The 110,153-nt window shown below is 35.3% G+C and overlaps 2 protein-coding genes across 4 annotated transcripts; one reads left to right on the forward strand and one right to left on the reverse strand.

Annotated features, from left to right (window-relative positions):
- The first annotated feature begins 1,152 nt into the window (after window positions 1–1,152).
- On the forward strand, window positions 1,153–60,323 carry LOC121424742 (receptor expression-enhancing protein 3-like). The gene is made up of 8 exons (XM_041620503.1): window positions 1,153–1,352; window positions 21,230–21,302; window positions 26,870–26,946; window positions 27,606–27,726; window positions 30,130–30,243; window positions 51,578–51,779; window positions 54,715–55,181; window positions 57,837–60,323. Exons 1-8 carry the CDS (start codon window positions 1,321–1,323, stop codon window positions 57,921–57,923), a joined length of 1,173 nt encoding a protein of 390 aa, XP_041476437.1. The 5' UTR covers window positions 1,153–1,320; the 3' UTR covers window positions 57,924–60,323.
- Window positions 60,324–71,760: 11,437 nt separating this feature from the next.
- LOC121425395 (protein O-GlcNAcase-like) lies at window positions 71,761–109,841 on the reverse strand. 3 transcript variants are annotated; one of them, XM_041621436.1, is made up of 16 exons: window positions 109,362–109,841; window positions 100,862–101,011; window positions 97,479–97,609; window positions 96,829–96,997; window positions 93,995–94,093; window positions 93,371–93,499; window positions 91,423–91,581; window positions 89,692–90,731; window positions 86,175–86,349; window positions 84,393–84,446; window positions 78,754–78,839; window positions 77,631–77,735; window positions 76,036–76,124; window positions 75,246–75,438; window positions 74,352–74,511; window positions 71,761–72,767 (listed from the first exon to the last, which is right to left on the reverse strand). In XM_041621436.1, exons 1-16 carry the CDS (start codon window positions 109,396–109,398, stop codon window positions 72,631–72,633), a joined length of 2,913 nt encoding a protein of 970 aa, XP_041477370.1. In that variant the 5' UTR covers window positions 109,399–109,841; the 3' UTR covers window positions 71,761–72,630. The 3 variants fall into 3 exon arrangements, with proteins under 3 accessions (XP_041477370.1, XP_041477369.1, XP_041477371.1); XM_041621435.1 differs by having other exon boundaries at window positions 86,175–86,352; XM_041621437.1 differs by lacking the exon at window positions 84,393–84,446 and having other exon boundaries at window positions 86,175–86,352.
- Between the last annotated feature and the right edge of the window lie 312 nt (window positions 109,842–110,153).

Below are 110,153 nucleotides of genomic sequence, written 5' to 3' on the forward strand. Positions count from 1 at the left end.
TTGGCTAAAAGCAAAGCGCTTTGTTTAGATTACGCGCTGAAAACTAATTAAAATGCAATAGGATGTACATAGATGATTAAGATGTTGCACCAAAAGATTTTCATGAAACTATAATTAATCAGTTTGACTGGGAAAGATAAATGAGGCGATGTTTAGATTGGACCAGTGATGGAACTAAGGGCAATTGCCCCCTCCCCCTCCTTAAAGGTCAAGTCCACCTCAGAAAAATGTTAATTTGAATCAATTGAGAAAAATCAGACAAGCACAATGCTGAAGATTTCATCAAAATCGGATGTAAAATAATTATGACTTTTCAAAGATTCGCTTATTTTTAACAAAATAGTTATATGAACGAGCCAGTTACATCCAAATGAGAGAGTTGATGATGTCACTCACTCACTATTTCTTTTGTTTTTTATTGTTTGAATTATACAATATTTCAATTTTTACGAATTTGACGATAAGGACCTCCTTGCCTGAAGCACAAAATGTTAAAATAATGGAATTCCACGTGTTCAGGGAAGAAAGAAACTTCAATTCAAATGACAATGACGAGAAAATCAAAATATTTCATATTTCAAACAATAAAAAACAAAAGAAATAGTGAGTGAATGACATCATCGACTCTCTCATTTTGATGTAGCTGGCTCGTTCATGTAACTGTTTTTGTGAAATGAAGCAAAATTTTTAAATGTCATAACTTTCTTATTTTACATCCGATTTTGATGAAATTTTCAGTGTTATGCTTGTTGAATTTTTCTCTTTTTATTCAAATCAAGTTTTTGTTGGGGTGGACTTGTCCTTTAAGCTGAACAAAATAAGAATGCAAGTGATCCGCCCTGCCGCTCCCCCCCCCCCCCCCCGAAATAAATATTTTGCTTCCAGTTGTATTCATGCCCAAGCCCAACCCAACTTTAACAAACTTGGTACCGCTTGGTGGCGTACCACAACTGGATTGGACAAATGAACATACCCAATGCCTATATTCACATTTCGTGGAATTCAACCATATATTGTATATTTCAACGCAGAATTCAGGGTTTTCTTTTTTACAGTAATGCAGCGGCAATGCACGCAGGACCCCCCCCCCCCCCATTGACATTGATAATGCTCTTTAAAAGTCGCGCATGCGTAAATTGACGTAAACAAGCCAAGTTGAGTCTTAGCTCTGCACTCAAAATGGACAATTGGGAAAGCTGAAAAGTAACGGACTTGACGGTTGGGAGATTTCAACAGGAAAATTGTCTGGCAGCCGCTGTCAAATTTCCAACCGAGAGCAGATTGTAGATTATTTGTCTTTGGAGGATACAAACTGCAAAAATGGTGGCATATCTTTTGTCGAGACTCGTTGTGTAAGTATGATATTCTTCGCCTGTAAGTTGACTGAAGCCTGATCAAAGATTCCGTGCATCATCGCATATAAAAGCCGCCAGCCGCACAGCGGGGCGATTAGGACTGTGTGTGTGATGATCACTGGCCCTAGACTAGTCTAGACAGCTGGCAGCCGTCTGTTTCGAGGAGTTTTTTTAACATTTTAAAAAAAAATTCTCCTCGTACACAGATGGTTCGCTATCGTGCAGCCACCAATAGGGGACTTGCAATGCAAAATCCCCCATCAGGCCTTCAGGGCTCTTCAATTTTTGTCTTTGAATTAATAATGAATAAAAATTTTGAAATTAACGCAACCAAAATGCAAATTACTATTGGCATTAAGTGCCAAAAAACGGAGAAAAATCAAGTTAAAAGGAACAAAAACAGTGACTTATCTCGCCTGTCGCGCAAATTCACTTCCCCGTTTTATCCGATCTTAACTATATGTCCCCTGTACAGACATGACAGATCGCGCTAGAACTTCGGTCTCTGTATTTGGTGAGTGAAGCCAACGGAGTTCAGCTGAACAACCAACAGAGACCGAAGCTTTTGGTCTAATGCGGCCCATGCCTGGCTTTATGATTGCTGTTCTATGGCCGCCTTAGGACAGCTCAAATGAATAAGAGCTGTGCTGTGCTCTGATAATATTGAAATGTAATATCAATAATGCAGCGATGTTTTTTACTAAGCTTTTCTAATTGTTAAAGCCAAGTCAAAAGTGACAAATACATGTAATTTAACAAATTTGTTAGACCGATATATTGGTCTTTTCCTGACAGGGATATGCTCTGGCAGCTCTGCTGAGACTTTGTATGGTTCCACGGCATCCCCTTTGTCAGTAGACCGATGACGGCCATTGGACTTGTAATGGTGGAGCAAACAATCACCGCTTAACTACAGTACAGCGTTTATGGAGAAAGGGTGTGCTTTTGCACCCTCCTCGATTACTCCTAATTTTTGGAAGAAATGATAAGGATAAATTTATGTCATTAGCTTACCACCTTTCCTATAAATACGCTGTAAAATAGCAAATTTGATGACAAACAGACCAGGATCAGCCAGTTTCTTTTTTGACTGCTCGATTGCCTTCAGCACAGCCAAGTTACAGCTTAGCGTGCGAATGTGTCAGCCAATCTGCATGCACGTCTGTATGCTCAGCTGTAGCTGTGCTCATGGCTATCAAAGAAGAACCTGGCTGATTCCGATCTGTTTGTCATCAAAATTTGCTATTTTCCAGCATATTTTTCAGAAAGGTGGTAAACTGATTGTATTTGATATTAATTCATCTTTATTTTTTTCTTCCTTTTTCCTCTGTCAAAAAGCAAATATTAGGAGTAATCGAGGAGGGTGCAAAAACGTACCCTTTCTCCATAGACCCTGCAGTTAAGCAGCAGTTGTTTGGTCTACCATTACGAGTCCAATGGCCGCCGGACTACAAAAATCATAGAATATTGAAAAACTCGTCCGAAACAGCAGATTTATCATTGTACAATTTATGATTTGTAATGAGTTAACATTTTGTCTGCAACACAGACAACCAACAGAGGAAGTGGTTTGATATTAGCGACAGCGATTTTCCGTGATCGCAGAAAACAGATTTTTCCTCAAAATACACAGAACAGCAACAGAAATTGCTCCAAATTCTCAACAAAATATGAATATTTAATGGCCACAAACCCTCAGAAAACATGATCTCACTTCTCTACAATCATGACAATTCACACATTGTGACTGCACTCGATGCCCCCATGCCCGTATCCAGCCTGGCGGGCACTGGGTTGGGCTTCACATGCACACATCATTCAAACAACACTGTCTGTTTTGCACTCTCTATGTTTGAAGATGTAACAGCGCGATATCGAGGTCTAATATGGTGGCTTGGCGAAAGTCGTTGACTGCTGATAACGATGTCCAAAAACCCCCAAAATTATCAATGAAATTTAATTTAACTGTAAAATAATGCTAATAATGTGAAAGATGAGGATGTATTCATGTTAAATGTGTTTGTCAAAATATTTTGTGCACCTGCATAGATCCGATTAAAACGGCTTCTATTGTGTTGTTGGTACAGTGGCAGATACAAATTTTGACCAGCGCGAGTGTTTGCTATTCAATGGGTTAACGGAATTGTCACTTTTCTGTACATGTATAAAAAGTCTATGGGAAAACAGAATTTCTATGTTCTGTCATGCTGAAACCGAATTTGAGATTTTCTGAAAGGGAAATCACTGTCCCTATTGGAACAACATGTACACATGTATTGTACATGGTTCATGAAGTGATGCTGGAATGCAAGTGCATGTATAGTGTCACCAAATCTCCAGTTGAATGCCGTATTTCTGACTTTCCATCATCATTATTATTGTTAAATATAACAGGTTGGAAATATTACTAATAAGCAATAAAAGAAGGAATCCTAGTCTTCCGAGTGTGAAATTGTTAATAAAATTTGATAAAGTTGATTGCTCACTGCGTGTAAGACTGGGGATTCGGGATCTAAGATGTCGGGATTCATGGCATTTTTTTCAAATTTTGTGATATTGGTTGGAACTATCATTGGAGGAAGAAGAAGAAAATTTCTGACAATTGCATGTATCTCCTATTTATTTAGAAAATATTTTCAGCCCAGAGTACCCCTTTGATAACAATTCCTGTAGTATAATTTGAAGTATTGAAAAAAAAAATGATGGTTCATTTAAGTTGTCATTATTTGATCTGAAATGAGCGATTGTGTGGGACTGGTCTGAGGAAGTAACACAAGCATTTGAGACTAATTACAAGGACCACATCACATAAAAGGACCACAGCACAATCAGCCAAAGGCAACTACTGCTACATGTAGACAAGTCTCCACACTAACTTTTTATCTTGGTGGCCCAATCAGTCCACCAAATCATCAATTTCATATTTTTGGTGGCCCACAAATCAAATTTAGTGGCCTTAAAATGCAATAGAAAATATTACAATTGATCAAAATTTTGGTAGCCCAACTGGGTCACCAAGTGTTGACTTTTACAGAATTTTGGTGGCCCGACTTTCTTTTTTGGTTGCCCCAGGCCACCTGCAAATGTGCAACCATACATGTACCTGCTTTTACTTGCACCATGTTGGCACATGCAGTTTCCCCTTGTGATACACACTCCACCAAGTTCTGTATTGAGAATCTTTAGGAGAGCAGAGTATACAAAAGAAGAAAGGAAACTGAAAAAAAGGAGAGAGTAGATTACAGTAAGAGAAAGTGTCAATATGAATCAATCATTGAACTTTGTTGCAACATCATCAAACATTATCTGTATTTGAATTAAGGTTGATATACACTGTATACTGGATAAATAAAAAGAAAAGACGAATTTCAGCAGAACCTTTTCTTTACCCCTTGTACATTTACATTAATTTGTAAATGTAGGCCAAATCAATTGCCAATGGCTTGATTCTTTTGACTGTGTATGCTCATAGTATCTGATATGTCCACCTTCATTTATTATTCAATTTTATGTAGTTCTTGGGCTCACAGAGTTTTGAATTATTTCTAGTGTTTAATTATTTTTCTGTTTATATTACATGTATACTCCCTCCATTGGCTTCAGGTTCATAATATAATTATTTTCAAGCTCCTTCTCCTTGTCCATAAAATCATCCATGGTCTCGCCCCATCCTACCTTCAAATCTTATCATTCTCTGTTCCTCATCCTCTGCAACTCAACGTCTCCGATCTTCGTCTACCGCTCACCTTCGACTATCTCTTGGACCCCGCACTTTTACCCGTTATGGCGATCGTGCTTTTTCTGCTCTTGCCCCTAAACTCTGGAACAATCTCCCCATCTCCATCCGTAATGCATCCACTGCCGAATCTTTCAAAACACTCCTCAAATCTTTCCTCATTTTAAGCAGTCCTCTTAAAGGGGAATCCAGCCTTGGCCATAAAATGGTGTGTTGGGAAGGAGAAAAATAAATTAAACAGAATGGTGAAAGTTTGAAAGAAATCGGACAAGCAATAAGAAAGTTATTGCTGTTTTAAAATTGAGATCACTAATACTATGTAGATTTCAAATTGGCAACTTGGTAAGTAAATTATGACAAAGGGCAAGGACAACTTTCCCATAGGCCATGTACTTTATTATCAGGGATTTGTGGTTTTCTCCTTAGTACCCATTCCCCTGGGGCAGTAATCTAAATATAACCCAGATAGTATATTGTTTTATGTCCTCATGAAAGAAAAGTATAATTTGAAATAAAACTTTTGGGAAAAAAGACAATTTAGCCATAATATGTATTGGAGTACATGGAAGAGTAGTCCTTGCCTTACATCACTATGACATCCCATATGTGGCCAATATGAAGTCTCCATGGGTATAGTGATTACCAATATTTGTAACTTTTAAAAATTCTTAACTTTCTTGTTGTTTGTCCAATATTGTTCAAACTTTCAGCTATCAACGTGTCTGATTTTTCTTTTCCTTATAACAACAAGTTTTTATTTGGGTTGGATTCCCCTTTAATTCAATATCATGTTCTCTTTCACTGTATTTTGCTACTTTTTTTCTCTTTCCAATGTGCTTAAAAACTGTTGTATTAAGTGCTATATAAATGTTAATTATCATTATTATTATTATTACTTGTAAGCCTCCTACATGTAGAATACATGCCATGCTTTATCAATACTGGTATACATGGAGCCATTGACCTGGTCAATTGATCATTGAACTGAGGTAAACATGGAAGGAAAACCAAAATTTTATGGCTTCTTGTTAGACTGGATTTCAAGAATGAATTCACTCAAAACAGGATCCAACTACATGTACATGTATAAATATCCAAGTGATAGTTCATGGATAATATAGCGAAATTGTAATTGTATACCGTGGTAACTGTTTCCTATTGATTTCATTTGATTGCATAACTTCCTTTTGTATCATCAGCGTTTCTCAATTAATCATTGTGACATCTATTTCTGAGATTACATTGAATTATTTGTTTTTTGTTTTTGATTTACTGTATTTATCTTTGATGTTTGAAATATTGTGGATGTATTTTTGACATCGTGGAAGTTTCTTGTTTCTATGGGAGGGGGGTAAAACCAATCAGTTTACAATTTATGAACTCCCACTGTATTTGTGCTTCATTCAGAGTTCTAAAATGGGATGAAAAAAAGAAGTCAAATAATTTTTTTCCCGCTCTGTTTTACTTTATACGATATTTCACACTGGCTCAATGCACATAGTACATGGATCACTTTGATTACTTTTACGGATATTCATTTTCAATGGAGCATGCACAAAACAAATAGTTTGCCTTTCTTCATCCAAATACACCCATATTTTACATGGTACTGGTCCATAAAAATCTCTCACCTGTCAAGGTAACTTTGTTGATTTTCATGTCCCATAGATACATGTATACAGGTGTAATAGATTTATAGGGAAACCTATAAAACAGGAAGGTCTGGAAATAGTGATGCCATCAAGATATCTGATAATGAATAGACTCTATTAGTAATGTACACTGTTAAAAACTGCACTTAATGAAAAAAAAATAGCCAGTCAGGGAATTCTAGAAGATGCTTCCTTAAAGCTGTTCGTTAAATATAACTGTGAGTTCCACATGGCATGACTGGTGAACTGTTCTTGTGGGACTATAAGATAAAAAGAAAATTAAAATCCATATTTTATTGTTTGAAATAGTCATCAGAAATGAAGTACAAGTACTCCGAAAATTTGTTTCCTAAAATACCCAAATCTTGTTCTGTATATAGTTGGAGCAAATTACTTAAACCTTATTCAAAGTTTGAGTAAAAAAAAATTAAAACAATTTTATCTACAAAGATAGCAATTTCAAATTTAGATTACCTGTATATGTAATACTAAGTAATGCATTTATACAGTGCTTGTATCATCCTGGCAGAGTACTCAAGGCGCTAATTGTCACTTTACCCTTTATTGCATGATTTATTTGCTCCAGAGTACTTTATTATTGGGCAGTGACAGGGACAATTACATATATATCAACTTTTAAGTTTTCTAGTTTCTGTACATCTGATCATGGATCTGTATTGCTCGTAGGCCCATGGTTGGACTGTCATTTGTTTACATGTACACCAATTTATTATTCCCTTCTCCATGGTGTTGCAGGGCTGTTAAATTCTCCATACCCATTACATGCCCAAGCCATTGAAGGATACCATTCAATCAAAGCATCATGTGTTTTGATAAACTCAATACGTCCATCAGAGCTCCTATACACTCGTCTTCACAGTCTAATGTTTTCTTATGACCAGATTGAAAATATTATAAGAGGCTTGGTTTAAATGCCAATCCAGATTGACCTGATTTAATGGTGCCATTATCAAAGTGATCATCGGCCACCTAGGGGCTGAGAAAGATTGTTCAATTATTAGTGTATAGATCTATACAAAAGTCGTTTGTCATTCAAAATTGTAATTCTGGTTTGTGTACAGGCAAATCTGTATAAAAATAAAAAAAAAGTTAAACCTCTTTCTTTTTTTAGTCTAGCATATTGTATCAGTTTAACTTTCTGAAAAATCTCCATGAAGTTTGTAATAACATTAAACAAAACTTAAAAAGTGACAGTCCAGTAAATTTGCTACTTCTGATGCTATCCTCTGAAACTTATGTGCAATTGGTTGGCATTGTTGTTATTAAGCATATGTTATTTCTTTGTAGGATGTTATCCTGTTCTCATATTTTTTGTTGAATGAAAGTAGACTCTGCAGTACATAGTTCAAATACAGGTGAATGTACATATGTTGAACCTCTTGTCTTGGGATAATTTTGTCAGGTAGATTATAACTTATAAGTGTGATATATATTACACAATTTTCATGATCAATTTTATTCTGGTAACTAGATTAATTCAATACCTACAGTACCGTCTATAGGAATGATGAATAAAACAAATGATAAATTCCACACCCACCCTTTTTAAAGAGTCTGAACTCTGAACAATAACTCATTATGTCTCAATCTCCCAGTCATTTTCTGTCTTTCTTGAGTGGGCAGAATTCTTTTGTTCTGAAGGTTTACTTGTTTTGTGAACTAGTTTCGCTTTCTGTCATGGGTAGCTTACGTGTACAAAAGTTTTCAAGGTTAAACACTGATAAAAGAAGTGCTTTCACAGACACTCAAAATGTAATATAAAGTAGAGTGCAGGCTTTTTCAAAACAAAATAAAGTTCTTTCCTGTGCGTAACATGCTAACGGACTGTTGCATCAGGAGTGAGCAATCATGGTGGTGGGGGGGGGGGGGGGGTGAATCGTGTATGCTTCCTCAGTTACCGTGATTGCTTTATCATGTGAAGGAAATATAATCTCCCTTATTAAAAATTATTTACTTAACAGCTTTTTAAGTGAATTATTTATCTTTACAATACATTCACTGTTAAGATTATTTTGATGATTGAGGGGAAAGTGATGTGTGAAGTTATAAGTTTTGTAACTACACTCTAAAAACACTGGGTTAAATTTTACCCAATATTGGGTAGAAAGGGAACATGCATGTTTGCTGGGTATTTTTTTACCCCATAGTGGGCAATTTCAACAACATTGTGTATACAATTTACAAAATATTGGTATTTTTTTTCCCAACCAACATGTATGTTCCCATTTTATCTGTATTGTTGGTAAACCTTTTTTTTTGAGTGTATAGAGTGTTAGTGTAGAATTCATTTGGATAGGAATAATGAACTTCCATGTCTATTATATGAATATTTGAAAAGGATCAATGAAATAAAATCAAATGAAGCTCATACACCATGGAAATCAGTCTTTGAATAGTCATACTGACAGGTAATTTTGCCAGTGTGGAATGTTTCGACTTGACTGAGCAAATGAAATGTTAATAGAAATGTATTACAAATGTGATAAAGGTTTCTGAATGACCTTTCCCCTGAGATATGCATTCATTGCACATCATAAAGAGTTGACATTTGACAGGTTATTTAGTGATTGCCCTGTACTTCTTGCATATTTCCTCTTGCAAAAAATGTTTAGGATGACTAATTAATGTGATGACAGGTAAAACAAAAAAAAAATTGGCAGAAGAAATATACCTGTCCCTGAAACACCCTATTAATAAAAGCACCATCATATTTTTCTATTTACTAATCTGGTGGGTGTTTTACAATGACTGACTGTAAATTGCTCTTTGATTCACTGCATGGCTTACAGTAGGCAACGCCAATGGTATACACCCTGCTGCATATTAAAGAGAAATGCCAGTAGTTGCAGTAAACACTGATTTCATGTGAATGTCTGTAAAACCAGGCTTAATTGTCAGTATATCATCGAGGATCTAGATCTGGTACAGTTACATAAACTGAACATTGTGTAATCTTGAAATCTACGCTGAAAAACGTTCACACTGAAGATCACCAACACAGATAGGCACACGTGGGACAGTGTATTATTATTTCAGGAATAAAGACCCGACAGAAGTGACCGAATCCGCGCTTATTTTGCTTATTTCTCAGCAATTACACCATTTCTCCCAGAATCCTTTGGCACATATTTTTCATTCATACAAACAGACACTTGGGTGGTCAATATATAATTGTTTTTGTAAAAGGTCATTTTAAGATCGTTACCAAAACTGGAATTTATCTTTAATCAATGAAAGTATGCATTAAATATGATATTTGTGCATTGGCTCCACTTCCAGGCCTAACTCTTCGTACCCCCTTCCATCCCCTCCGGTATAAACAATGCCAATGAGATGCATTCCACATAGGATTTCTGTTAGATATCAGAGTCAACTATACTTTCAAAACACTTCATTCAATTGCAAGCTAATTTTCGTTTGATTGTATTTGTGGATCAACATTGTTTGAGTGTTTCGGGGTTATAGAGGTATTCTGTTGGGTGTTGATGCATGAAAGAGAGACAATTCCTTTTGACCAAAAAACTCAAGTAGTTTGCCGTTATTGCTGACAGCTAAGAATTACATGTAGAATCAAGGATATCATCAAGGGCATGGCATTATTGGCATACATCTACAACCAGGTGTCTCTTTTGATTTTCACCCAACTTTGTTTTCAAATTCTTTAGCCAAGGCTAATCAAGAGACCCAAGTTTTTCTTTAACCCAAACCTTGATCAGTTAATCAATATCTTTCATGAAACAGCAATGTAGCAACAAGTATAATGTGGGAATACAAGTGTATGTGGAGATGTTTAATGTAGAGTCCGTTGTATTCAGGGCTGGTTGTATTGCAAAACCAATGGAAGTGAAAGCGTGGGCTTAAATAGCAGTTTGTTCAGCAGCCACAACAGACACAATACATGACCTTCCTGTTCAATCTTTTGGTTCTCCACCTCAAACAACATGTCTTTACATGATTCTTTAAAGGTATAAGTTACATGAATACTGTGCAAATGATGAACCTTTGATATTTTGAAAATTTGAAGCCCCCCCCCCAAAAAAAAACCAACAACAACAAGTACACACACACACCAAAACCAAAACAACAACCAAACCAAGACCAAGTGAGAAATATATGAAAAACTATTGAATGAAAATCAACATTGAAATCTAAGTTAACCTGAGATTAAATTTGTGAAATGTCATGACTTAAAAAGTTTGCAGAATTAGTTCATGAAACCTGGACATAATGGCAGTGAAGTATTAGTAAACATTATGTGTGAGTTTCAGGTCACATGACCAATGTCAAAAGTCATTTAGGGTCAATGAAGTGACCAAGTTGGGGGTATTTGTTGAATTGCCATCATAACTGAAAGTTTATGGATCTAGTGTATAAACTTCGCCAAAAGAGTAATTAACTATTACTGAACACCCTTTATGAGTTTCAGGTCACATGGTAAAGGTCATTTTGGGTCAATGAATTTAGATTGTATTTGGGGAATCTTCTTCAAAATCAAAACCGAGGTTGAGTTTTTTTAAAATGTTGTTTAAACTTTGAAAATATATATAGTTCTTGAAACTTGAACGTAAGAGTAATCAAGTATCAGTGAAGATCGTTCATGATTTTCAGGTCACATGACCTAGGTCAAAGGTCATTTTACGTCAATGAATTTTGGTCATTTGTGGATTTGCCATCATAACTTTGAGTGTTCTTGGATCTTGTTCATGAAATGTGGACATAAGGGTGATCAAGTATCGCTGATTGCACACAAGTCGTACATGTAGGTCACATGATTAAGGTCAAATATCATTCAGGCTCAATGAAAATAGTATTTTATTATGATATGAATGATGTTTTTTGTGAATGATTACAGTATTCATAAGTCATTTTCAAAATCTGCACTGCTGATATTTTGAACGTTGTAATGCAAGCGGGACTGCCAGAGGTACCACTTGTTAATGAATTTTAGCTGATAGTATAAGCTTATTCATAGTCCTTTACTAGAAAGAAAAGTAGAAAGAGCCATTAAAGACGGATGTATTTTGGGATATGCAAAAGACTGTCACACCGCCCTAAAACAAGGCTGAATGCAATACACGTACATATAGAGTAGTATTCACTATCGCACCCCTATATTAAATCATGCTGTAGCTCAATGCCTATGTACGTGTATCAGAGCTAATCAAGAGAAAGGCATTACAATCATACAAAGTAATTACGCCTTCATTCAGCGCAGAGCCCTGCATATGTACCAGCGTGCATCATCACCAATAAACGTAATGAGAAGTCATTCCCATTGCAGCTCTGGTGTATGAGCAATTCAAGTGCCTCTCTGCCCCTGTCGCGCTGACATGCCATTGGGATATATGGGATGATGATGAGATACACTGCATGGACGACCTGTGATAAGACACACATTGATGTATTCACTGGGACGTATGATTTGTGTGAGATTGTCCCCTTTGCACCAGGAGATTGTTCTTTCATCATGTTGATGTTTGAATGATTACGTTCAAGCAACAATTGCTTGGTCAATCCAGAAAATGGTTGTGAAAGATTTCTAGATGAAATCATGCAGTGTTGCTTTGGGGAAATTTTTTATTTAAGTCAAGATTGAGATCGCTTGAAATGCTTGAAACAGGGAATTAAATAGGCCTATGAAAATTGTGACTGCTAGAACAATAGTTTCGTGATTGTAAGAGAGATTACGGCCACAATGTTGTCACACACCTCCACTTAGATAGGCTCCCATAAATTAGGAATTGACCTTCTCTCACAAGGTCAAACTGCACAGTACATGGGGGGGGGGAACAGCCTTGCTCAAGAACATGGGGATCAAATCACTGTTTTACTTTTCTATCTTATTTTTCATCTAGAGTAGATGTAAAGTTATTGGTAGGAAATCTGGAATACTCAATATAAAATGTCTTGCTCTATAATTCAGTGAATAGGCATGTCATTTCAGAACATTTTATGCGGTTCATTTATTAAAAAAAAGCCCACTCTTTACTGAGGAATCATGGTTTACTGAATTTTTTTTATTTGATTCTATTTTTTATTTGATTTATTTATTTGTTTATTTATTTTTAAAAATATTTTATTATTATTATTATTATTATTATTTTTTTTTTTTTTTGGGGGGGCACATTTTATATAGAAGTTTAGACGAATTACAGGGAGAGGAATGTTATGAGAAGAGGAGGGGGGTCAATTGTGTTGACTGTTGATGTGACCTACGAACATGCCTTAGCCTTCAGATATACTCTAGATCTTATTGATTATTCAGCCGAGACAGTGCTAGTGTGATGAAAGCAAAACATCTCACAGCCATCCTATTCAAGGCAGATTGAAGACGGTGCGCTTTGAAACACATTATGATGATTGCCTCATCTGTTGATACTTTAAAATGCATTGGATTCCAGTGTTATATCAGAGCTAGAAGAAGTATTATTGTTTGAAGAGCGATCATCTCTTTACATTTAACTTCAATGGAAAGATTCAGTTTTCAAGGACTTGTGTGGAATGTATTCTGCATTTCAGTTTGTGAGATTGGGTAGTAGACTAATCGTGTTGATATTTTTATTGAATCATATTTGATTAAGGTGGATGAATTATCACAATTGTCACACAGATTCTCGCGCAACTGTAGGCCCAGATAGATACTGTAGTAATAATGTATCGACCATTGTACACTGAAGATGCTTGGAGCACTTTATGAATAAAATACATGTCTGCCATATGGTGAAGCTCATAAACACTGAAGATTCTTGCACTGGGGAAAAACACCCATGCCTATCCTTTAGCAATAATCATCCTTTATTTACATATCTGTGACATTGATCTCATGGCTAGCATGTCATCACATCCTTGCCTGTTGGCATACATCTAATTATGAAAGGCATCAGGGAGATGCTTTCAGACCGACTTGAAAACTGAAAATACCTGGTGTTTTCTGATTGGGAATTCTAGCTTGATGTACATGTACATGTACCCCAATGCATGTAAATGTAATACCAGGTATTAGTTGTCTGAAAGTGCCTTGAATAGTCAAATATGAGTCTAGAATTAAAAGATATACCCAGCTGACTTGATTAACTAGTCATTATTGACTGATTTGTTTTTAGAGTGTGTGTTCCAGCATTTTAAATAAAATTTAAAATCAATTTTATATCTTAGCGTCATTGAATCACTCATGAAGATACATAGTTTCAAACAGAGTATATCTTGATTAGTCAGTGTATGCCGACTCTTTGAACCCCAAATTACTAGGGACGGCGAAGACCCATACCCTGAATTGTTTGCACGTATCGACCACATTCACAAAATCCCATGATTTGAGCCCCAATGGCATCTTCTCCCCGCTAGTACCCGTACCAAGCCAGCTGAAGTTGAAAAAAGTTTCTCGTAGACCAAGTCTACAAACAGAAGTATCCACTTTAGTGTCTGTTTTGGGCTCAAATCACTGTTTTGACTAAATTCACTTTATCAATAGCTTCCTCGTAGTCAGCATGGGACTCGCCTCATATTACACCGTGTATTACCGCACATGCCACACGAGCCACCGCAGAAGAGTGGCATATTTTGGCCATTTTTTATGCGAAAACCTTCCGAAATCAATACCAATCTTGATTGAAATTATCGACTAGATATCCGTACACGTACTAGAAAGATGCCGTCGTTTTTAAAAGATCACCTGACATTTAGAACCCATGTTTTTGAAGTCACATGGCTTCTGGCAGATATTCCAACCTATCGGGTTCTAAGGGTTAAGAATGTACATGTAAATGTATGTTAACTGACATTGAGTCATCCACTGTTGTAGTGTTATTCTTGCTTTTGATTTTTAGATAACTATTTTTTACAAATCGTAACATTCACATGACTATAAAACACACCCAGGTCTTGACATTGTCCTTTCAGAATTTGATCCTAATAAAAATCCCTGCTCTTAAAGGAAATCCTAGTCATAAAAAGCCAGTATTCGAACCTTTTAATCTGAATATCTATTCTTCAGATCATACGAGGGATGGGTGAAATCTTCTTTGTCAACACTGAAGTAGAATGCATGCTTTGACATTGGTTATCACTCAACTTTGCTTTGATAGAAGAAGGTAGACATTGAAATCCAGAATGTAAACATTGAGCTGTCAGTCTCCCATATGTACTCATACACTTGAAATGAGCTTTAGAAAAGATCAAGACTTGATATTTGGATTAACGTCACAATTTCATAGTTCCATTCTCTCCTTCATATATTCTTAAACTTGAGATACCCATTGAAAGAGAGGAAGAATTAATATTTATATATTACCTTGATGTGTACTTATTTCCTCCCCACTTGATTTTTAGTCAGATATTTACATTAAGTGTTGGAGATTTTGATTAATCCATAATCTTTATCCTTGGATAGCCTAGAGGTCATTTCTGCATAATATCTTCTTAGGCCGTGTTTATGCTTCCACTTTTCAGGCCAGAATCAGCGTTTCCAAACGTGATTAGTCCAAAACACGGTTGCGTCCATGCTTACTTTCATTTAAACGCTGTTTCAAAACGCCGATCGTAAACTCACAAAAAGGTGCATTTGTAAACGTTGTTTGACCAGAATCAGGCTTTCTGGGGAAGTATAAACAGAACCACGATCGTAAACGTGTTTAAATGACGTCATTTGGTACATGCTTCCGGTGAGATGAAAATCTGCGGGCAAATACAGTCGTATTGCTCCATGTTATCTCCACGTAATAACAACAATTGGAAAAAAACTTTCAAAAAAAAGGCGCGCCCAATTTGACCTCGCTTTACGATGTGAAGCCAGCTGGAGATCATGATTTGCTCTGAAAAGTTAAGCATAAACAGTACTCCCAGAACCACGTTTACGATCGGCGTTTTGAATCGACGTTTGAAATCGCTGATTCTGTCCTCGCAATGGAAGCATAAACACACCCTTAGTAGGTTAATGCTACATGTATCTACAGTATAATTACCTTCAAAAGGAAAGATGATTTTAATGATGTATTCAAGATACTGTTTTATTTTACAGTAGGGGCAGTGTAATTTTTGATTTCATACAATTCATACTCTCTGATTATTAGGTGGTCTGTCTATGACAGATCACCTATTGATTTCGTCAGAATTTTCTTTATTTCTTTCTTTATTTATTCTTATCACCTATGTTTGTCGCCAACTTTTCTCGGAATTGGCTGAATCAATTTTGCTGATTTTTTTGTCATACATAGAATCTATCATAGAGACGGCATACTAAGCTTTTCAAGGTCATATGGTCATGATGACGTCATCTACGCGCCATTTTGTAAAATTCTTCATTTGATCATATCTTCATTATCAATTATCAAAAATTAACAATATTTACATGACATTAACTTCAGGTCAAGGGTCAACTGTCAATGTCATCAAAGGTCATGTAAAGGTCATGACGCGCGCGTCAAAGGTAAAAAAATTCTCCAAATGGCCTATAAAATTTTTTGGGTACGTTTCAGGTCATTTAAAGCATTTCAAAAATTTGCGCGCGCGCACATATGCGCGCGCGTTTCCGCGCGTAACGCCCTAACGCAACACAGAAACACTGTTTTTTTTTACATCATTGCATTGCTAATGAAATTCTGAGCAATTTAATACCCAATTTAGCTCTCTATGACCAATAGTAACGAAATTAACACCCGTTAAAGTTTGCAGCACGTGTGCGCGCGAGCTCTCACTATAGGCCATATATGGGCAAAAACATGCCTATTGAAAATTCACTGTAGCTCTTTAAATAGTCCATTGACCCCCAATTTTTTTTTCATATATCGATAGAGTATTAGTTGTAGATTTGATTTCATGTCACCAATGTCCCTCAATTTTATCATGACGTCATCAAAATGGCGCCTAAACTAAAAATTTCATTTTTTAAAAAATGACGTCATCAAATTTATGCAAATTTGGTTGTAACTTCTCGAATATAGATCGTTTTTCTCCCAGATTTTGATATGTAGTAGTTTAGAATGTACTCTTTCTCCTCAGTTATCATGAATTTTCGTTTTGAGAAACGCATCATTGCGTAAAACAGCGATGAAAAGAGGCATGTCATTTTTCCTCATTTTGCGTGTAATCTCTATGGGACATGACTTTTTCTCAAAACTAGATTCGACATTCCTCTATTTCGTGAGCCATATCTCCATTTTTTCTGCTCAGTTTTCTTTAAGCTTTTAATATGTTGTAGCTGAGATTCTAAGCTTTCGCCAGTGTGCCCTTCATTTTTTGATCAGATGCCGGGATCATGCCCGTATTTCACTTGCAAAATTGGACTTGTAATTCTCAAAATTGCTTACGTGTATTCTCTATGGGGAATATCGTGGCTTTGACTGCTTTCTAAAGGGCGCAGGTTCGAAATCCTGGGGTGAACAAGATGAATTTTTTTTCCCTTTTTTTTTCTTTTTGCCACTTCTTACATGATCCTTTATGATAATTTAAAGGTATAAAAGTTTAAATTTAGCAAGATAAAACAGATTATAATTACTTTTTTTTCATATCACATGTATTTTGCGTGTAATCTCTATGGGACATGACCTTTTCTCAAAACTAGATTCGACATTCCTCTATTTCGTGAGCCATATCTCCATTTTTTCTTGTCAGTTTTCTTTAAGCTTTTAGTATGTTGTAGCTGAGATTCTAAGCTTTCGCGAGTGTGCCCACCATTTTTTGATCAGATGCCAGGATCATGCCTGTATTTCGCTTGCAAAATTGGACTTGTAATTCTCAAAATTGCTTACGTGTATTCTCTATGGGGAATATCGTGGCTTTGACTGCTTTCTAAAGGGCGCGGGTTCGAGTCCTGGGGTGAACAAGATGATTTTTTTTTTCATTTTTATTTTCTTTTTGCCACTTCTTACATGATCCTTTATGATAATTAAAGGTATAAAAGTTTAAATTTAGCAAGATAAAACAGATTATAATTACTTTTTTCATATCACATGTATTTTGCGTGTAATCTCTATGGGACATGACCTTTTCTCAAAACTAGATTCGACATTCCTCTATTTCGTGAGCTATATCTCCATTGTTTCTTGTCAGTTTTCCCTAAGCTTTTAGTATGTTGTAGCCGAGATTCTAAGCTTTCGAAAATGTGCCCTCCATTTTTTGATCAGATGCCGGGATCATGCCCGTATTTCGCTTGCAAAATTGGAATTGGAATTCTCAAATTTGCTTACGTGTATTCTCTATGGGGAATATCCTGGCTCAATGGATAACGCATTTGACTTGCTTTCTCGGGGGCGCAGGTTCGAATCCTGGGGTAAACAAGATGATTTTTTTTCCATTTTTTTTTCTTTTTACCATCTCGTACAAGATCCTTTATGATAATTTAAAGGTACGAAAGTTAAAATTTAGCAAGATAAAACAGATTATAATTACTTTTTTTCATATCACATGTATTGTCATACATCAAAGAGACCCTTTTGCAGTGCTTTATCATCTCCCGTCTTTCACAAGCATTCTATCCATAATCAACATTCTGTTGTCATCATGAAGATCACATTGATCTACATGAACATGGTAATAGTGATCATGATGGCAATTATAAAGACAGACCACCTAATTCGTCCGCATGACAAATTAAATTCTAGTTGAAAATTGGATTGATGACTTAGCTCTCAATTAACAGGGATTAACATCAAAATCGCATGATACAGCCCTGAATTTACACTTCTGCACAGCGTGTGCAATCGTCATTGATCTATTTTTCAAGCTTACTTTTCTGCCATTATAAAACCGTTTATTAAAATATGAAGTTGGAAACTTTGCTTCTCGGGTGATTTATTGAATTACAAAACATGAATTTCACATGTATTTTATGTGTTTGACTCCTCATGCCTCACCCCCAAAGTGAGCAAAAATTAAAAGAAAAATAATTCTAATTGAAATAAATAAAATACAGCAAAACGAGGCTCAAAATGAACCCCCTTTTATTTATTCATTCATTTTTTTTTTTTGGGGGGGGTAGTATTTCATGGAAGAAATTATATTCTAATATTATTTTCAAACAGTGTTTTGACAGTAAATTGAACATCGGTTGTGTGAAAGATATGAGAAAGAGAGGCAGGCCTTGAGTGTGTGTTAATAGTTGAATGAAGATCAAGGATAACAAAGAATCAAATTATGATGGATATTCAGAAGGGCTTGGTCACAATCACCTAATGGTGTTGCCAATTTGGGGAGAGCTTTGCCATGATTGAAGTTTGGATTTTTATCCTTGAAACATGTGCAGTAATTTTCATGTCATTTTTTCTTTGAATAGGGGAGATGGGGGAATTGGTATTCGCCTCACGAAAAAGCTTAATAGAGGCATTTGATTCTTGTTATACTGTATTAATAGAGGCATTTGATTCTTGTTATACTGTATCTGAAACAATTTTTTTAGGCCTGCGTATAAAACCTTGTCTTGTGTAGAAAATCTTTTTTGAGAAAGGGAGCTGATATTTCAGCTATTAGAATAAAAAATTGAAAAAAAAACTATCGTCCCCATCATCGTAACGAAGTAAAAAATAATAAGAAACAAAGCCTTCCCATAAAGTACATGTACAGTTCATTTTCAGTTTTGTCATCTTGGTCATGAGAACTAAAACATGTAATACCTGGATCTGTGTGATCATTGCCAAGTCTAGACGGGAATATTCACTTTATCAGGGACATTTCTTGTATGTATGGTGGAACACACCTAGTTACATGGTGAGCCATGAAGGATATGACTTCATCGACGAGAAATTTGGGGCAAATCAGTTTGCTTCCTTCATATCATTCTGCAGCCGTCCTGGACCCTCAGCGAGGAAATTATATCTAATCCAACCCTCATCTTCATTTGACTCAAATTGTCCCTTTCATTATGCACAAACTCAAAGTCAGTCCTGTTTTTAAAAAAACGTATTATTAGTAAGAAGCACTGGCGGATCCAGAGGGGGGGGGGGGGGCACAGCTGGCCCGTGCCCCCCCTCCCTTTCGAAAGTTTTTTTTTTTTGCTTGTCAAATTTTTCCTCGGGGGGAAAATGTGCCACCCCCTTTCGAAACATCCTGGATCCGCCCCTGGTAAGATTATTTTTTGTGTCAGAGTAATGATTGGTGAGATTTGGGCAAAGATGATATCATAATTCATACGCCAATTGAAAACCATGTTTGTATGACAAGCAACAAAATATCAAACAGAGAGAAAAAAGGAAAGTAAGGAACCTCGATGCAATAACTAAGAGACTATTTGTCAATGAAATACAATAAAGTGAAGAAATTATGATACAAAAATTTGTCAAGTTTGTGATGAAAGTGTATGTAGTGGATATGTCTGTTTTGGGGTCACACTATGTTCAGGTAACTTCATCTTGCAATAAGATCATGTATGAACATGAATAGTTCCAATTTACTGTGAAAATCGAAGAACAGAGCTCTCCCATTTGTAGTGTCAATGTCCCGTACTTTTTATCAAAATAATCTTGGAGTTTTATGTAAAGATCAGACATTTTTCATCATATACCGATGCACAAAAAAGGTATTAATTTTCATACAGCTGTTAGAGAGAATATAAACCTTTGTAGATGTGCATATACTCTTGTCACAGTTAAAGCAAACCGCAATTAAGATGATTCACTCTATCTTAATTAACAATGTGAATTGGACATAGAAACATGGTAATGGAATATTAATGGATTAGGACACACCCATTTACAATGTATTGTTTCATAACTCCTGACAATCCATTGCTTACCGGTACACTCATATTCTTCGTACATATTTTGACAGGCCATCTGTACTTTGTAGATTTCAGCTTTTACTTTATTTCAGCTCATTTTCATTATTTCACAATATTTGAAGTTTTTGAACTTTTCAGGTATGTATTTGAAAACAAATAGAAGCACGGTGATGTGATGGTTTTTAGTCTCCTTGTAATGAGAGGGTTGTGTTTATTCCAATCCCACCACTACCTAACATCCTTTGGCGTGACATAAGCCCATACATTGCCACTCTCCACCCAGGTAGTAAATGGATACCCGGTAGGATGTCAAAGCTAATGGAATGAACTTGGCAATTGAGTTTAAAAATTCTTGATAAAATGTTCCTAAAGAAGTGGAGAAAGTGTATTCATTATGTGTGGGCAAGCCAGCATTTCGTGACTGGGGACATCAGACAAAAGCAGAATTTTTATCATTCATAATGATAGAGACTTGTCAAAATTTGTTGGTCATTACTCAAAATTGGTTTTCGTATAACAACTCCAGCAATTCCGAAAGAAAATCAGAGAGAAATAGTCTGATTCAAAAGAGAAAAACTACATGGGGACTCAATACATCCATGTGATTAATAATCACAATTCATAACCCCCTGACAACAATCTATATCTACTTTTCTTTACCTTCTTTTTTCATAGACATGCATAGAATATACAGATATTATGCCATTTGATTGATAATGACTTCAGTACCGTACTTTTCTTTTCTCATCTCCAATAGACTGGTGTTTGGAACCCTGTATCCAGCCTATTACTCCTACAAGGCAGTCAAGACGAGAAATGTCAAAGAATATGTAAGTATAAAATGGAATTCATAAGGTAGTATATGAAATGAGAACTAACACATATACTCAGCACGCTTGGTTAGAAATTAATAACGCTGCATCAGCTACGAAGTAGGATTAGAAGTTAAGAACTAAGATACCAAAATTCAAGGTCTCAGGTTCAAAACAGAAAGCAACCTCATTGGTAGTTAGTCCTTGGCACCTTGTTCAATCTGTTAAGGTTTCAAGTGACTATAATTTGTGATCAATTGTGATGAATATATGGGGGGGGAAATATGCCGGTATACTCCTGGAAATGTTCTTTGTGGTTATACCACAAGCGCAGATTATTGCATTTTCATTTACTGAATTTCATAATAGCCCACCAAGTGGTATTTCATGTGATATGATAATTCCCATTTTTTAATGGTTCAAGATAACAAAAGAATCAGCTTGCAGTTGGTCAGACGTTCTGTTGCAAACTTGCAAATTAAATTTCTTCCTCATTTTTCTCCCAATGTTCAAATGCTCATGAGACTTTGCATGCATATTAAATCGTGATGTGAAGACATGCAAGAATTCCTGAATGTTTTGAATACGGCATTGCCATGGTAACAGCATATATTCAACACATAAGACCATTGTATTAGGGCGGGGTATTTATCACCTTCATATCACCTTTATCATATTTCTATTATTTACATCGTCACCAAGACAATATGACATTGTTTCAAGGGACAGGGGTGCATGAGTCACCTACGACTTGCCCCCTTCACCACCCCGTATAACATGTCAGATAGCCCAGAGCTGAGGTAAAGAAAACTGCAACGTGTGAGGTGATGTCTAGTGATAGATCATAGAATCTCTCTTGAGATAAAACTTGTGACATCACATCTATATTAAACTCACTAGGGGAATGCTATGTGTGTTTAGAGCTAGATAGGTGTAAGTCAGCATTAAAAGTGAGGAGATACGACCTTTTGTTACTCAAGAAGAGATTGTATGATTAATTGTTTAGTTTAAAGGGGATGTTCATGCTGATGTTTTAAGAGGACAGGAATGTGAAGGAAAAGGTAAGTGGTGGATGTTATGAGTTTTTGGTGCTGCCATCGATAATGATAATAATAATATTGAAATTTATATAGCGCATAATAGTCAAAAGACTCTTTATGTGCCTTACAAAATATATAAATTTACTGAATATATCAAATTACTAAAAAATCTAAATTATGAAGTAACCTAAACCCAACATAAATATGAATTAAAACAAATTAAATCAATACATAAAAGTTACATAATTAATGAAATGAAAACTTACAGTATTTAACAACATAATATATTGAACAATTATCATTTTGAAAACAAGTGAGTGTTAAAGGGAGAATTATAGGTGAGGTCCACTGTGATATGAAGTTGGTTTGATGATTTAGAATAATAAAGAGAATCATTATTGGAATTGTGACATAGGTCCATCAAAGCATTACAAATAATTCATGTTTAACTTTTTTTGATTGTGTGACATCGCCTGCAAGCAGCTGCCTCTAATGTCTGTAATTTGAATAAGACTGTAAATTCCCATTTTTTTAAAATGAAGTTTACTTAAATAATATTTTCCCCTTACACCCTTACAAGTGTGTCTATGTGTTTGAGGAGAAACTACCTGTAAATACACAGATAAAGTCACATTCAATTTCTTGTGAAAAATTAGTCTCCAGGGTTGCTCTAGGATGATCACTAAAAAGGATTTGCGAGAATTAGGTCGAAGATTAATAATTGTGATTATAATTCATCAAAATGGGTTGTGCAGAACGAGAGAAAGAGAGGGGGGGGGGGGGGGCTTGCAAGATTTGATTCAAAGTTCTGTTGCCAATCTTACATGTATATGCTATAAAACCCCAATTGAAAATTCTTAGTTTCTTTGCTTTTATCATGGTGGTCTTTTTTCTTTTATTGAAATACACCTCCCAGTTTTCTGTTTGTACTGAAATTTAACTTAAAAAAATGAAAGGGCTTCCCTTTTTAACATAATGTCCAGAATACAATTCTTATTCTTCCCATCTGTTTCATCATCACTCCAAGCTTTTAGAATGGTGGATTATTTTTCTTGCAACCATTGAAGAATTGAGAAACAGATATCTGCTGGCATTTATTTTCGATAAAACTAATCTCTTGCTGACTGCAGCTTGCTGAAACTTGTTTGAATCAGCACTCATCTTAAAATGCAATTTCACTTGTTTCCCCAATATTCGTTTCAATGGGACTGTCGTCTTATCAGCTCAACGCATCCCTGATTTCCATACGGGGATAGGTATACGCAGACTGACGCTTGGAGGCTTGTCCTCATTAGCCGTTTTATAATGTGATAACATACTATTTCAGAAATCATGAGCTACATGTACATGTAAGTCACAGATAAAGGGGTATTTAGTGGATTTATTTTCTACAACGTTTAGCTTGGTAGTTTGAGCAAATTTGGAACCGCTTCTTAGATCAGAGAGGGCACCCTCCTGAAAGCTAATATTAAAAATTAGGGACTGCATATTAACAGTAATTGCATTGCCCCCCCCCCCCATTGCTATAGAATTACAGATGTATTTGCATGGCCTCATGTGGTACTCTATTCTCTGTATAGAAGTTCATTCATTAACAATCTAAAATTTCTGATAGCGTTTTGTCAATCTTTGTCACACAGTCAATACACAAAATTTTGCATTAATTTTACAAGGAGCTGCATAAAATGCATGCTTATTGTGCAAAATTTTTTATGACTTAATACCAATGTGCTCTTATAATGGTCTCCATGATAATTAGCTGTGGTCTATGAGGGAAGTGTCTCTAATTTTGAGCCAAACCCTTACAATTGAATTCCGAAGTTAAAAAAGTATCCAAAGTCCAAAATGAAGGGAAAGATATTGGACCTGGCTTTTTTTTTCTGTTTGAGCTGTGTCAGGAAAAATAATCTCAAACTTGAGATTTGTTTTGGCTGATAGAAACTTCTCTGTGATGAAGGAAGTTTCGGAATGCCAAGAAGAACTTTCTCAGTCTCGACGGGCTCCCAGATCCATTGCTTGAATTATCTCCAATGAATTGATCTGTTGAATGATTCCAGATTTAGACTATTTTCAGATTCCTAGGTTTGATTAGTTTTGAATATCACATGCCCTTTTTTTTCATGTTTAAAAGGCATTGATGTTACGCATGTACATGTATGTGAATCATTTCTCTGACGTTTTAAGAAGTTTTAATCTTTCTCATGAAATTATCCAGTTACTCTTCCAGGCTTTAAAATTGCAAGAAACTCAAGTCCTGTGAATTTTAAGTTTCCATCTGTGGGTTTTGATAATAGTTGGATGCAAAACAAGTGTGCCTTTATGTATTTTGTATCTGTTTTTTTTTGTATGATGTTCATCTAAAAATCTCAAAGCTAAGTTATTAGTATTGGGCTTGTCTTCTCATGTAAATTCCAGTGAGGAAAAAAAAACTTACCTTCCCAATATTCTTTTTTTCAGTTGATCTAATACATTTTTGTGCATGATTTAAGTGTGTATTTTGTTATGAATTGATATTCATTCCCCCGAGGGTTTGAAATGACGGATAACATAGGATTATTCTCAGAATATGTGGATGTAAATGTCACTGCATAATCAGATTGATATCTTTTTGGCAAGAGCATGGGATCTAATTGCAGAGCTCTAGGAAAATAAGAAATAATATATGCTGAGCCCACTATTAGGGTAATATATTGTAGTGTTTATACAGTCTTGTAGGACTAGAAAAAGTATCAAAGCTAGTATACATGTAGCAACATATGGTATTTAGAAAATAGAAAAAACTTTTGTTATGAATTCAGTTTGAATTATTCATCATTTGGATTTACTATAATAATGATAATAATAATAATAATAATTAATAATAATAATAATAATAATAATATAATAATAATAATAATAATGAAAATAATAATAATAATGATAATGATAATGAACATAATAATAACAATATTAATTGATAATGATAATGTTAATGATAATATCATCATAAGAAAGTATTGTTAAAGTTTGTTTCATATTGTGAAAGTTGGAAATATAAGATAATAACTGCAACAACAACATGGTTCATTTATATAGTGCAGCTACTGTGATTGCATTATAGTCTATTGTGCTTCATACTTTGTGTTATAATATTACCCCTCTGATTGGAAGACAAGAGTCGTTAACACTAGACCACGACAACCCAACTTTTTAAAGAAAGAACGATAATGTTATTGTTTGTTTCATATTGCGAAAGTTTGAAATATGAAATCAAGATGGGTTAGACGTAACAAATTACTTGCAGGTTTCATTATTTCTCGGTAAAGAAGCATCAAATTAAATACCTTTGAAGAACATACTTGAGTATGAAAGAATTAGTCTTCAAGCTTCCTGTTATTATGTTAACGTGGTTTTAAGAGAGAGAGTGCAAAATTGGGATCAGGATTCGTGCATTGAATTCCTGTTGCAGAAATATTGCTCCCTGAAAATGTCAAGAGATAGTCTCCGTCACTTTCTTTGCATTGAAGTGTACTCTAATGGTCACTCGGTCCCCAGGCTAAGGCTTGCTAGTGTGAGACATATCTTACTCTTATTCATTCTTGACGTCAGCAACATGGTCGTATAATGAAATGGCATTTTATGCACTAAAGTGAGTGAAGTGAAGTGGGGATAAAGTTACAGAGAGACAATGTAGAAGATGGAATATAAGTTGAAGGAAAATCTGTTTTGAAGCAAAAAAAAACAACAACAGAAAAAAAATTTACATTAGTGTTTTATGTTATTAAAAAATATTTGGTATTGTATTTCTCATTAAGAATATATTAAGGCCTAAATATGTTATTGGTTTGTTCCCCAAACTGTTGCATTTAAAATAACATAGTATGTATGAAACATTAATCAATTACACCCATTCATTATGAAATACCACTTGAGGGATGATTAATAACTCATTCAGATTATTACTTTGCACATTTTCCCATCCATTGTTAGAAAAGGATCACCAGTCAGAAGAGCAAGACTGATATCCTCAGTATTTTACATGATTATGTGGTATATGTATTCTAATAAAACCCATCCATCCTGAGATTTAATGTGCCAAATCATCTTAGGGGAAGGAAGAGGGTAGGGAAAAAGGAAAAAAGTACATTCACAACATACAGGTTACTAACCGATGACGTAAGGAAAACCTCAAAACAAAACAACTGCCCTAAATAAAAACCAATCCAGGCCAAAGTTAATGAATAACAAACGTGAGAGTATAGTTAAAGAGATAGCTAGAATCAGCGAAGACGTTGAAAGCGAGGAAGCCGATGGCCGATGCTACGCTGATTTGATTTATTGAAAATGAGGCATGATGTCGGGATTAATTCTGAATCCCTTCACTTGAAAAAATATTGAAAGCTGCGCCCTGGTTTGAGAACAATTCCAGGTAAGGATGAACAGCTTACATGGTTACTACGACTAAGATTCCCCCTATAAAGTTGGTTATTATTATTAAACAAGTTAATGAGAATTTAATTCATATTCTCATGTTATTTTCTTTTTCTACATCTATTGCATTTCTAGGTCAAATGGATGATGTATTGGATAGTTTTTGCAATATTCAGTTGTGTGGAAACAGTAGCGGACATATTTGCTTCAATGTGAGTATGATTAAATATCGATCATTAAACTGAGTATCACAAATTCACAATAATGCTATACAGTCAATTAGGCAAAACTGAATCCAGAACGACAAAAGCTATCATATTATTTCAATTGACAAACCAATGTTCAGTTTGGAGTCAGTTTTGTTAGCGTGACAGAAGTATTATGATGAACATTCATGTATTCTATAAAAAACAAAATAGTCTGAGTCTGTATTTGTGCGTATTTAAGGAAATTTTGAACAGATCCACAATGTGATGCACATTTGTATATTGTCCCTTTGTAAAGTGGTGACTAATTATTGTCGGTTGACACATGCTTGGTACATTGACAGTGAGGTGTTTAAAGGATATCAGTTGGATAGTTGGACTTTTTTTAAATAGATGTAATTAGTCTGCCAAGATATTTATTTATTTATTTATAAGTTGCATTATATATTTTTGTATGGTTGTATTATTTAATGATTATTTATCATATTGAATAGGTGATTGATTGATCAATTTTGTGAATGTTGTTCATGTAAAGTGTAGCACTTCCCGTGTTTCAGAAATGCTCTTTTCTATTTGATACATAAAAGATGTAATCTTGATGATGCAATTAATATGATCTGGTGTGATATATACTGTCATGCTGTGCTTAAATTTTGTTTCTACAGACTACCGTTTTATTATGAAATAAAGATTCTTTTCATATTTTGGCTGATCTCACCATGGACAAAAGGCTCTACATATCTGTATAGAAAATGCATTCATCCTGCATTAAGTAAAAAAGAACAGGTACGTATTTAAGCATAATGATTTTCAAACAATCATTTACAAGATACCCTGTAGAACATATGCAGATATACAGTGGTTGGAAGGCAGAAATGTTTGAAGTACCTTTAATTTGTACACAATAGTATGCGTAGAAGATGGAATTCATTTTCCCTTCCTGTCATGGAACCAAATGTCATCGTCAATGAGCATTTGTTTAAACATGTTTCTATGTGCAAAAGAAAGGCATGATTAATTTACAATTAATAGATTGAAGAAATCAATTAGGTTTCGGTTCTGCTATTAGGGAATTATTTATCAAGACAACTTTCAGAAGCAAATCTTTATGCTTATTTTGCAGTTTCAAATCAGACAAAATATCTAAATGGCAATGTAGATTTTGAGAAGCAGTCATTGTAAACATATAAGTTTCAGTATCAGATAATAATAACATAATAGTTAAAGGGATATATTTATGCAGTGTTTTGTGAGTTTATTTTAGACATTTTGCCACTGACTATAAACAGAATAAATATTTCTTCACAAATATATTGTATTTTTTAAAGGAAATGATGAAACAAACCTAAACTTGATGAATCACTTGCTAAATGCCTGCCAGCTGTATGATTAAAGTGAATAATCTCTAATTATCTACTTCTTCAATTGTGATACTCTGATTCCGAACCATTGTACACTGAAGTAAAAACAGTAAACTCAGAATTCTACAGTGCTGGTATTGACAGAGGAAATATGACCCCTCTTTAACTTTAAAGGAAGGATGAGACCAAGTTCAAGGTTTTAATGCCATGCAACCAGAAAAAAGCTCATTCGTTAATGAATGCTATAATCATAGAGCTGTTTCCAATGTTTTAATGTTGGTGAGAAGTATACATGTACACACCATGCATACAACAACTATATTATCTGTTTCTGTAAATTGGCTACTTTTCCTACTACTTTTAAATCTAATTTTTTTTATTAAACCAATTTACTGGGTCTCTTGCAACATGCCATGGATATTTTCATAAATTTTGTAGAACAATGTTTGAAATCTAATGTACAAAGTAGGATTAGAAATAATATCTTTATTTGTTATGTTTTATCCAGAGCTGTACCTTCATACTTGTCTTTGTTGATCAAAAGTTCCCCCGATGATAGCAACTCTGGATACCTCAAACTGGCTTGTTAGAAAGACGGCAGCTAAAGATACATGTATCACAGTGCTGACTAGATTATTAATGCATTGATGACTCTGTCTACATAGATATTTCAATATTCTATCAAATTGGTTTTATTTTTAAAATCGAGATTCTTCCATTTTAGTCTCAAAAGGTAATATTCATTATTCTCACATACAACATAAAGAAACTCCTAACAAATAGAACGTAAATTGTACTTGATATATGTGTGAAAATATTGCTAGAATACTGGGTCATCATTTTTTTGTGAAATGTTGTTATTCATCGACCACAGGATATGCGATTTAGGCCTGTTGGTACATGTCAAATATCTCTTTTAGTATTGGATATGAAAGAGGGGTCGTGGTATAATTTGTGTCTGTTAGCTGTATTACCACAAAAGACTTGCATGTAAATACCACATTCACGTTAACTGTAAACAATACCCTGGATCAGTGCAGATAGATAGGGATAATAGACCTTGTAGAGTCTGTTGGATCAGTCTTCTGCTCCCTCTCTCATGAAATTAGTCATACTTCATGATACATCATATATTAATTTGGCTTTATGTTGTGAAGTGGGTGACTGTAGCTTTATGTTAATTTTTTTAATAGCCGGTGCTTGAAGGTTGTAGCAAAACGTGTGCAGTGATTTTTGTAATAATGCTAATTTTGGGTATTAAGTGATTAAAATTTGAAAATATTATTCTTGCCGACTGCTGACAATGAAAGAAACGTAATTGTGAAGAAATCAGACTGATGCAAAGACATGTACATGGCTATATTTTAATGGAAGAAACTTAATAACAAAGTCACTGGCAAATCCAGGATGAGGGGGCTCAGCCGGCCCGTGCCCCCTCCCCCTTTTGAAAATGAAGATTTTTTTTCAATTTTTCAATTTTTTTTTGCTTGTCAATTTTTTTTTGTGCAAGAAGTCAACTTAATTTTTTGGTTAAAACCTATTTTTATTTTTTTTTTGCCTCAAGAAAATGCGCCCCCCTTAAAAAAATCCTGGATCCACCCCTGAACAAAGTAAACAAAATCCTTTCTTTATCAAATCCAAGTACATGGCTATGATAACTAATGATATTTTGTGTGGTGGAATGCATTAATCAGTATTGACTTGAGGGAGAGTTGAGGTACCTGTACATTAGAAGGGCATTGGAAATGAATACTACGCTTTGGGCTCTCATCATAAATATGATATCTCTCAATACTTATGTTGCAATTCTATCCTTCCCTTTGCTCAGGAAATTGATGAATACATAAACCAAGCCAGTAAAAGGGGCTACGAAGCTCTGAAACGAGTAGGACGCAACGGAATGACGCTGGCCGCCAACGCTGTTATGACTTCTGCAATCAAGGTAAGAATCAACTGATGAAAATATAAATGTACTTCTCGATTTCAATATCAGTGAGGATCCTATGAAATATCTTACTCATTATTGTTTTTTCCAATAAGACTTCCAACAGTGAACAGGAACATATAATGTTAAAGGCCTGTCAATTTGTGCCTTGCGTGTGATGTGGGGGTAACTACTTGTGGTACTCACGGGTCGCTCGCATTGACGGTATTTCACACGTATGTACCTCACATGCTGGTCCAATTTGCCTGCAGTAAAGTTTTGAACATTCTCAAATTTTTGTTCGGGGTGAGTCGTTTGATTGCTCGCAACTCACCTACAAGTCTTGCACGGAACGATGTGGCAGGGCATCTAGGGAGAGTGTGTTATAGTCTTTTAAAGGTCAAGTCCACCCCAGAAAAATGTTGATTAGAATAAACAGAGAAAAATGAAACTAGCATAATGCTGAAAAACTCATCAAAATCGGATGTAAAATAAGAAAGTTATGGCATTCTCACCTCAGTGATATGCAAATGACAGAGTTGATGATGTCCCTCACTCACTATTTCTTTTGTTTTTATTGTTTGAATCACACAATATTTATTTTTTTACGGATATGACAAATATGACCATCTTGTTTGAACCACAAAATGTTAAAACAATCAAATCCCACATGTTAAGGGAAGAATAAAACTTTGCTCACATGGTATTGAGGAGAAAATTCAAATATTTCATATTCATGTAATAAAATACAAAAGAAATAGTGACTGGGTGATGTCATTGGTCCCCTCATTTGCATACCGACCAGGATGTGCATATAACTGTTTTGTGAAATTTAGCAAAACTTTTATAAAATGTCATAACTTTCTTATTTCAGATCCGATTTTGATGAAATTTTCAGTGTTATTCTTGTTGGATTTTTCTCTTTCTATTCCAATCATCTTTTTGTTTGGGTGGACTTGTCCTTTAAAGATTCAGTTGGAGTTGAAGCATGGACGACTGAAGGGAGGGTGCTGCACTTCTTGGCCCTGTTGCATAAAGGGGCCATCCAAAGGTGACTTACATGAAATCCTTGATTTTGATTGGCTGTTGACCATTGTTACAATGGTAATTACCATGAGATGGCAACATTACCGTTATAGTAGCTTTTGTGCAACGGGCCCCTTGTGTGAATGTATGAGAAACTGCACCCTATAGTAGATGAATATGGTTATTGGAGGAGAGTTGGACTATTAAGAAACAGAGGAGATCTTATCTCTTCCTGGTTTGAGATGAAGGTTCACTATTTCAATGAGTGTACATATTAGTTTCACAAGAAATATACTTTTCTAGATTTATGTGTGTGTGGTTGTAAATTGAGTTACTATTGGTGTGAAAAGACTTCAATAGCCATTGATCATGCGATTGTCTTCATTGTATGGATATGATGCAAGTTGAGCCTTGCTCCTATCCCGATGATGAAACTTAGTCTGGAGACCCGACACCATCATCGATCATCTTCAATACATTTCATCAGTGCTAGTCAACATCCACGTATACAACCTAAGGCATGTATGTCTATGACTCATGGAGATGTCATAGCAGAGAAAGACCAATGTCTCATTGGTTCTCACATTAACACACTACTTGGTTTGGAAGTGTGATATGTGCATATAGTGGGAATCTCTATTGGCAATTGAATATTCATATGAATAAAGAATTCATAGAATGTTGGTTTTTGCATGACATTCATTCTTTACTTTTATAGCTTTAGGACAATGTCTTCAATTGCCATCGCAGTATTACAAAATATTGTGTCTCCATGCCATTAGATCATCTATTAAAGTTTGGTTGTCAAATTGGACAAGTTACATGTATTTGCAGTACGTAGAAGTTCTGAAAATTTCACAAATGGTACATTTGTTCATATCGATTCATAGTTCAATCTGTGTGACTTTGGACCGGGATTTGTGACCAGGCATTAGCTGACGGGGGGGGGGGGGGGGTTTCACAAAGCACAACTAGAGTTATTAGTGTGACTTAAAAGTCATGCTTAAGTGCGGATGCACACAAGACATGTAATGCGTAATCTTCTTGATAAATATACAGTAGCGTGCGTCCTCTTATGATTTGACCATTGCAGTGATGCCGTTTATACAGCACACAACTTCAAATTTAAGTGCGACTCTGACTCTAAGTAACACATCTTTGTGAAACACCCCCTCCCCAGGTGTTCTATGAATAGGCTATGATATAGAAGTGACTTGAGAAAAGATGGCAGGAAAGAACAAAAGTCAATAAAATTGTACAAATTATTTGTCTACGACTACCAGTCTATTCAATCTTATCAAACATTTTCATTGAAAATTGGAACTGATTATCATCTTTACTCGGAAATCCCCAATCATTATGGCCTTTCTAGGAATATTCCAAACAACCCCTGCTGCTCAAGCGCTTCAATGGCTACAGTCTATATTAGCTTGGATCCAGCATGACTGTATTGACCCCATACTCGTCTATGGTGATGATGTTTGATACATTCACCTGCTGCGGTATGTTGTCACACAGCGTGGCACTACTGTGAACCCACATGACCCAATCAATAGCCCCCCCCCCTCTGGGTCGTTTGTTACGGGATAGCAACCTATCGTTTTCTATCCTAACATTGAGAGCTCTAGACATCACACGTCGTATTGCTGCTATCCATGATGCGTGTTGCGGTATACTGTTGAAAGATACAGATGTGATGAACAGATCTAGATTTGAGATTGATGAAAAACGCTTTGGAAATATCATGGTTGCTTCATATTCTACAGAGAGAAAATAGTTAGACTGAGTAGGTTTATTTATTTTATAGTATTGAAATTTTGAATAACTAAACATTCTAAATACATGCAGGCCTTTAATAAAGCTTTTCCATATTGAATCATAAAAGGAGTAAGGACCTTAAGACTGAATTGTAATGATTCTCAATCATTGGTTATTTCTTTTAAAATTGATTAAGAAAGAATGTTAAATTTATTCAAATCATTGTTCATGTTTTGTATGTGTGATGTACGTAGGAGGATTAAATGCATTTTGGAATACAGTAGTTTTACATCTAAAGTAGATATGTACATACAAAATTTCAAAGATGTAGTCAATTATGAAATTAAAGTGGAATGATTTTATTAGAATTACATTTTGATAATTACCAGTAAACTGTTGTACATGTACATGTAACTGCTTTCTTGAATAATTTTGAGAATTTTATAATTTTTGTTTATTTCTTTATTCGAATAAAAAAACAAATTATAGTTATAAAAATAGCAAAAGTCCTGCTATTTTTTTAATGTTTTCTTAGAAAATAGTGTCCTATGTTCAACTCAATCGATATTCCATCAGACTATTTGAACTAAACCTTTCTTCTGCTCTATCAGGCATTTATGACAATGAAAACAACCATTTAAAAGCATATTACACTTTACCAAAAATGCAATGCTCCGTGTGGTCATTACTCTACTTTATGCAAGAAACTGTCTCCTTTTCCCCCGATGGAATACATTTGGTGCCTCAAAAGTGTGACTCATCCAATGATTTTCCCATCTTTGGTTTTGGATGGAATACCCTCAAAATAATCACCCTCCTAATTTAGGGAGGAATGCAAGGCACCGACTGTTAGACGAGTCCTTGGTCGACTATCTACTGGAGGAGGAGGAATAAATGAGACTTGAATTATTTAACTCTTTGGTTTTGCTCTTTGAGCGTGTGATGTCATTAAGCTCGGTTCAAATGTGGGGAGCTTTTCATGAACCAGTTAGTCAGTGATTATTACTGACACTTTGTCATAAGCTGCTGAAATCCAAGCACCTGATTGGCTCAGATCAAATTTGTCAGTGAAAATCACTGGCAAGGTCCTTCATGAAACGCACTTTTCCGGTCGCACGGAAATGTTCTTAGCCTAACGAGCATAAACAGTAAGCCTAGTCACATATTTTAGACTGTGAAGTCAAAACATTTATTTCAATGTGTAAGTAATGCATTGTTGTAACATTAGGCTGGTTGTAACAGGGTCTCTGTTAGTGCATTGTTACATTGTTAGCACAAACATTTCTGTGCGGTCAGTACAGCTGTATTGATTGCCCCCAGAATTCTCCGTAAGAGATATTACCTACAATCTAAACAGGCTTCACATAGATTTCATAACAAAAGGATAATTTTCACTAGTGTAATGCTAGTTCCAGTAGCATTTTGTATACAGTGTCCGCACTATGATTAAAAAAAGAGCCGGTTTATGGATTTCTATACAAACCACAAACAGGACACTGGTACAAAAATGATAAAAATGGCTGTTTTTTGACTCGCCGTACGGCCATCGGAATGCGACTGCGCCATAAGTCATTTTGATATCTTATAACAAAAGTTATCAAACCAATTCCTTTTTCATAACTTTGGAATTCTTTTGAATACTAAATGTGAACAAGGTATTATGGTGTGGCCCCTCCCGAGAGATAGTGAGAGATTGATAATCTAGATTTAATGGGATTGTCCTTCATTTAAGGACAAGTCCACCCTAACACAGAGTTATAACTTGGATGAAAAGAGAAAAATCCAAGGAGTATAGCACTGAAAATTTTATCAAAATTGGTTGTAAAAATAAGAAAGTTATGACATTTTTAAGTTTCACTTAATTTCATAAAACAGATATATACGAGGAGCCGTGGTGTAGTGGTTCTGACTCTCGCCTTGTAAACAGAGGGTCGTGTGTTCGAATCCCACCGCTGTCTGGCGTCCTTTGGCAAGGCGTTAATCCACACTTTGCCACTCTCAACCCAGGTGCTAAATGGGTACCCGGTAGGATGTGAAAGTCATTGTAGCTTGTCCAGTATTGTGTGCGCCTCACAGGCGACTGACTGGAATACTCCCCAGGGAGTCGAGGATGTGCACACATTGTGTGCGGGAATGACTGATTGAATCCGATGACCGGGGTAATAATATATCTGTAAAGCGCTTAGAAACGTCGTTCCGATGGATTAAGCGCTATATAAAAGCGGATTATTATTATTATATGCACATCCTGGTCTGTATGCAAATGAGGGGACTGACTGATGACATCACTCACTATTTCTTTTGTATTTCATTATATGAAATATGATTCATTCCCATTTCCTTTATCTGTCCTTTGAAACAAAGTTTTATTCCTCCTTAAACACGTGGAATTACCATCGTCTTAACATTTTATGGTTCAGTCAAGTCGGTCCTCATTGTCAAATCTGCAAAAACGTTATATTGTATATATTTCGAACAATAAACAAAAGAAATCGTGAGTGAGGGACATCATCGACTCTCTTTAATATTTGAATGTCATTGAGTTGTGCATATAAACTGTTTTTTTTTAATAAGCAACACTTCAAAATGTCATCGCTTTCTTACTTTACATCTGATTTTCATGAAATTTTCAGCATTATGCTTGTTTGATTTTTCTATATTGATTTAAATCAACATTTTCATAGGGTGGACTTGACCCTGAATCATGGACAGCATGAATGAATCAGTGATTATGTACTGCGGTAAACTTGCAGGCCATGAATTTATGTACTTCTTATTGTCCACATTTATGTATATCCTTTCAAACTTTACCAATAGACTTACATGTACAGTACATTTACTTGGGTTTAGCTACATGTACTTGGGTTTTGAATTCTATATGGTCAACTTAATGCAGTGTACATATTTATCAGTTCATTGCATTAGCAGATCTGTAGGGTGAAGGAATGGTGATTGCATCAACGTTTCACCTCTACATGTCATCAAGGTAACCTTGATATATAGAGTTCATTGAATAGATCAAAATACTTGGATCTACTGTAGCCTGTGTCTGAAATAAAGTATGTGTGATTTATCAGTAGTACAGGGAGATCACTCTAGTAATCTTGTTTAATAAGGTTTAATTGCAACAAAGTTTAGCAACGTTGAACTGCTTTTTTTTGGTTAGAAATTATAGTGTTACTGTTGAGACAAGTTTCCTTACTGACATTATATGCAGCTCTCTCATATTTCAATGTTGCATGGATAATGTCAATGTCATAATTATTTCATTATCTCTTCATGATTTTGTTTAAACAAAAACTTGGGCAGAATATTTTGAGTTGAATTCTTAACAGTCTTTGTATAGAGGTTGAGGCAATATCCATTTGTAGTGATACCCATAGCATGTCATCATATTAGTATTACCAAGACAAAGCGCATCTTCCCCTTGGAGAATAGCCTCGGGGATATCTCTAAAATGATAGGTAGGATTCTCAGTGAATGTGATGAGGATGACCTTTACAAGAAGACATCCTTCAAACTAAAATACCAGCCTCCAGCACAAGAAGGTTGATAAATCAAATTTAAGATGCTGACAAATCGCTCGCAGTCTCACCAGAAATGTAACAAGGCATACTTTTCTTTTTATTTGGTAGAACTGTGCTAACCTACATGTACTGCACATATAATTTGTAAACAATTTTGGACCAAGGAATCAATGGTAAATGTTAAACAACTAAACTTTGAATGTTCATTAGGTAAACCTTGTTACTTCATTGACAGTAAAAGTGGAATTTTTCCTACAATTATTGTAAAAATAGTTTTTTCCAAACGTGTCATAAAAATAAAAATAAAATAAAATGGTAATATTTATGTTATTTTATAAAACCAAATGATCAATGTTCTTGATTTGATTTGAGGTTATAAGTTCAGATCAACATCATTTGGTTTATTTTCATCTGCTTCAACATGCACAAAGAAAAAAAACCCGGGAGTAAAAAGTTTTCTTCTGTATGAATTATTCATGTTTACAGTACGTTTGGGTGTGAGTTTAGAGACTTGCAATATCTCACAGAATTTTGTTTTCATTCATTATAATGAAACTTGGATGATGAAAGCATGGATGATAATGAAATGCCAGCGATGAAAGACAAATTTGGAAAGACTTATTCCCTGAAGGCTTTGATTAGTACTCGCTGCAGATGATGTTAAAAGGGACGTGTACATGGACTTGCAAATGCCAAAATATAGAGTAGTAAATGTCACATATCCTGAAGCCTTTTCAAAAATTCCAAAGATTAACCCATTGGCTACCGGAACCGGATGGTCCCTCTATTAAGCCAGTGAGAAAGCCAGATAGAATGGGAGTAATAGACAGAGAATAGAAGCTGGGGGGGGGTTATAGAGAGCAACAAGTATATTGCTTGTACCCCCACCCCTATGCACCTTCCAGCCACACAAGGAAGATAGCGTAAGCTTTGAATTACCGTCATGTTTCATATCTGATGATGGATGCACAAGAGAAAATGGAAGCCCATCACCGCTTTGCTTGAAGGAAGAAAGCGGTGGCTTTTGTTGAATGCGTAATGTGGCCGTCCTTCCTCGCAAGGCGGCGGTTTCGGGTTACACATTTTCTGACCGTAATGGGATGGGAGGAAAGGCATAGGAAGCATGAAAGCGGGCGTTTTTATCTTCATTTGATTTTGAACCGTTTGTGGTTTAGTAATGTCGTAAAGTACATGTATTTGAATGTCACAGAGAGGAATTCAAGTGGAGGAATAGAACTTGCACATTCACAGTTCATACCGTGGAAGTCCTTTTCAAGAACTCCATGACAAAAACTTTATCTTCACTGAATATGAAAGCTTTAATATAGCATTTCCAATAAAGAAGAATTGTTATATTTTCCTGTTTAATCTTACCTTGTAGATGGAGTCATAAAAACATTACTTTTCTCTTCGACTAATGTTTTCAATTTCTTTCTACCAATCTGAATTTGGCACAAAATTGAAAGCAGAAAAAGTTGTCAAACTTATTTCTATCCCTTCTGAGTAGATTTATCTTCTGAATATGAGAAGAATTTGCTAGCGACGTTGATAATTTATTTCCGTTTTTTTTTTTAATCAAATTTAGCACAAATGTTTAATTGCAAGAAATTAAAAGAAGGCTTCTCAGAATTATATTTATGGCTGGTACTGGGTCTAAATTGTTTACCTTGACAATCAATTACAGCTCGCCATTTAGCATCCATTGTCTCTTTCGGTTCTATTGTGTACCATTTCGCTCTAGCGTTCCATTCAATCATTTGATTTTACTCCGATATTGTGCATGTCGAAGAGCTTCAGTATGTCTGTTTTTAAGGCTATTTTACAATTTTACGGTACCAAACACTTATTTAATTATGTAAATGTTCAAACAAGATACCGCCAGGTACATTTGATGCACTGTAGCTTTGGTTTTGGGGTTTTCTGAAGTGGGACATTCATGTACTTAAAGGACAAGTCCACCCCAACAAAAACTTGATTTTGAATAAAAAGAGAAAAAATCAAGCATAATACTGAAAATTTCATCAAAATTGGATGTAAAATAAGAAAGTTATGACATTTTAAAGTTTCGCTTCATTTCACAAAACAGTTATAGGCACATATCAGTCGGTATGCAAATGAGGGAACTGATGACATCACTCACTCACTATTTCTTTTGTATTTTATTATAAAGAAATATTTTGATTTTCTCGTCATTATGTGAATTGAAGTTTCATTCCTCCCTGAACACGTGGAATTCCATTATTTTAACATTTTGTGCTTCAGGCAAGGAGGTCCTAATTGTCAAATTTGTAAAAAAATGAAATATGGTATGATTCAAACAATAAAAAACAAAAGAAATAGTGAGTGACATCATCGACTCTCATAATTTGGATGTAGCTGGCTCGTTCATATACCTATTTTGTTAAATATAAGCGAAACTTTGAAATGTCATAACTTTCTTATTTTACATCCGATTTTGATGAAATTTTCAGCATTGTGCTTGTCTGATTTTTCTCTATTGATTCAAATCAACATTTTTCTGAGGTGGACTTGACCTTTAATACCACAGAGGGATTTATAATATACATGTACATCACAAATTATGCATGATCATGGTCATCATTCAGCATTGGCCAGTGTTCAATCTCTGACATACTTGGGGCTCAATAGGAAGGGTAAATGATAAAGGTTAAAAGGTAAAAGAAAAATTAGACTGGTGAATGAGACTGAAAGAAGTATGTACAGAACAGAACCTTCAATATGGTACTGTAGAAGGAGAGAATTTATCATGTTGTAGAGGGGTTACATTGACGTAAGAAGAGACCCTACATGTACTTGTTGCATGCATAATGTGGGTTTGTTTCACCCACATGTAAGAATGAGTGTGGTTTGCATATGAGGGTTTTTTTTTTCTTGAGATGAGATAACCTGCTTCCGTGTTTGCGAGTCGGGCTGCAAATTTGTGAGCTCTTTGCACGCTGAATTAATTTTGAGGGGATAATAATGACAATTGTTTCCATGTCTTGTTCTTTAATTCAAGATATCCATATTGCACCATTGATACTGATTATTATGATATAAATGTCATCTAAGAACTATTGCCTTTTATTAGCTTATATAATTTGAAAGTAACGGAGAAAACTAATTGTTACGATTGTTGAATGTAATTGTATGAATGTGCAAAATTGCAACATCATTGCGCAAAGGGTTAATATGGCTTATAGATTTTATAACTTTGTTGATACATGTACAATTTTTAGAACTCGACATAAGTTGTAATGTGGGGTGGGGGGTTGGATGATAAATTTATGAGGCTAATAATGATAAAACCATGTCTGATTTTGCAAATACATATGTATAGACATGGAATGCCATTACATGTACATGAATCCAAATTTGTTGTCATGTTTTATGTGAGGTTGAATTCAATAGTATAGCTTTGAGTATGATACTTCCCCAGATTGTTTCTTTCTTAAAAAAAAAGATTTTGTGCTTTCAGCATAAGATGTGAAATTATCAGGTCTACATGTAAGTATAGAATTTAAGCAGAAATAATTGAATTATTCACTATTATTGTTATTGTCATCAGGAGTAGTAAGATCATGATCATCATTATCATCAGCAGCATTATCACAGACCTGCCAATGAGTATGTTTTTGCAACCAAAATACGGCAGTATGTTTTTTCTTTAAAAAAAACACGTTAAAAAAAATGGGAGATGATTTGGAAAATAAAGTGATTTGTAATATGGTATAATAGTATATTTGCAGTCACATCCAGTTTTATATAATTGTCTTGTTTTCTCTTACCTTTCATCCTTTCTAAATTTCAGGCCCCTTTCCTATTGATTCGTGCGCGCAAATTTAGGTCATATTTAACAGAAGAACAGGCAAGTTACATCCTTTATCAATGGCTGCTCTCTTAATATTGAATGCATTTGATTGCGTGATTATGCCCCAACCTTGTACGGCATGAAGCCTCATCCAAAAAATGCCAAAAGCGATTATGTTTGAAATTGTAAACGAAGCTCATGAGTTTGGGTGTCAACTCAATGTATGTTTAGAGGACTAACATTTGTGTTATTTGTTTTGCCATCAACATTTTTGTGCTAGTTTCTTCTTCTTTGGCGATGATAAACTGATTGAGAATGAGAGTGTGACGAAGGTGTTTATTTTTCAGAAAATAAAATCATTTTTTTCCTTCAAAGTCTTTGTCTTCTTTCTTGTTTTATTTTTTCCCCTGTACTCTGATTGGTTCCTATATCATATCATTCTCACGTCACTAAACTTTCCCATGGGATATATCGAAGTTTGAAGGAAAACAGGAAGCCTACTTGTTCTTTAATTCCTGTCGCTAGCTTTGATATGCCTACATGTGAATTTCACCACATTAGCTTTTTTGCTGAAATAACAAGTGCATGGAAACCTTGTCACAAGACTGCCATCATTGTAGAACACAGGCGTATAGGCCTACATGTCGAGGTATATAGTGATATACATGTATTTTAACTTTTTATGAATTAGTGAAATTAAAGCTACATGTAACTCTAATTTCTACACTTACATTTTTCAAGTACAGCTCTTTTTTATGTACTCTTTGAAATGGTGTAAATGCCCGGGGGGGCCACTTCCATTCACGAGTGGATACCATGCGCGACCATGGGGTCTCGAAAAGCACCCTAAACACGTAATTTCCATATTCTGAAAATGCACCCCTTAACAAGTATTGGCGTGTGAAACCCTACCCTTAACAAGTATTGGAAACAAAACGATACTCTTGGCAAATATTCCCTGAAATGAACCCCTAAACAAGTACAGGAATGTTTTATTGTTACGGGTCCTTTGGTTGTCGGCTTTACCTTATTTGGTTTAGTACGACCCCACCTTCTACACCTCGCGCAAATAGGACTCTAAACACGTAGTGTTGGGGCAAAAAAGACATCCTTTATAAAACATTTTAATTTTGTTTTATCATCCCCGCAAATTCGACCCTGAACACGTAATTTTCCTAGCGAAATAGATACCCTTTTTTCATTATTTTTGTGTTTTTGACACCCTTTTCACGTTACGTACGTAACGTGCCCTATCGTGAAAAGGACATCCTTTTTACGTGTTTTTTTGGTCGCGCATGGTATCCACTCGTCAATGTAAGTGGCCCCCCCGGGTGTAAATGTAATAACATATGCATGCTTCAAAGTATAACTTTGAAAAAGTGTTTCTAACAAGTTTATATATATGTATTTTTTCAATAGAGATTTTACATATCTGTATCTGCTACATGCTTATAAGGATTTCACTCAAGATCATGATACTTTAAATTTTTTAAAAAATTACTTTAATTTTCTTTAGAGAATATAGTTTTGTATATAAGTTTGTCAGTTATGATTGATGCCTTCATAATATCTTTCCATTGGAAAAAAGGGCAAAATAAACATGTACATATTGTTTACAAATGTGATTAACTTCGAGAATTTCAGATCAAATCAGTCCTGACTCCCAAGTTATATTTAAACAAGTCTGTTTTTTTTATCTGATATTGTCTGCTGAGAAACTGGAGATATTATAACTCTTTGATGATAAAGCAAACTTACTGTTCGTCAATTTATGGAAAAGAAATGCCACTTTTTCATGTTTTGAATTAAACATGAATTGGTTCAAAATGTCTATACTGCATTAAATAGACTAACCCCAACTATTGACCCCCATGGATCTCACTCAAATCTGTTCATCATAATCTCCCAGTACTTATTCCAATACTACATTAACCTCTTCCGACCATTAATTTCCTTCTTTGTATTAACTGCATACAGGAGTTATCCCCAGCTAAGCGGGTGAGATGTATTTCATTACCTAATGTGTTTATTATCCCTGATGTGTGTTGCACTGAAGGAGAAGCTCTTCCCTGCTTTTTAGTTGGTTTTGACCGTTTTAAACAGAAAGAAATTAAGAGGCAGTGTTGTGAAAAGTGTTGTGTACTTGAAGTTCTGTACTCTTTCTAAATACTGCGATCAGTAATGGTATGATTTTTTTACATGCATGCATGTATCTTAATCGACCCACCTGTTCTCTTTTTTTTTATCCCCTTACACTCCTCAATCCTCAATGATTGTATAACTTTCTGTATGTATTTACTCAAAATTCTAAATTGAAATTCCTCATAAATTTTCTGTTTCCTATAAACCAGCTATAAAAAGCATGTTGATGGTTTTCTTTGATGTTCTTTGCCATGCACACATCCATACAGATTTTTGAGATTTTTTTATCAAGATATGGTTGGGAATTGTGGAGTCTTTTATTTCTGTAAATAATTTCAAATGATTCACTGTACTGATAAAGATCTATGAATTTATTCGCTGATGTTTGTAGGATCTCTAGAAGATGTGTTTTATAAATTCAATTTGTAAATTCTAGGCATGTGCATGGAGATTTTATGTAATTTACTTATGTTGTGGAAATGTAAAAAAAATTCCTGGCTTTTACGTTAATAATTGTATTTCCTGTTTTCTTCTTGCGAGTATGTTTGTGCTTATGTGCTGTTAACCTATTTGTCCTTGTGTCTTTGAAAAAAATATAAGTAAGCATGGATTTTTTCAATACCTAGGAATGAATTTGTATTTGAATGTCGCTAATGTTGTACTTTTTGGGATCCTCTTTAGAAGTCTTTTATTTATTTATTTATTTTTTTTTTTTGGGGGGGGGTTGGCTTAGTTTTGCTTATTTTGTGAGATAAGTCCATTATGTCTTAAAAAATTTCTGCGTACCCATGTAATTAATTGTCATCATCATACAATGCACACAAATAATATTATGTTTTCATGAAAAGTGTAATTAATGTTGCACAGCTTGCAAATAGGAGAGGGTCATGCTAGACGGATCTTGCTTGAGTTTTCAAAATTATGCTCATTTTAATACTTGATTTCACTAGCGTGAATCTAATAGAGAGTTTATCATCCTACATCCCTTTGGAAGAAATCTTTCTCCCTAGAAAACCGCAGATTCATTCCACCAAATCCATTCTAGCCTAGCTGTAGGCCCCAAAGCTGATGAAACCCTAATATGCCTTGATTGTGTAAAGCATTCTGAAACAAGTGAAGTCACAAGAGAGTCAGAGCTTTGTACTGTATTTCCATGGTGATAGCATGAAAGAAATGAAGAGCATTTATACACTCCCTGTGAAGTACTTGCCAATATTCAATCGAGATGAGCATGCATAATACATGTACATGATTATACATTTACTTGTATCCTGTGACATGTGGGTGTAGTCGGTATGCTAATACATGGCTATTTTGGTTGTTGCTGGTGACAAAAGTGTATTTTTCTGAAGAACAAACAGATTTGAATTGTGCTTCAAAGGTATATTTTTAGGTCATATGGATTTGTGTTATTTGTAATAGGGTTTGTTCAAAACCTGTCTTCGAGGAGGGGGTATGGGGCACTTAGAATTAGATTAAAACATTAATAAGCTTTATTTTTGTGATTACAATATTGCTACATTGCAAATTGTCCAAAGTTGAAATTCTTAAACTCAGTGCCCCCTTTATGTATAGGGCCTATTGGCAGGGTGACCAGATTTCACAAAATGAAATGCGGGACAATCGACAAACAAATGTCAACAAAAAAGGCCACACACAGCGTTAGACTTGTGAAATAAAATATAAAGCATTGGCAGGGAGGGTGAACGAAAGAATGAAGGAGAGAAAGAAAAGAGATGAATTGAGAAGGAAAGAAAATGAAGAAAAGAATTGGGGGAAAAAAGAAAGTTAGAATAAAAGGATGAAAGAAAGAATAAAAGATTTAAAAAAAGGTTTCCGTCATTCTTTGAAATGAATATAGAAATAAAGAAAAAGAAAGAAAAGGCAAGAAAGATGAATAATTGTGAAAGACAAAATAAAGGAGAGACTTAAAGGGAAAAGGTAAATAAAGAGAGGAGGAAAGAAAGAAATACGTTTCCTTCATTCTTTGGAAGAAAGAAGAAAAACAGGAAGGGAATGAGAGAAAAAATAAGGGAAAAGAATTTGAAGGAAAAACTGAAATAAAGAAAAGAAGAAAGAGAGAGAGGGAAGAATGAAGGGAGGAGAGAACGAAATTAAAGAAAATAATGAAAGGAGAGATCGAACGGAAAGAAACAGGAGAGGAAGGGAGAGGAAAGAAAGAATGAAGAAAATAAAAAAGGAAATTTGATAAGGAAGGAAAGTACGAGAAAGTAAGAAAGAAAGAAAAATGAACAGAGAGCGAGAGAAATGCTCAGGAAAGAAAGATAGGAAATAAAGATAGATGGAACAAAAAAGGGCAAGCAGGAAGGATAGGGTAGAAAAGAAAGAAAGAGGAAAAAATTTCAAACTTCAAGCAATAAAAAAAAAACCCAAACATCTAACAAAAATCATGTTATTTGGTATTTTTTTAAATGTATTTTAAAAATTTTAAATAGTAAAACGTTTTAGAAATGAATAAAATTTCAAAGTGAAACATATTGTCAAAGTTAAAAATTAGATGAAACATCGCGGCATTGTACCCACCAAGACTCAAAACGAAAGCTGAAACAACTAGATCTAGTTATGAAAACTCAATAACTTGTTCCTCCGATTTACATCTCCAAAATTAATCTGAGAATCCATAACAATTATTAAAATTTCCCGCCGATTTTGTGATTATTTTGGTGGAAAAATTGTTTATCAAGTGAGATTGTTTGCACCATTGAGAATTTGCTCCTATCCCACATGCCTATCTAGTAGCCTGCCATACACAGGCAGGAGGCCAGTCGAGGCCACTTCGTTTGCGATGTATTGGGTTAGCAAGAAAATAACCGCAGAACTTGCAAGTTTCCCGGGGGCCACTTACATTGACGAGTGGATACCATGCGCGACCAAAAAAAAACACGTAAAAAGGAAGTCCTTTTCACGATAGGGCACGTTACGTACGTAACGTGAAAAGGGTGTCAAAAACGCAAAAATAATGAAAAAAGGGTATCTATTTTGCTAGTAAAATTACGTGTTTAGGGTCTAATTTGCGGGGATGATAAAACAAAATTAAAATGTTTTATAAAGGATGTCCTTTTTGCCCCAACACTTCGTGTTTAGAGTCCTATTTGCGCGAGGTGTAGAAGGTGGGGTCGTACTAAACCAAATAAGGTAAAGCCGACAACCAAAGGACCCGTTACAAGAAGACATTCCTGTACTTGTTTAGGGGTTCATTTCAGGGAATATTTGCCAAGAGTATCGTTTTGTTTCCAATACTTGTTAAGGGTAGGGTTTCACACGCTAATACTTGTTAAGGGGTGCATTTTCAGAATATGGAAATTACGTGTTTAGGGTGCTTTTCGAGACCCCATGGCCGCGCATGGTATCCACTCGTGAATGGAAGTGGCCCACCCCCCCCCCCCCCCGAGAAAAGTTTACAGTTATCGGTTTAATTGTTGTCTCTGCTTCTTCATCTGTTGGTTAATTATTTAATTAAAATTCGTCACTTTTGAATGTATTAACTACATTTTGTTCAATATTCTGAAATACGGGACAAACAGGCGTCCCGGGAAGGGTTTGTCGGGACGCCAGGACAAAGGAGAAATATACGGGACAATCCCGGGAAATACGGGACGTCTGGTCACCCTGCCTATTGGTGTACCACCTGCATCCTTAGTTTGGAATTTTATTTTCATTGCTTTTTGTTGTTGTTGTTGTTCAAATAAATATAACAGGTGTGAAAGAGGCATAATCTTGTATGTTGTTCAGAGCTAGGTAACGACTCCTTTATAATTGTTCAAATCCTTGTCATCACTACAATTAGGCAAAATGGCTACACCCCTCCATCATCCTTGAGGAAAAATATGTTTTGAAAACAAATCCAGAAAGTTAACAGCATTAAATCTTAAGCCAATTTTGTCACCCTCTACATGTAGCTAGCAATCCAATTGACATTGAGAGTTCAACAAACTTTAGAAGTCGTCAAACATCCTTAAATTAATCATAGACAAATCTCTTTGACTCTTGATTGACAATGCCAGTAAGCTGTCTGCGATGACTTGTCTGTTATTTTGTGACCACAGTTTTGCAGTTGGTGTTTTAGATCATGCTGTTGTATAAATTGGTATTGAGTGTTATCCAACTAATCCAAGTATTTATTTTTTTAGAGTATGATGTTAGTGTCAAGATATTGGAAAATGTTGCATTATTTTCAAAGCTGTTTTGCACCACAACCCCCCCTCCAATATTTACTATAGAACTGTCTTAATTAAAATTCTACTCATGTATATCAATGTAATTGTATGTGTACACACATATTTTTCCCTGATGTATAGTGCAGGTATTGTAATGAAAATGGAGCATGTTTGTGTATTTCTTTATGTGAAGGTCTAGTTTCTGATTCTATCAAACTACAATATAAGTTGATAATAACAATATAGATGTTGTTATGTAATAACTTTGTTAATCAGAATGGTGTGACTATTGACTAAGGCATTTCCTTGAAATATTACATGTTTTTTTTATACTTTGTTTCAAGATCGTATGTGGACAATTTTGATGGGGGAGGGGGGTAATTTAGTGGTGCCAGGTAAAATGGCAGAGGTAATAATGGCAGAGGTAATAATGGCAGAGGTAATAATGGGAGAGGTAAAAATGGCAAAGGTAAAAATGGCAAAGGTAAAAATGGCAGAGGTAAAAATGGCATAGGTAAAAATGGCAGAGGTAAAAATGGCAGTGGTAAAAATGGCAGGGGTAATAATGGCAGAGGTAAAAATGGCAGAGGTAAAATTGGCAGAGGTAAAAATGGCAGAGGTAATAATGGCAGAGGTGAAAATGGCAGAGGTAAAGATGATAAAGATAGGCTACATCATAATAATTATCATCCATGACCGGACTCTTGTCGACGAAATGGGCTTTAAAATATTATGTTGTTTTTCGTCATTTAAGATCTATACTCTGTCATTTATATAACTAAACTCAAGCATTTTCTTGCCAAAATGATTTCAATTAGTGACTGCATGATGAAAGGATCTTATCTTAAGCTCGTAAGCAGAACAACGCTTTACATACAATTTTTTAAAAATGTAAACACCAATGTGTGCAGCCACTAACCCTCTGAAACGAACAAGTCCGGGTCTACGTCGAACTACTTTAATTATTTAAACTGGATAAAAAATAACTGAACATTCTGTAATGAAAGTATTTTTTTATTTCCATATCATGATGGATCATGATGAATAGATATTGATGTCACTGGCGGATCCAAGGGGCACAGCTGGCCCGTGCCAGCCCCCCCCCCTTGAGAGGTACAATTAAAATCTAGCAAATATGCTAACTCAAGTGTGCCCCCTTTTTTCAGCGAGACCCTTTTCTGCTTGCTAATTATTTTTGTGGACGAGTTAGTTGGCGGAAAAAAATTTTCGTGTCATTTTTCAGGAAAATGTGCCCCCCTTGGAAAATCTACCCCTGATTAATGTGATACGTTAAATGCAAATTAGCAGACAATTATTGTTCAGTCTTTAGAGCAATACCTCAATGCAGCTAGTCCAAGTGGATGCCAGGTTCCCAAAGGGTTTGACGTCATATATGGGAAGCTGCCCCATGGCATATGCACTAAAAATGGTTCATAATTGTTTTAAAAAAATATTTCAGGAGCGTCACAGTGAAATGATTTGTCTCTTGATATATACTGAAGATAAAAAAAAACATTTGGATCTTTTTTTTGAAAATTACATTTCATTATTATTTTCCATACACCAAAATTATGGGAAAGCTGCTCGCAAATGACGTCATCATTAAAATATAACAGTAGGCTATAGCTTTTTTAATCTTTGATTGATTTCCTAAAACGCTCACCATTATCATTTTATTTTTTCTGCTATTCTACAATGAATTTTAACTGAGGTTTAACTTCCCCTGTAATGAATTAAGTACAATTGCGATCAAGAGTGGGCCGTCCGTGAGAGTCCAGAAAAAATAAGATATTCTAGCCAAAAGATTATCAATTTGGTGCAAACGATCTAACTATGATTTTAAGAATGTCACCCTTTCCATTATTTTTATTTTCTTAGAACCTTTCTTAGTTAATCTATGTAGGGCTTACATGCGGGGGCTTTTTTATTTTTTTTTCATGGGGGTTCCTATACCATTATGACCTCTGACATTTTTACCTCTGCCATTATTACCTCTGCCATTTTTACCTCTGCCATTTTTACCTCTGCCATTTTTACTTCTGCCTTTATTACCTCTGCCATTTTTACCTCTGCCATTTTTACCTTTGCCATTTTTACCTCTGCCATTTTTACCTCTGCCATTATTACCTCTGCCATTTTTACACCGAGCCAATTTAGTATTTGAGGGAATAAAGGAAGGGAGCAGAAGTCAAATTGGATACCATTTTATTAAATGCCAAGAAGGTAAATTTTTGGGAGGTTTTTGAAAAAAAAAATGGGCTAACTACTGTACATTCTGTTGTGGAGGGGGGGGGCACTGCCTCCTGTCATTGTTTTGTATAGATTCATGTAGGCCTATGTGTATTTGAAGGTTTATATTGAATTGATGTAATGCACCTTCATGTCATGTTGTGGTCATTGCAATATGCCAACTTCCTGAAGCTGTCAAGCTGTATCTAATCTTAGCCCTGGTGCATACTACCGAAACGAACTGTACTGGTACTTTTAGATTTGACTCACAATGTTGGAGATAATGGTCATCTCTTCCAGACTGCATGATAAGAAAATCATTAGCTGCAACAATCTTGTACTAGATATATTCACTGTATCTGTAATAGGCTAGTCTTGTATTCTCTCCCTGCTCTGTTATTTCATTCTTCAAATTACATGTACTACACTTGAATCTTTCACCCATAGAGCAATGTTTATGAAATTTTATATATTTGTCTTCCATTTTCCATCTTTTTTTTCTTGAGTATTTGCACATTTTTTTTCAACACTAATGAAGAAAATTATATATTGCCCTGCATGTGTTTGCTTCCTTCTGTGGAAGTTCGTGTTAACTTTTTGTAGTCAAAAGGTGCTTTCAGTGGAGGTGATTGTGTTTGCTAATTTCCGATTTTATTATATTTTTGAGAAAATAGAATAGAAAACGTGTAAATATTTAATGAATACTTCTTATTTGAATTTTGCCTAATTAATATAGATTTCTATAGCCCCAAGAGATTTGACTTAGAGGCCATTCTCATTACTGATAACCGATTCAGGAATCCAGTTTGGAAGACCGCTTTGCTAGTGTTCCCACTTGATCACACAAAAGTGGTTTTCAAAATCACTTCACACAAAGCAATCTTGTTGCTATGGAAACACTCTCAGTGGGGTGACAAGTTTCCACCAAATTTCGAAACCACAGCGTAGGCATTCTATCGTGTGGAGTAACGTGCTCAAAATGTGCGAAGATCGCTTCCCAACGAACGGTTGTGTCTTCACTTGCGCTAAAACCAGTTTAACAAGGTGGATTTCCAAGACCACTTTTGCAAGACCACTAGTTTCCAGTAAACTAGTTTAGGGACTTAGTGAGAACAGTGTCTTACACAGAGTCACCTGCATATCCTTTGTATTTATAGTTCCTTGGTTTGGTCTGCATACAGAGGAGTAACCCTTTTCCTGATTCATTTGATAGCTTCTTTATGCATAGAAAGCATAGCTTTGACCTTTTGAATCAAGTGCACATCCCCCTTTGAAGGAATTTAAAATTAGGCTACTCTCTCAATCATGATGGAGGGCTTTAAGGTTTGTATTTGTGGGAGGGATGGTTGTGATGGAGGGCTTTATTATCACCATTATGAATGGCATGTATATACCCATGTGACATAAAAAAGAATCCATAAAACTGCCTTTCACCTGCATTATACTATTTACTACATGGTTCACCATCAAGACTTTCAATAGATAAAAAAGAAAAAAGAAAAGAGAATTACCAATGGTTTATCAGAACCTACTCACAAATACATGTACAATAGACAAATAACCTGAAGTCTCTTTCATCTGATACTTAAAAGAATATCTAATCATGTATGAGTGAGCAAACACAATTGAATTTGCTCATCCATGCATGAATGAAAAATATAATTTATATTGGATGAACAAGGAGACACCAAGCTTTAAAATGATCTCTTATCTATTATATTTGTGATTAAGTTTTGATAATTCATTGATAATTATCAGTTTAGGTTATTCGGGATGTACTGTATATCATAAGCCTGCAGCGAACGTTATCAAAAATCATATGTCAATGAAAGGCAAGGTCTAAGTAATAGAGGTTTGAAAAGATGAAACATTTTAACAAAAACACAAAAGCAAACACGTTGCGATGGCTTGGCATATTCCAAAGAGATCTTCTTGCTCAATTACCATTACATTAAATCTCTGGTCAATGACATATACACAGATAGAGGACAGATATTTTCTTTTGCTTCTTGGCCCATATCTCAAGGATTGTCAGAGCAATTATGATACTATCTGGCAAGCTAAGCTTTGTGATCTAGAAAGTGATTTAAGATTTGATCCCTGTACTAAGGTTACTGCGCTTGATATTGAAGGGTCCCCCGCAAAATTCAGAAAATCATCTCTCCTTGATGTTGTGTAGCTTATTATATTATACACATTTTTTGTTTTTATAGAACATATCCTTTAATGCCCCAAACTTACAATTAAATAACCATCAGAGAAGATATTATTAATGCTGATTGCACAAACCTCCAAATTCAATTTGAATTGATTACAGCTTCATCATTCTCTGTTCTCTGTTGGTCTTATTTTACAAAATTTCATGACCTGATCTACATGTAATTAGCAGTGAATTAAAGTGTCAAAATGACATCATCACACAGGTCACCTTCCTATATATTATGATGATAGTGAAATTGAAACAGAAAAAAATTCAATCATGTTCTATCCGAAAAGTATTTTTATGTGTTTGCAGACAGATACACCACTTCATTTATTCAACAACAATACTGTGTCGTTTAGTAGTCTTGGAAAATAGTTTCTATAGTCCTTTGATGTTGACAATCAAAGAACCCTTGATGGAAACAGTAATAAATTGATGTATAGTAATAATTAATTTTGTGTGTGTTTGATCTCCTCAGGGACAATCCTCACTGCTGGATCAGCTGAAGGTGTACTCCGGGATCGCAATGGCTGCAGGAACAATGGAAGAACAGAAGAGGTTGCCACCTCCAGAAACCGACTCACAAGAAGAAGAGGAGGTGGTCATCATGGACAAGAGTAAAAGGGGTGCAAGGTCACAGCAGGACGAGTCTGATCTTGGCACACTGCTCACACCAGAATGTAAGTTCATTGACATGCATCTTCACAGCAGTACCTTGGTCTACAAAGTGTAGGCCTATTTGATCTCTCTGCTGTCCTGTGAACGGTAAATTGCCAATTCGTCTTCTGCCAACTCGTCCACTCACCACATGGTCTACTTTCATTTAGTCTAATGCCATTCCATCCATCAACATTTGTCTAAGCATTTGGTCCAATGATCGATTCGTCTAATCACCATTTCGTCTGTGACCATTTCTTCTCATAACCAGTTGGTCTAATATCCATTTCATTTAATTAATTTTACACAATTAACACTTAATCCAGTTATACCAAATGATATGTGAACTAAATGGCTGTAATAATGATGATAATAATACACAGTTCTTGTATAGTGCATATCACAATTATGAATAATGTCTCTATGCGCTTCCAAAGGACTTATAACCCCAGCTTTAGCTTGGCAGCCGTAATTACTAAGATTACAGTGCACACGTATTTCAAGGAATAAATTCCTGCCAGGTACCCATTCACCTCACCTGGGTTGATTGCAGCACAATGTGGATAAATTTCTTGCCGACGGAAATTACACCATGGCTGGGAATCGAACCCACGACCTTCTGTTTCAAAGTCGGGAGACTCATCCACTGGGCCACAATGCTCCGGTTATTGGACCATGTGGTTATTAGACGAAATGGTGAGTGGACGAATTGGCAGTTACACCATGTTGATAGTGGACGAACTGATGGTAGACCAAACGATAGTAGACAAGTTGGCAATAGGATGCATTGTCAGACAAATTGGAAATGAAGCCTTTGAACTGTGCTCATGAACCTTTGAAAAATTCACCCAAAGTTGTTCAGTCAGTCCTCCAGGTTTTAAATCCGGTTTAGTCCCAGACTACAGGAGTGTCAGGGTTCACCTATCACTCACAAAGATCACTTGACTCAAGCCTCCTGCTCTCCTACACCTCTTGCTTTTTCTACACATTCTTCAGTCCCCCTTTTCCCCTCTGACCACTGAGAGGAATTTATATTTGATTGTCTTGGGCTCAGAAATTCAAGATCATCCCAACATATGGTGTCTGTTTAAAAGTATCCTTTGGTGCTGTCTCCAAGAACATTTAGCTGAAGTACAATTCAATATCAAGATCAAAGATAAATGTTTAGAATGGAATGCTATGAATCAAAACAAGTATACCCATCACTCAACCATCCAACCATATTTTGTTCTTATATTAAGATGTTGTTAGAGGAGAGAGCCTCCAGTTTTGTTAGTAAGATCTCAAATTGCTTTCTCCCAAATCTTGTTGAGGAAATCTCCCAAAGCCTGTCTGCCTCACGTTTCTCCCCCAAAGAAACAAAACCTTGTACTTGAGTTTAGACGAGTCTGTTGCGTGAGAATTGTAAACATTGGGACTTCCTCCTCCCTTATGGAGGATGTATTTTTAGATATGTCTATCTCACTCTCGGCCAGGGAGTGAATGTCGGTTGTATCTGTCTCTTTCACTGAATGTCAACGTATCCTATGTTTTCATCTGATTTTTTTCCTATGATTTTATCTTGAATTTCATCATTTCTTTATTGATTTTATCTTGAATTTCATCATTTCTTTATTGATTTTATCTTGAATTTCATCATTTCTTTATTGATTTTATCTTGAATTTCATCATTTCTTTATTGATTTTATCTTGAATTTCATCATTTCTTTTCTTTCTTTCTTTCTTTCATTCATTCATGCAATTTTTTGTCTCTCTTGGCTTATCTTTTCTCTCTCATTCTCTCCATCTTTTCAGATTCTATTTCCAATTTCTCTGTTTTATTAGTTCAGCTCACTCTCTCTCTCTGCCAATGCCAAGTTCGTATCCTTCCAGTTTCTCTTTTTCTCCTTTTCACTCTCTTTTATCTTTGCATCCTTTCTCAAATTTCTGTTAGAGCATATCTTTAAATTTCTTATCATTTTCGAAGCATCACCTCTATTTTCTTATTTTACTCTTCTTTTTATCTTTGATTTCTTCTGCTCATGCCATTCCTTTTCTTTTTCCTCCTATCACCTTTGAAACCGTCTACCCAATCTCTATATTGCAAAACTCAAAAGAGGAAGCAATCTATTATAATTAGTTCTTCTTTTTATTGATCACTGAGTGACGAGGCACATGGATGAGAGATTGCAGGAGGTACGGTTTGCAGAGCAGAGCGTTTGTGACCGAATCAATGCCTTGGGCTGCAAGATGTTATTAGGATGTTTACCGCTAGAGCCATCTTTTGCTATTGGCCATCTTTGAAGAGCATTTATTGCATGCATTGGATCATGGCCGTCTTGCCATATTATGTGACAAGGATTGGCAGTAGAAAATCTATCCAGCTGTTTGCCAGATAATTTGCTTCTACCTGTTGTCATCGTTGGTTATTTTTAAATTTAGGGTACCGTAATACAGATTACCATTATAATGCCCTGTTAACACTGTGAATACATTTATTTTCACTTTATTAATTTATGAATTCATATGATGATAAAAAATTGCTATTTTGTCTCACTTCTATACTGATTTGCAAGTAAGATATAAAATATTGAAATAGTTTTGTTCTATGAATGTAACTAGAACAAATATTTTCATGTCATATTTTTATATTCATACATGCTTATGAATTTGTATGTAGTATTTTATACGAAAATGGATAATTGGTCATAATATTCGTACATCAATGGAATAAAATAAGCTCTGTAGGAACAGTTTCCAATTGATTCTGAGCTGTACAAGAATCAGGCTGTGATGTGTATGTGGAACAGGATATTCACTGAAAACTTGATATGATATTGAGAATGTGATATAATATTGTTGATATGATACAGTAAGTAATTTGAATATGGAGGAATAGTTGGAGACACTAGAGCTTAAAGTCTGAACACTAAGGAAGTCATTTCTTGATCCATTCTTTCCTCTTTCCTATGACCTCAGTACATGAACTCGACTACGGTGCATCGACGCATGGAGATCTTCTACAGAGCTTGGATAAACTAGATAACAGGTTACGAGAGGAAAAAGAACACGAACATTACCTCCGCAGCAGTGAGTGGGGCCATGAAGACATCCATCATCAACCGGACAATGATTGGGACGATAGACCTGACAAGGATCTGGAATACCTGATCTCGGACCAGTACCATGGTCTACCCCCACAGCCCAAGCCCAGAGCCAAGCCCAGGTCCCCGCCCAGGAAGAAACCGACCCCTCCCTCGCACCCGATAGACCAAGACAGTGAGAGCAGCGACGTGGAGAGGCCGGCCACGCTACGGAGGTCCACCTCACTCCGGTCGTCCAACAGGTCCAGCAGGTACTCGTCTTCTGAAAACTTGGCTACCTCGAGAGGGCGGTACGCGTCGACGGAGAATCTAACCAAGAGGCAGTTGAATCGTAGGCAAGAGGTAATGGATATGGATAGTGGTGAAGATTACAGTGCATGAGATAGCAAGAGTTTCTGAGATTTTAAGTGGATAGGTTTACCAGGAAGGATTTTGAGGAAGATGATCTGAAAAGTGCATGAGCTTGAATTTTCCATGCACGCATGATAATGAGGTTGTATTGATGTATCACCAAGCTTGTGTATGTGGGACATACATGTAGAGTGTCAAACTTTGTCAGTAATTTGAGATATTTACACTTGTAAAGTTTTTCATACATGAAAATGTGTCCTTCAATCAAAGCTTAAATCATTGATTAATCAATCACATCAACATTTAAGACCAGCTTTGGTCAGGGAGCTGTTTCACATAGAGTTCATTTGCGTTCAATACCAATTGAAGTTACGAAATGCCTATTGTATTATGACCCAGCATTGCATTGGTCAGAGATCAGTGCCCCGTCTTACAAAGAGTTGCGATTGATCCGATCAATCGCTATGGACGGCCAGCAACATCAACGTATAAAATGCTAGTTTGTTAAAAAAAATTCTAGATATGAATGTATATCCACAAATTCATTGATTTCTTGACAATTTGGTGTGTTTTCCTTTGTTTACAAAGGACATTTTACAAATTTCCTATAGTAGAAATTATGACACTGATGGATTCCAATAGAGTTACGATTGATTGGATTGATCGTAACTCTTCGTAAGACGGGGCCCAGATTTACCAGGCACAAGACAAACACTACTGTTCTGCAGTCATTAAAAATACCATAAATTTGTCACACTTTACTTTTTTGTGAAACTCTCCTGCCATTAAACATGTAACTTCTGACAACTTGTTATTATTTGACAGTTACCATAGTAACAGTCAGAGTCCATTGCTTCTCAGCCAATTGAAACTAAGCATTTCACTGAAGTGGTCAAAGTTGACAAGTCAATGCTGACGATTTTCATGAAGCGCTTTCTGGTCATAGTCTTACTTTACAGAACCTTTCTAGATTTGATAATATATCAGGCTGGCCTGACTGATGTGCATGTGTTCAAATACCTTTTCAATAATAAGATTTTATCACCTTTCAATTTATTAACCATCATTCAAGAAATGAATATTTTTTTAGTAATTGGATTTTACAATGGCGAATAGTGTATTGATCCAGAAAAATTTGTTAAGGGTGGGGGGGGGGTCGGTTTACATGATGCCCCCTTGTAATCGTCATGCACATCCCTTGCATTGTAAATAACAAGTCAAATAAAATGTATTAATGGGTTGCTATCAGTTAATAGAAGTTTTACTGTTAGTCAATAATTAATATTATAAATGCGTTTTGAGCCCTGGAAATGACCCCCCCCCCAAAAAAAAAAAAAAACTTTGTTGCTATGAATGTAGTTCGATACACTGTATTGGGATATTATATAAAATAAAGATGAGGATCATTACAGTATGTGACAGGAATCAGAAAAATGTAAAATTAGTATACAGCATGTAAATAGGCTGCACATGTTCAATGTATGGTTCCACCATATATATTCTTCGGCTCATTTGTTCTGACATGTCTGCAAAGTGTGTGTGTGTTTTTTTTTTTACTGTCTTAATGTTAATGTTTATTCCAAGGTTGCCATGGTATTTAGCTACTACAAACGATCAGGGCACTGTTTCATAAAGCTGTTCATAAGTTAAGAGTGATTTTAAGAACGACTGGTGATCCTTTCTTGTGATATATTCATCATAAGGTGTTCATTGGTGATTTTTTAGCACGTAAGAAAGGTTCACCAGTCGTTCTTGAAGTCGCTCTTAACTTACGAATAGCTTTATGAAACACCCACCTGGAATCAACATCACAGTCTGGTTTAAATTCTGAGACAATTAAACTAGGGAAAGTGTAGATAATTAAAGATTTATTGTACATGTCTGTAAAATAATCAGCATTGGCTGTAGATATGAAGTACTTTGAAGTATGTGTGGAATGTTATCTTAATGATGATTTATGATTGTGTGCAGTGTAAATTTGAGTGTAGTTTGGGATTGCTGTTTGCTTGTACATGTATTAATGAAGAAACAAATTAGTAGGGACATTAATTATGGATTTTCGCCTTTATTTGCTAATAATCTCTTTTATCTATTTCATTAGCTGATGATATCGTATTAATAAAATTTACAAGTTTTTGGGCACTTTTATTTTCATAAAAGGTGTGTGTTATGATCTACTTAATTTACATTATTCTTATACTTACATAAAATAAGGTTCACCTCTTGTGTTTTATAAAAGAAAATTTATTTTAATCCTGTAATATCAATGTAAGATTCACATTACCTACTGATTCTCATTTGAAGTTGTGTATTATACCTTTAATTGTGTCATTTTAATTAACAAACTTACCTCAAACACTGCGAAATTCCATTCATTTTAGTTGAAGAACGGTCTGAAATAAGGTTTGGAAATTTTATCATTATCAGGCCTTTTTCTTTTCATAAATTAATTGTTACTGAGTATTTTACATTCCCACTCTCTTTGCTCTTCATTAGCAGCCATAATACCTCTAACTCACACATAGATCTGTTATCTAAGCACATTGATTTATCATTTGCCAGCTTGCATTCTATCTATAATTTTGCATGTTTTTAATTTTTCATTTGCCTTTCTTTCCATTTTCTTTTTTACTCACCCCACGTTAGATGATGACCAGATCCCTCCGTCATTCCACTCGGCAATCTTCAAACCGGGACTCCCAAGAAAGACGTTCACCCTCCCACCAGAAGTGAAGCACCTTGCCCCCCTTTCCCCTCTCACATCGAAGACACTAGAAATCATTTCTGTACTTACATAACGTATTTGGGATCTGAACGATAAGGCTCTGACGATAAATGTTGAATCGTGGTACTTGTGAAACATAATTCAGGTTCTTTTTGATATCTCCCAAAAGGATAGAAATGATGTCTGTACTCGAATGTCAGCAATGTTTTAGAATGGCAAGAACGAAAGGTCCAACCTGAAATCTAAATGCAGATATTGTGTGTTATGACACATTTGAATCAAAAGTGATAATCTTGAAGCCTCCCCTCCTACCTTGAGTGACGAAAGATAGAAATGTTCACCGCGTTATGGTTTCTTGAACATTCATTCAGATATGATTCTGCTTCACATCTAAGTGTAATGGATCTATGCCTTCATGCTAGCATGTTTTTTATTTGTTGTGAAATGATTTCTGTACTTGGGTTATGTTACAACAGTAAGATTCTTGCGGAAATGGTTTACGGTAAAAGTCCTGGAAAGGACGTAGAGAAAGTAGGTAGGAGTGGAGGTTAGATAGGGGAGAGAGTGGAGGTTAGAAAGTAAGATTCTCGACAGTGTGAGTTCTCCTACAAGTGAGATTCCCAGCTTTATCTTTTGAATTCCAGATAAAACAACATGATTTCATTTGAAAAGAAAGGAAGTCATTTCTGTATTTTAAATGTAACAACAATCAGAAGTTGGGTGTAATGGACAGTGTAATGTCTCCATAGATTAATGGATTTTTACGAAGCTATTGCCAGTGATCATCACTGAAATGTGTTAATCTACGAATTGCTAGAATCCTTGCATCTGATTGGAGGAGAGCAAAATCGTCACGGAAAATGACTGATAAATGAAATGCTCCTTCGGCACTCCTCTGGGGGATGTTTCACACAGATTCAAGTCTGACTAAAAATTGCATTTAAATTCCCCATTGCGTGTGGTATATATTGCATTGCTTTATTAAACTTCAATATATTATGTGCTCTATTGCATATATTCTTCAATGTGATATGCACCGCACATTCATGCTTGAGTATCGCATTTAATCAGACTTTTCTCGTGGTCAAACAGCCCCCTTGTGTTGCTTTAATACTCTGAGCCACTCTTAGGGAATACATCTTCTATCAAGAAATTATTCTTTCATGGAGGATGTAAACATCTTTACTCCATTAGTGTGGAGTTACATGATGATGACTGGAGAAATATGGTCACTGGTGAACAAGTAATATGTACTTTTGTGGTCTGTGGATTTGTTTCCAATCTATGGTGTTTTGCTGAAGAGGACAACTCTATTCTATGATTTCATAGAGATGTCTAATATGTACTATGGGTATGGATGATGTGATAGCAGGATTCTGTCTGTACCATAGCTATTATTAGGTCTGTACTTAAAACAGTCCATCACCAAAAAAAAATGAGAAAGAGTGGATGTTTTAGGTGCCCTTTTGATGAATATTTTTCATTTTTGTTTTTATGATTCTCGTATGATTGAAAGATCAGTCGTTTTTAACTCCCTCCCCAATTTGAATTCAATATTATTTTCTTAGATATTTTGAGATATTTCTTTGAGATAGGGCTTGCCAATGAACTGGGAGCTTGGAAGAAAGTCGCTAATTTATGATCAAGTGACAGTCTCTTATTAGCCAATCAGAATCAACCTTTCTAATGAATCCATTTAAGGGGAAGCTTTTCATTGGCTGATGCTGAGGGGACTTAATTGTAAACTGGTCTTGATATTAACCTTGTCTTGGTGACTTGTAATAGTATTGTTATTTGACTTGTTTCTGTAGCCACACGATTCGTTTGAGAATCTTTGAAAAATCAAATTGAGATAAGTTGAATGTCAGAATTAGTTATTGAAGAATGTAGATGGAGAGATAAATTTGTCTTGGTTTTCTCTTCCTAAAACAGATGCACTCTGTCAGGCACTTTGTGGATCAAATGCTAATATTGAGGTCAGGTGGAATTTATTGAGATTTGAGATTAGAATGTAATGGGATTGAATGTAAATGTTGAGGGTAGTTTTGATTAATTACTGATGAGGTTAAAATAGAGGTTTAACTGTAATTTTTCACTTGGATGTCATTACATATGAATGTTAGAAAGACTGATAAAACATTGATGGACTTCGGATGGGAGTTTTTTAAAATAATTATTATTTTCATTATTTAAAAAAAATTATCATGCCATCGCTTTGCACAGTATGCACACAATTATTTTGATATGGCTTGTTTAAACTCATACACCTTGAGCAACAAAGCAAATTATTTCAGGGTACTTCAAAGTTAAAAATATTGATCGTGAAATCACTGAGATGTCTGATTTAAGAATATGTTATGAATTGAAACCTTTTTTTTTTTGGCTGTTGATTATTTGTATTACCTCATGATAAAGGAGCGACCTTGTGTACTGTTTTAAATTGAGAGATGTTTGAAAACATGCTTACAGTGTCAGTTGGCCAAGAATACTCTATATAATTCCCAAAATCTCTGTTAAATATTAAGAGGTTCATGAATTGGATCTTTAGGCTCTTGTAGACCTCATTGCCCCGTAATCTGATAGCAGGTTTAACTTTAACTCGGGTTTAAAATTGTAGTTGAAGTATGGGAAGCCAAAAGTATCAAATTTTATTAAGTTGTATGTTTCTTGTGTTTACTGTGCTCTTTCCTGATTCATTGATGGTAAAGACAATCATCTATTTATACTTCCTAGACAATTATGAATGATTTGAGAGCCAAATGAGCTGAAGTATGATATCTCTACTGTTAGTGATTTATGTAACAAATGGCTATCCATACTTAAACCTAGGGCTGGGACTAAAACCCGAGTACCCGGGTCCCGCCCGGAAGCCTCGGGTACCCGGGTAGAAAAATCAATACCCGATACCCGAAAATTGCTCACCAGTATGACGTACATTTGATTTGTATTGCGTAGTGTAAGACATGATTGTAAACTCATCACAAAAGTACACAAGTCTCATTTTGAATCTCACCAATTACCCTCGAAATATCTACTAGTTTTTCAAGTGATGATGTGACTGAGATCGTTCAATCGTCGCCATGTTTCTTTTGCAGCGCAGTGACGTCATCCAGCCACTGCGACGCAAGCCAATTTATGAATGAAAATATAGTAAGCATGCGCATTGCAAGCATCAGCCCCACGCAGTATTCCGTCAAAACGAGTCTGCAATACTCTTTCACCTGGTACCTAAATCGACCTAGAATTCCACTTTCCTTTATTTGATATGAATTATGAAAGGTATTCTCAGAGGATCTATTTTCTCACCGATAGCGCACAGGTAAGCAAATTTTTATTACTTCTTGCTTTTCCGTCAAAATCTTACGAAGTAGCGTCGATGTTGCATCGTGTTTGTGAGTTTGTAGAATCTATCGCTACGTGAACAAAGTCAATTGATTTCCGGGTTTCGGAGCATACGAGGCGCTAACCAGTCACGCTCCGAAACCCGGAAATCAATTGACTTTGTTCACATAGCGATAGATTCTACAACTCACGAACACGATGTAATATCGACGCTACTTCGTACGATTTTGACGGAAAAGCAAGAAGTAATTAAAATTTGCTTACCTGTGCGCTATAGGTGAGAAAACAGATCCTCTGAGAATACCTTTCATAATTCATATAAAATATAGAAAAGTGGAATTCTAGGTCAATTTTGGTACGAGGTGACAGAGTATTGCAGACTTGTTTCGATGGAATAATGCGTGGCGCACGGGAGGCTTGCAATGCGCATGCTTACTATATTTTCATTCATAAATTGGCTTGCATGCATTGGCGTGATGACGTCACCAATGGGTTTTTTCTACAGATATATTTCGAGCGACATGATTTTCGGGTACCCAGGTACCCGCCCGAAAATTGCCACGGGTACCCGAAGAGAAAAAAACCCGAAAGTCCCAGGCCTACTTAAACCACAACTTTAAACCTGAGTTTAAGTTAAACCTGCTATCAGAATACGGGCCTTAGTGTATAATGCCTTATTCTTTTACTTATGAAATCAATCAGAATATTATGTAAATGAAGTGAATATAGATTTCAACACTTCTTACATACGATTCTTTATTAAACTGCTAACAAACCTAAACTATGCTTTTCAAAATTACAAGAAATCTGCATAGTCAATGGTACAAACTGCTTACAGGAATTTATTCATGTGGGCCTATCTGTAAGAAATCTACTCTGTGGTCAGGGCAACAATAGAGCAATATGATTTCCTTTGTTTAATTTTAAAATAAAGGACTGATAGATACCGGTTAATGTGTTTAACTGGAATATACACCCTACCTACATTCAATGTTTCATAAAACTTGTTATACATTGACAGTTATTGTTAAAAGCTACTGAAATATAGCAATTTGATTGGTCAAGAGCAAAGTTAACATTGAGTTCTAGTACCTGTTACTGATAACTTGTTTTAGTGAATCTGGTTCCAGTATCATGTGTGGTTTACTGTATGACAACATCTGGACCAGTTGCACAGTCATCATCAGCTATATTGGTTTGTGGTTTAGATCAGCAGACAATGAGAATATCCTACCTGAATTCAACTTAAGGTCTATTCAAAATACAGGATATGAAATAATGTTATCTGGAAAGCTCACACAGAGATATTTTTTTTATTATATCTGGCCCATTAAATATAAAGAGATTCATGCACAATTTGTACTTCAATTTCAGTTCAAATTAATTCAATGTTTTATTTACAATCACTTTTAAATTACCGTATGATGGTGGGCCCCAAGTCTGCGCACCTAACAATTTGAGTAAAGATTTAACATGAATTTCTTCTTATTTCACAATTTTTTTTTGGTTAATAGTGTTCCTTATATCATTAAGAGTAAGTGTACCAAATTTTTCATTAAAAAATGAAAGAAAATATAAGATTTTCTTGTAAAAACTTTCGGGCAGTCATTTTCAGATTGTAAAAAAAATGGTACCCCATGTCTGCGCACTCATTCACTTTGCACACGATTCAGGGATTTTGATGAGAAAGGCTGCATTTTGAGGCCGTCACATGAAGTGCCCTGAATTCATTATTTTTCCACCATTTTGAGTCGGATTTTTTTATGAATACCTGTTTATGTATTGCATGTGTAAAGTTCGTGCTCGTTGCGTATCTTCTTTTACTAGAATCGCGCAGATACGCGGGTGCGCAGACTTGGGAGACCGCGCAGACATGGGGTACTGACCATACATTATTTGCCTTAAATTTACAGGTTAGAGTTAGTTATAAAATCAATTATTTTGTTTAAATGGTCCAGGGCTCAGATTTGAAGGGGTACTAATAAGATTTTTTTTAAAAGTCTGCAAGAAAAAAAATAGCATGAAAATTTATCAATTTTAGCATCTTTTGTACTGATCCATTGGATTAAGTGAAAGATCTCCATGATTTCTGAGAAATAATAACTCCTGAAAGATTAATATTTAGATTTGGCATCTCTTTAAAGAGATGTTCCTTAGAAGAAAGATAAGACTGAATCTAGGCATGCAGAAGGAGCTGATTGGTTCAACCTCTTGGCAGCTAATATAGAAACTACTTTCTCAGAAGGTTTACTTTCTAAAGCATTGTTTAATGAAGTGCTGCAACTTTGCAAAAAACAACTTATGATTTGTATGTATGTTTCAGTAAGGTAACTAAGGATTATATATGAACATACATGAACTTGTATTTACAGTGGTGTAATGGAACGCTTCCCTGCCGATATATCTCAATCACGGACACCCCTGGTTCTTGGATTGAAAATATGCCTATATTTAGGGTAATTAATCACCTCTGTAAAACCATTGGCAGCATAGGGCTAAACTTCTTAACCTTAGAATTCTACCCTGGGTATGTAATACCACAGGAAGTGCGGTATGAACTAAATTAAATGCAGGACCGCTCCGAGGTAACCCGAACCTGAACAACTATCTCCATATAACCAATAGCAGCTCTACCCAAAGCTTTTTCTGTAGGCCTGTACATGTACGTAACGTATTAAAAAGCAGAATAGTTATATCACATGCATCTAATTGACATTAGTTCTCACTTTTGAGTTTGCTCCTATGTTTGTGTTCTTGAGATAGGTTTCTGTATTTTTTTAACGACAACATAGCCCATATTCTTAACTGTGGTGGAAGTTATTGGTTGACATCTCCCCATTGGTATACTTATAAATGGTATGATATGGGATTCCAGTTCCCCCATTCAAACTTTCAACACGCACTTTCACATTAAAACAGTATATTTTAAGAACAATTTAGTGACTAATAAATTCATACATGTATAATCATTTTTGTGTAAGATTTCATACAGTGTAGCATCGTGTAAGACTTGCCAATTGAATACAAGAAAAAAACCCTCTTGTATAGGATGAATATGGAAAAAAATTAAAACCAATGTGTACATTGTTTTGGTGGAGTCCATATTGCAATTTTGTCCGGATCACGACTTTACTTCAAATATATATTGGGAAATCTGTGCATTATTTTTGTCATCATTGTCTGTATATAATGTATGCTATGTTGCATTATGCACAATCGTGGTGTATAATTCTGTAGGGTTTGGTTATAATAATGCATTCTTTATAATTCAGTAAGAATTAGAGTATTTTGTTGAATATGACATAAGCATTTTACAGCATGTATTGAAGTTTAATGTGAAAATAATCATTAGCATATGCCTCTCTTATTTGTCCATTAATCATTTAAAATCCACCTTCGACTTTTCACTAGTTAATATAACACATGCAAAAATGGACTGTAAACATGGCATGTTTCATGATGTGAATAAAAAAATTTGGCACATTTCGTATTGCAGGACAATATGTGCTGATAGAAATATACAGTATAGTTATGTATTTTATCCTGATATTCGGGGGGGGGGGGGGGATAAAAGATGAGTTCTTTGTTCAATGATGCAAGGTGCATCAAATTAATCCATGGGAATGTGCACTTTAACTGTATTGTTATAACTGTCACATCCAGATTGTAAAAATGTTCCTTTTGGGATATATTTTTGCTTTATGCTTCATTTATTTCATCACATGCTGCCTTGGCTTTTTTTCATTATCAGGATGTATAAATTTGGAATTCTGTAAAGTTTTGTATTGACATGCTACTCTACTTAATCTTTGGTAGACCAAATCTGAACAGTAAATAATATTTTTTTCTTGTTTTATATTGGCGTATCATTTGCTAAGGGCCGCAAGTGCACTAACTCATGTTTAAAGGTTTACTTCTGTAAGAAAAAGCAATGACAAACCCCCTCTAGTGCCCTATAATAGTCACTTACATAAGCAGTGAGGCCCTTAAACTAGCTGTTTATTATTACCCTGTCTCTGCCCCACCCTTTCCCGATCATCTTGATAATATACACTTTTCAAATCTGAAATGAAATATTGCCTGTCATGTTATATGAATCCTCTATATATTATAGTTTTGCAAGGTATTTCTTTTTATTTTGTAATATCATTTATGATTGACACACATTTTTTTCTTGCTGTTTTTTTGTTTCTATGATTATCAACCCTTTTATACATATTCCTGTATTTGTTTAACTTATACTTCATTTTGACATACATTCACTTGTATGCATACATTTAATCATCCCAATATCAAATGATAAATGTGTGTTGTGTATAATTCAATGAAACAGTATGTAAATATATGTATTTTTGGTATGTAAATTAATACATGATTATTCTGTAGTGAGATCAAACACAAACTCAGTTTTTTTTTAATATGTTATCATTTGTTAAAGATGTACTCTGAAGTTCATTTGTAATCATATAATAGAATTCTATCTTGTCAATAATTCTTTGATAATTTTGAGCAAAAATAATTCTCCCTCAGTCCTTTCATTTATCTCTTATGTAAGATACATCTGATACAAAGAGTTCCATGCTACCGGTGGCAAGGAGAATGAGAGTAATACCGTAATATTGGTTTATCACATTTCATCTGGGTCAATACAAATATTTTATGGATAAATTTGAAGCCTAAATTTAGAGTTACATGTACTACGCAGAAATGATGATGATGCTACATGTACTTGCCACAAACTATCATATCAATATCAAAGTCCTATTTTTGGAAATGTAGCTAAATGAGTATCATAAAGATCTCTTATTTATAAATATTCTTTTACAATGAAAATTCAAGTCTGGCGTTTTTTTTATTACGACTTCTTCCTTGAAACATCTTCAGTTTCATACCTCTTTTTCATTTTGATATGGAAGTTTAGAAGAACTGAGTCTGCTCTAGTATTTTTTATATATAAACTGCTTTGTTGAGTATATATTTTCTTATTTTGATATCATTTAATTAATGGATTATGTCAGGTTTATTAACCCAATAATTTTTGTTAGAAGCCTTGTGTGTGTGAAAGGGTTGGTGTAGCTGCATATATTATTTTGACTCATGTTAACAAATCAATCACATCATGTTTGTCTCAAAAGAATTTTTTTTTTTAATGAAGTCATTTGTTACCTTTCTGATTTTTGAGCTGTACTTAATTTAATTAACCTCTTTGGTTTACATTAAGTTATGCTTGATTTCGTAGATCATATTTGTGTTGAGGGCTTCCATTGCCATTGTTAAATTGTTTCTGTTGTTTTAAGATTTATTTTGATATGAATTGGGAAAATGAGATTTTGTTTACTACCAATGAACTATGTAATGTCTGTTGTGTAAATGTGTATGTGATGCTAATTACAATAACCAGTGGCACATATTTATTGAATGTCAATATTGTAGAGTTTTTGTGCCTTTGCAATGTTTATTGTAAATGGCGTTCTTGGAGATGATGTATGAAATAAAAGTGTTGTAATGTCATGTTAAATCTGGTAGGTTTTTTTTTTCTTGTCTGGAGAGTAAGGAATGGAAAGGAAAAGAGGAGGGTGTGCAATGGAATGAATTTCTTGTACTGAACAACAGAGAGAGAGAGAGAGAGAGAGAGAGTGAGGGAGAAAGAGCAATACAGAAAGAGGAGGGAAGAGAGAGAGCAACCATGTCTAAACTGAATCAGCAACTCATAAATAATTGCACGGCTGACAGAAGGGCGTTAGCTCGATTTTCTACCAAATTTTTTTTTTTCAGTGCTGTATGATAAGTTTTTTGATAGCTCTTCTATTTGGTATAAATTGTAAAAGGGCACAAGCACCCGCTGACGATTTACTAAAATAACTACTTTCCAGGGATCGTGAGTGTAAACGCCTTTCTGCCAGCCACGCGACAAAATATATATCAATGTATGTTCAGACACTATTTTTTTTGCATAATCACAATAAAACAAAAGAAACTGTATACATAATTTGAAGGACATGATTAAGAATGTTTAATCATCAATTTTTACAATGAACAATACCTTTGGCATAACATTACAATTTAAGGACAACACCATTTGATCAAGCCCATGTACATAATGCATTGCATTTTTTTGTGAGAACAAATGGAGTGTACAGGAAAGGTGTTAACATTTTGAATGGAATAATGATGAAGGTAACAGAAATTACACCAATACTGTATTGACAGAGATCAAATAATAGCTCAGACAGTGTATGGAGGGGTGGTAGAGATTTCACATTTATCCTTAATCCCTATTCATTACCTTACAATGATGCAAATTTATTTTTCTCCCTAATAAAGTGTTTAAATAAATAGATAATTGCAAATACTTTTTTTTGTGGCTTTAGGAAAGAGGAAGAAAGCAAAGAAGTTACACAAGTTTCAACTATACCAGGAATAGGATGCATATTCAAACATTATGTGACATTAGAAAGTGAAACTGCCAGTGAACTAGTTATTCAGTAAATGGCATCCACACATCCTGATACTTCATTTTATGAAAGTCCTTTCAAAAGCAAGTGTGTATCAAGGACTAGCAAGGCGAATGATGAACAAAATGCAGTAACAAATTCTTGAAAGACGCAATTTACTTTGCGCTTTGTTACAAAATGTTAAGAATTTCTCTAATTAGTGGTCGACTAGTGCTAACCTGCATGTATGTACTATAGCACCAAGAACTGTAGACATGTCAATACTACGCTCTATTATGCCTGGGTTCGCCTCCACTTACTGTTTGGAAAAAATGAAAATATTTGTATACTTGTGAGGTTGTCATTCATGTTCCAGGGCCTCATGACACAAAGGTTAGCGGTCAATTGCTCAAAGAAATGGCCTATCACGGTCATCGTTGCATGCACATATTCTTCAGTAGACTGAAAAGGAACCAATCAGAATTGCTCTTTCAAAATAGTGATTAATGGCTAACCTTTGTGTTACGGGGCTCTGGTCTAGGCGGCAGGTGAGCAGACTATAGTTACAAGTTTACCCCCCCCCCAGCAGACTGGACATGTATGGTCATCATCATATTTTCTGTTTTTCTCCAACTATTATCTTATCTGGCTCTATCCATATTTGACTTTGAATGCAGAAACGTGAAATGAAATATAACAATAATATTAATTTGAGCAAAGTGTATCGATCATAAGCCAAATACACAAAGATGTGATGGTGACATACATCATGTACACAAGCTGTGAAAGCAGCAACATTTTCAAGTGGTCAGACATAGCAAAATATCCTCATTATACATCATCACTGTCATTGTCCAAATTTGCATGGACAAAATCCCGACATATTTTGTGCTAATATATTTGTATCCCTTGACAATATATTTGTAACATCACAATCAATCCGTCAAAATCTCTTTCAGAATTCTTTCGAAACAGGACAAAGTCAGCAAATTTGAATTTAGCGACTGGTTAAGTAAAATACCCTTGACTGCTCTCCAAGAAAACAAAATATGCAATTTCAATTTTAAAACATTTTTCAGTATTTCACCTGCCCAGAGTATTATGAAGTAAAAATCTCATTTTAAGGTCTATACATGTATAGAAAAATTGAGTGTTACATTATACAAATAATGCATGCAGCCGAGTGCGTTAGTGGAAATGCAGAGCACGCAAGGTTTCTTTAGATAGATGCCGCACTGTGCACGAGCCGCTTGCGGCGATTTCCCAGTGTGCATCATCTGAAGAAACCAAGCTTTCTCTGCATTTACTTTTCCGCATGACAGAGCGAGTGCATTATTTGTTTTATAATATAGCAACAAATTTTTAAAATGTTACAGTACAGTTTTGTTGGAATTCTACCGCAATGGTTTGCTTGAGCGTGCAATATCAATTTTCGTTGTGCACCTTTTGCACTGCCGTGCAGTGCACCATGAAAGTTGGATGTCATGTGACGCGTATTGGCCAATCACGATGCTTAAAAATACAGAGCTATTTTATAACAGAGTTTAATTTAAAACTTAATAATCAAGTTAGTGATAACCAGCCCATGTTATATTGTACCTCTATATGACACACATTCACTATAAAACCACATTATGAAAAATATTATATTTGAACTTGTGTTTGACTTTTCAAAGGCTAAACAACTACATTTGGCATTCATAAACAAGTTATTTCAGGTCAAGAAAGACGCAAATTGCCGATGTGGAATGCAAGAAAGCACTACCATCAGACAGATAATCATTCCCTCCATAATCCCTTTCTTAGTCCTAATAAAAAAAAATTAAACCAATACACAAATGTTATCCATTATCACCAAGTAATGGACTTTAGAGTAAAAGATGAATTCAAAGGAAACAAATAACAAGTCTACCATAGTCAATACAAATTAAACAAGTAAAAGTTAAATTTCATGAAATGCGAGGTATAAATCTATCCTCAGTAAAGGTATACAGAATACTACTTGAATGAGATAGTTACACACTTTTCATAAGAAATAAAAGCACTAAACAGAATATTGCAGCAATATAGTGAAGATATAATTTAAAAAAAATACAGGTTTGAGTTCATACGTTCTGTGTATCGTTTGTGACTGTTAAAAAAAATGATTAGTTTGTTACCTGTGCACTAGAAGACAGATACAAACCAAGAATGTGGGACAGAAACCTCTAAAGACAAGTATTATAGATCATACAAAATACATAAACTTGCAATAACAGAAGTTAAGAGCATCATTCACACTGGTATGAAGCTTGAATTATTGCTAAAAGGTACACAGCGTTGGCAGGCGCATCAACACAAAGTGCTTAAATTGATTTATTGTGCATCCCTTTTAGAGCATTGTTATAAAGGTGAAAACATGTACATGAAATATCACTACGTTTTCGCTTCAAATCTAGGCATAACAAAGGTGTTTTGTTTTTTTCTAGAATGTGAACTTTCATTTATTTATTGATAGATAAAAACAGTTCATTAACATTGTCATCATGGCATAGGACAAAACCCAAAATTTCATTGACTTTGAAATGAATATTGAAAAACACAAAGGACATTATGAATCCATATTGAAATATTTCCATCAATCATCTACTTACAAAACAATTTTGATGAATAATAAAAGTGTTACTCATAGAATACACTCGTAACAACAATATGCTTTTCTTTCATGATGCATATCAAATTATGCACTTTTAATGGGTTTAGATGTTATTTGTATAAAGAAGGGATTTCACTTAAGAGGAGGAACTATAGCATTTAAACAGTAATGATGCTTTAACAATCAATGATAACAATGTGGAAGGAATCATGACATATTGGATCAATCACACGAGTACTGAGTATTTCCATCTCCAAATATATTTCTGAATGCAATCATTCAGACGGGTCGCACCATAAACAGGGAGTATGAATTCTAGAGAGAAAGAGAAGTATTGGTCATGGTAGCGCTCCTGAAAACTATTTGCCCCTTCCCCATTCTAATCCAGGACAGGAACATGGCCCTGTTTCATAAAACTTGTTATAATAGCACAATGACGATAACAGTTAAAAGCTACTGAAATCATTGAATTTGATTGGTTGATAGTGAACTTGTCACAGAAATTGTGCATTTGTTATTAAAACAAGTCTTTATGAAACAGTATCCGGATGTAAATTACATTCTGAGGTAAGGTCGCATCATAGCAAAGAATGAACAAGCACCCTTGGTATTCTTGCATTACAGGTGGGTGTTTCATTAAGCTGTTTGTAAAGTTACGTACAACTTTACACACGACTGGAACATGATCTTAGGTCCTAACTCAATTACATAGGGATATCACTTGGCATGAGAAAGGGTTACCAGACATGCGTAAAGTCATTCGTATCTTATGAACAGCTTTATGAAACACCCACCTGATAAGGGAATCGGTATTTTTTTTAAATAGAAGATTACACATGAAATATATAACAGAACATATGACCTGGGGCCCGTTGCAGAAAGAGTTGCAATCAATCGCAACTCTATAAATCATGCGCAACTTGACTTTCAACCAAACAACAGCGCGCATTTGGGACTTGCGATTGATTTTTTGACTTGCGTTTAAACGCAGCTCTTTCTGCAACGAGCCACTGTCCTAGTGTACAGAACCTGATGCCAACCATCCACCTCTAACTAACACTATCATAATGAAGTAAAAACATAGGTTAATATTAATTGTATCCCTTTATGTTACACCCCCCCCTTCATCTATCCACCCACTGATGATATTGGTAGTGTGCACATACATATTTAAAAAAAAGGAACTATCAATCAATATGCGATATCTGAAAAACATAGAACATGTTGGTTGATACTTTGTATTGAGCATCTGATACTGATTTGGAGTTGGAATTTATTATGATCATTCCAGTTACGACCAGCTGCCGCACGAGTTGTATTCAAAATTTAAAAAGTTAGACTGGGTGAATCAAATCAATCCCAGGGGCCCGTTGCAGAAAGAGTTGCAATCAATCGCAACTTGATTTTCAACCAATCAACAGCGCGCATTTTGAACTTGCGATTGATTATTTGACTTGCGTTTAAACGCAACTCTTTCTGCAACGGGGACCTGGACATGTAACACAAGCTTTGGGATTTCCATGTACTGTGGTTACTGCACTGAATGCACTTGTATTGTTACTGTACAGAACAATCAGTTGTTCAAATTGTTCTACAATCGTTGCTAAGTTTTGTGTTACAGACCCAACTCCCAAGACATCAAACGCTAATCCAGAAAGCCAATTAATTACAGTACGGAGGGAGGGGGGGGATGGATCTGGGGAGTATTCCATGAAAATCACTGGAAACTGTTATAAGCTACAAAAATCCTTGCATCTGATTGGCTCACAGCAAATTAGTGAAAATGCTGATAGGATGCTTAGAAGAACACTCCCTTATTCAACCCTAAGCCTATCCTCTTTATCTTATCCCTACAAGATGAAGAAACAAGGTGCACATTACTTTCTTTCTTTTGGGGTTTTCGAGGCTCTTGACCAGCCCCCATTTCAGATAACATATATCAATAACACATTTCTGTAACAAATTTGCTCTCATCATAATCCTCCGGCATGACTTCAGGGGGGCGTTTCATCAACATTTTTGTCCGACAAGTTGTCAGATCTGACATCTTTCCTTGATTTTGATTGGCTGAGAAGCACTGTTACTATGGTAACTGTCGGATAACATGGGACTTGTCGAATAAAACGTCTGACATGTCCTTTCATGAAATGCTCCCCAGGAGCTTTTAAGTTCTCCTAAAAAAGATGGCCATTTTTAGAGATTGTAGATGGGTTACAATGCATCAGACCATGGGGAAGCTGGTGGTATCTTCAAATGTAAAAACAAAAAAAAGGCTTCTATCTAGCTATTAGTGATGACCGTCTTTCATATTCCCCGCCCAACGATAGACGTTCCATCTATGCACTGGTCTTGCTCTGGTATCCTGAAGAAGCCGAGCTTAGCATAGAATTCGTGTTGAGATTCGTTGCCTTCCTTTAATACAGCGTGGACACCACTTGAACCTAAAAGATACCAGTAAGAGATGATGCATATTCATATTCCGTTATGAGATAATGTAGAAGCTCCAATATCTTCAAAAGTATTCTTTTTTTTCATGGCTAGAAACATTACCTGGGGGGAGTAATTGGTAATGACCGAGACTGCTTTTATGTTTGACAACAACCAGCACAAATCACGAATAACATTGAGATATGTAAACAGGACCGAATAGGTTACAAATAAGCAACTGAGTGGGTTATAGTATAAATGCAGTGCACATAAGATCTCCTTTATAGATAAAATATAGGCCCAGCACTGAGCTCCAGCCACTACACGAGTGCCAAGAGCACTATATATAACAGCACCAAAGTTTCAATGGATTTACTTTCAAACACAACAGGACACATGCTTTATTTGTCTTACATACTGTATAAGCTGTTATTTTCGCGGGGGTTTTATTTTTGCGAATTGCCGATCGGCCGCGAATTTAACAACACGCTAAAATATTAATAAATGTCTTAGTCAGTTCCAATGCCCCCAACAGCAAAGCTTTGCTATTGAAAACATCCTGAATAGTGAGAATTTTTTTTTTTTTTAATTATGTTTAAAAGCTTTTCAGTCTGTTAAATAGACTATTTTAGCCTTTTTAAGACTATTTCAAATGGAGATATGCACCTCTAAATGTACAAAAAATGAGGCTTAGTAAGTACAGTTAGTGATTAAAAAAGTTACCTAGAATTTCACTTTTTTTAACTTCTTAAACAAAATCAGAGCCTAAACTATTTTCTAACATTATTTTATCAATATTCATACACTCACTGTAAAATTAAAATGTATTTTCCATGAAATAATTTGATTTTATTGTCATCTGATTGACTCTATACACACGTTTGGTAGCTATTTGCATACTCATTAATATACATAAGTCACACGACCAGAATTTTTGAGGTGAAGATTCTGTTCACAAAATTCCACAATTTTGCACTTTTACCAACTTTTTGAAAAATGAATCAAACAAAACACAAATTCCAAAGGTTGCTTAACCTTATAGATCCTGTGGCATGATGAATTTTTAGATCTAAAGGTTAAAAAAGTGAAATTTAAGCCATCTTTTTCCAAAATTTGTAACTGTTTTTACAGGGACATATTTATTTACAAAAGACATATTAACATGGGTACTTTGAGGAGTATACATTTGCACATGAATTGCACTAGTTGTGCTTCTTTGAAATGATGTGGAAATGTTTCGTACATCTTCCGATCGCGAATTTAACAACCTGCGAAAATATCGGGACCCCCGCGATTCGTGACAAATTCTGTACGCGAAAATAGCAGCTTTTACAGTAATTAGCTACACATAAAACACAGATATCTCTCAAACATTTTTACAGTATATTTCCATTTGTTATACGCATCGAAATGGCACTCGTTTGTCCAATATGTCTCTTTTTTCACATTTTTCTACAGCAGTGTTATGTGTTAAAAAATTGAATATCATGTGACTTAATCTGCCAAATCGAGATGCTCATAACATTACAGCTTTGCTTCAAAAATTCCCCTTATGATCTATTTAGAAAATTCAGTTATGTTTAAAAGTCATTTCTCACCATTAGATTTAAGAGCAGCCAGAACACACGCTAGTAGATTTTTGACGACGTCCTGATCCTCAACAGAGGGCAGTATATCAACTAGAATAGGGGACGGAAGACGTATAGACATGGTAGCAGGCACCTCTGGCTCCTTCTCATGTATACTCTTGATCAACTCCTGAGACAAAAAAAAAAATATATAAATAAACATCAGTGGTAATGAAAAGAAATTAAAAACTCAGTATCACTCCATTTTTTCAAATGTAATTTCAAAAAGTACCTGATAGATACCAATTTAACAAATAATAGTCTAGCTTAAAATCAAACTTATCTTTTCATCAATTACTCAAATTATATTGTATTTTTTTTATATGTAACATTATATGATATCTTTATCATCTTTATACTGTCATTTAGAAAGTTCTGAATGAGAGCCACATTTATATACTTTATAATACTTTGTATTATTTTGATTGCACTTACTGTCCATTTAATGTAGGGTGCCTGATTTTTAAGACTAATTTTGTCTTCTTTTGGCTCCCCCACAATAATGTACATTTCTTTATATAGTATGTTTGCATTCCTTACTTACCTACTTAATTTTCTTTTTCAATTGCGTGTTGCCTATTGTGTACATATTTGTACCTTTTTTTTAAAAACATTGGAGTATTTTGGAAATACATACCTATATTATTTCATTTTTGATCAGGCACCTGATAAAAATACATTTTCAAGTAAAATCACAAAACTTAATACTGAAAAATACATTTTTATTTCATATCCTCCACGTCTAAACTGTTTTGGGGTATACACATTCATATTATCTATAATCAAAGCCACATTTAGGGGGATTTACCAAATCTAAAGACAGACTTTAAGAGTAATATATGCAATGAGGTTTAGAGAACTTACCTCTGCAGGTGTGAGTTCCTTGTCTGTCGGTGGGAGTGGATACTTAGCCTGGAGCTCAGGCTTCCAGGCAGCTTCTACTTTGGTACGGAAGGATTTCACATCAAGAGCTGCTAGCACATAGCCAACGATACACTCAGACTCCTCCAATACAAAGCAGTATTCCGGACTCAATGTGATAAAGTGACCCAGATACCTGTATATGTGAGATTGACCAAGACTGTTCAGGTAAAGCTAAATTAAAGTGGTAGAGTAAATCAATTATTTCATAAGAGAAGTGGGACGATGTACCATTCCAGGCATCTTTCACTTTTCATGTCCATGTCCAGCAGGATCAGTGAAGTCAGAATGTGCTACATGTGCATTTGTCCTCATATCATGTTATCTTCAAGTGAATGCTAGAACATATACTATGGTTTCTAAATGTTCTAAATGGCTGTGTACCAGAAAATGTCAAGCGAAAATCAAAACCATTCATTCTGTTCAGTCAAATGAACACAATGCAAAATATGTAATTGAAATGAAAATACTTAGAAAAAATGCAATTTTTTTTCTAATTGTAAATTTACTGTGCTAGCATAACTCACATAGGGGGACCAACAAAGATTTCTGAACAGCTTCTTGCCCATTCTAAATAACAATGAGTGTTTTCATCAAATGCAACTTCGAAGGATTCAATTTTTTTTTTTTAGGGGGGGGGGCATCCTCAAACTTTCAATATATTTCACTGATTCATTCAGCCACTTTGTTACTATTCTATTTATATACTTATTATTTGGATGATGACACTTACTTGTCCGTTAGAAGTTGAGGATACTCATCAAAGCTCTTCATATCTCCCTTACCATCATGTTGCAGTGAGAACATCTTATTTACAGCTTCCTATGATATCAATAAAATAATAATAAAACAATGTAAGATTATTTTACAATCATCACAAAACAACCAAATCACTTTCAAATTCAAATGCCTCATCAAATTCAGGAACCTGTGGCCCAACTGTTGTAACTTTGCCGTCATGGCAACAGAACTACCATGGTAACAGGGCTCAGCAGCCAATCAGATTCAAGGTTTCCATGGTAGTTGCCATAATGGCAGTGTTACCATAGTTTTAACTCTTTATGAAACTAGGACCCTGCAATTGGTAATGTGGTTTCATTCGGGAAAAATGAGATTCTATGATAGGATACACTAATGGGGTGTTGCAAGAAAATATTTGCGATCAATTGCAAATATTCTGTCGCAATTTTACACCTGACAAGATTAAATTTCTTGTTTCAAGGAGCAGATTGGCAATCAATCACTAATTTGCAATTAATTGCAAGACATATGATTGATTTAGGGACCAAAAATAGACTTGCAATTGATCAAAAGTTTCTTGAAACACCCCATATGACTGACATTTTGGCCAATGAGAATTACCTCAATTACAAATTATCTGTGTTTTACCCAACAGTTCACACTTATAGCTTTTTTTTTTGCTTGAGTTGAATGTCATGACTATAGCTATGATTGTGTAGCAAAAGGGAGGAAGCATTAACTAAAAACACCTTCTAAAGTCAAGAAAAGAAAATTTACAGGGTTAAACTATTAAGAGTGTAATCTACGAATCATTCAATGTCAAATGATCAATTCAGCTTCTTGTTTAAAGAGAAATTCCAGTAGTTGCAGTAAACACTGATTTCATGAGAAAGTCTGTAAAACAAGGCTTAATTGTCAGTATATCATCGAGGATCTAGATCTGGTACAGATACATTAACTGAACTTTGTGAAATCTTGAAATCTACGCTGAAAAATGTTCACACCGAAGATCCCCAACACAGATGAGCGCACGTGGGACAATGTATAATTATTGCTAGAGCGTCGGGCCAAACGCTCTACCCGAATCCTGTGCTTATTTGCTGATTTTGCAGCAATTACACAATTTCTTCCAGAATCCTTTGGCACATGCGTTTTATTTATACAAACAGACACTTTGGTGGTCATTTCATTGGATTCTGTAAGAAGTCATTTTGATATCGTTACCAAAACTAGCATTAACCTTTAAGCTAATACTTGTACACTTTTGTGAAATTCATATTTAACAGGAGTTATATAGAGTTTGGGAGGTCATTTTAAGGACCAACATGTCCACAAAAGAATATGTGATGTACAATGAAACTACTTCGCTCTTGTTCTCCTTCATCATGGAAACCTACAGAAGTTTCATACATAACATGTGTCAAAGTGGCTGTCAACTAGGTGATAAATTCAGTAACCTTCATGGATTCATGGCAATAAATAGGATTCTTATATAACCCAAATATCTGTCACATATAAATAAATACAAATAATATGGTGACTATCTGTAAAATTCTAAGATTGGTGGTCTTTTCACGAGATACTGACCTCATCTTTGGGAAGGAAAGGCCTAATGGTGAAGACTCTACTGCAGACCTGTCTGGGTTGCTGGCGGACTAATAGATCAGCTGCATTGTCCAGGGGAAGCATACGCTGTCAATCAAATCAGTAAATATATCTTGTAATATGTATATTTACCCCAATGTATCAATATCACCAAAGATATATCATTTCAAATCAATAAGAAAGTGGTAATGACCAGTCAAGAACAATATTTGAAACATTATTTGGCATATTACAACAGATGCTAAAGTGTCAGGGTTTTTTTTACAATAATTGCATTTGATTTAATTGATTTGATTGGTCAAAACAAAAATATTATCAAGGCTGAATCTTACTTACACAAGTGGAGCAGAGTCAATAATTCTTGAATTATCCATCACATTAAACTTGCCATGAATAATGACACTGATAGAGCATTCCCAGAAGAATACATGTTGGAGGATATAATTTGTTGCTCAAGCTCAATGATGTAAATTCATTAAAGTAAAAAAAAAAAAAAAAAAACACTATAACCAAACCAACCGAAACAGTCACTAGCCCAACAGATTTGTCAGTTTATATATACGCGTTGTGGCCCAGTGGATAAGTCTTCTGACTTTGAAACAGAGGGTCGTGGGTTCGAATTCCAGCCATGGCGTAATTTCCTTCAGCAAGAAATTTATCCACATTGTGCTGCACTCGACCCAGGTGAGGTGAATGGGTACCCGGCAGGATTAATTCCTTGAATGCATGAGCGCTGAGAGGCAGCTCGAGCTAAAGCCGGGGTAATAATAATAACAACGTGCCTCGGAATAGAATATTTCCAGATAGATGGCGATATATAAATGCCTATTATTATTATAAAAAAAAAGCAACCTTGATAATCACAACCGCTCTGGCAAAAAACAATTGTTTGTTTGGTGGCTACTTTACACAACCAACTGCCTAATTCTGCAACATTGGATAAGCTTTAACATTGCAGTGAATGAGGAATTGGGGGTTCATTTTTTATTTTCTAGGGCTCTTTTCAGCATTTTTTTTTTTTTTTGGGGGGGGGATTTCCTCAAGTTCTAGGGACCCCCATTTCTTCTAGTTATTATCATCATCAAATTATACTTCTTTTACTCACATGAAACTCTCCAGTTAGACCTCCCCTGAACATCCAGGGCTCATTGTCACCACTAAGGAACGCTTTCTTGTGATTGGACGTACACCCTGTTCAAATCAAAACAATACAATACAGGTCAAAGGTCATATAGCTTACCACTGAAAGCATGTGCAACATACATGTAAGTGGATGGGTGGATAATGGGGAGGGAATATGACACACGACATACATGAATTACAATGAGTGGGGATGTGTTATGGAGAAAGGAAAATTATACATGAGGTAGGTGCAGGTATAGAGATATAATGTTGTTGGTTAGGTGAACAAGTACATGTAGTGGTTTTATGACGTGAATAATCATATCAATAATTTGAAGTAGACATGCCATTTATAAAGGCTCTTTCAACTTTTCTAATCAGATACTTAATCAAGGAATAGAATCTAGAGGGTAACAATGTTTATTTTACCTACAATATCTCCATTATCAAGATATTCCAACCTCACTAACCAGACAGACTGTATTTTATCAGGAGAAAAAATATTTTGAATGTTACTACTCACTAGTACCTTTAGTAATGGGCTCTGTAATATTGAAGTAAAAGTTTCAAACATTTCTTTTATACATATTTTTGAATTATATTGGTCCCTCTGATAGTTACAGTGTATAAAACTAGTTACATGAATAAGAGGTGAGATGCAATAATAGGTGAGTATAATTCATCACTTAATTGGAGAAAGGAATATTTACTTACTACTGCATAGGAGTATTCATTTAATTTACACATTAAATTTACATATACATTAAAAAATGAAAAATTGCTCTATGCTCGACTCAAAGGAATTAAAAAAAACAATACAGACAATAAAGTAAATAAGAGAGAGATACTCGGATAGAGAGATAGGGAGTATCAAAAAATAAAATGTTCTTCTTTATTTCAATAAATATTCTTATCGGATCTTCTCGGAAGTATGACATGATTTGCTCAATAATTTTTTTCCCCTCTTTTTATTTTTTTTTGGGGGGGATAGATGATGATAATTATATTGGATGGCTTTATTTCATGAAATACCAGAAATATTAAGAGTTAAAGGCCAACATCATATTTATTTCCAGGATTCTTCTGGTATATTATGTGAGGATGAAATTGTGAAAATTAATGCATGTACATCAGACAATATGGGTGACAAAAAAGAGGGAGGAGGGAGAGCAGGTAGGAAAGAGAAACAACATATCAACAATAATAATGAAATGAAGAAATGATGTAAAGCATGCTAAAATGATGCATAATCACAGTATGGACTGAAAAGAATAAAGATCATAAGACAGAAATGATTTAGTTCAATAATAATCTGTGAACAGAATCGTACAATATGTTGGTCACAGGGATATAAACACATATTCACACAAGCCGTAGTTTACTTGAACTTTTGAATATTTCTTTTAAAAACATGTGTGCATTAATAATCTGAAAGAAATACAATAAAAATAATCATGTACAGCTTCATGTTAGATGCGAAATAAGGATCAAACTAGTTTAAACTGGTTTAAACCATGGTGAACCGGTATGCGCCAGTTACATGCCACAAGTGATTGGTCCAACTCAGATGAACAACAAATAAAGACACCTGTACTGGACTAGGAATCACAGACAAGTATTCAAATAAGGTCAAATGTCAACCACTGTCTCTTTTTAATACAATAAACCGGGGGGGGGGGGGAGGCAAACATTATAAAAAAAGGAAATGGTCTATCTGATAACCTGCTTCATGATAACAGAAAAATAAAGAAATATTTTTAAAAGTTCATTGTTTGTCTACAGATTGTAGGATGATTTAGAAGTTTATCAATAAAAAAATTCTACCAACATTTTAGCAATCAAAATAATCCTCTTCAAAACTAATCTCTAAATACCATACTGAAAGAAATGACATGCTCGAAGCACAGATACACCCCCACTTTTTTAGGGGGGGGGGGCATTGCAAGAGACTTCACATGGATAACATTTGACCAAATTGAATCCAAGTCGCAACACATTCCATGAGCACTTCATAGACTATTGGTTAACATATTTTCAAAGAAATATCTGTTTGAAAAAAATTGCCCCTTTTCAGGAATTTGCAAACTTAAACAAAGTACAATTTATTTTCTGTTAACAAAGACAAAAAAGAAAGGCACAAATGTAAATGAATCTAATCTAATATATAAGACAGTATTCATGTCTTGATAACTATATGTTTGTGAATTGTGAGTGACAAAGATATTCAATTGAAAAAGAAAATGTGTCCTTGTATTTACAGAGTATAATTCAAGTCAATTATCATTCACACTAATTTGAGTTGATCGGAGGGAGGGGAGGGGCGGTCTGGGGCTTGTTTTGTCGGGGTCGGTTGTGGGATGAGCGAGATGTGGAGGTTTGGAGGGTCTCGTCGACATAGCTGACTCTGTGGGCGACTCTCCATCTGTTTTGTGCACAGATTTTCGGATTTTTCCTTTTCTTCCCAATTTGAGGGATAGTGGGGAGGATTCAAGGATTTGTGTGCGGAATGGGTGGGGGTTGTCGGCGGGGTCTGTAGTTCTGGAGCGCGTTGGCCGGTTCGGGGGTCCCCATGGGGGTGTGGCGGGACTCTTTGGGCTTCCGCGACTTGCTTATCTCCTCGCCGATTCTGATGAGGCTTGCATTGGATTGTTACTCTCATTTTACTCTTTCCGACGGGTTCGTTTTTCTTCTTTTGTTTTGGTTTCCTTTATAGATTCTTTTCTTATCTCTGTCTCTCTCACTTTATGTTCCTAATGCAATGTCTTGGCATTCTACGTTGAATTTTATAATTATACCCAAACTACAATTATATTTAAAGGTTATCTATCATGTAGCATTATACAAAACTTATGAGAGAGATATATATTTTTTTCTGCTCAAAACTTGATCTTCTATATTTTGGTATGATTCTCTTTTTTTCCATTGTTTATATTGTGATTCGTTTTCTCTGTAATTTACATATGTTGCCCTGCATGTAATTTATTACTTCATGACCTGGGCTTATTTTCTTTTTTTATTGTGTATTCACCTATGTTCCTGTTTGATTTTTAATATTGAATAAAGTGATGATTTTAACAAAATTATTTCACTATAAAAAACAAGGATTTCTCAGATATTTTCCAAACAGAGATTGCAAAGAAAAAATAACCAATGAGTTTTTATAATTTCACCTCAAAACACAAGTAAAAGATTTAAAACATAATGAATAATAGTAATTTTGTACAGCGTAAATGAGATTATTTGAATTGCGTTGATACCATGATAGCTACAGTGCACAGTAAAAGTTCCCAAGATTTTGTAATGAGGAAGAAAAATATGTTGGATTTTACAAGGCTTCAAAACTACCAAGTCTTTAACAAAAGAAGTACCTTTTCAGACTTCACCCCTGATAAAATAAGGTGAATAGAATGAGTTAAGCATTATAGTTCCAATTCCTTTGTTACTTCGTCAAAGCATATTCATGTCACTTCTTGTCAGACCTTTCAGCAAATGAATTAAGTCTTAAATGGCAAAAATATCTAATAAAGGAAAATGGATCTGAATGAGTTTTTATTAAGAAACCAGCCTTGTCATCAGAATATACAAATACTCTGGGTAGTAGGCACTTCTTTTGTCAATAATTTGAATAAGTTGTCAAGCCTTGTAAAATATGATTGGATTAAATTCAGTCATCAGAGATTCCAGCCGTCAACAATCTTCATCTTGCTCGAACCTGTAGGGGCGCTTTCTACCCTTTAACAAAGAAAAGATATTCAATTAATAAGCACGCTCAGTGAAATTCTCCGACCCTTGGGAAATTTGTGTGTTCTGCTTTCTACCATTGCAATTTACTGATGCTATTTCTTTCTTAAAACAAATCATTCATTTTTATATTTCTTTTCTTTGCAGTTTATATAAAAGCCCACAATCAGGGTGCCATTTATTGATTTCTGTAAAACACATCACATAAAGCAAGGGACATTACTAATTTCTTCATGTCATAAACACCTTAGAAAAAGCATCAGATGATGAGCAATGTTGTCAGCAAAGCACTTCAGATCACCCAAAGGTCATCCTGAACAACATGTGCACGAATAACACACTATTTCTCAGATTATGGACACCTCTGAAACAAAGTCGTGGGAACTTTCAATGCACCTCTTGCGCTAGCATGTATAGGAACATTCTCAAGGTCTGTCAAGGCCCAATTTTGAATAAGTATCACAAATTAAACCGATATTCATAGAGAACAACCATGTTGATAAAATCAATGACTTGTGTTTGAGATGAAACTGTTAGATGACATGCTCATCGCTCATTCCGAAGAATTTCAATGAGGAGGGCCCTGTAGCACAAATTTACGAAATTGACTGTAAGGCTCATTTCTATGATTGATTGCAATGATCATTGTGTATGACCAATCATAAAAATAAACCCCATGATCGATCGCTAAGCTTATGTCACAGGGCCCATATCTGATGATTATTACAGATGTTTTAAGGCGAAGAACTGAATGTGTGTTTGATTAATATCCATACACTCACTGTCTTGTCAGTTGTTCATCTCAGTTAGCAATCGAAGCCTGTGGAAAGAGAGAGGCAGCAATGCGCAAAATCCGAGCGTGTTATGCAATGGTACACCATCTTGCTTATTGCCAGCATATGTGCGCGTAGGAGATGGCTGCACTACTCGACAAATTTCAAGATTTGACGTATTCAAAGAGTGTCAGATTTTAGGACTACAGATTTGAGTAAAATAATTCCAGAAAAGATCAAGTTTACAGTATAAATTGTAACTTTACATTCAGATCAAATATTGGGTTGAAATTTTTAAAAAGAAAAAATTCTTTCTGGATTCATTTTTTTCTTTTAATAAAGCAAGGCTAAAACTGCCACAACTCTTGGGGAAGAATCTATCTTTAATTATATTTAATTTGAATATCAGAATCATTATAAAAACACTAGTTTCAATGATTTCTGCAGCCACCTTCAACCTGAGTCCTAGCACATCGCAAGCAGCATGGCACAGTTCACTCTTGTTAAACCTTAAAAATTGCATTGGGGACTAGTCATTTACTTTACAGAGCAGCATCGCTTCAAGACTTGCAGCATGGCCACTAAAGGGCCATATACTCACCCTATTCCTCCAGCAGATGACGCATGTATCGCTGATCAAAGCGGACACTTTTCGCACGCAAGCAAGCACGAGCCAATAGAGAGCATTGGCTAACATGCTGGTAGTGCATTATGCCATACTTGTAAACTTGAGTCCTACAAATTTCATACTGATTTTTTTATCACATCAACCAGACAAATTATAAGTAATCATACTTGCTAAACCATAGAATCAATTTTATATCATATCACTCACTTTTTCAACCTTATTTTCCTAATCATTTAAAAAAAGAATTTAACTGCTTTGAATGAGCAATCCATTCATATTTCATGATCAGTTGCAGAATTTATAAAATATAAAATGCATCATAAAATGCAACAAATTTAACTTAAAAAGTCGCTTCTGAATTATTCGGTTTGGACTAATCTTATACAAGACAGCATAATGCACTATTTACAGTTAAGTATGCGTTGTGTAATTTTAATGTAAGGTACATATACTGGTTGAGCTAGAGACATGGTTGCGTACATGAGTAGAAGGTGTCCATATAGTCACAGCTCATCTCAGAAACTTCTCCAACAGCTACAATTTGAGAGACATTTATAAGAAAGAAAGAGAAGGGAAAATAAATGAGAAAATCAGTTAGTAAACCTGGGTTTAAATTCAGTTCAACTACAAGCCTCACACCACACACACAAACACAAACACTCAATCTGGAAGTGAAAACCGTTAATCGCATCAGGATTGAGTCCACGTTCGTTTAAAAATTAACAAACTTGATATTGATCTACAACAGATGAAATTCACTTCAAACAGGCTCACTGAGCAATATCTATTCTAAATCATCATCAAAACAAGCACATACATATATATCAGTTATACGATAACATGTATTCAGTTTCTGCAACATGGGATGTTTCTACGCTTTGCTCTGCATACGCATTGACAAGTAATCATTTTCCTTTGTATACACTATTGCAAGCTGCACAAAAAAAAGCCAAGCGATGCACAGTCAAATGCACATGACAGAATGAAAAAAAAATGATAAAACCAAATGAGATGGGAGTACTACGGCCTCATAAGTGTAACTATTATGAGCCTCACTCCTTCTACATTAGAAACGGCTTGTTATAAAAGGGTGTGTAAGTTAAGCATATTACTTTCGGGTAAATTTCTATGGGCAGCCGTAAGGGCCAAAATTAAACCTGCCTGGTAAAAGTGGAGTGTCAGCTAGCCACAGGCCAATTTTTCCACAAATTACACAAATGTTTAAGATCCTTACAAGATAAGATACTGTAATATTGAAAAAAGATTATTTGAACCAGAGTAAGACCAGATACTCCATTCAAGAGTTATTCAAGAGATTTAGTTTTTACTGATAAATAAAATGTGTAATTTCTTGGTAGCTTTATTCTTTGAAAGACACCATAGGACAAATTGGCCGGCTATTCGCTAACTTACCCTCCATTAACCCAGTGGTTTAATTTTGGCCCTTACGTCTGACCATAAAAATTCACCCGAAACTTACAAACAACTTACACAGCCTTTTATAACAAGCCTTAGAAACGGTGCTTAGAGAATTAACACACATTCCAAATGGATGTCGGTGAATATTGCCTTATGGTGGTTTCAAAAGAGGCCTGTGTATGAGATTAATGCATGGCACAAAACAGTGACAAAAAAGCCATGAAAGTGCAGGGATAAAATATTGATCACCATTTCTCTTGTAATTTTGAAGAAACAAAAAATTATGTTCACAAGAATTAATCAAAACAGAGCCAGTATTTTTTTTTTTTTTTGGGGGGGGTGAAAATATCAACCTGCCGTTTTGTTTACCTCTGCATAAATAAAGAATGGTATGATAAATTGTTTGCAGCTGATAGAAAATGTAAAACTGCCTTGTATTTCTAGGCAAGCTTGATTAGGATAGATATTACATTCTAAACTTTTTAAAGTGTAAATGTAAACAATTTTGAAAGTGCTGAACAAAAAGTACTGAAAAATAAGATTTTTTTTACGCGATAGGTATTCAAACTGAAGTGGGGAAAAAAACATTTTTTTTGCGTCTGGATATTGAATTCATGATATATCTCAAATGAACTCTCTTCACCAAAGGCATTAGGGGAGGGGTGACGAAATGAGAAAACACTGATGAATGACATCAAACAAACAAAATATTAAATCATAGCAAAGAAATCCTTGATGCCTGAGCGGAGCTTGTACAATGAGAACACATAATAACTGGCCATGCTCGGGGAAAAGGATGGGGGTTCGTAGGGGGTGGCGTGGAGGGGCGAGAGTAAAACATACCTAGCCACTTGACAAATGATCCAATCATAGAGACGGCTATTTCCATGTCCCACATGTATGGATAGATGTCATAGAGAAGACTTCTGTTTGGAGTGTGGAGGAGACGAGTCATGAGCTGCTTTACATCTTTACAGAACTTCAGGAACTGGGTGGCCCGCTCTTCCCATTCGGCTGCCAGCTGAGACAAGAACAAAATATGGGGCTTGCAGTCAGATGAAAAATATATAATATTGATGAGAATAATAATAATGTTTAGCTCTGCTATAGCGCATAGTCTATTAAACGATAAAAGTACAAATTAAGAAGTTTAATATCAGATCATATAGAAAAAAATAAGCTGAAGTGGAAAGCATTGAAACGAAATCAGTGACTTGACTTTCAGCTCCTTGAGAAACTGAGGTTTTAACACTAACACATTTCAATTTTGTAGGGGAATTTAAAAAAAATCAGACTGTGAAATATAAAACTCAGGAAAAGTACAAAAAAATAGAAGTTTAAGAAATGTTGCCATTGTGACAAAATACATCCTCAAGGCTGCATAGTGATTCCTTATTCAGGTATGATATTGACAGATTCTATTCTTAGATTTGAATGGCAGATTAAAACTTTTTTTTGAGGGGTAGACATTGTAAATACTGAAAAAAAATGAAATATGACTATCTTAAGTGAATTCATAATAATCAAAAGATGAATTATTATATTTTTTGTATTATATCATTATACTGAATTACAAACACTAAGATGGTTGCCATAGACAGCTATAGAGTTACCTCTGTAGAGGGTACCTACATAACGTCACAAGCAGCCATGTTGGAGGATTAAACAAGACCACAGAAACAATGATTGATCACTGATTGTTTATTTTCCAAAACGACTGCATGTGGTGACCATCCATATGGGAAAACTGCCAATTCGTCTACTGCCAACTCGTCCATTTCCCACATGGTCTTCCTTTATTTAGTCTAACAATGTATGCCATTCCATCTATCAACACTTCATCTAACAACACTTCGGTCCAATCATCACTTGGTCTAATCACCAGTTCGTCTATAACCATTTCATCTCATTACCAGTTGGTCTTATATCCATTTTATTTCCATTCATTTTGCCCAAATAACACTTAGTCCAATTAGACTAGATAGTGGATTAAATGGCTATTGGCCCAACTGGTTATTAGATGAATTGGTGAGTGGACGAATTGGCAATTAGACCATGTGGATAGTAGACGAACTGGTGGTAGACCAAATGATAGTAGATGAGTTGGTAATCGGACGAATTGACAGTAGACCAATTGAAAATAAACATCTATATGTACCTCCCAGTTTGAAAAGGCATTCTTATTAAATTCAACAGTGTGCTGAGCTCCAATATCATGTGTAAAACAAATCTATTAAGGTAGAAAATGATAACATCTAACATAATCTCTTCTCTGCATCACTACTTTATACCCAAATACTCCCCCATAATCTATTTTAAGCAATTTCATGTCTACCACATACCAACTGATTTAAAGATAAGAATATCCTCAGCATACACTATTTTCTAGGCACAAACATCAATTCCTAAACATATAGGCTTAGGAAAAGCCTTAGCTTAAAATTTTCAACAAAATTCTTAAACCCTGATAGTAAATTCTCATAAAGGCAAGCTTCAAGGACGAAGAAGTTATATCTCTATTCACTTCCAAAACTCATCAAAGAACACTATCGACCTGTTCCATAGACTCGGTAGTAAACTGAGTGCTACAAAATCTACATTGGACTTACTTAATACAGACTTTATACAGCACTAACCATGAAATTTTCAACAAGATTCATAAATCCCAATAGTAAATTCATACAAATGCAAGCTTCAAGGATGAAGAACTTAGATCTCTGTTCAATTCCAAAACTCTTCAAAGAACACTATCAACCTGTTCCATAGATTTGGTCGTAATTTGGAGTGCTACAAGAACTACATCGGACTTAATACTTAATACAGACTTTATACAGCATTAACTATGAACACTATAGTCTATTATTTGTTGTGAACTGATCCTAAGAAACTTAACCACTAGACACCTTGTTGACAGTCAGAGCCATGTTCTTATTCAAGAAGCCTACACACATTTTTTTTCACCAAGAATCCTTCATACATCATAGACAAAATAATGGGAAAATGCTGTGAGATATGCATAGTACATTTGAAATCCTGTTTTATAAGATACTATGCATCTTGCAACCTGGCCTTCCCCTGAATTCCTCATTGCCGCATGCCTATAATGAATCAGAGGATAAAAGAAAACATGTGTATGGCATTCCTCCATTTACAGAGAGGTGGCTCTGACACTCAAGCATTACAACACAAAATGTATACAAATTAATCAGTGCTTATAGGTCATTCCCATATTTCTACAGAAATAGACACATTTACATGTGCTATCTTCTTGTAAATTTTGAACTTTTCTAATTGGCCTTTTTTTTATACCTTCAGTTCATATTACGTTGTTTATCGAGGTAGCGAAATAAAACCATACACTTCCATGTCATCAATCAAGGGACAAAAATCATAAGGTCCTTTCACTTATTTGAGTCAGTAAACTGATACTCGAGCAGAACCATCAAGCTTGTGGATTTATTTTCTCTAAATTTGGTTACACAATTAATTGCTAAATAGTAATGGCTAGTCAAAGTCATTGTATTTTGCACACTTTGTTCAAAACACTAGCCGTGAACCAATCCAGGAGATTGTTTCATAAAGACTTGTTATAATTATTATAAAGACTTATTATAATAACAAATGCACAATTTATTCACCAAGTTTTATGATCGGCATGGATGATTTCAGTAGCTTTAAACTACATGTATTACTGAAAATTTGTTTTTAGAACAGGTTTTTATGAACGGGCCCCTGAGCTGTTCTTTCATTTGCGCAATCCATTACAAATATCCACAGAACCCATGGGCCGTTTCATAAAGCTGTTCGTAAGTTAAGAGCGACTTTAAGAACGACTGGTGAACCCTTCCTACGCGCTAAATCATCGCCAATTCAATATACCATTTACCACAAGAAAGGATCACCAGTCGTTCTTAAAGTCGCTCTTAACTTACGAACAGCTTTATGAAACACCCAACTGTTATTGAGGATTTGTAAGAATGTCTTTGATGATGCTGACCCTGCCAATTGATTGATTTACACTGCCCTTCCAAGAAAAAAGACTGTATTCTGCAACTGCCTGTCATTTCAATTCCGTATGAGATGAAAACATAACATGTATTACCTGATCAGAATATATGTCAACTGTCAATGCTATGCTTCACAACCTATTCTACTTCGGGTGAAGGGTATAGAAGCACTGGAATTTCAAGAAAGCAGATATGGCCTGTCAGGTGTCCAAAGGCCAAAGACATGGATGAAGTAACATTGTAATCAAAATTTCAATTACACTTCAAAGTAGTTTTTACTAGCATATTCATCGTTCAAACATTGCTTCACAGCTACCTTGTACTGAACATTTTCTCCAATAAGTAAAGCTTACCTTTTCTGCACTGCCTTTTGCAGAGCCTTTGCCTGCACGCACTACATAGGCATTATTCCTTAGCCAATGGATCTCTTCCAGTTCGTGAGTTGCCCTTGGCCCATGCTCATAGGGCAAGTAAAAGAGTTCACACATTAGACTCAGGTCTTCCTCTGTGATCTTTTCTCTTGGTGGTGGCTTTCTTTCCTGGTTGTCCTGACTGTCTACTGGAGGATTATCAGACGAACTGTCCACTTGCATCTCACAGTCTGTTGTACCATCAGGACTAGAGTCTGTAGCTACAGGTTCTTCCACCACTTTAGGGATAGGTGGCTTATCTGAAATGTCCCCTTCTGGCTTGTCCGCGATGTCCCCTTCAGGCTTATCGGCAATATCTCCTTCAGGTTTATCTGCAATATCCCCTTCAGGCTTATCCACAATATCCGCTTCATGCATGTCTATGTCTGCTACTTTGCTACTTGTCGTTGTATTTGTAGGCATACTACTGCTGTCTTTAGTTGGTACAATAGGTGGCACTGAATCATTAGTCCTCATGACAGTTGTCTGTGAGCTGTCACCATTGCATTCCATTGGCTCTAACGTGTCCTCTATGACTGGAGGTCGTGGCTGACTGATCAGTGAGTTGACAATGTTCGAAGGAGGTATGAAGTTCTCGACCCCCAGAGGATCAAAGGCCTCTCTCTTTTTTAGGATTTCAGCTGCAACCTGGGAGGTCTCCTCCAGAGATGCAGGGAAGGAAGTGTTTGTGGTAGGGGTCACACTCATGCATGTGTTGATACTCTGTATAGGAGGGGCTACCACCGGTAGGGCTGGGACAGGTAACGGAGTCGGGGCAGTAGGAGGGATCACAGCTGCTTTCTTAGCATGGACTGCTTTTGGTTGGTGAAACATGGGAAGCCAGTCTGCAATGGCAAGTTTGAGAGCTAATTCAGGATCATAGTTCCCATGATTTATCCTTAGTCTCCGTGGTCCTGGCTCGGTCTTCCCTTCTGTTTCTAACTGCTCATCTGCACTAATGGTCGCCTCTTCTGTCATGTCTCCTAAAACATAGCCAGAAATGATATGAAAAAAAGGTGTTAGTTCACTTAACTTCAATTAACATTCATTATATTAACAAGTAAAAATGTATAAGAGAAAAAGTGAGAAAGGGTTGGGAGGGGGAGGCAGTGGCAACAGAAGAAAAGAGAAATTTGACGATGCAAGTAGATAAAAAATAACTGTAGTAAAATAACCATACATTCATGTTTTTGTTATCACTATCATAATCAACATCATTTTCATCCTCCTCATCATCATCTTTATCCTCACCATCACTATAACCACCACCATCAAAACTACAATTACTACCATAGCTATTACCATAGTCATCCTCCTCCTCCCCATCATCATCATCACCTTCACCATTACCATCATCATCATCAACACCATGATCAACATCACCATTACCACCATAACTATTATCACCATCAATATCATCATCACCACAATCACAATCATCACCTTCACCATCACCATCATAACTATTATCATCACAGCCACCATTATCATCATCAATATCATCATCACCACAATCACAATCATCATCGTCATCATCATCATCACCATCCCCACCATCATCAACACCACCATTACCATCATGACTATAATCACAGCCACCATTATCGCCATCAATATCATCATCACCACAATCACAATCATCATCATCATAAAACTCATGGTTTCATCACTCACCTGGAGGCTCATCTTTCTTGCCACCTTCGGTCCCTGCTGCTTTATTCCACGTAGCTAACGTATGGAGGGCTATGTGATTCAGGTAGTACTCACAGTTAGGATTGGTCAGTATACCGTTGGTATAGGGCTTTAACTCAGTAGATCTGCCTTTGTATGGACCTACAAGAAACACAGAGTGAAGGCTGAACATTTGTAATCCATATAGCTACAGTGACTGCTTCAGAATACACTTTTGCAAAGAAGGGACTGTTCCTGAATAAAAATCCATTTAATCATTTTTGTTATTCAATAATTGGTTTTATCATTCATTTTTTAGTTGACTAATGTCATATCCATGTTGTTTTTTTTTTTAAAGCAGCAAAACGGAGCAAAAGCAGATTAACTTTTACCTAATGAAGGCTCCATGGATTAAAATATATCATTAATGGATTGGTCATAAAGTCAGTAGTCCTTTTTCTTGTAAAAGGGACTTGTCTCCCATCACCAGTTAAGCCCTCCCCCCTTCTCCAAATGATAACTCTACCGAGGACATTTCCCGATCATCCTCTACGGGGAGTTGCCCTAAATTGTGAAAAACAATGATCTTTAGAGTCCACTATTCCTATTCAATGAGATACAGTTTCCTTGTTCGTTTCCTTAAAATGAGTTGTTGTTTTTTAGAGATTTAGTGTAAATTTTCTTCTTATCTTTCAACAACTTTCATTTTGTTTTCAATATACATAGGAACACCATGTATGAGAGTTCACATTGAAGACATGATGGTATCACAATATGACTGCTAAACCAGGGATATATATTAAATTAAATGCCACTGAACTGAAAATGGACATTATCTACATCATAACATGGTTTCCATTGTTTTAATTTCATGTCTACCACAGATACAGGGCTTCAATTCATTACTTCATTTCAACAGCTTCTTGCTGGTTTCAATTCATCCAAGTGAAAACTGAATCACATGGTATTTCCCAAACTCCTCCTTTTACGCTAAACTGACATTTAGAATAAAGCGCATCATTATACTTGGTTCTGTACTCCATGCAACTCTATCTGGGTGGATTTTAAACCAATCACAAAATGGTGACAATGTGCCTCGGGGAGCTGAAGTTAATTCCTAACCATTGAATCCAATCGATTTCACCAACAGGTATATTCCAATCAGTATCATTGTACCCTGGGCACAGACCAATATGAGACCCTGAGCAGACTGACCACAAACATCGCATTCCTCACATGATAGAAAATCGTTCAATCTGGAATGGACTCAGTTCAGCAGTGTGACAGGGGATGAATATGCTAACACATTTACTGTGCACCTGATAAGAAATCTAAATTCCTTTCATGGAATCCATTATAAATGGATACATTAAAGTCAGATGAAGAGTTATAATGGGATTTGGAGCAGCCAGATATCACAACAAATAGACATTTTGAAAAACAGAATTTTTATTTTGTAACATGTAGAAATGGAGGCCTCAATTTCAGATAGATCTGCTACATATGATCATATCAGAAAAAAAAATTGTGAGACAATTCATCTGCTTTAGATTCATGCAGCTTTGTGTTAAACTTAAATAACAGCTCAGTTATTTTACAAGGTCAAATGACAAGGCTAAACTACATCTTCTTGCAATCCTGTCAGAAGGGCAATTAACCTCCATAATTTTCTTTAAATAGGTCCGAAGGTTGTTCAGACAGATTTAGATTTGATCAGAGTGCTAAATCATTGATGCATTGCAACAATATGAACAGGGATACCTGCTTCTAACATAGCTTTTCAATGGAGAATCAATCAAGCATGGCTTCTTTTATACAAAAAACATTATCTGTATTTTTCAGATATGTTTCGATAAATTAAAGAGCTCCATTATTTGAGGACGTTGAATAGTTGATAAAAAAGGGAAAACCATGTCTACTCTTAGATTTACAATGTAAATTTCCTTCTTACCTAGGTACATTCTCTGTTGATCGTAGTCATTGGCATGTATATTATCCCAGATGACGGGCTTGCGTTTGATAACAGAGCTTAGTTCTTTGATGGAGTCAATGGTAATGAACTTTGACACAACTTTTCCCCCTAAAAGAAAAGGAAAAAAAAATTGTGACAAATTTATAATCAATCGTTTATCATATTAGTACAATTTATATATATCTAATATGTTGTGTGAGCAACGATGGCTTATCAGTCATAACCAACTGCTTTATTTACTACTTTGATAGCTGTTCCTGATCGGTTTGCAATATTTATCTCAGAAAACAAAATTAACAAAAAAATAACAAACTTATTCAAAACAAAACCACTTGTGAACTTATACATCGAGTAGTTAGAATGAATTGAAATCATTCTAATGACTTTAACTTTATAGAAAACAAATGAAGATTTACACAAAAGTGAAGACCTTACAAAATACTGTAGACGTGACCCCCAAACTTGATAAAATTATTTAAAGGGAAATCTTTTTCTTTTCATCATAATATTTTGAAAAAACAGTCATTTTTATGATTATTACATTGAAAAAAAAATGAAAAAGTATACTCTGCAGAGATACAAGAGAAATCCACTAAATCCTACCTGTCCACATGACCATGATGTCTGGAAGAAGTTTACTACCAATCGTCTGAAGATATTCTGAATTCTTTACGGAAGGCTGAGCCCGGGTCGCACAATACTCTGTAAAAATAAAACATTCCAATATCAAAATCCCATTAATCCATTCCTCCGGTTACCAGAATAATTTGTGATAAATAGCCTCTTGGGTCATTCAATAAATGCAAAATTGTAACTTTTCAAAAGTCAAAAGCAGAGGGTCATTTGCTTCTGTGAAACAGGAATGTGATGTGAATCAATTTTATAATGCATATTTTTGTACTGATCTGTCCATTATCGATTAGTGAACCATCTCACCACATCTCATCCTGAAGGGGGGGTGATGGGGGCGGGGGTTCCACAAAGAGTTCAGTATGACTAATGGGACATAGCAAGAAACTTGCGATCAATTGCAAGTCTATTTTTGGTCCCTTAATCAATCACATATCTCGTAGTTATTACAAATTAGTGATTGATTGCTAATCGGCTCCTTGAACAAGAAGTTTAGTCTGATTTGCTACAGCTAACATTGATCTATCAATTGTAAAACTGCAACAGAATATTTGCAATTGATCGCAAATATTTTCTTGCGACACCCCCTAAGAATCAAGACAACATGCACATGATATTTCATGTGCAAACTCAGTGATTTATATTCACTTGTGTGCATCCTCTGAGCATGATGTAACCAGAGCGCTGAAGTGTTATATACCGTAAGCAAATTGGCAATTAAAGTGCGATCCTTTTTGTGTCTAACTCTGTAAAAAACAATTTGTGGTGAATTTTCCCCCATAGGATTGAATCCTTGAATGTACTAAACACTAGAGAAGCAGCAGCTCAAGAAGAAATAATTAAATTAGTGTGCACTATTAAGAGCACTACATATATTTACATATACAGTGCGTATCAAAAAAAAGTTTACACTTTGAAAAAACCCTGGGAATTTAAAAATATACAACGTGTGGGTAATATTTTCACATATAATCTTGGGTTTGAGTCTCATCTATCCAATGAAAGTAAAAGTTTTGAAAGAATGTTACACTTGAGTGAGCACTGTCCATTTTTGTAAAGCTCGCAGAAATCTGTTTGCGCAGAAATGCTCGTTTTCACGCTGTGTCAAGGGGAAAGGGCGAAATCAAACTTACCCTGCGAAACATTTCTCATACATTTCCCATTGCACTTTTTGTCAATTGTAATAAATGGATACATTCAAGCATTTTGTAACAATTTTGCCCCCAAATTGAAATTTCAACACTAAGTAAGCACAACCTTTACCCTTTTTGTGCCAGCTGAATCTTAGGACGTAACTAAGTCTGAACAAAAGTTTATATCAGACTTCTCCAGCATTTTTTCACTAAGTTTTTATCATTTAAAGGGGGTTTACATTTCATTTTAGCATGTAATACTTGTTTTTCCACACTTTTCCAAGCTTGACAATGATTAACAAAAGGAAAATCAAGCTTAAGCCATTTCATGAAAATCATGGCTCAGTGTAAAGTGAATATCGTCACGATGGCCTTGGTGTGCGGGGGAGTGGGGTAGGGCGCAATGCACTCTTCGAAGTGTTTTGGGCGAGGAAACAAGTTAAAAAGGTAAAAGATATCTTCAAATCAATTTTACTAGCTAAATTCAACGTGTTCTTCATGATTAAAATCTACTTTTATTCACAAAACTATTTCAAAGTTCTGCGCAAATCATTTTTCACTAACTTTTCAAAAGTAAGCGGTGCTCACTCAAGCGGAAATATTTTTCGACAGTTACATCGTCATTTGCTTAAATGGATCTGTACCAATGTTAAAATGTCTAAAATTCTTCAGGATATAACAAATGTATAATTTTACAGGATTTTTTCCAAGTGTAAACTTTTTTTTGATACGCACTGTATACTTAATTGCTAATACCATTAAATTCCAAAACTGCTCACATGGTGAAAAATTATATTCATATATAAACTGTTTATTCTTGTTTCATACTCTACTCATGAGATTATAAAATTGGGATTTTGTGTATGTTTTCATGAATGTATGATTGACAATGCATTAAAAATATTGCAAAACTGGATCCTTTCAGGGAGTCTCCTACATAAAGTTAACCAACAGGAAATTATTTTATAAGGAATACCGCAATGAAGGTGCTGTATCATGAAACGTTAAGAAGCACATGTATAATCATGCTCACTATTAGATTGCGGTTGCATTGTACTTTTTGTTGAACTGTTATAATCGTTATAATCTTATACCACTCTTTATACACAATACATGATTTACTTTGCAGAATGAACTGTACTTTATCAAGTTTTTGCACGTGAAAACTTTTTATTTTAGAATAGAAAATGGCAGAAGAGGGTCATTCATTGAATAGGGGATGTTGAAAGTGATGCAGGATTTTTGATGATTCATTAACAATTGTTTAATAATTGAATATTTATTAAATATTTATTTCTCCAAACATTAGCATGATAGTTATGTTAAACATGATGATAGCTATGATGGTTAAGAGGATGGTGGTAGTGGTGATGAGATAATGATGATGATTTTGCTTATGATAATGTTGGCGGGTTGTCATGAATTCGGCAGCATTTTGCTGTAAATTATTGACGCATTCGGTGATTTTCCAGGCTTTATTCATACGATGAAAGACGAAAAAAAATGTTTGCACCTCTGACTTTATAGAGATGTGTTCAAACATTCCATTTTTGCATGTACATGTACGATTAGAGCCTGGAGTGCACTGGACAATGGTGATAATTATAATGATCAGTGATGACAATGATGATGATGATAATGACGACAATGATGATGATGATGGTGATGTCTTACCGGTTGGACAGAAGAGAAACTTTGGTTGGCCCAGATACTGGAATGCTTCATTAGTGACAGAAACCTGAGCATGGGCAAAAGATTGAAAGACCTCTGTGTCTGCCACACACATCTCTGTGTCTATGTCATCAAAAAGTAGAGCGAATGCTTCACATCCAAACTGACTAACCTGAATATTGAACGAAGTGGAGTGGAATTAGGTGTACATTTATCAATCTTGACGACGACACAAAACTTACAGTAAAGTACAAGTTTTATGTTTAATAAAGACATAAATTACAATATTAAGTTTATACAACCTTCAGAAAAAATAACCTAGCTCATTGAGGTAAAAATCTATAGGGGAAAGATCGATCACTCAAATCAAAATCGTAATATTAGAAGATGATGGTTTGCAAATTCAACATCATTCTTCCATAATTTCAAGACAAAGGTAAATGCATATACATACATATCTCTTTAAAAAACATGATTACATGAAAACTTGTTACAAATTCTACAAAACACTAAACTTGTTACAAAATGACAAATATTTCTGTGGCATGTGCATTGACGTTATGCACTATTCTTACCAAAGACACAAGTCAGAAAAGTTTGGTCAATATCACCATTTTACTAAATAGCATTGTGATTTGAATATTAATTCTCACCTGCTCTAATTTCCTATTGAGACATGTGACTTCTTTGGCATTGGAGAAAGTGATGTCAAGACCAGGAGAAAGGGCATAGACAAATAATATGTCATGGTCCTTGGCAGCTGAAATTAAACTTGTCAGGTGCTCTAAACACAGTGAAAAGAATTAAAAGGCAGGTGAAAGGTCAAGGTTAATACATGTATTACAACTAAAAAACAATATCAAGCAGAAGATAATGGTAAATTAATTATTGAACTTTACCCCGGACTCACCCACATGTACCTTACAATACCATCACCTACATTGTACATGTACAGCATATGTGTGTGATTAGTATGAAAATTGAAATCCTCCAAGGTTCAGTAAATATAATAGAGACAGCAAGACATTCTACAAGTTAAAATAATATGTAAATAACTTTTCTATTCAAATCCTGTTGAACCTTTTTTTCTGCTCAAAAAAAAAATTAATGAATTTTCCATTTTAGACTGGATTATCATTTACATGTATGAAGGTAAGCAACCATTTAAAAAAATTATACAATTATGTGTAAAATACAATAACATGTGCAAAAGGTGGAATTGTTTTTCTACTTCCCAGTCCTTTTTTAGTATGTCTTTATGTTTCTACTGTGCACTTGTTTGTTACTAGCTGTGCTTTCAGATATGTCACCCGCATTATATTGTAACTTTTATAAATGTTCCTATGTGAATGCTGCTAAGGCTTTGGGACTAATTTTATTGAATTGATAGTATTTAAAATGTGTTTGTCTCTGCACTTTTATATTTCACTTATATCACATCACCTTCATGTGTAAAAACAATAAAAACATATATATATTTACAATGTGTACAATTAAATGAGGCATTGATGCATAAGGTGTTGGCTCCTTAAGGAGCATACAGCTATCACCAGGACCCAAAAAATAGAATAAAAATAAGTTTAAATCAAGACAAGTATAAGATAGAATGAGAAATAATTCCAAAGAAAAGGAAATAATGGTTTGTAAAAATTATACATTATAGACAATAAAACAATTAAGCACGCAACAAAAAACAGATCAATAATTAATTTTGAAATTACAAGGATGGCCCTCTTAGATACATGTAAATTGTTCATATTTATGAATATGTAAAAAACATTTTAGTTTTCTTGTGAATCTAGTGGCTGTTGAGCATTCTTTAAAAATTAAAAATGCATTATTCACCAAAACTAAACTAAAATGTAAAGTACATGTAGATCATATCAAATAAGTGATTTCAGACTTTGCACTTGTATGCATTTATTATTGATCTAAATAAAAACTATGGCATGACAGAACCATCTGCTACTAAAGCAAATTGCAATCGTGGTTTGCTGCTGACAAGTGAAGAAATCAACTCACGAAGACTTTCACTGTTATATCCCAAATCATGAATTGACATGGACTGTAAAATGCAATGGCTTGGCCGGCATTCATGCTATTTTGTGTTTGTATTCTATTATCCTTGTTATGAATGTGTATACTGAAAAATATATTTTGCACATATAGTGGTTATTGACTTTGATAAAAGCTTGAAATTGCAAGAATTCAAACAAAATAAAGAGAAAAATCCTTTCCAAAAACCTTCATAGAAAGGGATGAATTAAACATTGCTAAAACTCAAAAGTAGAAAGAAAATTTCTGACAGAATGATGAGGAATAATGCTTCAAGGTTTTATGGAAGTCATTAATTATCTAAATTAATGTCTGCAAATTTGCAGTATACCATACCAAGGAGTGATCACAGTTGGCCAAAGTAGTGGAACAAGGCAGCACAAGAAAAGAATTTTCAAGGGGGCAAAAATTCTAAATTAAAAAATGAATTTTCGATGACCCACTTGTATTAGACCCCATTCTCATTTTAGTGTGTAAAACGAACAGTCGAAGCAGTCTTGGACACGATTTTACCGTAGTTTTGGAAACCAGTATTGATATCCATCTCGTGATATGGTTTTTCAGAATGTTTTGCCTTGAGTGAATGGTATTTGAGGACAAAACCGGTCTTGAGGAAGTGCTCTTCGCCCGAAAGTAGAAAAGTGTAAGCATGTTCAGCATGCTTCTTTTTTTATCCCACATGATAAATGTGTTTGCAGAATACTGTTGATGTATGCATTTTCTATTTAATGTTCAGCTGCACTTTTTAAATATCGGATGAGATTATCCCTCAAAGTCTTGTAGGAGGTTATCATTGGTTGAGTCAGCATAATGGTTAATACATATCTCTTGCAAAATATTTGACCCAACTGAAAGCATTTCCATAGCCACTAGATTACGTTAAATGAATAGATTTTGGAAACTAGTTCAAAAAAGGAGATATGAATAGGACTTTGGAATTCCTGTCTGGGGCCCGTTGCAGAAAGAGTTGCATTTAAAAGTCAAAATCAACCGCAACCGCAACCGCAACCCAAATACAGGTGCCTTATTGGCTGAAAATCAAGTTGCACAAGATTTTTTGAGTTGAGTTTGATCGCAACTCTTTCTGCAACGGCCCCCTGATCTATTAAAGGTAACTTGCAAATTTTGACACCTTTAACAGTCATTTTGATTCTGAATCCTTGACAAACATTACTATTCTACCTCTAACATGTAATCATAGAGCATTCTAATTGAATTACATCCTTGTTAGGCTTTATTTATAGAACACTACAGAATGGGTGTTGCAACCTCACCATGAAAGAGAAACCACTTTCATAATAATGTAATTACTTATTTTCCAAGAGAGGACCACAGTTCCACAACATTTATATTGTCTGAAGACATGCGAAAGACATCTAGACATACTCTCAGTCATGTACATGTACAGAATTTCATTTTGTACTGCATCTTTGCATGCTTTCTACCAAAGTACATGTAGGAGGTAAATTCATCTGATGCTGCAAATATATTACTGGCATACATTTCTATATCCTGTCTGTTAAAATGATAAGAGAGAGAGAGAGAGGGGGGGGGGGCTTAGTTCAAATTTTGTACGAGAATTTTTTCCTGATACATGTCTCTTTCTCAAAGTACTGTAAACCTTTCTTTGGTTGAAACTGTGCTGACCTTACACTTTTTTTTTTTTTGGGGGGGGGGGTTCCATGACCTTTCTTTGGTTGAAAATGTGCTGACCTTACACTTTTTTTTTTTTGGGGGGGGGGGTACCATGACATTTGCTCCAGCAACAATGGCTCTGATGGAAAATCTACACATTCTAACTCTACCCCTATGCCCTCTGAGATATCAAGACCCGAGCAAATATCGCAAGAGCAAATGTTGTGTCACCCTCATTTATTGTCAGAATATGTGTAAAAAAAGCAGCCCCCACCCCCATAAATCATGGACCCACCAATGAGCAGGTGGATATCACAATGAAATGAAATGTGAATATGAAAGGTACCTGCTTCTTCTACTGAATATAGATCTCTCCAGAATGCCCGATGTTTGCAGTCATCCTTGGGAGCATACATGTAGGTGTTCAATCCAAGACGCTGCATCAGGGAGAATAAGTTTCTCCTTTGTTCTGGGGTCCATGGCCTTCCATAGAAACCTGGAGGAGGGAGGGATGGGGAGAAGGGCAAGGAAAAATAATAAGTTTGCTGAATCCAGATACTTCTTATGTTCAGTACTGTAAAGAAATACATGTAATAGGCACGAAACATACTAGAATATAAATGGTTTCCAGTGGATAAAACCCCCTTAAAAAATGCAGTATGTTTCAATTTATGGCATCCCCCCCCATAAAAGGATATTTTTAAAACAAAATCAAATTTTAATAATATTAACCTCCATATTTACAATTACATCTTATTCTGATGAAATTTTCAGTCTTAGGATCTACAAACCAACATCTACATGTACATGTATGATGGTGGAAATTTCCTTTAATGTCATGAGTACATGGTGCACATGTACATGTACATGTAGCTGACACTTATTTATGCAATGTGCTGGTCAATGCAATTTTTGTGGTTTTAACTTGAAATGAAGAACTATTCTAAACACATCTACATACATGTACATGAACGTGTACATATATAGCTACATGCACATTACAAGTAGGCATATCCGAAGAACTGGATTTGTCATGCACATGTACATGTACATGTACATCAAATAAGAGCAATACTACATACAGGGTCATTGCAAAGTCCATCTGCACCCTTCATACTGTACATAATAGGCCTCCTCGGTTGTTTGCATAACCTTGCACAGGATATTAGATGAAAGACAGTAGGAGAGGGCCATATTTTCTTTCATCTGCAGCGGTGAACTATGAAAGTCTGTGAACAGTGTAAGGCTGATGATAATTTCAATTTCATTCATTTCATTTCCTTATCCACTATCCTAATACCTGTTTCACTACACAATGTATGTGGTTTGTTCACATTAATTATTTTTTAGAAACATACTGTACTCCAATTTCTTTGCCTCATATTTATGACTAATTGACTGATTATATTATTTAATATTATATTATGCAACGAATTTCCAAATGCACACCGTCTTTCTTCATGTCATGTTATTCTTATATTCTTAAATTTTATATATGCGACCTGTATCTTGTTCATAAGAACCAATATCCTGATTTTATATGTTTATTGCTTTCTTTTTTATGATAAAGATATGAAAATTGGATTTACATAAATCATGGGAATAATGAGGGAAATACATGTGGAAAACAATTTCATCATGAAAGATTGACTGATTTTCTGTTCAGTATGTACTGTTTTGTCATCAGATGTGCACTGCTAGTGAGAGTGTTTTGTAATCCCATGATTTCCCTTGTACCAACACGATCAGCCGTTTTAGCAAACATGCAAACAAAACATAGCATGTCATTTCAACTACTCAGTATATATGATATATGGTACATACTTCATATTTTTGACATTTAAGTTGTTTTTGAACAGTCCTTTCCATTTTCAAAATTCATTGCATATTTCTCAACTTCTCAAGTTTATTTGAGCAGAGAAGTGAGTCCCACTAATGATTCCCTGGTTTGAGAATGCCTAGTGTCTAATGGTGCTCGAAGAATGAGGCAAAATGGTCACATGCTACTTGTTCAGGCAATTCAATGAATCCACTTTTAACGATAGCTGATTTCTGGATAACTTTTCAAGGAATCTTCAGGTAGGACATTGATTAAAAAAGAATAAGCCAGTTCGTAGTCCCACTCTGCGCATGATCAGAAGATTCTGCACATGATCAGAGGAAGGTCATTTGTACTAAAGTGACATGGTGGTTTAAAATTTAATTAGATAAGCACCATTCTTGATGTCTTGATCATTAATATATTCTTTTGAATTTGTGCTTTTCATTTACATCCACAAAAAACAATGCGTCCATGAACGAGTGGTATTTCACAGTTTGCCAAGTACATTGTACAACATGCTATGATATGCATTCAAGAGTAGAAATGCGACAAATACCTTCATAAAGCGTTCAATGGTGTGCTATAAGCCAGTTTGTAGTTCCTTTCTGCGCATGATCAAAAGATTCTACGCATGATCAGAGGAAGGTCATTTGTACTAAAGTGACACGGTGGTTTAAAAACTAATGAGATAAGCACCAAGTTCGATGTCTTGATTATTCATATATTCTTTTGAATTGTGTTTTTCATTTACATCCACAAAAGCAATGTGTCCACGAACGACTGGTATTTCACAGTTTGCCAAGTACATTGTGCAACGTGCTATGATATGCATTCAAAGTAGGAATGCAACAAATACCTTCATAAAGTGTTCATTGGTGTGCTATTCTAGTCACCTGGGTTATTCAATTTCTTCATCCTGCCATGTAAGGCAAGCTTACGTAATATCTTGCTTTGAAATCTGCCTATCACATTGAAAGAAATGAAAGGTCATTTGACCAAAATTGTCCATGAAGTAACTACGAACTGGTCTATTCTAGTCACCTGGTCTTTTCAATTTCTTCATCCTGCTATGCAAGGCATCCTTACATACATGTAATATCTTGCTTTAAAATCTGCCAATCTCAATGAAAGAAATGAAAGGTCATTTGACCAAAATTGTCCATGTAGTAACTACGAACTGGTATATTACAATTTTTTTGATACCCCCCTCCCCCACGATTTATGATAACAAGAGGAGCCCCTCTGGCAGTCTCACCTGCATTACGCAATTCAATATACATGTAGTACTTAGCAGTGCTGATTTTGAAAACCACTATAAAATAAGTATTAAAAAAAAAAACACAAAAACATCCATGTAATAATATGCTCATTGACCCTACATGACATTTGACCTGGTCTTATAGTTTGGTCCAATAATAACTTAGTTAAACGTTCACTCGGTTTAAACTGTCATTTAATGTAATGCCCATTACAAATAGTATAATTTCCACTTTCGTGTATTTGTTACACCATTGCTCAAAAGAAATTTGGTTTATAAACAGTTTATATTTCATATGGACTATAAAGTGCTGTATAGTTCATGAATTTTTGTGTACAAACTAATGGGCTGTTGCAATTACACGTATCTGCTTGTATCGATCAGTTTTGCCATATCAAAACTTCAAAAGGAGAATGAAACCTTGGAACAAGTTAGCTTAAGTCTGAAAGCAGAAAAAATAAACAGTCAAAAGATTAAGCAAAATGGGACAAGATTCACATGTGAATGTCAATATCACAAATGCTATGGAGATTCTCCCATTGGCAATTCGAACAAGATCTGTGATGTCACACATGTACAACTTTCCAATTTGTACACTGAAATTATTTCACAAACATCTCTTTTTTGCTCATTTTAATGATATAAAGAACAAATTCATCATTTATCCATATGCAAGGCTCGACATTAGCGGTGGCCCGGGGCCACCAAAAATTCACCTCGGGCAACCATTATTGAAAAAATGTTAAGTTTTGGTGGCCCGAATCGGGCAACCAATAATTTTCAAAGTAGCGCAATTTTTCTCCCGATTTTGCATGCATTTATCAACTTTCTACAGTAAAAATTGCAAGCCAATTCGTCATGCGCCTTTTTTGTTAATCTACACACAAATACACACACACAAAGATTGCATAGTCATGACAGTATGTAGGCATACCGCTAGCATACAGTAACTATTATTCAGCCAGCCGCACCGGCTGTCTGGCTGAGCTTTGTATGCATGAAACCACTGCAGCTAGCTGTGCGCGAGCAGACTATTCAGACCCAGGGAGCTGCGATACGAAATGTTACTGCTAAGAAATCTTCCCCAGAACTTTGAAAATCTACGTCAAAGTCACATTTTACACCAATGAAATGCCCTTCTACAGTCCATATTACGGAAACCTGATTATATGCAAGCATTAAAAGGAGGAATTATGACCTCTCTTTTGACTAAAAAGACCGATTTCCAAATGCATTAATACACATAAAACACATAGGTGAGTACATCACAGTCCCATATGTGCATTTGTATGTATGTTGATATTTGGTTTATTTCGAAGCTGTGTCCCTTCGAGCCAAAAATAAATAGGCCGCTCTTTCTTTCTTGTTTACAAATGACTTCTTAAACCACTCTTAAGGAAGTAAATACTTTGGGAAGGCATTTCATTGATATGACATGTGAATTTTTTCCATCATTTTGTCAAATATAGGGAAGGAATTTTCTCACTGTTTTTTCCAGATAACTTTTGCTGTTTTATTTTTTCTTTCATTTTTTTAACAGTGATTAAACCATTTATACCCCTTCCCATTGAATATGCCTGATTAAAGAACATGTTTCTACTGAATAATAATAATAATTTCCTCATTTTTTGATAATTTTGTTTTATTCATTTTTCTTAAATTTTCTTTTGTTTTTTACTCAATTTTTTTTATGACCTGTTCTTTGTTTTTTCTTTCTTCATTTTTTCCTTGTTTTATTTCACTTACCGTATTCATTTTTACAATTTTTGTTTTCTTTTTTCAATATATACTATTCTAAAAATTATTTTTGTTTATTTCCCCCTTTTACACATTGTTCTAATTCTGCAGCAAGTGATTTTCTCCTGCTATAATATGCTGGAAAAGAGAAAAACTGGATTTGGGGCCTGCATAATCTAGGTTTTACAATCAAAAAGGAAGAAAGGAAAGATCATTGTTTTGTAAATCTATCTGAGTTTGATATGCACTATTTATTTACTTTACCATTATGAGTGTGTGTCTATAGGAAGATTAAAAGTCTACACAACCTGGGAACAACACAATTCTTTTATTCTCTTTCAATCATTTCATATTTGCAATGATAGAACAATTTATATATTACCACAAAATAAGCAAAGTAAAATAACAGCAAGCACGATTTTTATACAAGATGTACAAAGAATAGTGGTACGTGTTAGTGATTGCAGAATATTTCAGTTTGTTTTATTCATTTTTAATTAATGTTTTTCTTTATATTTTTCGGGCCACCAAACTTTACTAGTGGGCCACCAAAAAAAATTATTTGAAGGTTTTGGTGGCCCGAACGGGCCACCACCAAAAAAAGTTAATGTGGAGCCTTGCCATATGTTGTCAAACCTCTTTAATAAATACCCTCTCAGCAAAAGAACACAATTCTGATCTTGTGAAAAAGACTATATGTACATGTAGCTAGAGTAGAAATTAACTTTGTGAAATATAAAGTAATGGAGAGCCATATTGTACATGCAGTGTATGACATCAATTATATTATCATGGATCTTGATTTGGTACAATTAGAGAACTGAACTTTTTTTTAATCCTGAAAAAAAAAATTAAAAAATCACACTATAGATCACCAACACATACACCCATGTTGGAGAGTATCATTATTGCCTGGAAAAAACCTGCTGATGTTTGACTCAAATCCCAAGTTGATTTCGCTTATTGCTCAGCAATTATACAATGTATTCCTGAATCCTTTGGCACAATTTCTTCTTTAATGCAAAGACACACTTGGGTGGTCATTTACATTGGATTCTCTATGAACCCATTTTGAAATTGTTACCACAAATGTACAAGTATTTATATGAATAACATGTAATCATACATGTACAAGATTGCATTTATTGTTAGTTTTTTCCTGCTTTGAGTGGCATTAACAAAAAAATATTCCATGAATCAGTGGAATATTTTCCCAAACTCTTAGAATATTTTTGGTATTTTCTGAGCCATCCAATATATTTATGCTGTTTGACCTGCAACCGATCGCATGCGATTGTCTTGAAATCAGGGGTGAATAATACATGTTAGGAAATAGATAATGGCCCAAAATCACAAATTTTGAGGATATACGGAGGATGGACACGGAATGAAATACGGGTGAAGAGTAAGAAATTTAGCTATTTTTCTTTCTCATTATACTTTTTTCTATAATTTTTACAATTTATAAATAACATTTCCATCCCACATTTGTCACTCGGAATATCCGATCGAGTTCACTGTCCCGAAATTCGGGTAGGTGGAGTGCAGTGTAGCGTAGCGGTAGTGAAGCAGAGTGGAGCCTGCACGAACTTGGCTCGAGGTTAGTATTATGGCAGTGAGGCCAAACTTCGCGTTCTGTATGTCCATACTTTGCGGACGGTCGTTATCTCAAAAACTAGCTGATATCCTAACAATCTGACATCATCAACATGAAAAGCAACCTAAAATTACCCTTTGGTGTAAGTTTCTTTAGGATGACTTCAGTATTCATGAAAATATTGACAAGAGATCGGCAAATTTGTCAACATTAGCGCCTGTTTTGAACAAATCTGATATTCTCAATTATCTCAACAAGCATTACAATATCACCATTTTGCAAGCAGAAATCATCAAAAATGTGAGTTAAATATGGTACTAACCAATTCTATAGCATTTTGCCGTCAATCTGATATAAATATGTCACTTTCTTAGCTTGAGTTTTTGTTTAAATCTCCACAAAAACTTTGGTCCGCGAAGTTCGGTCACGCTTTTTCAGAACGGTTTTCAAGCACAGAGCACATTTGCCGATCGAAATAGAATTTTGAGATCGTGATACCAGCGAAACCCCTTGACCTACTTTACAGTTTCATCCATGATTTTATACTTTCTTCTGAACCTTCTGAAGTTTGCACCGGCAGGGCAGTAGACTGCAAATCGCCAGCCTGCTGCTCACATGTGGGTTAGAGTGTTACTCTAAAACTTTCTACTGATGTTTTGTTTTTTATACGAGGACTTAAGTCATTCCAAACTCTGATTGTTCTTGGAAAGAATGAATTTTTGTAAGTTTCTGTCCATGCAAATGCGAGTACCACTATTCTTTCTCTTCTCCCTAGTCGAAATAAGGTTAATGAATTCCTCTTTGTTCATATCAACATTATCATTCTGGATTTTGTACATCATTGTCAGTCTGCTCTTTTCCCTTCTACTTTCCAGTGTATTGAGTTGGAGATCTTTAAACATTCTACAGACGCTACTTTCACGGCTAAATCACCACAGCAAAAATGAGCTGCCTTGCGTTGAACCCCTTCAAGAGTTCCAATTTGATCAACCTTATAAGGATCCCATGCACAAGTGGCGTACTCTAATACTGGTCTGACTAATGATGTAGGCCACTTGTTCACTGCTACCACCCTGCCTGTGGGGAATCTACAGGTAGGACTATGATATGCCAATGTTGTACAGAGCACACACTTTAAAAAATCATTAATATAGGAATAACGCATTCCGCAGAGTTGTTTAGCGAATATGCAGTGCACGAGAGGTTTCTTCTGAGCATGCGCACTCCACACGAGCCGAAGGCGAGTGTGGAGTGTGCATGCGAAGAAGAAACCTCGAGTGCACTGCATATCGCTGAAAAACGACGGGTAAAATGCGTTATTCCTTTTATAAGATGGCTAAGTAATTTCGATCGCAATTTTAAGCACCTTATATGAGAAAGAAATAATGAAATAGATCTAAATCAAATATCAAAAATTTTGAAATTGCACTTACCGTGGGTTAGACAATTTGGGTGCGCGAAATTTGCACGGGCGTGCAGGGATAGACACTTTTCGCGAATGATCACGTGGTACGCTTTGACCAATCAGCAAGCTGCAAATTATTTAGCCATCTTATAAAATATCACATTTGTGACCAAAATTACTAATTTCCATACAGTTGCAATTTATTTTTCAATAGTAACTTGGGAATAATTTTTGTATACACCAGAGCGCTCAAAAACTTAAATTTTTGGCATATTTTTTGGTACGCCCTCTATTGGTGGAAAGTGATATGGCAAGAAAATTCTCATTTTTTATCTCTATTTTTAATTGAGAAAAAATAATTTAAATAATCAAATTTAAATAATAGTCAAGTTGTATGAATAATAGGTGTAATGGAAACTGTCAGTGTAAAAAAATCAAGCATTTGCCCCAAAGAAAAAGAGAAAATAAGCCAAACATTGCCACCCTTATTTTGTCACACATGGAGATATAAGTGAGAACAAGGTTATATCATAACCTTGTTCATTGAATGAGTGATGTAGGCTATGACTTTCCCTTGGACAAAAGTAAATTCCTTTGTAGAAAGCCAAGGGTTTTGTGGGCTTTGTTGGCTGTTTTATCCACTTGTTCCCTCCATGATAATTCATTGTCCAGCTAAACCCCAACATGCCCAAGATATTGATGGGACGTTGTCTTTTTTAACACCTGTCCACAAAAAGTATAATTCCTGAGGATCTTGCCGTCAATGTGGTAACTACCATGACTACCGGTAGTAGCGGTACCGGCATCTCTTGAATCATGTGAATTGGGTTTGTAATTGTATACCGTATTCCATGAATATTTTGTGAACAAATTTAAGCTTGATGAATTTTTGAAAAGTCCATACGTGTGAGTGGTGTTAGACTAGAGGCCTAACAAACAAATGAAATAAACATTTTGTAAAGTAAGATCTGGAAAACTTTGACTCGAGTCCAACTTTATTAAAATTAATTTAAGATTTTGTTCTTACCCTCAACAGCACCGCACAAAAATTCAGATGCAAACATGATTCATATTCAAGAGCAACATCAACTGACTAAGTAAGTGACTTGTTCTGAAAGTTAAATCTTGGTTTTTGTGCTAGTAGATACCCAGTCGTTTTGACAGAAGCAGATACACATACAGTACCGTATCCACTCTCCTGCTCGCTCCTAACGTCAGGCCGGCCTACGCCTAGGCCCTAGCCGATCGGCTGAACTCGGACACAATCACTCAATCAGACTCGACTCGAGACGTCGAGCATGTCGAGTCAGACGATTTATGAAGTCAACTTCTTATTCTTGGTATGATTGAATCCAGCATCTGTTCGCTTGAAAGACAATAATATCATCGAATCTGTAGTAGGAGTGGATGTGATATGAGAAGAATTCTAGAAATCATTCATCTTAATTCTTAAACAGTTCCGGAACTGCCTAAAACCAGTTCTCGTCGTGTGTGTGGACAAGATCGATCGACTGCACTGTACACAGTACACTCGTAAATCCTTGGCTTTTAGACAACTCGGCCCAGAATGAAATGTATACTAAAAAAATCGAACCACTAGATTCATTGAAAATTACTTTCAACATTTCATTCGAAATCAAAGTTCATATAACGAAATAAACAGAAGGAACCAAAGAAAACCACAGGAAGGCCCATAGAACCTACACATGTTTTATATTTTATGAAGTTATCTTAAAAACACAAGGTGCCTGAAGAACCGTAGAGAGACAAATTTTCGCCCGTGACTAGTACAGGGCTGCTTCACCACTACACTAATGTT

This window comes from Lytechinus variegatus, chromosome 12 (assembly GCF_018143015.1).
Source record: "Lytechinus variegatus isolate NC3 chromosome 12, Lvar_3.0, whole genome shotgun sequence".
In the NCBI taxonomy this organism is placed as follows: Eukaryota; Metazoa; Echinodermata; class Echinoidea; order Temnopleuroida; family Toxopneustidae; genus Lytechinus; species Lytechinus variegatus.

Coding starts and splice junctions, on each gene's coding strand:
- LOC121424742 (XM_041620503.1), top strand. CDS start 1,321: ATGGTGGCATATCTTTTGTCGAGACTCGTTGT. Junction 27,727..30,129: donor CATTAAGTAAAAAAGAACAG/GTACGTATTTAA, acceptor CCCTTTGCTCAG/GAAATTGATGAATACATAAA. Junction 30,244..51,577: donor TTATGACTTCTGCAATCAAG/GTAAGAATCAAC, acceptor TGATCTCCTCAG/GGACAATCCTCACTGCTGGA.
- LOC121425395 (XM_041621435.1), bottom strand. CDS start 109,398: ATGTTTGCATCTGAATTTTTGTGCGGTGCTGTTGAGG. Junction 75,439..76,035: donor CCTCAACTTCTAACGGACAA/GTAAGTGTCATC, acceptor TCACATATACAG/GTATCTGGGTCACTTTATCA. Junction 74,512..75,245: donor AGGAACTCACACCTGCAGAG/GTAAGTTCTCTA, acceptor TTTTTGTCTCAG/GAGTTGATCAAGAGTATACA.